Below are 144,179 nucleotides of genomic sequence, written 5' to 3'. Positions count from 1 at the left end.
TTATGCGAGGTACCTAAAGTAGTTGAATCCATAGAGACAGAAAGTAGGGTTGAGGTTACCAGGGGCTAGGGGAGGGGAGGAATGGGGAGGTAGTGTTTAATAGTTTTAATGGGTACAGAGTTTCAATTTAGGATGATGAAAAAGTTCTGGAGATAGATGGTGGAGATGGTTGCTCCATAGTGTAAACATACTTAGTGCCACTGAACTGTCTACTTAAAAATGATAAAAATGTTAAGTTTTATATTACGTATGTTTTACATAGTAAAAAACAGTTGGCATTGAAAAAAATTTTAAAATAGGTAGTTCTGGGGGCGCCTGGGTAGCTCAGTCGGTTAAGCGTCTGCCTTTGGCTCAGGTCATGATCTCAGGGTCATGGGATCAAGCCCTGTTTTGGGCTCCCTGCTCATTGGAGAGCCTGCTTCTCCCTCTCCCTCTGCTGCTCCTCTCTCTCTCTCTCTGTCAAATTGTTCCTGAGACACCCCAGAATTGTCTCACTCAGAAGCAAAGTGGGTCTCATTCATCATTTTGGTTTTCTTATATAAGTCCTCTGCTTGGATGTTTTTGAGGAAGGGATCACTTATTCACTTCCACTGCTACCAGTGTCTCCTGAAAAGGAAAAAAAATATTTGCATATGCATCAGATGAAACCCTTCTTGCTACTTCCCTTCTTGCTAAATTGCCTCCACTACCCATCCTCTCACACCCTGCGTGGCACAGGTTTCCCTTTCAGTCCTCCCTGTTTCACAGATGAGCTGTGTTCCACAGAGAAATGGAGAAAGCACCCCTCTCCCTGGGGCTCTGAGCCACACCCTGGGCCCCAAGGCAAAATGTATGTGCCTTGAGGCTCCCCAATTCATTCTAGAACAGCTTCAGTCTCTAACCCATTTAACCACAGGGGCTCAAAACTGTCCCAGGAACTGGGAAAAGAACCATACCAGGCCGGCCCTTGGATCATCCTAACTTGTTCCCCTGGCTTCTGCACAAAAACACTGCCTAACTACTTACTTTAGCTAAAACTGAGAAGCAAACATGGCCACTTACTAGAATAGTAACCCCAAGTGAGGAAGGAGATGGCTAGGTCCTCACCCAAATCCTGCTTAGACTCAGAATGATCTGGTCACAATTCTAAAACCTGGTGTTCTTGTAGGGGGCTGTGGCTCTCACTAAGCATTCATAGTATTTTTTTTCTATCTGTTATACAAAGAACTGGTTGATCCAGTTACTGTTATTGATTAATACTCCTCTAAGTAGTCCAGAACAATTCATCAGAATGTGACAGACATCCCAGCAGTCAGGGAGTCAGCATGGGCTGGTGGGTTGGAGAGGAGTGGGACAGGGAGGGACTGGGTACTCATAGCAGAGCAGCTGCAGGAGGTACAAATGCTTCCTCTCCATCCCTCAGGGTTTTATAGATATAGATATAGATATCTCTCTATATATATATAGAGAGAGAGACAGACAGACAGAGAGACAGTGTGAGAGACCTATACTGAGTTGAATTGTGTCCTCCAAAAGGATATGCACAAGATCTAACCCCTGATACATATGAACATGATCTTATTTGAAAATAGGATCTTTGCAGACGGAATCAAGTTAAGATGAGGTCATACTCGATCAGGGTGGGCCCTCAATCCAATAACTGGTATCTTTATAAAAGAAAAAAGAAGGAAATTTGGGTATAGAGACACAGACACACAGAGTAGGCCATGTGATGACAGGCAGAGAATTCTGAGTGATACAGCTACAAGGCAAGGATTGAGAGCAGCCACCAGAAGCTGGGAGAGAGGCATGCAGCTGATTCTCCTCAGAGTCCCCACAACGAACCATCTCTGCCAAGACCTTGATTTCATACTTCCATCCTCTTGAATTGTGGAAGAACACATTTTTATTGTTCTAAGTCCCCCAGTTTGTAGTAATCTTGTTACGGAAGCCCTAGGAAACTAATATAAGACCCATGGGAGAAGGTTTTCTTGGAGCAAGTTGTAGAGAAGGCTTTACTTTAGTTTGTCATTGTCTTACAAACAATGTGAGTTTACTAACTATTGAAGTTTTCCTTTCTGCTTGGGCTACCAGAAAGTTCTGCATAGACTTCATGACCCAACTATAGGATGTTATGGAATAAATTCGTGTGTGTTCATCTGTTTTCTCTTCCTCTGATTCTGAAATCTCAATGTATTTCTCTGTGTTATGTTATTGATTTATTTGGTACAAACTCTTTTTTTATTTTTTGGACTAAAAGTAGTAACTGGATAAACCTGTCTTTCTCCTCCTTCCCCAGGGAAAAGAGCTATTATTAGCCCAGATTATTATCTCCCAAAGAAGCTAGATTACTTTTGAACTGAAATGACCTCATTTTAGAGTTCAGAGTTCAACCTTCTCATTTCAGACCTGAGAAAATGGAAGCCTAAGGTTATATGAGTACATACTAGAATATGTTACCATCTGTGTCTTTGATTATTCAAAACACTTTACCAGTTGGGTATCAGGTGTCTGATAGGGAGACAGCAGTAACTGGACTTGCATACAGCGTTACAAACTAACGATGCCAACTGAAATTATTTATGTTGTTGAATATTAATAGTAAGCATTTTATCCTTTAGTAATATCAAGTGGCTACTCACCTACATTTTTACTGTTAGATTCTCAAAGCAAAAAAAAAAAAAAAGGGATCTCTGAGTTATTCAACTTTTTGTTAATTACAAAATTAAAAACTTCTAGCAGAAGACATGTTTCTAGAAATGGAGGGCCGGATTATTTGGATCACCTTAAAACAATTGGGAAGTCGAAAAGCATTGACAAGTGGTGACTGGCTAGTTTTTTAAAAGGCTGTTTTCAGAATAATATATAAAATGGGGGAGGGGGATGGGAAAGGAGGGGCCATCAAAGCTGCATATGCCCTGAGGGTACTGAAGGCAACAACACCCAGTCGGCTAAATTGGTTTGCCCTGCGGGGTAAGGGGGACAGAAGTCCAAATTCAACATAGTTCTAGAAGATTGTCGCTATAGCACTTAATTACAAAATGCAATACCCTCAGTGTAAGAGTTAAACAGAATTAGGGGCACCTGGCCGGCTCAATTAGAAGAGCATGAGACTCTTGATGTTGGGATTGTGAGTTCGAGCCCCACATTGGATGTAGAGATTACTTTTCAAAAATCTTTTTTTTAAAAAAAGAGTTAAACAGAATTAAACATTGCTCTTCTGCCTCACAACCACAAGAGACTAAAAAATGTTATCTTGGAGCTGAGCAGAACAGGAGAAAACAAAGAAAAGAAAAAATAGATCCCATGGAAAATTGGCCACAGATCAGTCCTCACATGCATTTTCATTCTGGGTACATATAGTCTGAGGGAGCCGCACATCTTAAATGCGATTTGAGGTTGTTCCCAAGTAGTAGTTGGTGAAGAGAACAAAGGCAAAAGAAATGTAGATAAAATTAAATTTCCTTACAACTTGCAGCCCAATGGCAAGTACTCGAAACAGGCACAATGACCTTCCTCAAGGAACTTGACTGCCTTAATGTTAATGCTTTGCTAGAGGCAAAAAGCAACCTTAGCTTAACATTAGCCTGACAACCAGGATCTGTAAATCTTTAACATATGAAAAATCCCTTTGGAAACTTCCTTTATCTCAACCCCCCTCCCCAAGATGTATGTTAGCGATCATCCTTCAAACATATGGCCCACTTATACACATCCAAAGGGTCTCATGACTAAGGTTTTACTAGACAGTAGTAAATAACCTTATCTTAACAGCAGCCAGCCCCTCAAGGTTCTGGAAGGCTTACTTCCGAATTCCTTAGAGATTTATGCTATCCCTAACCCCCACTAGCTAAAAAGTATATAATCAGCCACTCCTCACAATCCTAGTGCATCTCTTTGTGCCCAGGAGTCCTGCCCTGTGCTTTAATAAAACCACCCTTTTAGCACCAAAGACATCTCTCTCAAGAATTCTTTCTTGCTGTTTGCATCCGGACCTCACGTCACCCCAACATCACATCAGTAGTCTTTCTGTGACTCTGATGGCAGCAAATGCAAAGCCTCGCAGGAGGAGACATCCTCACCCTAGGTGTGAGGAGAACCTCACAAGCAGTTGTCAGGGGCAATGGCAAACACGCAGTTACAGGTAACCAGGTGCCCAAGAGAGCAAGACTACGTGAGGGAGAAGCAGCAGAAAAAGCAGCAGCAGAAAAGGGCTGCACAGACTTCAGCCATCAGAATTCTCAGACTCATTATAAAACTACTTCGCTTACGCAGTTTAAATAAATAAATGACAAAATTGAAAATATTTGCAAGAGACCAATAACATGGATTGGTTAAGGAAACAAACAATATACATATTATAAAATCTCTATGTATTATAAATCATATACGTAAATGTCTAGCTGAGCATCTTTGACAGTAGGTTGGATACAAGAGATTAGTGAACTGAAAGTAGCTCAGGATATATATCAAGAATTTAGAACAGAAAGTCAAAAATATGAACAACACAAAGCAGAGGAAAGAGACCTGGAAAAGACACAGAGAAGATCTAACACACATTTGAAAATTGCATGTCTTGGGGCGCCTGGGTGGCTCAATCGATTAAGACTCTGGCTCTTGATCTCAGCTCAGGTCTTGATCTCAGGGTCGTGAGTTCAAGACCCCTCCCCCCGCCCCCCATTGAACTCCATGCTAGGTGTGGAGACCACTTAGACCAAAAAAAAAGTGTAAAAAAAAAAATTGTATGTCTTCCCTTTCCTGAAGATGGCGCCGAAAGCAAAGAAAGCCCAGACCTTCCCAAAGCCTAAGCAAAAGCAAAAGCCTTGAAGACAAGAAAGTGATGCTGAATGGTGTCCACAGTCACAAAAATTAAAAAAAAGAAAAAGATCAGCACATCACCTCCCTTCCAAGAGCCCAAGATACTGTGTCTCCAAAGGCAGCCCAAATATCCTTGAAAAAGCGCCCCCAGGAGAAACAAGCTTGACCTCTATGCCATCACCAAGTTCCCCCGCCTACTGAGTCAGCCATGAAGAAAAAAGAAGACAACACACTTGTGTTCGTTGTCGACCTCAAGGCTAACAAGCACCAGATCAAACAGGCTGTGAAGAAGCTCAGTGACGTTGACGTAGCCAAGGTCAACACCTTGATCAGGCCCCATGGAGTGAAGTCATATGTTGGACTAGCTCCTGACTACGATGCTTTGGATGTTGCCAACAAAATTGGGCATCTAAACTGAGTTCAGCTGGCTATATCTAAGTATACATTTTTTCACCAAAAAAATAATTGTATGTCTTTTAACCGTAAGGACTCTGAAAACAAAATAGCCACATCATTATTACACATAAAAACGTATAATAATTCCTTAATATTATCAAACATCTAGTGACCATACATTCGATCAAAATCCTAGGAAAGGAAAGAGAGAATAGGGAAGATGCCAATATTTAAAGAAACAGTGATTTAGACTTTTCCAGAGCTAATGAAAGACACTGTTTCCAGACTCACTAGTCCTGTTAATACCTAGAAGGATAATTTAAAAATCCCTAACTAGGGGCGCCTGAGTGGCTCGGCCGTTAAGCGTCAGCCTTCGGCTCAGGTCATGATCCCAGAGCCCTGGGATAGAGCCCCATGTCGGGCTCCCTGCTCGGTGGGAATCCTGCTTCTCCCTCTCATACTCCCCTTGCTTGTATTCCCTCTCTCGCTGTCTCTCTCTGTCAAATAAATAAATAAAATCGTTAAAAAATAAAATAAATGGGTATATATTAAAAAATAAAAATAAAATAAAAATCCCTACCTAAATATAGCAGAGCAAAATTGAAGAAAACTGAAGACAAAGTGGTGATTGGAGGAGAGGAGAATGGCCAGAGGAAATGTCAGATTACCTTTGTAGAAGTGCAGCTGGACTTTGAGTTGCTTTCTGAGCAGCCACAGTGGTAGCCAGAAACCAGTGATTTATTTTCAACACGCGAACAGAAAACGGCTGCCAACTGACGATCTTCCATCCATGACCTCCGAGATGCAGTCTGCCCATGCATTTTGTAATTCTGAAGTTTTATATTTTATAAAATCACCCACAAAATTATGCACAGATGCATGTAACTTGAATTGGTTTGATTTATATTAGGATCAACAGGACTAAGAATCAGGTTAAAAGAACCATTTGGCTAAAATGGTCCCATTTATACTTTCCCATCTATGTGCTTTGAAAAACAAAAAATGGTTAAATCTGTGTTTGCAAGTGTGTTGTGAAGGTATGATCTGAAAATTATTCATTGCTAGAGCCTTTTGGGAAAGCAATTTGGCAGCACGTATTGAGAACCTCAAGGTGCTCATTTCCTCTGGTCTGGTGATTCCACTTCCAGGGCATGTATCTGAGAGAGGATAGAATGCACGGTATACATACAGTGCACAGCAGCACCCTACGAAAGTATGCAAAAGATATGCATCAGAATATGTTTATAATAGTGAAAAGTTGGAAGTAATTTACAAGTCCAACCGTTTAGGGGACAGTTTAGGAGACAATTTCAAAGTTATGATTCAGGGGTGTCTGGGTGGCTCAGTCAGTTAAGCGTCTGCCTTCAGCTCAGATCATGATCCCAGAGACCTGGGATCGAGCCCCATGTTGGGCTCCCTCTTCAGTGGGGAGCCTACTTCTCCCTCTCCCTCTGTCCCCCTGCCCCATCCTGCTTCTACTTCTGCTCTCCTCTCTCTCTCAAATAAATAAATAAAATCTTTTTTAAAAAAAGCTAGAAAATTCATCAAAAAATAAAAGTAAGGGTTATGATTCATACAATGGAATAGTTTGCAGCTGTTAAAATAGATGTCTACAATAGTAGTAATAGAAAATACCTGTGATCCAATATTAAGAAGAAAAAGCAAGAAACAAAGTTGTTTCTATAATATGATTTTCTGCATAAAAATATTTGATGGAAGCACATAAAAATGCTATATTGGTTGCCCTTGGATAATATCATAGATGGGGGCGCCTGGGTGGCTCAGTCATTAAGCGTCTGCCTTTGGCTCAGGGCGTGATCCCAGGGTCCTGGGATCTAGCCCCGCATCGGGCTCCCTGCTCAACGGGAAGCCTGCTTCTCCCTCTCCCACTCCCCCTGCTTGTGTTCCCTCTCTCGCTGACTCTTCCTCTCTCTGTCAAATAAATAAACAAAATCTTTAAAAAAAGTAAAAATTAAAAAAATAATATCATAGATGATTTTTCTTCCTCTTCCTCATTCTTTCCTATACTTTCTGCAATATCTGCAACAAATATGTATTATTTTATATTCGGAAAATTAACTTTTGAATCTAATTGGCATTTCCTAAGTAAGATGAGGAGACTCCGATGTTCATTTTATCATTTATTTTTGTTCCTACATTTGTCTATTATATTGATGTGATGTAACAATGAACAAAAATATAAACAGATGACTAGTAAAGTTTTAACCATATATAATGTTACTTAGAAGTCAAGAATCAGGGGCGCCTGGGTGGCTCAGTCGTTAAGCATCTGCCTTCGGTTCAGGGCGTGATCCCGGTGTTCTGGGATCGAGCCCTATGTCAGGCTCCTTCGCTGGAAGCCTGCTTCTTCCTCTCCCACTCCCCCTGCTTGTGTTCCCTCTCTCACTGGCTGTCTCTATCTCTGTCAAATAAGTAAATAAATAAATCTTTAAAAAAAAAACCACTTTCATAGATTATAATTTCAATATTATTGCAATGATACACACACACAAACACACATATATACATGCATATACTTATCAAGAATTTCAGGGAGCCAAAAATATGAAAAATATAAAGCAGAGAGAACAGACCTGGAAGATACAGTGAGAAGATCTATATACATTTTTAAATAACATATATTATTTAAAATATATACATATGTATATACATATGTATTCTAACTTAGAATTTCATAAATTATATAATTTCAAAATTTTGCAAACGCGGCTTGAATGAATATGACAGTATGGATGTGACTTGAACGTTACCTGTCTAGGTGGTCCCAAAGAGGGTCAGGGGTGATTAATGAGATGGCTGTGGGAGAAAGATTTTATTAAAAGCCAATTCCTAGCCATGCGGGTGTCTTCTGTTTTATCCTCTCCACCCCACCTGCTTCTGCTCTGTGTTCTTTATCACTAAGAGCAACTCTAGTCTCTCTTTCATCTCCTCCTCCAATTACCACGTTCTGCTGATTTTACCTTATAAACATTTCTCCAAAATGTCCCCTCTGCCTTATCCTGCTCTCATTTGCCATTTTGAGGTCTCATACCCCACCTGGAATATTGCATGAGCCTCATGACTGGTTTCCCTCCCAGCTTCCACACCGCTGCCAAAAGTGATTTATATGACATACATATCTGATGGCATTATTGCCAAGCATTCATTCTGTTCCACAAATATTTATTTAGCGCTGCTTAGATACCAGGCACTATATTAGGTACTGAAGATATATCAGTGAACAAGACAGATGAGGTTCCTATGCTCAAGGAACTTATATCCTAATAGTAATAAATAATTCAAAGACATGCTTGGATGCCCCTTCTAGGTCCTGATTGCCTATACCTTTCACTATCCTACCTGTATGTAGTTGACCCTTAAACACCACAGGTTTGAACTGTGGGTCTGCTTACATAGAGATTTTTTTCAATAAATACAGTATAGACTGTAAATGTATTTTCCCTTTCTTGTGATTTTCTTAATAACATTTCCTTTTCTGTAGCTCACTTTTTTTTCTGTAGCTTACTTTAAGAACACAGTATATCATACATCACACACTCCTAGTCCCTGTGAAAATTGTGGGAACAGGGAATGTGGATACTTTGATCTGATCATAGAGAAATTTAAGCCCTATGCAAGCAAGGATGAGGTGCTCCTGTCCAAATTTACATTTTTGTCTTACCTTGTGCTAATCTTTAAACTATCTGGCTGCTAGGTTCTTTAGTAAGTAATTAGGAAGCATTAAGTAATTAACCAGGAGCAGCAGAGTAACCAGTGGTAATTATCCCCAATCCTTAAATGGAGAGAAAATTGCAGTAAAAAAAAATAAAAAGACTTATTTTAGTCACAAATGAATGAAGAAAATAGGCAGAGCACCTAACCATAATTGCTAGTTAGCTATTAGCCAAACAAGATCCACTCTCCTTAGGCTGGGTAACATTGAATTCCAGAAATAAACTGAATCAAATAAGCCACAACAGCACAACCAAAAAGCCACAGTGCCATCATACAATGGGGTGCAAGGTAGGATCTGTATCAGCTACCATGTTCTAAGCAGTCATAGAAAAACCCAACCTAAACATGTTTAATCAACAAAAAGGATTCATGGGATAATAAAACAGAAGATGTAGAGGTAAGGAAGTGAACCAATCAGGGAAGGTCTGCACTGTCTTTGATAACTTCAAAATTCTGGTGACTTAACTCAGTATAAATTTGTTTCTCCATGCAAGTGTTCAGTGTTCCTCAGCAAGCAATCATCGTGGGAAGCTATCTTCCAAGGGCTTACTCAGCCTCCTTCCATTGTTGTTCTCCATTCAGTGAGAACGTTGGAAAAGAACATGGAAGATCACTCATGAGGAGTCAGGCTTGAAAGGTGAGATGTCAATCTGGCCACATTCCATTTGCTAGAACTCAGTCATATGGCCACACATGACCGCAAGGGAGCCGGGGAAATGTCACTGAGCTGTATGTCCAGCAAAATGGTAAATGTTTAACTAGTTTTTGCCTGCTGCAGTGGGAGTAAATGTTCTCTAGCGGTATCCAATGAGAAACAGAGCACCTCAGCCCCTGCCTTACAAGCAAGAGACTGAGATTCACCTTGATCAGATTGCTGAGTCACAGGCACATCCCTGGACAGATGAACTGACCAAAGGATTGCCATGGACCGGTGGTTTTCAGCCCATCTGTTGAGCTGTGGGTGGGGTCCGCTTTCCTGGAATGTTAAGACTTCACAGGAAAGAGGAAATATCAGGCAATGTAAGTACTCTTAGAAAAAGAGAATAAGTTGGTGGTTCTACCAATGTCCACCAAGGGTCATCTTTCCAGAAAAACTGGGAATATCAAAAGGAGATGTCCAGATAGCTCAAGGATCTAGAGAAAGCTATGGGAGAGATGTGTGGTTATGAAATCTGTGCTTGACAGCCATGTGAGCACCGTAATTGAAGGAAGAGCCTTCTCCCGACAAAGCTGTGTAAAGCCGAGAAAGTAGAAAGGAGCAATAGGAACTGTCCTTTATGCTGAGTATATGTCCGTGGGTCCCTTAGATTCTCCTGAGCCTGGGGAAATGACTGAATCCATAGAAAAGAGTGATCCCAGTTTATATTAGAAGACCACATGGTGAAGCGCCTGGGTGGCTCAGTCGGTTAAGCGTCTGCCTTCAGCTCAGGTCATGATCCTGGGGTCCTGGGATGAGCCCTGAAGCGGACTCCCTGCTCAGTGGAGTGCCCCCCCCCCCCCGGCTTGTGCTCTTTCTCTTGCACTCTCTTTCTGTCTGAAATAAATAGATAAATAAAAATCTTTAAAAAAAGAAGAAGAAGAAGACCACACGGCTGAAAGTAAGAGAAATTGATGGTGGAATGTATTCCACTCTCTTTCGTGAATCATGTAGGGACTTACGGAAATGGGCATACAAATTTCTTGCATTAAAAACACGAAAACTTTATGCATTATTTGGGGATGATAGATCTTAAACCTACTGTTTCTTCTGCTGATACCTTCAGTCTGCTTATTATTTCTAGAGAATGTCTCTAAAAACAAATGGACTGATTATGCCTTTTGACCCAGCTAAAGGCAACCTATTCATTATCCATTCTGTCACATAAAAATAGAAACCGAACCTTATTTTTAGAGCCCCATGCTCCTCAATCTTGTGAGATTTTTATTCACTTTTAATATTCTTTGTTTTTCAAATTCACCACAGCTTAATGTACTCAAGACCCTCAGATTGCCACTGTCTTTCAAGTTTTCGGTTTGGGACTTTGTTGTCCTTGTTTCAGAGAATGAATGTCCAGGAAACTTCCCCCTATAGAGTTAAAAGTGCTTGGAAACCTAGAGCATACTCCTGAAAAGACCAACAACTTGCGTTCTGGCCAAACCTGTTCAGTGAGGTTTGCCATCCTTCACTAAGAGCTAGGCTGGGTGTTGACAGCCAGGGGAAGTGGGAGGGAGGAAGGCTATACAGAAGAAGGACAGGGGAGGAACCGAAGAATGGGGCTTTGTTTTCTCTGTCACAACTCCAGCCAGGGTCAGCTTCAAAGTAGACATCACCATCTTTAACTCTGTCAAACCCGGAGACAACACAACTCAGAACAATGCACCATTTGACAAACATTTCTTTAGGGCTTATCATACTCTAGGCTCTGCTATATAAATCATCCCCCAGTGAGAGGAGCAAAGTGTGGAAATAATTTAAATATCATTCAGTAAGAATATAATGAAATATTGAGACAACCACAAAATTACTTTACAAGATGAACTAGAATCATATGTATTGACAGGGAAGGGTACCCAAGTTACATAGTTGAGTGGTGACAAGTTTACAGAAGAGTATGTATATTACGGTCCTTGTTTTTATTGTTTTTAAAAATATAAATAACGACCAGAGTTGGATTTACAGTGAAGCTAACAAAGTTTATGGCTCAGGAGCTCTTGCTTACATGAATCTCTTTCCAGACCCTGAAATTAATTTTGTATTTTTTGTAAAGAGGTTCTCCAAAACAGTGTAAGTGTGAGGTACAAAACCTGAATCATTCCTGATATTTATATATGACAAACATTATGGCCAACCATGGTTATTTTGGACTGTTGGGAGCGTGGAGACTTTATATTTTTCTATTATCCAAAAGACCCTACTAGTCCCTTGTAGCCATCCTTTCCCTCATCCATAACCAGGGCAACCCTCCCTGTGTATCTACACTTATTTTCTGACTGAGATCATTCATGGGCTTTGTAAACAGAAATCCACTATTCAAGTAGTAGATTTTATGCCAGCCAGCCAATAGGGCACTATCATTATCTTCCTCCAAGTTCTACTTTTTTTCCCCCACTTGTCCTACTGACTGGTGTCATGATCTTCCACTTCTTTCCTTTTAGGTTGTATTCCCTTAGTCTCCATGCTCTGTTTCTTGCCTACTCTGCTCATTTTTCAACAACAAGCAAAGACAAGAAATGTGTGTTTCTAGGATGAGACTTTATTTCTTAGTAGTGATGAAAATTGTCTAGCACAATAAATGTGTCTAAAATCTGTTTAAAACTTAAATAAAAATAGCTCATAAAATCTGCAAAAGCAACAGTGATGCTTTCATCTTAAATAAATTCTGGTGCTTTTTTGCATATCTTTTCTTTAAAGAGTAATCTTTGGTGCCCAGAGAAGCTTAGGGCTATCAACTGCTATCTAAAATTGACTTTGGGTCAGCTACTCTTTCTTAAGCATCTTAACCTTTCTTAAATTTTTCTCTAGAAATCAAAATACAACATTCAGTCAGCAGTTCTGTACAATTAGTAGACAATAAATTATTTGATCATTACAGAATCAGGGCATTAATTACCTGTGATTAAATCTCATGTATATGAATTGAATATGAAAGAAGCGTAATCTGGGGTGCCTGGGTGGCGCAGCCTGTTAAGCATCCAACTCTTGGGTTTCAGTGTCCTGAGATCGAGCCTGCGTCAGGCTCCGTGCTCAGCGCAGAGTCTGCTTGAGATTCTCTCTCCTTCTCCCTCTGCCCCTCCCCCTCATGCTCTCTTTCTCTCTTTAAAATAAATAAATCTTTAAAAAAAGAGAGAAGCATAATTTAACTATATCTTGTATCAGTTCAAATTAGGTTCAGCTAGGGGCGCCTGGGTGGCATAGTTGGTTAAGTGTCTGACTCTTGATTTCAGCTCAGGTCATGATCTCAGGTTTGTGAGATCAAGCCCCATATCGGGCTCCATGCTGCCCCTCTCTCTCTCCCACCCCCTAAAAATGTTTTAAAAAATTAGGTTCAGCTAATATAACAGTTTATATTTAGCATATAACAGTTGGCCACTTTCTCTTGCAAAGGGATTTTACAGGTAGGCAGTTTGGGGTTGGTGAGATGAAGTACTCCAAATTCATGAAGGACTCAGTTTCCTTCTGGTTGTCAGGTCTACTATCTTTAAGGTGTGGCCCTGTACTAATGGTCTAAGAAAGTAACTGCTGCTCCAGCCATCTCATCCACATTCTAGGCTGGCAACAGATGAAGACAAATAAACACATAACATTTATTTATAAGGAGACTCTTACTTGCATCTCTACGGCAACCACCTAGTCATCTGACCCAGTCAACTGCAAATGAGACTAGAAAATATCATTTTTTAACTGGAACTCAACGCACCAACCTAAAACTTGGGATCTCTTACTGAAGGAAAAGGGGAGATTCAACGGGGGTAGGGAGAAGGAATTGATATTCTCTGCCATTTGTTAATATAAATAACATCATGATGATGTAAAGATGCTCTATCTCTTTTCATAATACTTTGACTTCTATTAAAAGTTAGAGCACATAAAAATGAAACAAAGAGTAAAACCGTTTCAATCCATATAGTATACATAAGAGCTTAAATGGATTCAGTGTCAGCAGTGCACAGATGGGCTGTATTTGTGGAGAGGTTGCTTGGAAGGATGCAGAATCTTCAAGGGGCAACCACTGCTCCCTGTCTGAACCATTTTGTTTCCTGAGATCTGAAAAGTACATATCAGCTCTGTGTGTCTGACTGCAGAATTCGATGCCGGAGGACAGAAAGAACAGAAGGTTCTTGTCCCAAAAGTCATTTCCATTTGGCCTTAGAAATAAGTTAAACAGATCCTTCAACTTTTCATGTATTCACTATACAAAACTCTCTGTATAATGCTAGAAGACAATCCACAAGTCAGTGGGTGATTTTTTCCACAACCACTGGCATAGAATAGAAGAGCTGTAAGTGATTGCCTGTGGTTCTAATTATAGGCAGCAAGAGCGCAACTAAAGGAAGAAAGGGTTTAAAAAAGAATAGGTGAGGAAATCCAGGTTGCAGATTGGGGAGTTAACATTTATCGAGTGCTGCTATGTGTCGGGTGCTTTACCGAGTGCTTCACATAAGCTATAGGATAGATACTGCTATCCCATTTTCCGATGAGGAAGGTGGAGTTCAGATAAGTAATTTTCCATGGTTGAACAGGCAGCCATGGGAGGGAGCAGAAATTTGAATGCAGGTCTGTTCCAAAACCTATGTTCATTTCAGTACAGAATTCTCCAGGAAGGGTGGCATCAATGCGTTGTAATCCAAGCCTCGCCAGCTGGGAGGTTCTGGGTGAGGTCACATTGCTACATTCAGATCTCACTAGCTCTAAGTCCCTACTACTCATCTAAGAATTCTACCCAGTGAATCCGTCTGCACTGCTATCTTCGCTGGCCTCTTCCACCTGGGAAAACTCACCACCACTGACCTTGACAGCTCTCTGCAGACCCCCCTTCCCCCCACCACCATGATTCTCTCGATCCTCTTTCACTGTCCAAAGACTGCTCCCCTCTTTCTATATCATGCTCCGTTGGTCTGGGGCCACACATTTGGGAAGTGATTTGCTGGCGTCTCAGGATTGATTGGTATATGTGTTTCGTTAGCTCTAGTATCAATCGAGGGCCTCTGGAGAGGGAGAGGTGAGCACGAGCTATGAACCTGGCTCTTACAGAGACGGAGCTGTTGCTTTAGTGAGAGGAGGCAGACAATAAGCTTGATCATTGCTAATTGTGGCAAATGCTATTAAGAAAATAAACAGAGCACCGTGGTAGGAAATAATGACAAGTAATGGGAGAGGAGGTGGCAGGGATTTTTGCATCTGAAGTGTTAGAGCTTCTAATAAAGTAGATATTTCTTTCCACAAACACAGCTTTTTTTTTCTTTTCTTTTCTTTTCTTTTCTTTCCTTTTCTCTTCTATTGTTTTCTTTCTTTTTTTTAAGCTCCCCAGAGCAATCCCTCATATCAGGGTAGCTGGGCAGATATAAAATGGAGGAGCAGTCATGATGCCTTCCCTGACACCATTAGTCCCCTCTAATGGCCACACACTGCTGTGGAGTCCACTTTATCCTATTCACCTCTTTCATCCCTCCAGATCCGTGGCTCTGAAACCTACGTTATCAGAATCACTGGGAGATTTTAAGAATACTGATGCCTGGTCCCTGCCTCTAAGGACTAGTGTGCGTTGACTTGGGATGGGTCTCAGTCATGGTTTTTAAGGTTCTCAGATGATTCTAGTATGGGGGCAGGGGTGCATATCACTGCTCTCAAGCAGTGGTTCTCAAACTTGAGCACGCACCAGAATCATCTAGAGGAATTTGTCATCTCTCTGCTGGCTGCTTCCCATTGCCTCACCCAAGTACGGGCATGGTTTGCTTCAGTCAACTCACTGTGGCTCCTGATTTTATTACCTGTGGTTCTCAAATGTAGGGCCATGCTGCTCGGACTTTCATGGGCATATGAATCACCTGGGGATCCTGTGAAAATGCAGATTCTGGTGGTTGCCAGAGGGAAATACGGAGATGTTGTTTTAATAGGTGTAGAGTTTTAGTTTTGCAAGAGGAAAAGAGGTCTGGAGATGGGTTGCATAACAATCTGAAGGCACTTAACACTACTGAAAGCCACAACTTAAAAATAGTGAAGGTGGTAAAAAAAAAAATATATATATATATAGTTAAGATGGTAAATTTTGTGCTTTGGGATTCAGTAGGTCTGGGGCAGGGCCTGAAGTTCTGCATTTCTTATAAGCTCCCGAGTAATGCTGATACTGTGGCCCAGGGACTGCACTGGAAGAAGCAAGGATTCAAGGTGCATCGGGATTACCTGGATGGATTCTTCATGCCCATTTCAGAGATGGTGATTCAACATGTCTGAGATGAGGCTCAGGGGTAGCTGCTCAGAATTCCCCACTTGAAGCAATAATTTGAGAGATAACCCTCCATGGGCTTCCCTTCTAAAAGGGAGAAGATTATTTACAGGTACAAAACTAATTCTGGTATTTTATTTCATATCCGAAATAAAAGTTTCTGTGTGTTTTACAGCTCTATAAAATGCAGCGGCCTTCCCTAGTTCAGAGAACTAGGCATGGAAAAGATTTTCCTCTTCAACTGGAAGAGGGAGTAGACCCCCCTAATCTAATCAGCCAGCACCCCTTTTGGCAGACTGGGTTGTCCTGGAGCTCTTGGAAAATGGCAGCCCTAGCAGATTACATGTCAGGATTCCATGTTGTGCCATACCTGACCGAGTAACCGCCCCTCCCCCCACCGGCCTCCTGTCCCATGCCCAAAACCACGCCCTAGCCTGCACCATCTCCAGCTCAGAGCCAGACCCAATAACCCACCAATCCACACCCACTCCCGGGAACTATAAGGAGCTCTGGGAGCAGGCACACATATAATCGTTACTACTTCTATGCACCTGCTATATGACAACCTTCACCCCATCCTTTCATTTAATCCTCTTACCAATTTAGGAGGATTCTACTGCTGTTATCACCATTTTATGGGTGAGAAAATAGAAGCTCTAGAGTTAAACAACTTACCCAAAATCATAGAGCCAGTATGTGACAGAGCCAGGATTTAAACCGAGCTTTGTCTGGCAAGGACACCCAGGCTCTTTACTCTGTGGAGACCGGCTTTGCCTGGGCCAGGAATTTGGGCCAAGAGTGGTTTGCAGCTCAGGAGCACTAATTAGCATTGGAGCTGTGACTCGGATGCCAGGAAAAGAGCCTTCGCATTCAAAGTATGCTTCTCCGCTGTTCACCCTCCCCAGCACAGAGCTCTCTGCAGGAGGATTTTTATTTAGAGTAAATTGCACTTAGCCTTCTTAGCAAGTAATAAAGATTTTAAAGAGTCACTTGTTAACCTAATGGATCCATGGTTGATAGAAAGTACAAGAGAAATTCATGGATGGGGTGTTGGGTGGGTGTTGAGGGACTTTCCTCTTAAATAAGGTTTTTGAAACTGAAAGGGATTCTGGGTCATCTGGTCCCATTTTACAAATATGGTTTAATATAAATTCCCCCCTGTCAGTTTGCAACATTTGGGGGGGGGAGTCATTTAAACTCCTCCCCCCCACCTTGTTCTAAACAGGAATTGAAGATGAGGTTATTGAAACACAGCATTTATTGAGCACCCCTTTACCTGATTCGGTGCTCAAAATATAAAAACCAAAATAAAATGCATGACCCCAAGAATCTCACAGTGCCCTGTGTGTATATTATTTTCTTGGGTTGCTGAGGCAGCTCTGAGGAGGAAGCAGTCCAATGCCTGAAGAGACGTTTTAGCTGCATCTTGAAGGATGGCAGGTGTACGCATTTATATGCCAACAAACAAGGCGAGAACCTTCTAGGCAGAGAGAGCCAGGGAAGGTCAACTGGCAGCCCATGGCAAATCATCTTCCAGGGGCTAAGGGCTGTGGGGAGAAACGGCAGGATATACACCGAGAGCAGCAGGCAGGGTCAGAGAGGTTTTAGGGATGGAGGGGCTTTAGCAGAGGTGTGCAGACCAGTCTATAGGGCCAGACACGGCCCAGGGCTGGCATGCAGCGGGGGGCGGGCTGCTGCAGAGGAACAGGGGCTGGAAGGGAAGGCCTGCTCAGGAGGCCTGGCGCTTGCTTTCACTGGGCTCTCACAACAGCACTTTGTAGGAGATGACCCACCAGCCTGGGTCTCAGGTTCAGGCGCAACTCCGCAACTCAGGAGAAATGGGAGGGAAGACCTAAATAAACAACCACCAGAATTTGAATCTGAAAGGAATCTTAATGCCTTAACAACACATTGAAGTTTTGCACTTAATTTTTTTTAAGTTTTAATGAACCTGAAGCGAAGCTCGCATAAGTTAAAGGGATTTTTCCCCTCTCTTGGCAATGCTACTGGCTCATGAAGGGATCTCTGAAAGTGCTCATAACGACAATAAGGCAGGTGTTAATTGGGCGCTTAGTCCGCGGGCCACACCCTCGCCCCTGCATAGCATCACCTCTCTGCCCCACTCCTTCCAGCTTCCTCTTGGCTCTGCCAAACCTGCTGTCTCAGCAGCACTGGGCAGACTTTGCAGGCTTCCTGGCAGTCTCTGTGGGACCACGAGGTCAGGGTGGGCTGATTCCTGTTTGTCCAAACACAGAAGAGCGTAGTGTTTTTTTCAATCCGTTTTTCAACTGCTGATACGTAGAGAAGTGGGAAATCTCTTCTCACCCACCCCTCCACCCACATCTACACCTGCACAAATGCAATGCACTAGCAGTAACACGACGTTTAGAAGACTTTTCTTAGTTATTTGGCCCCCAAAAGATTGTGTCAGGGGAAAGCCCTTTGCTCCATAGGGAACCACGGAATGTTTGTTAGATTCAACTTTGCAGGTGAAGAAACTAAAGCTCAAACAGGTTAAGTTAACTTAGATCTGGTCATACAGCTAGTTAGTGGCAACGCTGAAACCATAAATCAATTCCAACTCTTAGCCAGTACTTATCTACTATACCGCTTCTTAACTACCTCTCAAGTCATTTAAAAAAAGAAGTATCCGGAGAAACAAAATGAGCCCCGGAGAGCTAATCATTTAATGATCAATCACATTGGCCCCTTAATTAACGATATAAGTATTCCCCTGCAACATCTCAGAGGGAAAGTTTTTACTGAACCATATTAGTTTCTCAGATATTTCTTCTTTGACTCTTGCAGCCATCCCTAAAGAAATGGCCCAGAGGAAAGCAGAATTTCAGTTCAAAAAAGAATCTTGTAGTCAGAGAGAACTCTTGCCAATCTGAGAATTTCAGCTTCCAAAAATGGTATTAGATAATAGAGAGTAAAAGCATTTATATTCAGGAGCCTAGAAATCTGCATATACTTTATAAATATTAAGATAATATTTCCAGAAAATTGGAAGAGAACATGAAGAATGGATTTTCGTATTTTATATATGTGCAACACAGAATTCATCTCCCCAACTTTAACCTAAAATCTGTGTAGCAAATCATCCTTTACCAAAATTACTTTGCTCTGAATCTAAATCAACTGAAAAAAAAAAAAAGGTGCCTGAAGCCTTGATGGGAAGAAATTTATCCTCTAAAAACGAGGTCTCTTGTAAACAGAGGCTGCTAAAACTGGACAAGAAGGTTACCAGGTCACGGTCTTGGCATTTTATGCTCTATCCTGCCACATTCCAAAAAGGATTTTTAGCCATTGAAAGAGTTGTTCCAGGATTGAAGGAAATTTAATTATTTGAAAATTATGCTGATGTGGTTTTATATGTGCTGAGTTGGTATCATCGCCAGGATTAGATTTCGTTTTATAATTCATCTGAATCGCGGTGCATCATCAACTTGTTTTTGGGTTTTGAAGTGTTGTTGTTTTTTTTCTGGACTAAGAAGACATACATCATTTAAAGAAGAATGTTCCAACTACTTGGACCCAGTGATTCCACTTCCAGGAATTCATCCTAAGGAAATATTTCAGAAGGGAAAAATGCTAATCATGCAGAGATGTTTATAATCAGCTTTATTTATGATGGCCAAGAAGCAAGAATGAGTAACAACTGGACAACGGTTAAATAAACTATGACAGTAATTCAGTTAGAATAATATGTGACCATTAAAACTAATATATAGAAAAGCGTATAAGAAGCAGTCACATGTGAGTATTATACCTTGTAATTGTATATTCAGAGTTTACAAATTGTGTTAATGTTACATTACCTCATTTATTCTTCACAATAACCTTGCGAAACAGAAGCACTTCTCTCCATTTGCTGATAAGAAAACAGATGAGTGAAACTGAAGTGGTTTGTCTGAGGTCACTTATGAAATATTCAACGCACTGACCACAAAGGTTTAAAAACTATATGTACATAGATCAAGATTGGAAAGACCATAACAAGTTGCAAATAGTTGCTCTCTTCAAAGTGTTTTTCTTCGTGGATATGCGTGTGTGTGTGTGTGTGTGTGTGTGTGTGTGTGTGTGTGTGTAAAACTTCTTTAAACACTGAATACTTCTAGGATTATTTATCCTAATCATTGAAGCTATGATCTTCAGCTTCCTTATTAAATATCATAATCTTGAGATTACCTATGACATAGGGTCTCTTTACTTTTTGCAGATATACGCAAACCATATTAATGTCCCACATTCTCATACAGATAGGAAGATTATCTGGGGTGGCCAAACAAGTGGCTTTCACATCTACTTGCCTACTATTCTTCCTATTTCTTTCTTTTTAAGTAGGCTCCAGCATGGAGCCCCACACAGGGCTCGAACTCATAACCCCGATGTCAAGACCTGAGCTGAGATCAAGAGTCGGGCACTTAACCAACAGAGCCACGCAGGCACCTCATATTCCCCCTCTTTCAACACTGCTGTGGCCACATGGGAGCCTATCCCAACTCAGTCTAGCTTGAAGCATTACTTATATACCCTCTCTGCAAACTAAGGCCACAAGTTCTTCATGTCGGGAAGTTTTCAGAGCTGCTTTGAAGACAGGTGTCTTCTAGCGGCCGGAGCGATTTGATAGATATATGTGCTAAGCTTTCAGTTTGTGCTGCTTCTTCAATAGGACAAATATCTCATCCCCAATATTTTGTTCCCTCTGTTTCTCTTTGTTCTCTTTGAGTCTCAGTGTCTTTTCTAGAACGTTCATTCCGATTCGAATATCTCCAAAGCTGGAACAAACAGCATAAGACAGGATCCTGATCCTCCTTGTCAACGCAGAAATGGATGTGTGCTCTAATGGACATCAACCCTTCTCTCATCCGGCACGAACCATTTCTGTTCAAAATGTATCTTTAAAGGGTTCCTGCCTGGCTGCAATTTGATTGTAAACACAAATATCACCAGAAGAACTGAAATCTGAAACGGTTTTCATTTGTAAGTGGGCATCCAGCAGATACAGTGTGCATGTGTTAATACTTGTGGGTCTTATGCACCAAGAATACTTTCAGCGATCTCAGTTTGAAAAGCATTGCTCTAACCCCATAACCGTTCAGCTACAGCCCTCATTTTCTCCTCCTCTTCGGAATCAAGCTTTTTGAAAGAATTGTCCACACATATTATCTCCCCTTCTTTCTCTGAAGCATTCTGGCTTCGACCCCTGCCACTCCACTGAGACCGACTGTCCTTCCAGCAACTTCTCTGGAGAAATCAGCGGGCAGGGTTCAGTACCTACAGCCACACTGTGCAGCTTTTTGACTCTTTTGACCTTTCCTTGCTCTTCTCTGGTCTGGATGACCCAATAGATAGTGCTCCTCCTAAAACCCCACAGACCTTGCATCGTCACTTACACTATGCCTGGACCAGTCTTCTGTCAATGATAGATGGGAACTGGTGATAAAGACTTTAACTCCCCACCCCTCAAGTGGGACAGCTCTCAGTTGCATATGCTTCTTCACTGTTGCTAAGATTTCTCCCAACAGATTAAACCTCATTTGTCTGTAAGGGTGACTTCTTTTTTTTTTTAAAGATTTTATTTATTTATTTGACAGAGAGAGAGACAGGCAGTGAGAGAGGGACACAAGCAGGGGGGATGGGAGAGGAAGAAGCAGGCTTCCAGCAGAGGAGCCTGATGTGGGGCTGGATCCCAGAACGCTGGGATCACGCCCTGAGCTGAAGGCAGACGCTTAAGGACTGCGCCACCCAGGCGCCCTCTGTAAGGGTGACTTCTTGATGATACACCCTTTGGTTTGTTTTCTGCTCTTCCAAGTTTCTCCCTCTCCCTTCCATGCCCCTGTTTCTTGGGATCACCTCCCAGATAAACTACTTGCATTCAAGTCCTTGTTTCAAGATTTGCTTTTGGAAGAACCCCCAAAAAGACACCATATTTCTTCTGGGAAGTAGTTATTTCTTTAGGACTCTGGAGATGTGGGGCTGCTAGTCCTTGCATTGGCTGAACACACCCGGTAGGCAGAAAATCTAGATGACACAGTACAAGGGGGCCTCTAAGAGATTAGAGAAGCACAAAGAAGGTTGGGGGATGCATCTGTCAGAAATGGGGTGTAGCAAATGGAACAGAATCAGCACAGCGCTGTCAGAGGTGACATGCTAGTCGGCCATGCTTCTTTGATAGAATCCCATGTAGCCATTGGACTATATGGGGGCCTAGGGGCCCCCATATTATTAGGCCTACATGTATTTCCTGATTTTCTATAATAGATATGCTTTGCTTTTGCAACAAGGAAAAATTAAGAACATGTATAGCAAAAAATAAAATTATGCTTTTAAATGAAATAAGTCTTCTTTATAAAAAATACTCATTGTAAGTTTGTGACTCAGAAGAGCCTAAAAGTCTAATTTGGTCTTTATTTGGGGTCAATCATGATTAACCCATGACACTATAATTAAAATAGCAGTATCTCTATATAACAGTGACCGCTGGTCTCAGTTTAGGGCACAGATGAGAAAACAAGCAAAATCTAGTATTAGACTTACACTGCTGAACAGGGTTACTTATAAAAGCTATTTGTATGGTTTACAAAAGTTATGCTTAGGGGAAGGCATAATGAAATGTAATTTCAAGTCTTGCTGGCTTTTGAATGTATTTTATTTAGTTCTTCAGGATAGACAAATTTAAGAAAGGTCTGGCCATAGAAGGAAAAAGGCCAACAAGAAACAACACAATGGATCTTTGTTAAGATATATATTGCCAGCCCCTTCCTCCCTCAGAACAGTCATTCGTTCACTTAAAAAAAAAAAAAAAGAATTTGGTTCAACTGCTGTTAGAATTTCTAGCAAGAATCAGGGCAGGATTTTGCTCTTTTGATAACATGGTTAATTCTTCTGTGGGTAGACGCACATTACATAGTACCCAGAGCCGATTTTTCTCCCCTATCATTATGTCCCATTAGGACACTGGTGCACAAGGAAAAATCAGAGCAGTGTTAATATTTGGCCTGAATGTATTTGATTTTTTTTATCCTGGTAAAATATACATAACTGAAATGGACTCTTTAAAAGCTCTACAGTTGGGGCGCCTGGGTGGTGCAGTCGTTAAGCGTCTGCCTTCGGCTCAGGGCGTGATCCCTGCGTTCTGGGATCGAGCCCTGCATCAGGCTCCTCCGCTGGGAGCCTGCTTCTTCCTCTCCCACTCCCCCTGCCTGTGTTCCCTCTCTCACTGGCTGTCTCTCTCTCTCTGTCAAATAAATAAATAAAATCTTTAAAAAAAAGTAAAAGCTTTACAGTTGATCAGCATTAACTACATTTACAGTGATGTGCGACCATCACCACAACCCATCTCCAGAAATTTTTCGTCTTCCAAAACCGAAACTGTGTACCCATTGAATAATAATTACTCATTCCCCACTCCCCTGGCCCCTGAAAACCTCCATTCTACTTTCTGTTTCTACAGATTTGACTACACTAGGTATTTCATATAAATGAAATCATACAATATCTGTCCTTTTGTGTTTGTGGCTTATTTCACTTAGTATAATGTCTTCAAGGTTTATCCATGTTGGAGTATGCATCAGAATTTCATTCCTTCTTAAGGCTGGGTACTATTCTATTTTTTATATATGCCACATTTGTTTACCCATCATCTGTTAATGGGTACCTGGGTTGTTCCACCTCTTGGTTATCGTGAATAATGCTACTATGAACATTGGTATACAAATATCTATTTGAGTCCCTGTGAATGATTTATTTTTTTAAAAATATTTAATTAATCTATTTATTTGAGAGAGAGAGAGAGGAAGGGAGAGAGTACATGTGAGCAGGGGGAGGAGAAGAGGGAGAGGGAGAGGAAAGAATCTTAAACAGATTTCCATGCTGAGCATGGAGCCCTGTGTGGGGCTTGATCCCATGACCACCTAAGTACCCCAAATTTTATTTTTAATAGAAATTTCATTTCCAGCCCATATAGCAGGTGTGATATGTATTTAAACCCTATTGAGAGGCTTTCCTTTTGAGAAGTTAGAGCCCCAAAGACTTCACAAAGTAATCATACAGGTGAAACATTTTTACAATTTTAAAATATAGATAGAAAATAAGTATAAACAAGGAGAGAGGCTTAACACAAAGGAAATAAAGGTGCAGCTTAATGATAGAACATAAATATCAAACATCACAACCCCTATAATACACCCTGCGTTTCTCTTTTTATAGGTATTTGTCTTAGTTTCCTGGAACTGAACATAAACAGATGAAAACCTGCGAAGCTAGATTAGAGTGTTCTTAGAATGATACTTAACAAAATTTTTTCATTTAATACTGATTTCAACTCTTCAGCCTTATTCTGTGAGTTTAAGGAAACTTAATTTTCTTACTTAAATGTGGACTTTTTTTTTAAAGATTTTATTTATTTATTTATTCGACAGAGATAGAGACAGCCAGCGAGAGAGGGAACACAAGCAGGGGGAGTGGGAGAGGAAGAAGCAGGCTCATAGCGGAGGAGCCTGATGTGGGGCTCGATCCCATAACGCCGGGATCACGCCCTGAGCCGAAGGCAGACGCTAAACCGCTGTGCCACCCAGGCGCCCCAAATGTGGACTTTTTTTTTAGTTAAATCTGTGTCTTCACAGAGCTGCCATCCTTGGCATCTAGGAATTTTAAAAGAGATTTTGTTATGGCTTCAAATGCTGTCAGATGTTATTCATACTATTCATATACCATGAGTAGTTTTCTATAAGCACAGCGAGCACATTCACCTGTCCTGTCAGAAGGTGAGACAGGACAAATGAAACAGATGGTCAGTTGTGCATCAGCCCACATAACCCCAGAAGCTGAATCTTATTTTGAAAACCACGCAGACACGATGTTCAGTGGGGCAAGTTTGTAGCGGGTAAGCTTTTCCACTCGACACCACTGGCACTACCCTTGTAGCTATTGGCTCCAGCTGTTGCTAGGTAACCATTTTGAAATGGACACCTAGGGACTCTTCACTGCCATCTTCCTTTTCTGCTCCATCCTTCTTTGAACAGACTTATAATTCCCAAATCTGGTGGAACGTCAAAGTCCAGGAGGGAGGGGAGAGAGCGATCTTAGACTTTTACTACCTAACCTTTATATTTTTAAAGGTTACACTTCTTGGCATTTCTCCCCAAATTCAGTAGTATGTACTTTTGATATAAACGAAACAAAAGCTAAATGTATACTGTGTGGCCATTTAAATAACTCTTTTGTGAGGATGATGAGTTCATACAAATTATGCTCCTGACAACCATTATTATTCACAGTCTTTTTGTGAGCAAAAGTCACTGTATGCATCCCTTTCGTTGGCTGGAGTAGGTGCTCAAGGATACTGCAGAACGACTTACGAGGGAGTTATATCATGAAAAGTTATGCACCCTCAGTTTTTTTGAGGGATCCAGGAATTGAAGAGTTAAAAGGCAGGGAGGAAAAGGTACAAGTAAAATCTATATTCGTTGGGGTCAGATTCATCTGTGATGGGAAATTCAAATTAAGAGTGAATTAAACAAGGCGGAAGTTTCTTTTTCATTCTATGTAAATTCAGTTGGCTTCATGGCTCCATAATCATGAAAAAAGATAGGCTTCTTCTATCTTCTTGTCCCCATCCTCCTCAACCCTTGTCTTCCACCTCATGTCCAAGACGGGTGTTCCACCTGGGCAAGGAGGAAAGAAAAAAAGTGAGGAGAAAGGCACCCCTCCCTCATTTTTAGGATGCTTACGGGAAGTTTCACATTCCCCTTCCAACTAGAGCACAGTGGGAATGTACGCTTCCTTTTGCCTGCGGTCTGACACACTCCACACATTTCCAAAGTGACTGAGGTTGACACTTTTCCCCCTCACCTCCCACCCCAGGTGCGAGGTTGTTTCATACAAGTGTGAGACAGACAGTTTTGTCACATTCTGCATTCCGTCCTGGGATCCCTCGAGTTCCTGAAGGATTTGTAGATTTGCATGCATTAAGGTTCTCTCTTTGTGCTATAAAATTTCACAGGTTTCGTCACGTTTCTTTTTAACTATTAATCAAATATACCATTTTGATATTATTTTAAGGAATTATATTTAATATTTTATTATCAATTTAATATAAATGGCAGCAAATGATTTACCTAGGGTTGCACAGCTATTCAGTGGCAGAGCTAGGATTCAAACCCAGATGAGTGAATCTCCAAAGCCCCTTTCCTACCGTGCCATTTTCTTTTTTCAAGAATCTTAGTCTCTGAATCTTCTCATGTGGTAGGGAAAACTTTAGATTTCCCTGTGTAGAGTTGCTTGTTCTTTCCCATATATTGGCATAACAGTCCCTAGATATCAAGTCAGGTTTGGAGAATGGATATGGGAGGGTTTGCTTTTAGAATTGTTGACTGCCACTGGATGAAAATAGCACGTTGACTAGATGTGATATGATAATAGATCAACAAAGGGTCATGGATTAGTCGAAGTTGTGGATGGGGCCTCACTGATGGTCATTTGGAAAAGCCATCCCATCATCTATGTTTCTTTCTCCCAGTCATATTAGTATCTTGGGTCAGTCTGCACCCATTTGCAATCTCTGCTACCTTGGCCACCGAACAGCCAGTGGATACTTCCATTTTTCCGTCCCTCACCACTTCATTGCCCTGCTGTGCCCTCTCAGGTCTCAGTTTATAATGTGCTTAATAGGGTTGCTCCCCTTACTGCTGTTAGTGATGGCTGAGGGCTGTGGAAGCTGAAAGAAGATGGACCTGGTGCTGTGGTCAAGGAAGGAAATGAGCATTGTGTCAAAAGTTTGCAGTCTGAGAAAGAAAACAACTGACTTCCTCATAGAAACTCAGCTAAAATTCAAAATAAGGCCACTGGATTTTTCTCTTTTGTGACCTGTCACTTCAGTGCCTTCTGTGGTGGAGACCATTAATTGTGTTCCCTTATTGACTCTCCCCTTCTTCCTTAGTAACAGAATTGTTGTATGATACCAGGCCCATGGCCATCCAGAAAAATGTCTTCCAGACTCTCTGGAAAACCAGTTGATAAAGTTGCCTCCCACAGGGGTAACAACAATTTGGGTACTGCTATATATGAATACTGAAATTGAACAATTAAATACATGGATGATGGGTGGTAGGAGCCCCGTATCTCACTGTTGGAGCAAAGGGAGGAGATTAGAATGATCCCTGTGGTAATGGGTTGAAGTTGGAGACATCTGTATGCACTCATGTTTGGCTTACTATGGATACAAATAGTTACATGTAGAAATGTTCATGCATATGTGCAAATATCTGGTTTAGTATATGCACATACAGTCCCTTTCCCTTTCAGCTGAGAAGCAAAGACAGTGGAGCAACAATAATCATATCTACCATCCAGATCTTGAGTTCTAATACCATTCTCCAATAAAAGGAACCAGCGTTCCTTAAAGAAATAGCTGGTTCTAGGACTGGGATATAAAATATATAAGATGAACCTGGATCATCTTGTAGACTCAGAAATTAAGGGAGTGCTTCAAAAGACACATACACACTACACCACACACACACACATTGAAGGAGCATGTTAAACGGGCAAGAAGCCAAATAAAAGAGCTCCCCATGGCCAAAGCTGAAAAAATTTGAGCAAGAAAATAAACAAGGATTTGGGGGATTATAACTCAAAGTATTATTTTAAAAATCCTTGAATCCATACTGATATAAATAAATGACTGAATTAATAGGAAGTTTAAACAATTTATGCAGATACTCTGCCCTCAAAGAGGTGAACTATTACTTTCTATTCTTCAAGTATAAGTTGTTTATAGTGACTTCTTTCAGAAGAATACAGAATGAAAAGGGCGAAAAAGAGGACAAATTTACTCTAAAGGCATGGTAGAGAAATCTGACAAATACTACCTCAGCCAGGTGATCAAAGTTAGCATCAACAGGGGTGCCTGGGTAGCTCAGTCGGTTAAGTGTCAGTCTTCAGCTCAGGTCACGATCCCAGGGTCCCAGGATCGAGCGCCATGTCTGGCTCCCTGCTCAGGAGGGAGCCTGCTTCTCCCTCTCCCCCCATTTCTCTCTCTCTCTTTCTCTCTCAAATACATAAATAATCTTAAAAAACAAAACCTTAAAAAACAAAAACAAAGTTAGCATCAACAATGGTAAGTCATGTTGATAGTTTACACCCTTGACATTATGTGTTGAAAATGGCATTCTACCTCTGTGGTCTTCCTCCTGAAAACATTTAACCCTGGTCTGATGAGAAAAAGATTAGACAAATCACAATTAAGGGATATTCTGCAAAATACCTGACCAGTAATCCTCAAAACTGTTAAGTTCAATTAAAAAAAAAAAAAAGAATCTGCCACAGTCAAGAAGAGCCTGAGAAGATGTAATAATTAAATATAATGTTGAATTTGGGATGGGACTTGGAACAGAAAAGGGGCATTGGTAAAAACTAAGGAAATATGAATAAAGCATAAATATTAGTTAATAATAATGTATCAGTTGATGAATCATTGATACATTATTATATTGTAACAAATATACTTACGTAAGATGCTAATAATAGGGAAGACTAGGTATGGGACATATGGAAATTCTACTTTTTGTAATTTTTCTGTAAACTGCAATTTTTCTAGAACTTCTCTAAAATAAACCTTATTTTAAAACGATATGTGAAAAGGGCTTTGCACATGGTAAATATTCATTAATGTGTGCCTTGACCTGAACTAGTTGTATTATCAGTACAATTTACCAAAATGAGGGAACAAATGGCTTCCCTCCCCTGGAAATTCTGTGTGGTGAGCTAGCGCTCTGGGAATTTCTCCAAATTCCTGTGGAGTTAGTTCCACTCCCAAGAGAGAGTATAGAACATGTTTTAAGAATGAAAACAAATAAGGTGTGTGTGTGTGTGTGTGTGTGTGTGTGTGTGTGTGTGTGTGTGTGTTTATAAACATCTTGAGTCTGGAACAAATATAGACTTGAACATTAGAGAGTAAGGGGTGACATAGGAGCGCAAAGCTGATGTTGAAACTGACTCACTTCACAGAAGATAGAGATGCAGTGAACTGACTCATTAGTCACACCATCCTGCTCTAATTGTGATTACAAAAGCCAAGCTTTTTATGGGCAACACCCAGTGAGCCAGACTAAACAGGAGGAATTAAGAGAGTGTTTAAATAGGAGTGCTGAATGATAACACCAGCCACATTGCTTCAGAGAACCTTCACCAAATGCAAGCCCAACAGCCTGGAGCAAAGTAGGGAAAAACAACTCTTTCAAAGAGCTTCAGTAACGATAGAAAACCAAGCCCCACAGCCTGTGAAGGGAGGGAGGGACTCAAGGGAACAGGGTTCTAGGAGCACCCAACAAGATGCCAACCATGAGCCACTGATCAAGGCAGGGTTTCTAGTTCTTGTTCTTACATAGCTGAGTTCATGAGCCTTTTCCTGCTGATGTTTTGCCTTTATTTTTTTTTTAAGTAGGCTCCACACCCAGCATGGAGCCCAGCGTGGGGCTTGAACTCACGACCCTAAGATCAAGACCTGAGCCGGGACCAAAGTCGGATGCTTAATCCACTGACCTGCCCAGGCACCCCTCTTGCTAATTTTTAAAAAAGCATTTCTTTTTCAGTAATTCTTTCCTCATTTGTTGCTATTTTTCTATGTTGCCTTTGTTACCATTCACAATTAAGCAAGCAAACCAAAGAAGTTCAAGTGTGAGAACTTGATAGAAAACAAATGAAAACCATGTATGGGTCTGACTCTTCCTAATGGTTTTGTTGTGGAGGCATCTGAATTGGTTACTGTAAACTAGTGGGTTACAGTAGAGTTCTATTTTCCTTTAAGCCATAGGTAGTAGAATTGGTAGAACTTTCAGGCGGGCATGAAAAACTAAATTCACTGTCTTGCAAGTGAGAGTAACTGATGATGAATGTACAAAGTCTCTCAAATAAATGTGGACATATTTTGAGTGAATTTTATTTATTACTGAGAAGTATTTTGAAGGCACTTTATAAAATACACATTTATAATATACAAATGGCCTTTGGTTCCGTAAGGCTCATGCAGTGTGTCAACATTTGGAAGAACATTAATTGTATCTCACATTTGTATAGCTTGCTACATTTTAAGGAGTGTTTTTGATACACTTTATCCCAGTTGTTGTCATCTTGACGTCCTTCTCATCTTAGCCCAAGTTGACTTAAATCCTAGTTGGGGTGCCAGGGTGGTGCAGTCAGTTAAGTGAGCGACTCTTGATCATGACCAGCTCAGGTCACGATCTCAGGGTTGTGTGACTGAGGCCCACGTGGGGCTCCATGCTCAGTGTGGAGTTTGCTTGAAATTCTCTCTCCCTCTCCCCCAGCCCCTCCCACTCATTTGCTCTCTCATGCGCACTCTCTCTCTCTAAAATACATAAATCTTTTTAAAAAAATCTTAGATAGTAAAACCAGATCCTTCCAAGAAATAACCCCAAAGTGAAGAATGCAATAAGATACTGAAGATACTGAAACAGTTTAAAAGATCTGGAATTACATCGGGCGCCTGGGTGGCTCAGAGGGTTGGGCATCTGCCTTGGGCTTGGGTCCTCGTGATCTCCAGGTCTTCAAATCAAGTCCCGTCTGGGGCTCCCAGCTCAGCAGGGAGTCTGCTTCTCCCTCTCCCTTTGCCTGCCTCTCCCCTTGCTTGTGTGCTCTCTGACTCTCTCTCTCTCACTAATGAATAAGTAAAGTCTTAAAAAAATATATCTGGAATTACAGAGAAATCTAGAAACCATTATATCCACCGTCCTCTAATTTTGCTTCTTTCCTGGATTTCATTCTTGGGTCATGTCAGGAAATCCACAAAAAGTCTCCATCTTGGCTACACTTCAGAAGCTTTTAAGAATCATAATGCCCAGACCACACTCCAGATTGAACAAATCAGTATCTCGGGGGGGGGGGGGAATCCAGGTATCAGTATTTATTAATTTTTCAGCTGATTTCAAAATGCAATCAAATTTGGGAACCACTTTCCCTATTTAAAAAGGGACTTCTCAATAAAAAATAAAGTCGTGTGACCCTTCTGGCATATTGAATTTGGGGTCAAATCATCTATATTAATGTTTGAAGAGTCAAAAGTAAAATCAGACTTGAGAGAATCTTTTACAGATACCACAAAAAGGATTTCCCTCATGTTTGCAAGAGATTGGGGTGGTAGAATTCATTTAAAATTAAATGGGAGATAAGCATAATGAAACTAATTGGTAAATTACTTACAAACTACATATTTCTGTTAAGACAGCAACTTATTTTGTGAATTACTGGATATGGATTAAAGAACAAGTTCTTGAAAGAACATTTACAGTAACTGAGTCACCTGCTGTCAAAACAAATCAGCTTCTTACCTGAGAGACTTTCAAATTCAGGAATAGTAAATGCTTTTAAATGAATCATAACAAGCACAAGCTATAGTTAAATGACGTTGGGAGTCAGTTGTTCAAGACTAAATATCTAAAATTCTCTAAATCTAGCTCTAAGATTGACTTATGCATTGATCTTTAGGGATTTAGGTTTTCTGTGCTTTAGTCTTCCCATCTGTAAAATGGAGTATTCACATCTATTTCATGGAGGAATTAAAAGAATTAACTCTTTATAATCCATGTGGAAGATGAAAGATATGTGTGATTAAATTCCATGAGAGTTCCTATGGAGGTTGCTGAAGATATGACTGAAGTTCATTGTTCTAGCTAGAAGTTAGTTTCCTTAACCATATGTTCATTTCCAACTCTTTGTCCATTCATTTATTGAACAAAGAGTCAATTGTGACCTACTATGTGTCACTGCCTAGGTGGTAAAAAAATTCCCTGTCCTCATGAAATTATAGTCTTTTATGGGAAAGAGGCAACAAACACACAAACACACAAACATATACCAGGTAGTTATAAGTGCTTAGGGAATGGAGGAGGAGATAGGTAGAGGGATAGAGAGAGAAGCAGAGTGGTAGTGGGGATCCAATATAATGGGGGTGATTATACAGGGTCTCTAGGAAATATTACAAGGAAAAGGGGAGAAGTTGTTCATGCAAACATCTTAGGAGATTTCTTTTTCTTTTTTTTCCTTCCTTCCTTCCTTCCTTCCTTCCTTCCTTCCTTCCTTCCTTCCTTCCTTCCCTTCCCTTCCCTTCCTTTCCTTTCCCTTCCCTTCCTCCCTACCTCTCTCCTTTCCTCCCTCCTTCCCTCCTTCCCTCCTTCCTTTCCTTCTTTTTAGGAGAGAGATTTCTAAACAGAGGGAACTGTAAGTGGAATGTGCTCAGGATCTTCAAAAATAATACAAAGGCTATTGTATCTAGGTCAGAATGAGTGAGGAGGGTATTTTAAATTAATATATTAATATTAACCCATGCATCATAAAACCAAAGTACCTAGATAAGATCAAAGTACCTACTGTTCCAAGTAGATGGTGATGGTTTATAGGTCAGCACAGGAATTCCAAAAAGGGTGCCTTGGGCATTCTTAGTCAAATATTTATTAGTACCCATTATAATCTAGATTTTAAAAACCTGTGAATGTTGTTCTCTGGAAGTACATATTTTTGAGAATATATACATAAGTTCACCCTCAGTTTCGATGAGCAAACTCAACTACATTAATATTAAGTTCGTGTTAGGGTTTAGGCAGATTCTATGGTGATGCTACACCATTTATTTTTAACCTAGCAAAGTTGCAAAGAAAAAAATGACTCCTAAAAAGTAATAACACTGGAATGAGACTCCAAATGAATAATCTGTATTTTCTCTGTTCTCTCAAACACGTCACTAGATTTATTGATTAAGCTGAAAGATCATTCAAAGTAACACAGTGAATTCTTTCTAGAAGCTTATTTCTTACAGACTCTAGTACTGAAAAAGGAAAACATATTAAGATATTTACAATCAAAATAGGAAGGAAAGTTTTAAAAAATATTAAATGGAAGGCAAACCAAAAAGTACAGAAAATAATATAGTGGATAATGCGTTTTGCTAAAAAATAGAAGCTATATTTTTATTTCATTCAGCAGGTTAACAGCAATACCTGCTTAGAGCTTTGCTCTTTTCTCTCTCTTTAAATTTAATCAATGCATGGCCAAAATTGTTTCTTCTATGCCCAAATGATGTCATACTATTTTATCTGTAAATATTTTATTATGTATCTTTAAAAGGTGTCTTAAAAAAATACTTCCTTTATGCAGTCAAGGTTTAAATATATAAAACATAAAATTTGCCATATTAATTGTTTTCAAGTGGACAGCTCAGTGGCACATTCACATTGTAGTGCAACCATCTCCAGAACTTTCTCATCTTCCCAAACGGAAATTTCATACTTATTAAACAAAACCCCCAATTCCCGCTGCTGTTCTTCCCCAGGAGTATGACAACCCCCATTCTACTTCTGCCTCTGTGAATGTGACTACTCTAGACACCTCCTAGAAGTAGGATCGTGCAATAGCTGTCTTTCGTGACTGCTTTGTTTCACTTAGATGTCTTCCAGGTTCATCCATATTGTCGCATGTGTCAGAATTTCTTGCCTTTTGAAGGCTGAACAATATTTCATCATACGTATATACCATATTCTGTGTATTCAGTTGTCTCATATTTCGGTCTCTATTTGGAATTTCACTGAATTCTTTAGGGACAGAGCTGCACATAAAACATGTGGTAGTGGTATTTTTCAAAACCCAAAGAGACAAGGAATCTAAGAATCAAATGACAGAATTTAAACCTTTATAAGACCTTCATAAGTGGGGCGCCTGGGTGGCTCAGTCGGTTGGGCGATCTGCCTTTGGCTCAGGTCATGGTCCCAGAGTCCTGGGATTGAGCCCCGCAGCATTGGGCTCTCTGCTTGGTGTGGTGCCTGTTTTCTCCCTCTCTTTCTCCCTGCTGCCCCCCCTGCTGTGCTCTCTCTTTCTCTCTCTGTCAAATAAATAAATAAAATCTTAAAAAAAAAAGCTTCATAGGAGTTCTGAAAATCCAAAGGTAACTACTTTCAAAATAAAAACAAACTGCTTTCCACAGTTTGTGCAGCCAGGCTGTTCTTTGTTTAGTGGCTATGGTTTCTGTCACATGATGAGAGCAGAGAGTCCACAACCAGCAAGGCTGGCTCTGTCTGCCCAGTTTGGCTGGTCGGGAAAGAGAACTGTGCTCTGGCATGTTGATTCAGCACCCCTGGCAAAGACAGAGCCTGTGTTCAATCCCAGACAGCATTTCCCAATACAGCTGCAAGGCAGCTTGCAGAGCAACAAGAGGCCATGCACCTGCATCATCCTCAAGCCGCAAAGAATAGGGAAGATCACGTAGACTGATGGGAATAGATATTTTGCATTATTGATGTCAAGCAGGAAATGAAAATCTAAAGATCTGAATTCATTAAAGTTAACTATATATTGATGGGCTTAGGGTCTTAGAAATACAGTTCTATGACTTCTCCCAACTTTTTTCCCAACCTATCCTTTAAAACTATTACATGAAGGTTAACATCAGGATTATATAGAGATAATACAGTGTAAAATTGCTCTTAATATATATTAATTTTAAAATATTTTAATTAAACTAAATTAGCAAATTGTGTCCAATTTCACATAATTGCAAAGTTTCCATCATTGATGTGAAATAGAATGGTTAACTGTTTTAATAAGATTTTAGCATTTTGTAGCTCTGTGTACATAAACCTCTCCTATAGCAAACCTCCATGTAAACAAGAGAGGAGATAATAGTATTTACTTCACATTTCAATATTATTGTTGGAAGACAGAATAATATTCACCAACTTGAAGTGCGAGTAAACTGAACATAGTGTAAAATAGAGCTCTCTAATCACTAGTTAGTTCTCTAATACCACTAAGTAAAAGTGCTATCCAAAATATGCGTAAATGGAGAATCATAGAATATTAATGTTGAATGGAATTTAAAGATTTTATAACTCAGGGGGCCATAATCTCTTTGGATTCATGAATTGAGAATCTGAAAAAATTCTGTATCTTCTCTCTCAAAAAAAATGCAGATAACTTTGCTTATAATTTCATATGTTCCTAGACCATCTGATGCCCTAATTAAGCCTCTGAGTAACTCAACTCCTTCTTTTTATGGTTAATGGAATTGAGAGTAATTGTGGCTATGTGGCCCACCCACAGCTACAGAGTGAGGTAAGGTACAGTTCACTCTAGTTACAAAGTGATTTTTGCTGTCACTTGGTTTTGAAATGTCTAAGCAAGAGTTCATCTAAATTTAAGCGATTGATAGGAGAGGCCCCATTGGCCTAAATGCCCTGACCTAGCCTCTGACAGTGCCTCAAATTCTCACACGTGGGGTCTTCAGGTAGCATATTTGCATTACCGTGGACAAGACATTAAGCACTGTCCTCTGTTCAAATGCTGGCTGAAGGCAAATCTGATATGAGTCACTAGCCCAGACTCTCTTCCTCTCAGGCTGAATTCATGCTTTGAGACTCCTGGCTTCCTTACCTGCTGTTGACCTTGCGTCTTTACACATTTGTCTACTTCTCTGCAGAACAAGGAGGAGGGGCTAGAGAATGTGGTGTCAGAAAAGGGGGTAGGACAGAAAACTTTCTTTACCAGGATTAAAGCAAAGGCAGCATTTTCAGAGCTTCACGTGCTTCAAATATTTTTTTGTAGCTGGAAGTGAGAGTTCTGGACGTGTTTTGTTTTATACTACTAGGCAACCATAGTCCCGATATTGTTGAAAGGCATTTAAAAAGGCCCAGTTTTAAGAGTCGCATGCAATCAACTTGGAGAAACTGCACATGTTGGGTAACGGTTGTGTTAAGGCCAAGAAGGAAGCTTGGGTTGATAATTTCAGGTCAGAGAAGGATTTCCTTGTGCACATACCTGCTCTCAAACAAATCATAAATCAAGAGATGGAAATATAATATAAACCCACAAGTGCTTTTTCTGATTGCTTGAACAAAATATATGTACTTTTTTTTGCGTGACTTTCTTTTCTTTTTCTTTTTTTTTAACGATTTTATTTATTTATATGAGAGAGAGAGAGAGAGAGAGAGAGAGAGAGCGCCCAGGGTAGGGGGTGGGGAGGAGCAGCGGTAGAGGGACAACCAGACTCCCTACTGAATGGAGAGTCTGCCAGGTTGACTCCAGGACCCCTGAGATTGTGACCTGAGCCAAAGTCAGATGCCTAATGGACTGGGCCACCCAGGTGCCCCTGCTTGACTTTCTTTTAAAGTATAACTTGATCTAATGCTACAGATAATAAATATAATAGAAAATTTGGAAAACAGAAAGAGGAAGAAAATAAAATTGTTTTGATTCCAGCAGGCAGAGATAACAGCTACTGACAATTTGAGGCGTTTATTTTCAGGCCTGTATCTGTTAATGTATATTTACACACACATGTGCATGTACATACAGGTATGTACATATCTGTTTACATCAAAGTCAGGTCATGCTTTATATGAAGAGCTGTATCTTGATATTTTCTTTTTTTTTTTTTTAAGGTTTTATTTATTTGAGAGAGTGTGTGTGTGTGCTCAAGAGAGGGAAAGCATGAGCAGGGGGAGGGACAGAGGAGAGAGGGAGCAGGCTCCCCGTTGAGCAGGCAGCCAGATTTGATTGATTTGATTGGGGACTCAATCCCAGGATCCTGGGATCATGACCTGAGCCGAAGGCAGACGCTTAACCCACTGAGTCACCCCAGCGCCCTGTATCTTGATATTTTCAACAAATGTAACAAAGTAGGTAATTTTTTTTTTAGATTTTATTTATTTATTTGACAGAGAGAGACAGTGAGAGAGGGAACACAAGCAAGGGGAGTGGGAGAGGGAGAAGCAGGCTTCCCAAAGAGCAGGGAGCCCGATGTGGGGCTCGATCCCAGGACCCTGGGATCATGACCTGAGCCGAAGGCAGACGCTTAACGGCTGAGCCACCCAGGCGCCCCGAAAGTAGGTAATTTTTGAAGTTGTTACCTTTTCTTGGAAAACAATTTATTTCTTATTTATTTATTTAGAGAGTGCTGGAGGGAGGGGAAGAGGCAGAGAGCTAGGGAGAGAGAGAATCTTAAGCAGGCTCCATGCGCAGGGCAGAGCCCCACAGGAGGCTTGATCTCAAGACCCTGAGATCATGACCTGAGCCAAAACCAAGAGTTAGCTGCTAAACCAACTGAGCCACCCAGGTGCCCCTTGGAAAACAATTTCTTTCTTTCTTTTTTTTTTTTTAAGATTTTTTAAATTTATTTATTCGACAGAGACAGCCAGCGAGAGAGGGAACACAAGCAGGGGGAGTGGGAGAGGAAGAAGCAGGCTCATAGCGGAGGAGCCTGATGTGGGGCTCGATCCCATACGCCGGAATCACGCCCTGAGCCGAAGGCAGACGCTTAACCGCTGTGCCACCCAGGCACCCCTGGAAAACAATTTCTAATGGCTACATAGATTCTATCATATAGATGTGCCAACATTTACTTAATCACTTACTCTATTAAGGGAAATCCAGGCTGTTTTCAATTTTCCTCACTGAATATTGTTATATGTGGGTCTTTGGAGGCATCTCCATTTCTTTAGAACAAGTCCTGGGAGTAGAATATTCTTTAGGATTTTGCCGCATACTATTAAACACCCTACACAAAGTTGTACCAATACACTCTGAGCTGTAATTCAACCCAAGGATGCTCTTTTTCCTTATTCTTCTATTTACATTGTTAAATATTTTTTCTTTTTTTTGCTTTTTCTTTTTATTGTATTTGTATGAGATGATGGATATTAACTAAACTTACAGTGGCAATCATTTTATAATTTATGTAAATCAAACCATTATGCTGTATACTTTAAGCTTATACAGTGATGTCTATAAATTATATCTCTAAAATATTGGGGAAAAAATAAAGTTCAGTATATACATAAAAAATCTATGGCAATTTGATAGGCTAAATATGATCTATTTTAATTTTCATTACTTTGATTACAAGAGAAATTAAACCATTTTCCATATATTTGTTATCTATTTGTATTTCTTCTAATATAAGCTGTTTTCTTTGCACGTTTTATTACGATAGTCATCATTTGCAAACTGATTTGTAGATTTATAGGAATTCCCGATATATCTTGAATATAAACCTTATGTTATATGTATTGAAAATATTTCCCGTTTCTCATTTTCTTTAGCTTATGATGGCACTTCCTTCCTCTAATGTATCATGAAATGGCACCCGTATCTCTAGATTTATTTGAGCTGAACTACTTTACAGTGGGGATAAATACAGTGTATTTATCTGAGAGGATGAATGGAGGGGACACACGGAGGGTTTGGGGAGTTAAAGCTGAAGTTTTGGAAGTCTTCAGCACCTCTGGTTTCTCATGGATGTTTCCATTCTAATTGCTGAGAAGATATATTTTCTTGATAAACCCACCAATTTTAATTTCAAAAGCAGTCATAACACAGAATCTGGTTGTATTGATCCATACGTTGTCTTCGTAAATGCTGTTCAGGCTGACTTTGAGCGGTCTGAGATGGCTGGCTAGTCAGAAGGCCTTTGGGTTCAGAATTGTATTCTTACTCTGCTTTCCTCCGGGCAGCCCTGGCCCAGAGCCTATCTCCTTCTTGCTCTCATTGCACTTCCTTGAAAGGCTGCAAGAACCGAACACACTTTAGCATATTTTCCTTTGTTTCCAGGACTATTCACTTCTCCCCGCTTCTGCTTTGACATGACGATTTTCTTCAATGGTCCAGATACGAATGTCTAGGCTTAGATTCTGCTGGTTTCAAAGAGAAACCAATTCAAGTTGCTCTAGCGAAAGCAGGGGATTTAGTGTAAGTCTTAAGGGCAGGGAATGTAGCTAAGACTCACGAATACCAGGGACGAAACCAAAATGTTGTTGGAAATTCAAGAAATTATGTTCTCGCTTTTATCTGCTATGATTTCATGTCTGCCTTTTTCTTTCTTGGTGGACTGGCTTTTTTCTCCTTCCAATTCCTTCCGATAGTCTAGGGATAGCTGCTCATGGTTTCCAGTTTAACATCTGGGCCCATAAAAAGACTGGCTTTCTTACTCTCAGTCCTGAAGGGTAGCAGAATATACTGCCCCAGAATATGCCACTTGAGCACAAGGATTATTTTGAGTTGAAGGCAACTGAGAAACAGACACAAGAAAAGCTTGTGTCTTCCCCCATTTGCCTAAAAAGCAGGACATACATTTACAAAGGTATCCCTCTCTACCAGGCCAGATAAAGGTGAATCCCTGGGGACAACTTTAGACTCTCAACAATAGAGAAGGTGCTGATTTAAACGTGCGTATCAATCCCGCTGCCCCTCGCTGGCCTGCCCCCACATCTTTCTTTGTCTTCAGCTGAAGATGTTGAATAAGCCATAGTTCTAAGCCACCCCTTTGCACGACTCATTTTCCGCTTGGGTATCTCCCATTTATACAGGAGGTATAGATTTTATTGACCTTCTGTTAGTTTTTCTCTTGTCAATCTATCTTTTTTTACAGAGACCTCAGCCAAGAACTCAGAAGGTTACAGGGAAAATTATTTTTCCTTCCTTACAAACTTAAACTCCTAGAATAAAGCTCCTATAATTTTTCCAGTTAATCTTGAGGCATATTTTTATTTGATTTGTACATCATGTTAAACTTGTTCTTAAAAGGCTTATTTTAGAAAGCTAATGTAAAAAAGAAAAAAGAAAGAAAAAAGAATAATCCATTTAACATTCTGTGCTAGAACAAAAGCCAAACTCCTAATACATAAACTTCATACTCTTAGTTTTGAAAATGTAAATTAAATGTCAATATAATTGTAGTGAAGAATCACAAAGACCATGGAACAGTATTATCTTACAGAGGAAGGGAAAAGCTTCCTCAAATTGTTCTTTAACATCTGAAGAGTGACTGCAGTTTGGGAACAAAGGAACAAAACTTAACAGTCCCCTAGACTTCCCTCAAATCTGCTCTGAGTTTTGAAAAGGACACTAGCTTGTTAACTTATCAGAGGACTATACTTTGGAAGACTGTCTTGATCAACAGTAGACAATATTTTTCCACCTTGATGAAGACAAGAGGGACAGAAGCTTTCTTAAGTTATCTTGTATTCAGACACCTTGTAGAGAGCCTCATGGAAATATTTGTTGGATGAATAATGAAGCCACGACCAACTGCTTATATTTCGACACACCAAGGTTCCTTATATTTACATGGCATTATTCCAAGACATTTCACCATTTCATAGGATGAGGTAGGGCTGGTAGGGAATCAGGTTTTATTGTTCTGTTTTTTCGGAAGAGGAAACAGAAACTCCTTTTTGCTGCAGGAGTAATAAAATTTCAGGAAGAGCATAAATGGTAAATTTGGCTTCCCTGTTTTTTTAATAAATACATGGTTTTATTATAATAATAATAATGGTCAAAACTGTAGTTCTTTGGGAAGACTTCCCCTTTTTGATGGTATGCTGTCTTTATGATATGCCTTCTACTGAGCCATTGTAGATGTCACCGTAGACCGTATTTATTTTAGAAATAGAATGTTTCACAAGGAGGATGCAATATTCCCATGTCATTTATTGAAAAGCTAGCAGTTCAGTAAATTTGCTTTTAAAAAATGAAAAATATTTTTCAAAACAATGCAGACAGAGGCAAAGTCTCAAACCATTTGTCTCACGGTCGCCAAATCCCATGAAGAAACTTCCTGCATTTCAGACTAGTAACTGAAACTCCACTGCCAAGGCTGTGCGCACCACCCTTGGAGGGAGGGCCAGAAGCTGAAACCATCTGTCACTCACCATGCCAGGGAGCTGCTAGGTCTGCTGGAGCGGTGCCTTGTTCTACCATTCACAAAGGCACACTTAGGCACCTTTCACAAAGCTGCACCGTGTAGTGGCTCCCTGTTCATGGCTTAACCTTCAGCACTAGGCACAAAAGGGGTGGGGGACATCCTTTCTTCTCCACATGCTCCCTATTCCCTCCTCCTGGACATGCTTCGTCTCCAAGTGCCAAGTGTGCTATAGTTAGTGCCATTTGTCAGGACTATTTCACAGATGTTTTTCATTTATCTTTTTCTGGAATGATTTTCCTTCTTTTTGTCTGAACGAGGATGTTTGCAACAGGATTGGGATTGAGAATGATGGGGGGGTGGGGTGAGGGGTTCAGGGGCACTGCTACCTATAGACCCCCCAGGGCAAGTTCTAGAATTGCAGGTGACATTGTGGCCAATCCTTTGGCCTTCAGTGAAATAGTCTGGATCCTGCAGAATATCTTCAGCTGAAAGTTCTTCCAACGGTTGCTAAAAATACATTGCAGTTTATTTTCCTCGGTAGGGAGCGTATGTGTTCCCGCTTGACCTGGAAACACAAGAGAGAGCCAATGCTAAATTGAATGCTGCCCATTCCAAGATAAATTTGTTTTCTGTAGTGCAGGGGAAAGAAAAAACAACAGACATATTGGTACAATTTTGCCTTTGCTCTCTGGGGGAGTCAGGGTCTTGAACACATTTTTTATGCTCTGTTAGTAGTTAAGTGACCACTCAGCCTTCTTAGCCAATGCTGATATAAACTGGCTTGCATTCAAATCAGATGGTGAGTCCAAAGATGGATAAGGAAAACTTCAGTTTTTTGGTTGGTTGATTGGCTGGTTTTTTTACCTGAACAAAAGACGAAAGATGTCAGATTCTTTGTACCTAATCTTAGGTTGATAATTTAGTTTTTTACCATTTTCTTTTTTTTTTTTTTTATGCTTAATGCTCTTCCCAAAAGACAGACTCTGAAATGCCGTCTATTTGAAGTGTAGGTTCTGTGGACGCTTATATTAAATCTTTTCTCTCCAAATAGACAGACAAATCAATAACAACTTATCTATAAACGGCAGAGAAATTCTGTTTCCTGCTGTAACATTTAACAACAGATGTTAAACCCATTTCTTGTAGTTTGGAGATACCGTTTGTTTCAAGTGTTCAGTTGTCCAATATGACATTCTTCAATATATTTTTTTAAGATTTTATTTATTTATTTGACAGAGAGAGAGAGACAGCCAGCGAGAGAGGGAACACAAGCAGGGGGAGTGGGAGAGGAAGAAGCAGGCTCCCAGCGTAGGAGCCTAACGTGGGGCTCGATCCCAGAATGCCGGGATCATGCCCTGAGCCAAAGGCAGACGCTTAACGACTGAGCCACCCAGGCGCCCCGACATTCTTCAATATTTTAAGAGCAAAGTTCAATTTCTCCAGCTGGTACCACTTCTCTATAGCTTAAAATACACAGTCTGCTGACAGTGAACAAGACCCATTCCCCTCCCCAAGAAATAGCACAGTGATTAAAACATGAGCTTTGGAGTCTGGATTGCACCACTCAATAGTTCTGTCTTCATTTTTCTCCATCTGTAAAATGAGGAGAAAAATGGAACCCGCTGTTCAAGGCTATTGTGAAGATCAAATGAAAGCCTGCATGAAAAGCCGACAGCACAGTGCCCGAGCACACAGACAACCTTTAATACACATTAGCTCCTGATACGGGTGATTATTCTTCGATAGCTTGGTTCGTCATGCCCGGTAGCAAAGAGATGACATGACTTCCAAGATCCTCTGTGGCTAAACTGTTCTATGTCAATTCTCAAGGCTTTATTTCTAATCTTCTTCTTCAGGACCAGCCTAAAACCTTCTTTGCTTCTTTCTGGTTTTCCCTTGATTTCCTCCACTTCTATCTCCAACAAAACCAAGTGAAGAGGAATATGGCGTGATTAAAATCATGGAGGTGAGATTTTTTCTTACATACGTTTATCCAGGCACAAAGGTGCATTTTTGTTGTTATTGGTTTTTTTTTTTTAAGATTTTATTTATTTATTCGACAGAGAGAGAGAGACAGCCAGAGAGAGAGAGGGAACACAAGCAGGGGGAGTGGGAGAGGAAGAAGCAGGCTCCCAGCGGAGGAGCCTGATGTGGGGCTCGATCCCATAACGCCGGGATCACGCCCTGAGCCGAAGGCAGATGCTTAACCGCTGTGCCACCCAGGCGCCCCTGTTATTGGTTTTTTAAAGCAAAACATTAGCTGGATCTAAAATTATAAGAAGGGGGAATGTGGGAAGCCCTTCCCTCTTTTCAGGATAAAGGCAGTGTATACCGGCCTGTCCAGACTTCAAGGAGAGAATGAAGTAAACGCTGTAACCTACTTTTCTAGGTCTCATTTGTGCGGAAGCTTAAGGGAGCGCCAAATTTCAAGACTAGACAGGTAGCTTCCCGACTCCAAAGTTAGTTAGAACCTCAAGCTCATGACCATCTTCTCCGATAAGTTAGTAAGCATTTATTTACTAAGTAAATCAGAACTGTTTTGAAAGCTAAAGCCTCTGAAGCAAGTAAAATTCTGCATTTCTGGAAAGCTGTCATTTTTAAACTCCTGAAAGTTAAAGAGAAAGCAAGAAGGACTCTTTTGAAAGACCAAATAGTTAACTAATTGTGCCAGTTTCCTAGGATTGTCCTGGATTTAGGTGCAGAATGTCTCCTACCCTTGGAAACCCCTCAGTCTTGGACACACTGGGACATCTGTTTCCCCTTAAGACTTGATTAAGCTGTAGTCGATAAAACTAAAATTCAGTGGAAAAGAGTACTTACATGTTTTTCCAAATTAAGCATTTTTATTATAATCATATAAATACAAACAGGAAGAACATCATGACTAAATGTTTTCATAAGAAGCTGTCCATGTCTCAGCAAGTCCTAACAGGTTTGTCCACGGAGTTGTCGCAGTGGTTCATTTCATAGCATTTATTCTAATTGCAAACTTGATTCCTACTAGGAAATAATTAGCCTTTATAAGGCTCTTTTTGAAAACCCCAAACTTAAGGTGACACCAAATATCCTATGGGCCAAGAAGGGAGAAAGTTTCCAAAGGGAGGTGCTCACCATTTTTCACAAGGTCAAGAAAGGAGAAACGGTGAATTCGCCTTTAGGGGGCAATGCTGCTGGTGCCCTAGGGATGGAAGCCAGATTATGGGGCCCAAGGAGGGAACCAGTGGAGAGGAGCCTGACCACTGGCTCCAGACCACTTATGTAAGATATTTGACAGGGCAAAGAAGTAAAGCAATGAGACAATAGCTAGGGGGTTAGCAAGGGCAAGAGAAAAATCCATCAAGATGGAGGTAAGTTGAGTATGTTGAAGACAGAATGAAAGAAACCAGGATTTACTTGGAGCTTGTTGCTAGGCTTAGCAGGGGGGAAGAGCGGGGTATCACTGCCCCCAGGGCCATTTAGACCATTATTGATAGATATTTAAGTAGAAGACTCTTGCTTGAGTGCTCAGGATCCTCTCCTCTAGCCAGCCACCTCTTTAAGGCCTCACATAAGACCCAGACTCCTCAAGTGTGCTCGCCTGTTCCCCGAAATGACTGAAATGACTGGCGCCCAAGCAGAGTCTACACTCTGGGAGGAAGCCCATCTGCATGGAATGTTATTACAATCACAGCAGCAGATCTCAGAGTAAGAAAAATGGGTCAATGAAAAGATTTGCAAAGTTTATAGACTAGGTCCATGACATTAAACATCGAAAGCAAGAAAATTTTGAATAATCAGAATCCCTCTTCTCCAAACTGAGATGATTGCCTTTTGCTTTTAGGAAAACCCTAAGGTGCAGGGCCATCCCTAACTTTTGCAGGGCCTGGGGCAAGCGGTCCATATAACATATGCCGAAATATCTAAATATGCTACATTAGGCTCACAAGTATGGCACACCCACGCCCCCTCTCATCCTAACCTGGGCCCCATCCAGCACAGGGAGGAAACTGTGGCATGCAGGGATGGCCATCCACACTCCAGAGGTTAGGGACATACAGGTCAGCAACTCCTGAATGACTGTGAAAGACAGCCCCCGCCTTCCCCAGCAGGCTTGAGGCTGTTTGCACCAGGAATTTAGGGTCCTTCGTAACAAGTATTCTAGAAGGTTGAGGGGGCATGTCCATCATTCTCCTTGACCCATAAGGAACTTGTCCACAAGGGGTGGGGTGTGGCAAGAGGAGGACCAGATGTAACAAGGTGGGATGCCCAGAGCAGGAGTTTTCTTGCCTGGATTTAAGAACCATACTGGACACAATTTATTTTCCTGGAGTTTTATTTTATCATTGCATTCTCCTGACTTGACTTTCTAGATTTTAGCATACTGACTTTCAAAGAACTCTTGGACCAGACTTTTTACAAGGCTTCCTACATTACTGACTGCAACAACACATAGCAGGCAGAGGGGCTCAGAAAGAAGTGTTCCTGTTCATACCAGGCTCTAGTGTTCCAGTGAGGGCTGAGAGGTCCTGAATGGGGCACTCTCTAGTTCTATCCAGCTCTTGTGTTTTGTTTTTGTTTGTTTGTTTGTTTGTTTTTAAAGATTTTATTATTTGACAGAGAGAGCACAAGCAGGGGTAGCAGCAGGTAGAGGGAGAAGCAGACTCCCTGCTGAGCAAGGAGCCTGACATGGGGCTTGATCCCAGGACTCTGGGATTATGACCTGAGTCAAAGGCAGATATTTAACCAACTGAGCCACTCAGTCACCACCCCCCATCCAGCTCTTGTTATCAGATAAAGAAAATCACAGATTATCTCCTGACAAAGGAAGAGCACAATTTTCAAAGACATTTAAAATGGAAGTATAATTTTCTTTCTCTCTTTCTCTCTTTCTTTCTTTTTCTTTTTCTCTTTCTTTCTTTCTCTTTCTCTTCCGTCCTTTTTTAAGAGAGAGAGCACGTGCTTGCCAGCTGGTGGGAAGGGTGGAGGAGGGCCAGAGGTCAAGGGAGAGAGAGAATCTCAAGCAGACCCCCTGCTGAGTGCAGAGCCCCATGTAGGGCTCTATCTGAGGATCCTGAGATCATAACCTGAGCTGAAATCAAGAATCAGTTGTCAGATGCTCAACTGACTGAGCCACCAAGGCGCCCCTGGAAGTATAATTTTCTGATAGCTTCTAAAGGGGACCAGTTCAGCATAGGCCATTTAGATCTAATCCAAACCACTTTAGGACTTCAGTTTAGCCACTGAAAGTGGGGGAGGGAGCTGACACCTTCTCCAGTCTCTTTCCTCAGGCTGAGGTTCACATTTGGGTTGGAAGGAGCTAAAGGTGGAAAATTTAGGGTCTGACTTGAGAACACCATGAAGGTGATGCACTCAGAGGAATAACCCACATGGGGAGTTAGCACACCTGGGTCTGCCCTTCACCTGGCTGGCTGGCTGAAAAGTTACTTATTTGGGGCCTGTTTACTCTGTGAAAACAAAGTCAGCATCAGTAATCTAGAACTTTTCTTGGGGTGGAAGGCTGGGGGAATCCTTGAGCAATTTGATCTCCCAAGAAGTTCCTTCAGGACACAGCTCAGCTCTCCCTGTTAACTACCCACATTTCACCTGTGGTGTGAGAGCTTCTGGGACCAGCCTGGCCCTGGGAGCATCCTCCAGTTACAAGGTGTAGGACCAAGGCTTGATAACCATCCCTGGAGCAGATTTCCAGACCGAGATGTACAGTAGCTCTCTTTGAAGAGACAAACTATTACTACTGAAACAAGTGCACCAAATATGGGTCCCTGAATGACAACAACCTCACCTGAAGGGAGAGCAGTAGTGTGCCCCGTGGTGCATGTAACCAATCACATTTAGTCTTGTGTCTCTGAAAACTATTTGCTTCATTATTAACCAATTTAGAAGCAGTGATGGAGGTGACATCCAGGCACCTAATAGGTTTCCAGGTTCTGGTAAATTCTGAAGAAATTATTTAGTATAGATGTGATCTCAAGGAAACATCCTCACAGAGGAAAAAGAAACCTTAAAATTGAGCACTGGACTGTGAATTTTGCCTGAAACAACTACCAGTTTCTTCAACTAAGAGTAAAAGAACTGTACAATGGGGATATGGGATTTGTTTCACGGGGTTATTGTGAGGATAAATGGGATACCCCACATCAAAAGCCCTTGCAGTGCGTGACCCCACTCCCAACCCCCACAGTGAAGGCTCCAAGAAGCCAGCTCAAGGAGCTGAGAACGCCTGTCTTGGCGTTGCCAGTTGGTCTGGCACAAAATAGGGCCTCAATAAATATTTACCGAATGAATGAATGGTTGCCTGCTTTAGTTCCTCTTTTGTTGAGTCACACTCTCCTCCTAAGCTCCTGCAATGAAAGTTAGGCCCCCGAAATTCTGCCCGTTCCATTACGGTGTGGATGTAGGGTCCGTGGAACCAGAAGGGCCCTAAAGAAGGAGCAGGGGAAGCCCGCGGATCCGACCCAGGAGGGAAGAAAAAGAAATCCTTAGAGGCGGAGGACCAACAAAGAGCCAGATGCAGGCGAACGCCAACGGGAGCACGCCAGAGCTCCGCTCAGCAGCCGCCACCGGCTGCCCGCGCGCGTCCCGCCAAGCGCAGTCCGCGCTCCGGGCCCGCACCCGCCGGCGGCGCCCTCAGCCCCGCAGCCGGAGCTCGCCGGCGGCTCCCGCCCCCGGGGCGGTGCCGGGAACACGCGGCGCCTCCGCAGGTCACGTGGGGGCCGCTCCGCCGGGCGGCGCTGCCGCTTCCCGATCGCGCCCTCCCAGTGCCGGGGACGCGGAGCTCGCGCTCCCGCCGGAGCCCGGGGAAGCGGAGACAAGGAGGCGCCGCCGCCCCCTCCTCCCGGCTGCGCCCCGGCCCTACGCCCGCAACATGCCGGCAGCCGAGCCGAGCGCCGCCCCTCTCCGGGGGCTCACGGAGGCGACGACGCTGCCGGCCGCCGGGCCGCGACTGCGAGGGTAGCGGGGCCGGAGTCGGCAGCGAGGCGCCGCCGCGAGGCGGGCAGAGCGGGAGGAGGAGCAGCAGGCATCCTCCGCGGCGCGGCGGGCGGCGGCCCTGCTGCCCCGGCGCGCCCATGGCCCGGGAGCGAGGAGAATGCGAGCTGCCCTGCCCGCCGGCCGCCGCCGCCTCCCCCCGCGCCGCGCGCTCGGCGCCCCCCGGAGCTGCTCGCGTCGCCGCCGCCGCCCCCCAGCTGCGGGCGCCCGGCCGCTGGCTGCGCTAGGACTCTCAGCCGCCGGTCGCCGCGGGCTGGTGGGAAGGGAGGAGCGAGAGGGCCCGGGAGCCTGGCGCCCGCCCGGGCGCAGCGCGGCATGTAGCTGCGGGCGCCCGCGTGAGGGTGTCGGCCCGGGGCCCCGCCATGGCTGGGAAGGACAGTGGGAACCTGAAGACGGTGAGGCTGTGGCGGGACGCCGCCCTGCGCGCCAGGAAGCTGCGGAGCAACCTGCGCCAGCTCACGCTCAGCGCGGCCGGGGGCTGCCCGGGGGCCGGCGCTGAGCAGCTGGACTCCCCTGACGCCCCCCAGCTCGTGCTGCCAGCCAACATCGGGGACATTGAGGTGCTGAACCTGGGCAACAACGGCCTGGAGGAGGTGCCTGACGGGCTGGGCTCGGCGCTGGACAGCCTGCGCGTCCTGGTCCTGCGCAGGAACCGCTTCGCCCGGCTGCCCCTGGCCGTGGCCGAGTTGGGCCACCACCTCACCGAGCTGGACGTGAGCCACAACCGGCTGACCGCCCTGGGCGCCGAGGTGGTGAGTGCCCTTCGGGAGCTTCGCAAGCTCAACCTCAGCCACAACCAGCTGCCCGCCCTGCCCGCCCAGCTGGGTGCGCTGGCCCACCTGGAGGAGCTGGACGTCAGCTTTAACCGGCTGGCACACCTGCCGGACTCCCTCTCCTGCCTCTTCCGCCTGCGCACCCTCGACGTGGACCACAACCAGCTCACTGCTTTCCCCCGGCAGCTGCTGCAGCTGGCGGCCCTGGAGGAGCTGGACGTGTCCAGCAACCGGCTGCGGGGCCTACCTGAGGATATCAGTAACCTGCGCGCCCTCAAGATCCTCTGGCTGAGCGGGGCCGAGCTTGGCACCCTGCCCAGCGGCTTCTGCGAGCTGGCCAGCCTCGAGAGCCTCATGCTAGACAACAACGGGCTGCAGGCTCTGCCCGCCCAGTTCAGCGGCTTGCAGCGACTCAAAATGCTCAACCTCTCCTCCAACCTATTTGAGGAGTTCCCTGCCGCGCTGCTGCCCCTGGCTGGTCTGGAGGAGCTCTACCTTAGTCGCAACCAGCTCACCTCCGTGCCATCCCTGATCTCGGGCCTGGGCCGGCTGCTCACCCTCTGGCTGGATAATAATCGCATCCGTTACCTGCCTGACTCCATTGTGGAGCTGACAGGCCTGGAGGAGCTGGTGCTGCAAGGGAACCAGATCGCCGTGCTGCCGGACAACTTCGGCCAACTCTCCAGGGTGGGCCTGTGGAAGATCAAGGACAACCCGCTGATCCAGCCCCCCTACGAAGTCTGCATGAAGGGGATCCCTTACATTGCTGCCTACCAGAAGGAGCTGGCTCATTCACAGCCAGCGGTGCAGCCCCGCCTCAAGCTGCTCCTGATGGGCCACAAGGCTGCAGGGAAGACCTTGCTCCGTCACTGCCTCACTGAGGGGAGAGTGGAGGGAAACCAAGGAGGAGGGGACAAGGAAAAGAGCTACTCCCCTGCCGCTCCTTCTGGGAGCAAAGGCATCGAGGTGACCAGCTGGACAGCTGATGCTTCCCGGGGACTGCGGTTCATTGTGTATGATTTAGCTGGTGATGAAAGTTATGAGGTGATCCAGCCCTTCTTCCTTTCCCCAGGAGCTCTTTACGTGCTGGTGGTGAACCTGGCCACCTACGAGCCCCACCGCTTTCCCACCGCCGTGGGCTCCTTCTTGCATCGGGTGGGGGCCCGGGTGCCCCATGCCGTGGTGTGCATCGTGGGCACGCATGCAGACTTGTGCGGGGAGCGGGAGCTGGAGGAGAAGTGCCTGGACATTCACCGCCAGATCGCCGTGCAGGAGAAGCATGATGCAGAGGGGCTCAGCCGGTTGGCCCAGGTGGTGGACGAGGCCCTGGCCCGGGACTTTGAGCTGCGCTCCGCCAGCCCCCATGCAGCCTATTATGGGGTTTCAGACAAGAACCTTCGGCGGCGCAAGGCCCATTTTCAGTACTTGCTCAACCACCGGCTGCAGATCCTCTCCCCGGTGTTGCCTGTTAGCTGTAGGGACCCTCGCCAGTTACAGCGCCTTCGGGACAAACTGCTCTCGGTAGCTGAGCACAGGGAGATCTTCCCCAATTTACACCGAGTACTGCCTCGATCGTGGCAGGTGCTGGAGGAACTGCATTTCCAGCCACCTCAGGCACAGCGACTGTGGCTCAGCTGGTGGGACTCGGCGCGCCTGGGCCTGCAGGCTGGTCTGACCGAGGACCGGCTGCAGAGTGCCCTTTCTTACCTGCACGAGAGCGGCAAGCTGCTCTACTTTGAGGACAGCCCAGCCCTCAAGGAGCACGTCTTCCACAACCTCACCCGCCTCATCGACATCCTCAATGTCTTTTTCCAGAGGGATCCTTCCTTGCTGCTGCACAAGCTGCTCCTAGGGACCAGCGGTGAGGGTGAGGGCGAGGACGAAAGCTCCCCACTGATGGCGATGCCCACCCCGGGCCAGGAACTGCTCCGGGCCACCCAGCTCCATCATTATGTGGAGGGCTTTCTGCTTCACGGGCTCTTGCCAGCGCATGTCATTCGGCTGCTGCTGAAGCCTCACGTCCAGGCCCAGCAGGACTTGCAGCTGCTGCTGGAGCTGCTGGAGAAGATGGGACTCTGTTACTGCCTCAATAAACCCAAGGGCAAGCCTTTGAATGGGTCCACGGCTTGGTACAAGTTCCCATGCTATGTGCAGAACGAGGTGCCCCATGCAGAGGCCTGGATTAATGGGACCAACCTGGCCGGGCAGTCTTTTGTGGCTGAGCAGTTGCAGATTGAATACAGTTTTCCCTTTACCTTTCCACCTGGCTTGTTTGCACGCTACAGCGTCCAGATCAACAGCCACGTGGTGCACAGATCGGATGGGAAACTTCAGATCTTTGCATATCGAGGGAAGGTTCCCGTGGTGGTCAGTTACAGACCTGCCAAGGGGGTCCTGCAGCCAGACACTCTGTCCATTGCCAGCCATGCATCATTACCAAATATATGGACGGCATGGCAAGCCATAACCCCCTTGGTGGAGGAACTGAATGTCCTACTTCAGGAATGGCCTGGACTGCACTACACCGTGCACATTCTCTGTTCTAAGTGCCTTAAGAGAGGGTCGCCCAATCCACACGCTTTCCCGGGTAAGTGGAGAGAGGGTCGGGGCTCTTCCGTGGCAATGGTTTAAGATGCATTTTTTGAAGATACTTGTTTTTCATTTATTTGATTATTTTCTTAACGTCACAGGTTCCCCAGGAAAAATTTTCAGGGTAAATACAAGGCAGGTGAGGGGATAAGCAAAAGACAGTAAATACCTGAGTGAAATGCAATAATCCCCAGTATCATCCTCTCCTAATAGAAAGACCCAGACTTCAAAAGTGGTTTCCAGTCCCACTTTTGGATTTTGGATCTCCTTTTCCCTTTTCCCAGTTGAGCCTGCCTTTCATGGAAGGAATTTCATCTGGTTGAACAGAAGATGGGTCGTGTCTGACATTAGCCTCGTGTTGAGCACTGGGTTATTGGCGTATCTTAGACACATCTCCAAGGGGTGCTCTCAGCTTAAGATGTCATTGTCACCATCTTTTGTTTGAATTCAGTGTAGTCATACATAAAAATTATTGCTCATTTTTCTTAGGAAATTCTAGAGAAGAATGTTTTGTAATCAGGGTGAATGATGGATTAGTAAAGACAAAAATTTCAGTCTGAAATGCATGACTAAGTGCTGGGATCTCTGTTACCCAGCACACTGGAAGGCAGGGAGGATGCATTACTGAAATCTCTGAGGGGAGTTTCCTGGGTATTTCCTGCCAATTTCGTGCTTTCTAGAGGTATAAAGATTCGCTTTTTGCTAAGTGTTAAGAGAGTGGAGCTTTTTGGTAATACTTTGTAAGAAATGGAAAGAACAAAAAGCTGACAAGAGTTTTGTGTATGTGTGTGTGTTTGTGTGTGTGTGTGTTTTCCTTTTTCTCTTTTGGGGAATGTTTTGCAACAGGCTTTTTTTCTGTTTTACTTTTTTAAACCGTTATAGGTGAGTGGGAGAATTCCAGGGCTCGTGGTCTGGGATTTTCTCAGCGTGGTTAATTGATATTGTGAGTCTTTAGTTGGGCATGTGTCCATTTTTCACACTGGAGCATTCTTCAAAACAACACTGATTTTGGGGGTGCAGGCATGGTTGACAACATTCCAATTGACCTAAGGACAAGCCCCCATGACAGCATCATGGCCCATTTCTCCCCTCCGTCCCCACCCCTGGGGCTCATTGAGCAGTGCTGAAATGAAAGTCTGCCAGCCACGCTGATCTTTGTCCTAGTCTGAATGCAACTCGTAATGGTATCAGGAAGCAACTGGACACCAGTATTTCCAGGGGTAACATCTTCCTGTTGCCCTAGATCTAGACTGAGTTTAATTCTCCGGCTTGAAAAAAGCCTCCATATTCAGTTACCAGGCAATTGAGCTGTCCATTGTGAATGATTATCTGGTGTCTTGTCATTGTCCGTGACTTGGTAGACCCTTTAGTTTGTTTTATATTTGCCTTTGTACCTCAGTCACAAAAGCAAATACTTCTTTATTGTGTTACTAGATTGAATAAAGTGGTTGAGAGTTACATAGTCACGGAGTCGCTTAGTGAAGGAGCTGCCTCCCGCTGATTCATCCTCTAAAGATGGAGCATTAATGTATCTGTTATTATCAACAAAGGGAAGGACCCAGATTATTGGACAAGTGAAGATCTGTGGGGGGGAATTCCAAGAACTTGGAGGAGTAAACCATGAGGCTGGAATTTTTTTTTTTTCCTAACCTCAGCTCTTTATTTTTTATTTTCAATAGTCGTGAATTCCACCAACAAGCATGTGCCACACTATAGACACCAAGAGCCCATTCTCTTGCTATTGTTTTGCCTGTTTGTCTTTCAAAGGAGGGACACCTGGTTTGCAATCTTGGCTGTAAGGAGAAGATGATTTGCTTACTGTAAAAAAACAAATAAGTGGTTGAAAATTATCGAATTATCTATCGAGTAGGCATAAGTCGCTAGTTGTTTTTGTAATAGAGATGGTGTGTTTCTGTCTTATTTATGGTCAGAGAACTAAGTTATCTTTTTTGGTTCGTTTAGGAGTATATTTCTTTGAAAAGTAGCAAAGGGCACAGAGTAGCGGAAAACCATGGTTATGGTACATTCATGACATTAAGAGGACAGGGATATAACTGTATGGTGACAGATGTGAACTAGACAGCGTCGAAATCATTTTGCAATGTACACAGATACTGAATCCTTATGTTATTTATCTGAAACTAATATGTTAAATACACCTCAATAAAACAAATAGGTAAAAGAAGATAGGAAAAAACACATTTTTCTCTTCCAGATTTTTCTGTAACAGCCATCATTTGATAGTATTTATCCCAATTCTGAAAGATGTGGGAAGAGCTAAAATGATAAACAACTAGAAGGCAACGTAGGAACAGAGTTATAATGTTGGGTGTTCAGTTAGTTAGGGCATATGTTTAAAAATATGTTTGAGTCCCTAGGTTATTAAAATATATTTTCAGTCAGCAGAAAGCTTGGAATCTATTGGTAGCCTTTCTGTCTTTTTAAAAAATCATTTTGTATTTTAGAGACATTGAAAGAATTTGTTATGTGGTTTTACATTCAATTAACTTGTCAAGTTCCCTTGAAAACTATAGATTGTATTTATTTATTTGAGAGAGAGAGAGCATGAGTGAGGTGGATGGGCGGAGGGAGAGGGAGAAGCAGACACCCCGCCAAGTGGGGAGCCCAATGCGGGACTCGATCCTAGGACCCTGAGGTCACAACCTGAGATGAAGTCAGATGCTTAACTGACTGAGCCACCCAGGTGCCCGTCCCCTGTAAACTCTTAACAATTTTAGATAGGATGGCGTGAAATTGAGGGAGAATGTTTTGTGGACCATTTGCTTTGTGTGTGTGTGTGTGTGTGTGTGTGTGTGTGTGGCAATTTTAAGTTATTAGTTTTTAAAATCGGTGCTTTTTCATAGAAATGAGCAGAAAACTGGCAGAGAAATTTGAGACCCATTAAAATAAAGTTTAATGGGGAAAAATTCATTTATTTTTTTCAGTGGTGACAAGGTAGATTTTTAATTTTTTCAACTTCAGGACATTAAAATAAGAATAAATAGCAAATTACTGTCTCCCTTAATTTTATACAGAAGAAATGTAAAGTTGCATTACTATCTTTTAAAGTTTATTGGGGGGTTGGGTATGAGGAGCCTGATTGGTCCTGTTCAATGTCAAAAGGACCCTGCATTTTCTGGCCTGAGCTGCACTCATGCAGTTGGCCTAGAGAGAGAGAATGCTGGATTTCTCTTTTCTGATTCTGGTTTGCAAAAGAAATGTGATGTTTTGGAAACTCCTCAGCCAACGACCACTTGGTTTTAAAAGTTCTAGTGAGGGGTGGTGGGGTGGCTCTGTCGGGGAAGCGTCTGCCTTCGACTCAGGTCCTGATCCCAGGATCCTGGGATCGAGCCCCGAGTAGGGCTCCCTGCTCAGCGGGAAGTCCGCTTCTCCCTCTCTCTCTGCCCCTTCCCCCTGCTCCTGCGCTCTCTCGCTCAAAGAAAGAAAGAAAGAAAGAAAAATCTTAAAAAAAAAAAAGTTCTAGTGAAAAAAGATCTCCTCATGTTGTTAGAGAGATTACCTATTTATCTTATTTAAGCTGAAGGGTTGTGTGACAAAGAGATGCTTTTGGAAACTCAAAGGAGGTTAGACAGAGCCTGAGCGCCAGCTGTGTGTTTGCCTGCTTTCTCCAGGTACTGACCTCCTGGCAGCTTTTGCCAGCCAGGCGTCCTCCTTGTTTCTTGGTGGGATGTTCTTGTCCTAGGGGAAGTTTCTTCCGGTGGACTATTTATTTATGCTTTTGTTGTTTTCTACCAACAGAGCATCTAAACCAGAAGAGCTGAATACTCTGGAGGTTGGATGATGTGTGGCGTATTGAGTCAGGTGCGGAAGCTAGGATACAGGTCCAACTGAGACGCCAGTCCTCCGATATTCCATTCAAGGGGGTGGAATGAAGGACACGTGTTTTTAAATTGGAAGAGTGGGTCTTAGGGAGTCGAACTTGGCTTGCACGTGATTTTTCACTAAATATCCTACTCTCCAAATCACTAAAGGTCATTTTTAGAAATAATTAGGAAGCAACCCAAAGCAGTAGACAGAGAATTAGCATAGGGTCACCATTACATTTGGTCTCTTTCATTCACTCAGTGACTCGATGCCTTTCTCCGTCTCCTGAGTGCCTTTTGCCCTTGTTCCATTTCTCGTACCCTGTGTACGTCTGGGGCATTCAGCATATTCAGCCTCGCTCTGTTGGTGTTTCTGGATGTCATACTATCGCTTTGATTCGGTTCGCTCGCTTCCTCTGAGCAGGAGACCTGCCTGAGGCTTTGTGGCTTTTGTAAGAGCTCAGATGTTTGCCGAATGATTGTTTGGTCTTTTGTGAGAAATACCTTTTTATTTTTCTTGTTATTCACATGCTCTGTCAAATACCCAGGTGGCCCAGTAGTGATCATCTTGTTTTGCCCTGTGTCCCAACTTCCCTCTTCCACCCGGCAAGTGTCCCTCTGGTGTTTCCATTGTGTTTGTATTACTGGGCTTTCCCCTGAATGGGCCCTTCATTTTGACCACTGAAGCAAAGGAGGATTCTTGCCTTATTATAGCTCAGTTTTAGAGTTACTGGAATTTGAGCCTGACCTAGTTGTTTGGATTGAATTAGTCATTGTTTTTAATTTCACAAAGGTTATTAAATATCTTTTTTAGTTTAGCTTTATTAACATTGATGCCTCTTGGTTTTTATTTTGTGAGCAGTCCTCTTTGAACTCTCGTGGGCTTTGTTTCATATAAAAATCAAAACCTTAATCATGCAGGGAGAGAAAGAAATACCATGCATGACAGAAATCAAAGACTTGGGGGCGCCTGGGTGGCTCAGTCATTAAGCGTCTGCCTTCGGCTCAGGGCATGATCCCGGCGTTCCGGGATCGAGCCCCACATCAGACTTCTCCACTAGGAGCCTGCTTCTTCCTCTCCCACTCCCCCTGCTTGTGTTCCCTCTCTCGCTGGCTGTCTCTCTCTGTCTAATAAATAAATAAATAAATAAATAAATAAATAAATCTTTAAAAAAAAAAGAAATCAAAGACTTGAAAGGCCTTGGGAATATTTAAATTATTTTAAGTATTAGGTGCCTCTTCTTTAAACTCTAGAATAGAATCTCAAGCCCATCTCTGCACAAGTAGTTTAGAATTGCCTTCGAGAAAGTATTTCTTATTCGTTAGCAGATGTTTTATGTCATGCTCTGCTGCGTGCTTATCTTACTCCCCTGTAAACCTCCCTTGTTCTTTTTCTTAATCATTTACTTCATTTTACCACCTCAAATATTGTTTGGGGGATTAGGTAAGAAAATGTGTTGAGGACAAGTTGTTTTCTGTGTCTCTGAAGAAGTGAGGGGGTGTGGGGCTTCTGCTCTATAATACAGGAGAGGGGTGCAGGCTGGTGTTGGGGTGAACATTTCTGGTTGCTTTCTCCATTCACCCATTAACTTGCTTCTCTCCTTGGGAGCCTGTTTTGATTAAGGACCTGGTCATTCATCTATTAGGGTGCTTTAAAAAAAAAAAAAATGCCAGGGCAGGTGCTGACCTCCTGTCTTACCCTCACTTGGCTCCTGCCGCTTTGCACTCCTGTGCCTGGGGGTGGAGAGGAGAGTTGCTTTGTGTTTCCAGGCTCTGTGGAAAGGACATCGGGTAGGGTCCGCTCGGGGCAGGCCCAGCCAGGTTTCTGCTCTCCCTGGTTCAGCCGCTCTGATTGCAAAACCAGTGGCTGCGTGGCTGTCGGGCTTACACTCTTCTGGGGGTTGGCTACCTTTGCTTTAGTGGGTTGGAGGGACGAGGCCCCATTTTGGCCTGCATTCCCCAGTTCTGCTCTTGAATTAAAGAAGCTGCTCTCTGATCCCCGATGGGCTTCTCATGTCTGCACAGCGTGTAGAACCCAGAATGATCTGTGGGCATGTCAGACAGCCCCAGCACACGTACGAGCTCATTTTCCACAAAGACTGTCTCCCGTGGAAGGTATGGCGGTATGACTCTGTGGTTACATCCCTTCCTCCGAGGTCTGATGTTCCCTGTGAGGGCCCAGCATTCCTGGACAGTGCCTGGCACAGGGCCGAGAAGGTTGAAGGTGGGCGGTGTGGGGTGGGGGGGGGTGGGGGGGGGTGGGGAGTGGGAGTGTTTCAGTAGAGATCGGTTATTTTTAAAGAACTCAAGAAATTCTAGTGTTTCGTGATCTATTCCTTGGCAAGGTGCTTTTTTGGGTTGTTTACGATGTTCTTTACCTCCAAGTGTGATTTTTAAGGTAAACGTATATAATTTGCCCATGCGATTTTTCTGGTACCTCTGTTCCTGCCTCTTATATATGTCCCCTAGCTCAGACAGAAATGGCAGAGGGGTGGCCAAAGGAGCAGCTCCCTGGGAAGTCAAGATGAATGAAGTGCAGAAGCTGGGTTCAGAAAGCCCTCTTCTCCCTGATCTCACATTTGCTCTCCTCCTCCAGTCAGTGAGCCCTGCCACCGCCCCCCACCCCCCTACCGTTCCATAGCTTGCTCCTTCTAACTCATCCCCGACCCTGCCTTGACCTTGTCCTCTAGACATGCGGAGTGTAGGTGAGGAGAGTGAATGTGTGTGTGGGGGGGGTGGTCCAGGGAAGAGGTTTTCCATGGTTTGTACCAGCTATTTGCCTCCTTCCCCATGCTGCTGCTTTCCAGAAGCTCTGCAAGGAGGTCGGGTTGCGGGTTGGAGTTCACAGAAGCCTGGAAGAGTTGCGGGCTGTCCTGAATGCAGACGTGTTTCTGTGTGTGCTCTGTGCTACGGGTAACAACTCCCAGACACCGCGGCCAGCAGGCCTGACTTATTTGTGGAGAGGGAGGAGGAACATTTTTTTAGTTATTTTTATTTTTGGCACTGGAAGCCTGAAAACATTTTCTCATTTTTCCTTTCTCATGATAATCTCTTAGCTGACAATTCTGGTGCTTGGTTTCTTAAGGAGTTAAGTTAGTGAAAAACCACCAACAAACTTTTTTTCCCCTTTAGCTTTATAATTTACAGAAGGCAAAGAACACAAAAGGAGAAAGAAAGTGGGAGTGGGACAGAATGAGCAGGAGGGAGGTCGTGGGGCACTGCTGGGCACTGGCCGAGGCTTCCAGAGGGCCTTGTGAGCCTGGAGGCTGTTTCACTCCCTTTAGGGAGGAACTTCTTGCTCTGGACAGGCAGCCCCGGGCACCCAGGCTGTTCCAGCTGTTTCCGTTGCTTTGCAGCTCTGCGCACAAGGGCACTTGGGAGAAGCGCAAGGAGGAGAAGAAAGCTGGGCTTGTGTCAGACGGCTCTTTGGAGGTTCCTGTTTCATGTGGGTCTTTCTGCGTTTTGAGTGGCGTGGCTTACTGCTCCTTCTTTCTCCTCTACTTCTTCCTCCTTTTTTTTTTTAAATCAAAATCCATATAACATGAAATTAAGTCTTTTTAAGTAAACGGTTCCTTTTTTTTTTCTTCAAGATTTTTATTTATTTGACAGAGAGTGGGACAGAGAGCGAGAGAAAGCAGCAGAGGAGAGGGAGAGGCAGACTCCCCGCTGAGCAGAGAGCCTGATGCTGATGCGGGGCTCCATCCCAGGACCCCGGGATCATGACCTGAGCTGAAGGCAGATGCCAAACTGACTGAGCTACCCAGGCGTCCTCAAGTAAACAATTCCACGGCATTTAATGCGTTCACATTGTCGTGGCCCTCACACCTTAAGTCAAGTGCTTCTTGAAGCAAGGAGCAGGGGACGCTGATGGCTTCCTTTCTGGGCCAGATAGACTAGAAAATTCTCTCACCGGGCTCTTTGTGGCAACTTTCCTTCTGAGGCATGTCTTGAGAAGAGTAGGGCTTTTTACGCTGTGCCTTGGGATGCCATGTTGATGAACATCTTTTCATACGGCCTCAGTGAGAATCCTCTTACTCGGTGTTGATGAGAGGATAGAAAGTAGCTCGTGGGCCTTCCAGTCTGTTCTGTGGCATTTGTGATTTAATGGGGGGCTGACAGTAAAGAACACATAGAGGAGAAGCATATATAAGTACTGTGTAATCAGTTGTCTTCTGTGCAGTGCTGGGTTTTTGGTTTTGTTTTTTAGCATTGTATTTATTTGAGAGAGAGAGCAGAGAGAGCATGGGGGTGGGGTGGGCAGAGGGAGAGAGAGAAGCAGGCTCCCCGCTGAGCAGGGAGCCTGATGCAGGGCTCAATCCCAGGACCCTGGGATCATGACCTGAGAGGAAGGCAGACACTTCACTGACTGAGCCACCCAGGCGCTCCACAAATTTTCTATAAAAATTTTGAGTAGAGCTCTGGAATGATTGGCAAGACCATAGGCAGTAGAGTTAAGGGGAGGGACTTGCACTGAAATGAAATTAGGTTATTACCAGATTAGACAGACATGTACCGTAAGTTTATTAGCCAGATTCCGTCATTAATCACTCGAAATGCCTGCTGTATACAGAAGTCTGCACTGAACTAGGAGTTGGAGGAGAATAAAATAAAATAAATATATGGCCTAGGGAGCTGAATTGGGATTTTGGTTGATTTCATTTTTGATTCTTGTATATATGGAGTCTGACAACATATGGAGAAATTCATTTGCAAGTTTGAATAATTACTGAAAAAGAAAACCTGGCTTTTGATTTTTCCTGAAAAAAATGAGATTGTACTGAGAAAAGTCGGCTACCACTTTGAATTTGCTTGACACAGAGGAGTAGGTGGGAAGTGATGCCCAAGCCATTCTCTTCCGTTGATTTTCAGTTTGGATCATTTGTTTGCAAGAAATCTCAGGCAGATCTTGGAGAGCGCTCATGAAGCCCACGCACTGTAGGTGAGGCTTTCTAAAAACTTTGAAAACACATCCGCTTTTCTGAGGGGGAAGAGGCCTTCTGTTCAGGAGCCTTCACATTGCTCAGAACCACTTATGGATTTGCTTCTTTTTGAGAGGGATTGAAGCGATCAGTCATTTCTGACACCCAAGATTATGAACACCGCCTCCAAAGACGGTACAAATTAAATTGGATACTGTTGTAATAAAAATATATGGTTGCTGCTTACAGGTTTCTTTGTTGAAGGAAGCTTTGTGGAGGTGGCTTTCTGTTCTTAGCATGTTAAATGGTGAGAGAATTAAAGAGTTAATTTTCTTAGATCCTCCCCACCCTGAAAATGAAGTGTTTCTATTAGTGCTGTATTACAATGGTCGTGAATTTGGGTGTAGCAAAACAAGCCTCTTTCTGTACTTTCTTTCTTTTTTTTTTGGAAAAGAGAGTTTAAAAAAAAAGTAGTGGAGAGAGAATATAATAAAATCAGAAAAAATGATATTTTCCCAGGGACTGTTGTTTGACTTAGCAACTTTTTTGTTGTTTCAGTCAGATTTTTATTTTTCATGCCATAAAGGTTATTATTGTATTAATCATCACACCAGGCTTTCCAAGGGTGTAGTCTTGGGAAGACTGTGGGAGTCAGGGGCACTGTCGAGTTCCCAGCATGGTGGAGAGACAGTGCTAAGTGCCTCTTATTGGATGATCTCATTTAATCCTCCCAGCAATGCTGGAGGCTAGGCATGATCACTGTCCTCACGTGCAGGTGCAGAAATCGAGGTTTAGAAAGTGAAGGGACTGCCCCAGAATGCGAGCGCTCCGGGATTTCAGCCCTGCCCCTCTGCTCCTACCCATTGCCCTGCTCTGCCCCTCAGGGTTAGGCTGCCCACTGCTTCTTCCTACATGCACCAGCTCCCCTCTCCGCTTCCCCTTTTCCCTCCATGTCCGTTCTGTAGCCCTGAGCACTGGGCCTATGGGGTCTGCTAATGCATAGGATCTGCCCATGTGAAGATCAGGGGGGTCACAGTCAGGTGCTGGGGAGAAATAGGGTCTCAGAGAGGTTCCTGGAGGACCACAGTGCAGCTGAGTATTAAAGGGTGATTTCCAGTTAACTACATGAAGGAGGTGGGGAGGGTATTTCAAATTAGAGTGGGATTTAAAAAGTCAGGGGTTGGAGAGTGAGACAGATGGGTCAGTGTGCCATGCCTGGGGGTGGGCGTGTGCATGAAAGCATTTAGCTATCGTATTAAGGAAGAGGTTTCTTCATTTAAGTTACCCTTATGAACTGATAAAAGTTTGCCAGAGACCATTGTCGGTCCACACCCTAGAGTTGGAATCATCGTCCTAGCCCATTCCTATTCCATCAGACAGCGCCATGTTGAGACCATGGAAGAGATTTATGGCTGGGAGAATGGAAGGGCAGTTTCCAGTGATTTGCTCAGACTTATAATCAAGTTGTTCCTGGGCTGACAGAACACCTGTCCCATAGATCCATGTCTGAGCCCGCCACTGGCCACTTTCTCCACATCTGAGAACGGGGTGAAAAGGAGAGTTGGTTATTCTAACAGCCAGATGGCCACATGCCTCCATAATCCCTGGGAATGTATCCGAGAACATCGATTTTCCTCCCTCTAAATCTTACCATAACAGATCTTGCAGTAGAGGCGAATTTGGCCATAACACAATTAGCATGTGATTGTGGACTAAATTTCAGCGTCTTCTCTTTGTGCTTTTTGTGACATCACTGACTGAAAATACTGTTTTCTTTTTAATTAATTTTGCAGTAATGGAATACCATATTTTGTGCATATCATTTGTTTGGACACCGCTTCCCACACCCTGACAGCGTTTGCTCACGTTGTTAGTTGCAGTGTGCTACTTTGTCCTTCCTTGACTCGTAATTGATCAAAATATACTCAATTACATTTTAATTGAAATCCTAGGAAGTGGAAGATATTTTAAATGTTTATTTTATTTTATTATTTTATTTTTTTTAAAGATTTTATTTATTAATTTGACAGAGAGAGACAGCCAGAGAGAGAGGGAACACAAGCAGGGGGAGTGGGAGAGGAAGAAGCAGGCTCCCAGTGGAGGAGCCTGATGCGGGGCTCGATCCCATAACGCCGGGATCACGCCCTGAGCCGAAAGCAGACGCTTAATGACTGAGCCACCCAGGCGCCCCTAAATGTTTATTTTATATTTTGTTCATCTTTACTTTATATTTTGAGTTGAAACACTTGGAATTTTGTGTGGCATTTTAAAATGGAAGCATTATAATATGGTGGTTACATGCAGGGGCTCTTGAGTGGAGGGCTGGGTTGGATTCCCTGTTAGTGGTGTGACTTGGGGGATCATAATAGTTTCTGTGTCATAGGGTGGTCCTGAGGCCCGGGTTCATGCATATAAAATGCTTAGTACAGGGGCGCCTGGGTAGCGCAGTCGTTAAAGCGTCTGCCTTCGGCTCAGGGCGTGATCCTGGCGATCCGGGATCGAGCCCCACATCAGGCTCCTCTGCTGTGAGCCTGCTTCTTCCTCTCCCACTCCCCCTGCTGTGTTCCCTCTCTCGCTGGCTGTCTCTCTGTCATATAAATAAATAAAATCTTTAAAAATAAATAAATAAATAAATAAAATGCTTAGTACAATGCTTGACATACTGCAGGAGCTCAATAGATGTTAGGTGCTGCTGCTCTTACTACGGTTATTCTGAAAGCGCAAGTCTAAACATATATTTGGAAATCTGATAAGCTTATGGATAAAACTCCCCCTTTTTTGTGGAAGGAGTGTGATCTCTCCTCATGAACACCTTAGGCTCTTTTGAAAATGGTTTTTTTCCCCTTTATTATAACATACATAAATTTGAAGGGCAACGGGAAAAAAATTACTCATGACTGATATCTAATGTCGTTAATTAACACAAGTTACTCAATTTTTTAAGTTTTTTCCCCCTTAATCTTAAATTTATTAAAACAGGTAGCTGTAATCCCATTGTATAAATAATTTAAATAGGTTTTTTTTTTAACCTAAGTGAATGACCATGAATATGGTTTCACGTTATCGGTATTTACACAATAATTATAAATGCTTGCATAACAAGGGGATTTTTACCTTTATATAACCACTGGACTCTTAAGCTGTTTCAAGTTTTTGTTGTTATGCGTAATTCTCTGATGGCTTTATTTCTTTATAAAAGCTCTTTCTTATTTGGGCAATAATTCCAAAGTGGAATCATTGAGTGAAAGGCAAGGATGTCTAAGGCCCAACACATGCCTCCACTGCTCTCCATGATGGGTCACAATTCATAGTCACACCTGCTGAGGACACGAGATTGATTTCATTGTACTTCCTCAGTATTGGGTATCATCTCAAAAATGCACTAACATTTGATGGAAAACAATACCTCACTGATGGTTAAAACTTTTAATTAATGAAACTGAGTGTTTTCCTCTATGAATGTTGCCTAATTTTGTTGCTTCTTTTGTGAATTGCTTAATAATATCTTTCAGCATCATCTTCCTGGTACTTTTCTTTTCTGTTTTTAATCACAGTGATTTCGTATTTCTTACAACCACAGACTTCAATTTATATTAACTCTTTGCTAGTATTCAAGATAATGACCTTTTGTCTCTTGCACATAAGGTATTTATTTTCTAGTGTACTTCCCTTCCAAGGTTAAAAAACATTTGATGTCTTGATGTTTTAAATTTTATCCAATACAATCTATTGATCATTTCCTCATGATCCAATGAAATACATTATTCTTTTTCTAAATACAGAGAGGTAACAGAAGGACTCATAGCGAACCATAATCTCTCCACCCATACAACCTCCACCGATAACAAAAAACTAATATCTGTATGTGGATGGTATGTTCGAAAGCAAAATCCCATCTCTCATAACCCTTACCCTGAGTTTTCTTTCTCCTCTGTGAAATGTTTCTTGTGATTTCTTCCCAGGAAAAGAAAGCATATATTTGCATATATTTTAAACTGAAAGAGATAATGTTACACTCGTTTTGCACCTTGCAGTGGGTGACTTAAAACTGTATTTTGGAGATGCTCTCATATGAGTAGTTACAGATGTATTGTATGTCTGTATATCAATTATATTCTACCAGTGGTTGTCCTGTTTGGTTGGTTGTATACTGAAAAACCTTTGATTCTCTCAAGGTTGTTTTATAAATTTTATACTAAGTAAATTCTCTGGTTTCCAGAATTTTGAGAAATACTCAAAAAATTTTTTTAAAAGATTTTATTTATTTATTTGACAGAGACAGCCAGCGAGAGAGGGAACACAAGCAGGGGGAGTGGGAGAGGAAGAAGCAGGCTTCCAGCGGAGGAGCCTGATGTGGGGTTCAATCCCATAACACCGGGATCACGCCCTGAGCCGAAGGCAGACGCTTAACGACTGCGCTACCCAGGCGCCCCGAGAAATACTCAAATTTTAAAAAAAAGATTTATTTATTTATATGAGAGAGAGAGAGCTGGGGGAGGGGCAGAGGGAGAGGGCGAGAGAGAATCCTCAAGCTGACTCCCCACTGAGTGCAGAGCCCAATGAGGGGCTCTATCCCAGGACCTTGAGATCATGACCAGAGCTGAAACTGTGAGTCCAACACAACTAACCAAGCCACCCAGGTGTCCCAAGAAATACTCAGTTTTATTTCCTTCAGGGTTAGTAATCCAGGTTAGTGCTCAGAACAGTGTTGAGATGGCAGTTAGAAAAAGACAAATAATCTGAGTCAAAATGGTGGGACTTAAAAAGGGGCCTGGGAGTTATAAAAGTTTACCTTTGTCACTTAAAATAAGGATAGTCTTTTAAATTGGCTTTTGTGATGCCTACTGGAATACCATTGTTTTCAGCATGATTATGCCTTTCACAGCCTAATTCATTCATTTTGTTATTTTTTTTTAAGATTTTATTTTTTAAGCAATCTCTCCACGTAGCATGGGGCTCAAACTTACAACCACAAGATCAAGAGTCACGTGCTCTACCAACTGGGCCAGCCAGGTGCCCCTAATTCATCCATTTTCATGTGATGTCATGTTTAGACATAGCAATACTGACAAAAATACTGACATATATAAATATATGTGTATATATTGGCTGCACGTTGGCCTGGCATTGCCGTAGTGTTTTTCATTAGGGGGGCTTGTTGCATAGGGGAGAACTGAAAAGAGAGATACGAATTTTCCAGAAGAACACTGTAATGCTCAAACAGCTCACTGGTCTGCTGAGAGCTGGGCTATTTTGTGCCCAGGGCACAGTAACAAAAAATGGGATGCAGAGCCCCTGTGGGATGCATCTGTCCCTGTCGCTGATATTGCTCACCCCCAGCTGGCTGGTGAGTGGCCCAACCCTCTCCAGATGAAGGCAGGTGTTCTTTTGAGTTTCTTTCTTTTATCAAGCCTCTGCTACTATGTATGCCTTTTCCCTTCCTCAAGAAAAACATACGCATGCCCTCTGGTTACCACGTACTGTGCATTCTCCCTGATTACTACCTTGTTTCCCTCTCTTTTTCCTTGGCATAGAGAAAAGGAAAATTCACTTGTTTTCTGCTTGGTCATTTCAGGAATTTGCCTTGGAGGCTGTGGGGCCAGGCTTTGCTGCAGGCAGACAGAGCTTATCAGATCTGTTAGCCTCTCTGCTACTTCTGGAAAACTGTTCATGCCTCTGAGGCTGGTCTGGGTGACTTAGTGCAGACTTAAAAGCTTACCCGAAGAGCAGGGATGATTGCAGCGTGTTGATGACCAAAGCTATTAAAATTCTCTCCCTGAGTCAAATAAATGAACAACAAACAAAACAACAACCGGGTGACTGTTGCCTGTGCAGATAAATTGCTGGATACCGGCCCCAGGTAGCCCACGTGCAGATTGGAATACTCAGGCCATCCCTATTCACGGTCCATGAATCTTCTGATTTATCGTGCCCTTTGTGATTCGAGACACGTTTATTCATGGGGGGATTTCCATTGAATCAGAGCCCACTGTAAACTAGGAGCAAGAATCAGGAATCAGAATGGCTCACATTGTTCTTTGTTAGAAAAGAATCCTGGTCCTTCAGTTGTAGACAAATATTTGCTTTTGAAGAATCCAGTGGTGTGTCGGTGGCTTTGTTCACATCCAGGCATAAACACACGCTCTCTCGCCTTCCAAGGAGGCCGCCTTCCAAGGAGGCCGGCGCGCTCGTCGCACAGATAATATTATAATGCTCGGAATCTCGGGGCCTGCTACTTCGAGTGTGACTAGCTTCTCACTTCTTTCACCTCCCTCTCCTCCTCCAACGTAGCATGTTTCCATAATGGGACAGGTCTTCACCCCAGGGAGTCTCTCTAGTGTCTTGTGGAGGGTGACATAGGACACGCGTCCCATTAACTCTAGCGATGAACACTGCCACGCAGCTTCCTAGCATTATGCTAAGGCAGCATCAGAGAGAGAGGCCTGACATCTTTTATCTTTCAAAGCCAGCGGATTAAGGAGTAAAGAAGCCTGCACCTCTGGGGAGCTGCCCTGAGCCTCAGTTTCCTCCTGGCTACATGAGGAGAAATCACTCTAACCTTTCCTTTGCGCTTGTTCGTGCTCTCACAGCCTCCTTAGATGTTGTGAGGATGAAATGAATAATGGATGCCAAGTATCCAGAGAAGTTTTGAACCATACAGTAAGTGCTTAATACATGTTGGCTCCTGATCCCGCTTTCTGGGCAAGGAACACCGAGGTGTAGGTTGGCTGAGTCACTTAGCCAGGTGCACACAGTAGGTGCCAGGGCCCAGACTCCCCTTCTGCAGAGTATATGCCCTCTGTCACCACCGTGTACTGTCTTTCAGGAAAATGCTAGCTTTCCACCTGTCCAACATGGGCGGTTGGTTGAAGGAAACATGGAATAACGTGTGGGAAAAGCATGAGCACCCGAGTCTGTAGTGCTGGCCCAGAAACAGTAGCTGGCCATCTGCAATGTGGGGGCATCGGGCAGGTGATGGGGAGTCAGAGGCGAAGAAGACCCCGGTCCCAGGAAGCTGCGGTCTCTGCAGGCAAAGCAGGCAGTGAACGTAAATGGCGGTGCTGTGTAGTGAGGGCCGAGATGAACGCATCTCCTGGGGCCAGGAGGCCGGCTGAGGACCGGACCTGTCTGGAGCCGGTGGGTGGGGTTGGATGCCGGAGGACAGGTCTCCTGCTGAGCAGAGGTGGTGCTAGGGGACTTTCTGCCAACCACCAGGGCCACTGAAGTGTCATAGAGTCGGGGTGAGGGGAAGAAGGTGGGACAGATGCTCGGGCGTCAGCTCTCTTACTGCATAGTGGACATGCCGCGTACGTATTCTGTAGCCTGTCTACCTGATTAGCTGAGATGCGTGGCAGAGTTCTTGGCAGCTCAAGATAAAGCTAAAGTATTTTGATTTAATTTGATTATTCCCTCCCCCTCCCCCCCAGGGTGAGAGGGCAGTGTTGAAGGGCCAAACAGGGAAGTGTCACGTTCACCTTTTGTAAGACTGGTCAGGGCAGCGTGGAAGATGGGCTTGCATGGAGTTAGTGAGGAGTCAGGGCGGCGGGTGGGGGGGGGGTGCTCTGAGGTAAATCCCGCAGTAAGTGATACAGGTGTTGGGGAGCTACGGGAACTGTCCAGGATGTTAAGGAGGTGCTGTCCTAGGCCTCTCTGCCGGGCCCTGAGGGCTCAGGTATGTCAAGTGACCTTTCCTGTCTGTGAGGTGTACAGCATCTCTCTTTGATTTGGGTGAATGGGGTGGGCTGAATTGGAACCACACTGGGTGTGTGTGTGTAAAACAGAGAGCAGAAGTGATTGGAGAAGATGAATTTCAACAGGACTGATACATGTTGCTTGCTGACTTAATTGGTTTATTAGGGTTGTTTCCCCCCCCTTCCGTGGTGGATACCAAGTGAATCCTCGAAGATTTATAGTCTTCAGTTCATAAGTAATGACATTTGCAGAAAAAGAAAGTTCCGCATTTGTTCATGAATTTCGAAGGGTCTTGCAGAAGTCAGAGACTTTATAAATATCTGGTAACCTCTCACCACTGTAAAATATCGAAAGGATCAGTGATGCTGATGGCAGCTTGCTCTGTGTCATGAATTATGTATGCCGCGTGCCCTGGAGTTCTTCATGGCCTCGCATAACGAGTCCTCTTTTGTTCTAGCTTATTTTCAGCGCGGTGCTTTTGCAAAAGAAGAGGTCAAAGCAAATGCATTACGGAGATCTGTTTGGTGCAGGATGATCGCCTTTTGCCATCCTCTTCTGTTCGTTGCTTTTGTTTGTGCTTTGTTTATTCTTTCGAGAATGGGTGTGCAGTGGGGTGGGATTTGGGGAGAGTGGGAGGACAAGCCCCCCGTGTTGACAGCTGTAGGTCTGGCTAATGGCAGAGCACAGCTCGGGCACACCTCTTCTTGTCTCCCTGCGCTTCTAAAGCGGTTCTCTTCTTGCCCCCTTCTTCCTCCACGCTGTGCCCCCTTTAACTTTGTCAGAGCAGTGAGTCCCACCAAGATCTTTATGCTCTGTCTAAGAGCAGATTGGGCCTTAACTACTTCTGAGCCTAATAATTAATAAAATAAAATGGAATAAATTATTAAGAACATGCCTGTGATCTGTCCTCCCACTAATTTTCTCCAGACTCTTGGAATTAGAGAGGATTAAAAACCATGAAACCCAGCACATAATTGGATTGTGCTTTTTCTCCCCTTCCACCCCTCCTCCAGCAAAGATTTCTTTGGGATCTGAGAAAGATATCAAAGGTGCTGTTTAAATTTCATGCGTGAAGTCATGATGACTAAACACAGAAGCCAGTTGTAACATTGCTTCTTTTAGTCATTCATCACTTCTTTCTGTAGTGAAAGCGGCTCCCGACTTTATGAGGGTGGAGCCTCTCAGACACAGGTGTCACACCTGGCTCACCTGGAATTCATTAGAAAGGCCCACCCTTGTATTTCGTTGTGGGTTGGTGAGCTGTCTCCTCTTCCCTAAGATGATCACTCATGGGGATGATACAAGGCAAACGTCTGAATGGTTGGGAGTGGCTCCACATCGAGGCCTGTGGCCACCCCTTGAAGTTCACGTCTACTGAGGGCTGGTACCGATGTATTAGTCACTTCTAATTTACTGTCAGTTGAAAAAGGTTGGGACTGGTCATCTCCATGGTTAATTATGGTTTTAGCTCATACTAAATTAAAAAAAATCTTTCCAAGAGATATCATTTTTTTAAAAGATTTTATCTATTTATATGACAGAGAGAGAGAGAGCACAAGCAGGGGGAGCAGGAGGCAGAGGGAGAGAGGGAGAAGCAGGCTCCCCACTGAGCAGAGAGCCCAATGTGGGGCTCGATCCCAGGACCCCCCTGGGATCATGACCCAGCTGAAGACAGATGCTTAACTGACTGAGCCACCCAGGTGCCCCTCCAAGAAAAATCATGGAACTGTTCATCTATATTATTAACCAAAAGCTACAACGCCATGCTTATGCAATAGAGAGAGATGAGATAACATCTAGAGTTAACATGTAGGTAGACATTTGTCAGGATATTTGTTCGCTTAACCCCGTATTCACTCAGCAGAAATTCACTGTGGCCTTCCAGCAATGTGGGGGCACGGGGAAGATCTAGCAGGAATCGCACTAAGAGACGTCCTTCGGGACCTTGATCTGGAAAGGGGGATGAGGCTCGTGTACAACTTAGTGGTGAGAAAGGTGTGTTGTGAATGAAGAAGTTAACACATGGTCTTTTTTCTTCTACAGAGATCATCAGATCCCTGGGCTTTAATTCGTAATTTTTGAATGACTATTAGCTCATTCTCACATAATCATAGTTTGCATTGCTTTTAAAATCCTGGGGTTAAATTAATAATAAAAGAGGAGAAACATGGGTTATTTAAACATTTTTTTCTATGTGATACATGTAAGGTACATGTGTACCTCCTTTTCTTTTTATGTCATTTTAGGAAACTCTGATTTTTTTTTTTTTTTTTTTTTTGCTATCTTGGGAACAGCTAAAGGCATACCTTCAGTAGTGTGAGATTGATTTTTAATTTGTGCCGTAAAAATGTAACAAAGTTTATATGGTGAAGAATTTAGTGGGTCTACCTACACTATTAACCGTTGTGATTTTTAATAAAACCATAGCCTTTAACGATAGCCTTTGTTTAATAAAACCATAGCCTTTGTTTTTCTCTGCTAGTACAGATTTGAAGAGCTCAAACCATCTGCTTTATTATCTTGTTTCCTTCAATCTGAAGTCCTGTTTGTCCCCCCTTCTCTATTATAGTAATGCATCTTAGCAATATAGAACGTTGTGTGACTATATTACGTGTAGCTGAACTGTATGCGTCCTCTCTGTCTTTTTCCGTGCCACCTTCTAAATTTTTAGTTATTTGCAAGGGATGGGATTATACTTTTAAACTTGTCTGGTGTCAGATAAATACCTCCTCATTCTCTACAGAAGGCTAATTATGCAAGTAAACTCTTATCGAATTTCATATCATGTTTTCAGTTTAGGACTCCTCAAGGTAATTGCTTAGTAGGATAGACCAGAGACATCCCAGTAGTAACATGAACATTTTCTATCACATTCAGGCAGTTCTGTCTTCTGCAGAAAACAAATGAAGCAGTTACGGTGTGTGAGACCGTGCAGGACATTGGAGAAGGAGAAGAGAATCAGTGGCCCTTTGTATCACCGATCCTTCTTACCAGCTCTGATTGTGGTCTTTACTAGGTAACCATACATAGACTCCTCTTCTAAGTCCCCATTTAAACGTCGGCGTTTTATCTTCTGCAAGAACAGTCGTCAGTTTGGGAGAGCGCTTGGGGCAGGTCAAGTGGCTAGGTAGGGGCAGGTAAGTGCAGGTAAAGAGGCTGGTACTCAGTGGGTAAGCTTTCCCAGAATTGCCCAGCCAAATCCTGAGAGACCCGGCCTTGGAGCCCCGTTGTCATCACCTCCTTTTGAGATTGGTTTGGTGCTTTTGTGTGCCTGCATTATCAGGAGAGCGGCCGAGCAAAGAGCTAGGAGCAGTGTAGCTGGAGGACCTCTGTTCTGCAGCAGGAAGAATTCCTGTGCTCGTTCTGTCTTCCCAAGTGAAATAATAGGACAGCCAACTGTTTTATACAAACCAGGCTTCTGACCTTTTTGGACTCTGAGAATTAAATGCTTCTGAGATACCGAATGTCCAATTTGGGACCGAAAAGTAGCGGGGATAAGGGGCTGTATGGTTTAATATCGGCAAGTCGATTTTTATAATAATCACTAGCAATTCCAGAGAAGTTGTAGGCCGCTCACCCTGAGTAGCCTAAGATTTGACAGTTGAATGATACAAAATTGTACTCCTCAGCCACATTCTGAAATGGAGAGAAGTGATCCAGAGAGAAATGAATGTCATGTGTCATGTGCTGTTTTTCAGCATGACCCCCCCTCCCCTGCCCCCCCCCCCTTTACAGGGCTTTTCTGGGCTGGGTTTGGGGAGTTAGTATGCCACCTGAGTTTGGATAACTCAGAATCTCCCTCTCTGTCTTCCTACCTGTTTTTACCCATTGTACCCAGGAGCCTTCCAGCTTTGCCTTCGGAGTTCTGTTTCTTAAACAAACGGGGCTAGGTTTTTATGAGGAAACAGTCTCTAATCTTCTCATTTTGAGCGTGAAACTTTTTTTTTAACCTTAGGTGGACCCCTCATGGATTAGTGTGGAAACTAGGTATCCTTTTGTAGTAGCAAATCTGTGATTTATATACAAGCCAAAAGAAATCTCAGGTAATCTTTAGGATGAGAAAACTTCAGTGCTATGTTATATAACTTTCTATCTCACTTTCCACTTTTCTCTTTCTTTTCCTTCTTTCCTTCATTCTGTCTGTCTATCTGCCTGTCTCTGTTTTTTTAAGCAGTACCTAGAGCGTATAGGTGAATTTAAAGGTAAAATGACTGCCAAGTGACTCCACATTCTATGGTTTTTATTCTGGGATGCAGCTGGGAAAATTCATCTTACATGATAAAGAAAATAAATTTCAAAACCATCTGATAGAGAGCTGGTGTAAATCACAGGAAGGGAATAGCTAATTTCATGCTTATTGTGGTTCTTATGAGATAATGTAAATATATATTTGAGTATTTCAGGAAAAAGAGATTTGAAAGTGATTTACCAAACCAGTTATTTGAACGGTTCTGCATGTTGACCTGCCCGAAACACATCAAAGTTAACATGAGAGTATTTAGGATATGAATTTGGCCCAAGGAACATTAAATCTATTTTTACTTGGCAGTTTTTAATATGAAGACATTATATCTACTAATATGTGAGTGGGGGTGGGGAGCAGAGGTGGCAGAGGGGGGTCAGGGCCATTTTGTTGCACAATTCCATTGCCTCAGTGGAAACCGTGCACCTGGAGTTGAGCAGTGAACAGCCTTCAGGGCCATTAGCAGCAGGCCTGTTGGGAATGCAAGTGGAAGGACTTTGTTCATTGATTTATTCATCTGTAGTTACGGTTGGTTAGGGGTAAAGTCCAAATTCAGAGTGAACCAGGTCACAGTCTAGATTTAGGACAGCCCCCAGGGAAATGAGTCTCTGAGATAGGCCAAAGGTGTAGGAAACAGATGATCAAGATGGAGGCTAGGAATGTAGTAATGTGGTCTGGAAAAATCTAAGGAGTAGAAACCTAGAGTCCAGGAGGTCATAGTCAGTGGAACAAGGAAAGAGCTTTAGCAGTAACGTATAGGTGAGAGCCCATTCTTGGTAAGGTCAACTGGGTGGGAATTTTTTATGCCCCGTCTAAGTAGGAAGTAGATGAAGGGCTTTGAAGCCCCACTGATGTGAATGGAAGGAGCCGCTGTTAATTTAAAAAAAATGAGGGTGTTGGTGGTGATGGGAAGACCAATAGCATCAGTTAGAGGTCTTAGGATATGTCCATTGGGAGCGAACTATTGTAGGGGGAATTAGTCACAAGTTATTAAAGTCTTTAAAAATAGGTATTCTAAGATGAAGGATTTACACTACCTGATTTCAAGACTTCCTTTGAAGCTAGTAATCAAGACAGTGTGGTATTAGTGTAAGGGTAGACAAATTTATGGAACACAGTAGACCTATGTATATGGTTAATTGATTTTTGATTGACAAAAGTACAAAGGGGGGGAAGGATAATATTTTCAACAAATGGCGCTGAAACAGTTAGACATCTATATTCATAAAAATAAACCTTGACCCATGCCTCACACCATGCACACAAATTAACTTGAAATAAATCATAGATGTAAATGTAAGGGCTAAAACGATAAAATCTTACAAGGAAAACAGGAGAAATTCTATGTAACCTTTGGGTAGGCTAAGATTTTTTTTTTTTAGCACAAAAACTATGTAAGAAAAATTTTGATGTATCAGACTTAAAATGAAAAACTTTTGGTCTTCAGAAGAACTGTTAAGAAAATGAAGAGGCAATCCATACTTCGGGAGCAAATATTTGCAAAACGTGTCTGATTCAAAACAAAACTCTTACAACTCAGTAATAGTAATAAAATCCAATTGAAAACGGAGGAAAAGATTTGAATATACACTCTCCAAAATAGGATATATGAATGACAAATAAGCAGATTAAAAGATAACAATAGTATTAGTCACTAGGGAAATACAAATTAAAACCACTAGGAGATACCACTAAATACCCCCTAGGATGACTAAGATTAAAAAGATGAACTATACCAAGTGTTGGTGAGAATGTGTAACAGCGCAGGGTCTCCTGTGTTGCTGTTGGGAAGGCAAAATGGTATAATCACTTTGTGAAAGTGTGGTTGTTTCTTAAAAAGCTAAATGTCCATTTACCCATACAACACAGCAATTTCATACCTGTGTATTCGCTCTAAGGGAACTGGAAACAACTCGTTTGGTGAGTGAATAAACAAATTGTGGGGTATTACTTAGCAATAAAAAGAAATGAACTAGGAAAACCATGTAGGTGAATCTCAAAAGCTTTGTGCTCAGGGAAGGGAGCCAAACACAGAAGATCACATACTGGGGCACGTGGGTGGTTCAGTCGGTTAAGCATCTGACTCTTGGTTTCGGCTGGGGTCATGATCTTGGGGTCATGATCTCAGGGTCATGGGGTAGGGCTCCATGCTCAGCAGGGAGACAGTCTGCCACCCCCCCCCCCCGTCATGTGTATACTCTCTCTCAAATAAATAAAATGTTAAAAAAAAAAAGCACATACTGTATGAGTCCATTTATAGGAAATCGTAGAAAAGGCAGAATGCTACAGTGACAGAAAGCTAGTGGTGTGGGGAGGGATGTGCTACAAGGGAACCTTTGTCGGGTGATAGAGGTATTCCACACCATGATTGTGGTGAAGATCACAAGAGTGGATTTGTCAAAACACATAAAATTCTACACTTAAAATCAACAAATTTTATTATATGGAAATTAGAGCTCATTAAAGCTACTTAAAAAAATAAGTTCTGATTAAAATAATTTCTTTGGATCTCCAGAAACATGCCCTTTTTTTCACATGAATGCAGATATATGCCTTGTGATTATATCCTTTATATATGAATATTCGGTAAGTGAAACATGTTACTGAAGATATATCCAGATTTTCTACCTTAGCTTGTGTGGTTAATACTTTATTAGGTTGAACCACAGGAAATCGTTGATATCTGTAATTTTTGACCTACAAAAAAGCAGCGGTTTCCTATGTTTCAACTAAGAGAAGACATTTTGTTTGCTTTCCGATTCATTGGAAAGACTTTTCACAATGGTTATGGTTCACGACTATGTGCGTGATTAAATTCCAAGGGTTTTGTAAGACAAGAAGCCTCAATTTTTCGTTCTGAGTTATGCATTTTATTTTACCTCATTGTGTTTTAATTCAGTTCAGTAGATACTTTCTGTATCTCTGCCACTTTCAGGGCCTTTTGCTTGGAATTACAGTGGATGGATATACAGATGAATTTGTTGCTCCTGGCCAGAGGAATTTGGGTGATGAGATTAAAAGTCAGGTGTAGACTTTGTCATAGTGACAGACAAGAGACTGAAATACAGCTCTTAGTTGTCATTGTCTCCATTGTAGCAATTCTAAGAAGGTATTTGGGTTTTCTTACTGAAGAAATAAGGGGTTGTGGGCTTGTATACATAAACATATATACATATGAGCCTGAAGAAAAAATGGAAACAAGACCAACAATTCAGTTTGCTTGAAAACTAGAGCACTCTGCGAAGAGCAAGCCTCTCTTAACCGTTTTCAAGGGGAGTCAGTATAGTTTGCCCTTATTTAGTGGATGACCTCTACTGACTCATTAGTTACTGGTTGAATGTATTGAGCCATTGTCCTAAGTGAGATGATGAGTGCTTAAGGAGACTTGCTTCTGGGTGTCTTCGTGGTCTTTCATTTGCAGTGCAGAAGATGTGGACAAGTGGCTGTCACTTCATTCCCTGACTAACTTCATTGTTTGCTAAGATGGTGACAGGGACCACACTCAGCATCCATGAAGAACCCTGGGAAACTCCTAAAGACATATTCTAGAGAACTCAATACAGCAGTGACCAGTGTCTGGTCAGCTCGATGCCCTTTTTCTTAGGTTTCTAAGTGGAGACCCATTCAAGCAAAATGGAAAAGAAGAGCAGAATGTGTGCTTTACATTTATTTCCTAACTATGGTATATTTTCTCCTCTTTCTAATAATTGGGTGCAGAGGACAGGGAGGGCAGGTGGTTCTTCGTTTTATGTGGAATGGAGTTGTCCTTGCAATTAGAGATGAGATTGTTGACACATAGCACATAGGCTGTTGTTTTTGGACATCTGCCACAGAAGAGAGTGTACCCAAGAAACGATGTTATGGAAGTGGGATGGGTTTCCATGTTTTGTTCTGTGCTCTCTTTATGGAATCTCAGGTCCCTGTGTGTGAGTGTTCCCTCCTACAATAGCCTTTTGATCAAGGATTCGCAGCTACGAGAAGGGGCAGGCATATCCAAGTGAAGTACTTCAGTAGTTTTTTTGGTGGTATTGGGGAACAGTAGAAGAGAGTACAGGCTTCGGAGCCAGCCAGATATGGTTTCAAATCCTATATCCTCCATGTAAAGTGTTTTAATTCCGAGCAAGTTATTTAATTTCAAGCTGCCATTTTTCTTATCTGAAAACTGGGATTACTATCAGATGTCACTTAAAATTGTTGAAAAATAGGCACCAAGTGCTAATATTCTCTTTTAAATATTCTTTTTCTTGGGGCGCCTGGGTGGCACAGCGGTTAAGTGCCTGCCTTCGGCTCAGGGCGTGATCCCGGCGTTGTGGGATCCAGCTGCACATCAGGCTCTTTCGCTATGAGCCTGCTTCTTCCCCCCTGCTTGTGTTCCCTCTCTCGCAGGCTGTCTCTATCTCTGTCAAATAAATAAATAAAATCTTTTAAAAAAAATATTCTTTTTCTTTTTATAAAAGAGAGAAAGAGGGAGAGAGAGCGCTTGAGTACGGGGAGGGGCAGAGGGAGAGAGAGAATCTCAAGCAGACTCTATGCTGAGTGCAGAGCTGGACATTGGGTTTGATCTCTTAACCCTGAGGTCATGACCTGAGCTGAAACGAAGAGTTGGACACTCAACCAACTGCACCCCATTAAATATTCTTTTTAAAATTATTATACAGTACAATTAACTCTTCTGGGTATACAGTTGTGTGAATTATAACTCATGTATAGATTCATATAATCACCACCACCATCAAGATACAGAAACATTCCATCACTCCCCAGAAAACGTCTCCTGCTGCCCCTTTGTAATCATGCCCTCCCTCTGTCACAAAGCCTTCTTGAAAAGGGTCTTGGGGTACAAATTATGCTTAATTTATGTTTTATATCACCCCAAATTTAGGAAAATCTTCAGCTTATAGTAAAAAAATACATCAGTATATTAGGAATTACCTTTCTGGGTGGTGGCAGGAGTGTGGGTGGGCAATATGGAATTTTTTCTTTCCTATTTCTTCTCTCTTTCCTCCTTTCTCGGGATGTACCTACATATTCCTGCGCATTGGAGATGCTAAACTGCAGAAAGTCTAGTTCCAAAACTACTTCCCTTTGCTTTGATTCTTTCTAACGTAATCATACATTGACATGAAATTTAACAAAACTGTGTTTTATACCACATTTAATATAACCAAATTTGTAAATATGTACTTTGCGTATAAAATCCCTCCATCTTTGGAGGCAATCAGAGTTCTTTGAAAACGGATATCTGCCCTTAGGTTACACTTGCATTCTCATTTAAGAGACCAAACTAAGACAAGCTTTGCTGTCTGTTCTGGCTTAAATTGTGCCCCCTCCCCCCACGATATGTTGGCATTAACCCCCAGTACCTCAGAATGTGACCTTATTTGGAGATAGGGTCATTACAGAGGGAAATAAGTCAAAATGAGAACATTAAGGTCGGTCCTAATCCAATGTGACGCATGTGCCTATAAAAAGGGGCCATGTAGAGTCAGACATGCGCACAGGGAGGACGCTGTGTGGATGGAAAGGCAGGTATCAGTCTGACAGGTGCAGCAGAAACCAGGGCATACCCAGGATTGCAGCAACCCCCAGAAGCTTGGGGGGGCCTGGGTCAGCCCTCAGAGCTGGGACCGCCCTGCCAGCACCTGGGTCTCAGCCTTCCAGTCCCCAGAAAGAAGACAATACATTTGTGTTGTGTAAGCTGCCCAGTTTATGGTATTTTGTAGGGCCGCCTTAGGAAACTAACACACTGTCCTCAATAAAAATGATTTCTTAAGATGACAGTTAGTGTATTGGAAGAAGGGGCAGCTGGTGTTTGATGAATTTGGAGCCCCGGTGCTGATGACTTCTCCGTGTATGACCTGTGGCTGTTTTCCGCTTGCTGATACCACTGTGGGTAGAACTCATTGCTTTTATTCCTTTTTTTTTTTTTTTTTAAGGCGTTTTAATCATTACTGTCCCCATCTCCTTCTTCCTTCTTTCTCACCTCAGCTCCCTCCCTTTCTCCTCCAGATTCTTCTCTCTCTCCCATGTGAGCCGCATCTGCTTCCTCCCCAGAGCCTGCTCCCTTCCTCCCACTTCACCTCGCTCACATGTCTCGTCACTCGTGGCTTCACAGAGAAGATGTGAAGTGAATGATATTGTACCTTCATAGAGTCCTCTCTCCTGACAGGAGAAAATGATTGATTGGTAGGTGCTTAGGGGTGACCGCTTCTCAAGACATTATATTTTTGTTCGAGAAAACTCCCACCAGATCCCAGCTTGAATTCTGGACAAGACTCGGGTTTTAAAACAAATGTAATATTTGAAGACCTACATTTGTAGGGCATATCTGGTTAGTTAGTTACATAATCTACTTAAAAATTCTTTGATTCCCCCTGGACTTGCAGAGTGTGTGGACCTTAGCGCCTTGACACTGTCTTCCACTTCCTCACCCCACCTGTTCAGCTCCGTTCCCTCAGGCTTCCTTCCTTGTCACACAATCATTTTGGTGTTCAGTATTTGAACGTAGCTGAAGGCAAACAACCACGCTGCACGGTTTCCCCTTAAATGTACGACGTCATCTCTCTCAAGTGTCCCCTGAGAACGTGAGATGGCCCTGCTACCCCACCCTCGTCGGTTTACCTTCTCCTTCTCTGGGGTGACAGTTTCTTGTTTCTCCTCTCCAGGAGTGTCCAGCAACCTTTGTCCCCCTGCCTGCTGATGTCTTTGTTTCTTACTTTATTGGGAAAAACGGAGTAGGACGAGAACGTCTTCATCTTCCTGACACTGTATCTGTCAGTGTATTCATCCCCATAGCCTGTCCTCGCCTTGCCTGTCCCATAGACAAGCCAGCCCTGTCCTACCCACTTACTCAGGGCCACCTACGCTTGTCTCTTCTGAAGCGTTCAGTTCTTACAGTGTGTGCTCCCTGCTCACTTTCCCCCCTACCTGATCATTCCTGGCCGCCCGTAATCCTCCTTTCTTGAACACCAAAGCATGTTTTTTACCTGCTGGTCCTCTCTTGCTGTCTCCACCCTGTTTATAGTGAAGTTCCTTAGAAACATTGTTCATCCTCCACATTTACTTCCTTGCTTCCCATTTTTTTCTCTGAAGCCCCCCCTTTTTTTGAAGGATTGTATTTATTTATTTGAGAGAGAGAGAGCGCACACGCAAGCAACAGAGCACAAGCAAGGGGAGCAGCAGAGGCAGAGGGAGAAGCAGGTTCCCCGTTGAGCAGGACCCCCAATGTGGGCCTTGATCCCAGGACCCTGGGTTCATGACCTGAGCCAAAGGCAGACGCTTCACTGACGGAGCCACCCAGGTGTCCCTCTCTGAAGCTCTTTCAGTCCGACTTTGTCCCCACCATTTCTCCAGAGCTGCTCTTGTCTTGGTCTGCAGGGATGCCCATGTGGTCAGTGGCCTCGTCCTCTTCCCACTGGACCCCTCTTTTAGTTCCCTCCATCCTTCTGGAGACTCTGCCTTGCCCTGGCTTCCAGTTTCTTTGCTGCTTCCGGAACATCCAAGGCACAGGGTGGTTTTGCCTCACTGCCTGCTTTGCCCAGTCGCCTTTGCTTCCTCATTCCAGCGTCCTTGTGTTGCAGGCCACCAGTGATATGTCTCCGCTTAGGCTTCTCCTCTCTCTCTGGGAAATCAAACTTCCCTGTGAAGGGCCACATAATAAATCTTTTGTGCTTTGCAGACCATCCCGTCTGGTTGCAGCTACTCAACTCAGATGCCATAGCACAAAAGCAGCCGTCGGTGGTCCATAACTTTGAGTGAGTGTCGCTGTGTTCCAGGGAAACTGTTATGGACTCTCCTATTTTAATTGCAGATAGTTTTGACGTGTTGAAATATTTTTAAATTTTTGAACCATTTCAAAAATGTCCAAACCACTCTCAGCTCACAGATCATACAGAAGAAGAGGTAGCCTGTTTGGCCGTAGTTTGCGGACAAGTGCCCTGTCTCATGAAGTGATGTCATCCACTCCTTGGTCTTCATACACCATACATATTCAGATGAACGAGAAGCTTGGATCTCCAGCTCCAACTACTCCTTGAATTTCAGGCTACCATATTTAGCTTTCTGTTTTGTTCCTCTACTAATAGGCATCTAATAGGCATCTCGTGTCTAAAATAGAGCTCTTGATTCCCCCCCGCCCAAGACTCCTTCTTTCCCTGCTGAGTGAATTAAACTTCGGTACAAGTGTGGGGATGATGCAGCCATCCCAGATTTAGAACTGGAGTGTGGTGGAGAGGAAGGGTGGGGACTCTGGAGCCACACTTGGATTCACGTCCCAACATTGGGCTGCTTGCTAGCTGTGTGACCTTGGGAAAGTTACCTGACCCACCCCCCTCTCTTTAAATATGAAAAATACTGACTTTAATGGGATGTGAGGAGGATGAATAATGTGCCCGACGCAGGGTGGGCCCAGTAGGTCATTAACAGAAACCGTAGTAAAAGCTACCCTTTCGTTGATATCAGATGAGGGAAATATTTTTTATAGTCTATTTCTGTAACAGAATAAAGGTAGCTTACGGAACCGGAGTATCAGTGAGAGCATCGGAGAATACAGAAGGATGTTCAATCTGGCAGGTTACAACTTCCATAGGTAGGGTGTATCTATAAACTGGAAGTCTCACGAATCTCTTGCCACTCGAGCACTATATTGAAGGGTGTTATGGGTTGCATTGTGTCCCCTCAGATTCCTATGTCGAAGTCCTAAGTCCTGGAACCTCAGAATATGACCTTATTTGGAGACCATCTTGAAAGAGGTAATCAAGTTCAAATGAATTCATTGGAGGGGTCAATCCACCATGGCTGGGGTCCTCATAAAAAGTGGGAACTTGGAGACAGACAAGCACACAGGGAGAACACAGCCATCTACAAGCCAAGGAGAGAGAGAGGCTTGGGACAGGTTTGCCCTAACAGCCCCCAGAGGGAACCAGCCTTGCACACACTTGGATTTGGGCTTCTGGCTTCCAGAATCGTGAGACGGTACATTCCCGTTGAAATGCGTGCTCCTTTGTTACAGCAGCCCTAGTGCACTAATTTAGAAGGGATCAGCAGGACTTCTGCACAGGACGTGACTTAGGGATCTCTGCTCACACCCTCCTTGTTCTCTGTGGCCTCCGAGTTGTGCTCACTGTCCTCTGTGGCTGTGGAGGAAGAGGGGATTCGTGAGCGGGCCAGAGCTTCAGTTACGCTTGGGGCTGAGATCCGAGAAGCCCAGCCTCACTGCTGTCTAAACTCTCAGCCAGTCCAGACCCTATGAGCCTGTGAATTAGAGCAGCGTTTCCCAAAGTGCATTGTGTGGATTAGCAATCCCAGCAGATCCTCTGAAAAAAAGGTTTTGGGTCAGATTAGTTTCAGAAAACCTATGTTTTTACAGAACTGTTTTTGAAAAGCACCAAGTATCTCAGCATACGAGAAAGGCTCCGAGAAGTTCCACAGTTAAGCATGGTAAGCCTTGTTTAGCCAAGCATTTCTCAAACGTAGGTGACCCCAGAACCTGTGTGTGTGTGTGTGTGTGTGTGTGTGTGTGTGTGTGTAACACTTGTTAACGTCCCTTAGAGCTGGTGTTATATAGGATATACTTTGAGAAATACTTTGCTTGTATTCATTGTATAGCTTTTTTGACTCAGAATACCTTATCAGATATAGATATTTTCACTTTCCTTATATCTGTTTAGCTCTGATCCGTGGCATAAACTTTCTTTTTACAGTTTTATTGCAGTGCAGTTGACCTACAATAAACTGCACATATTTCAAGTGTGCAATTTGATAAGTTCTTTTTTTTTTTTTTAAGTAATTTCTATACTCAGCGTGGGGCTCGAACTTAACAACACCAAGATCAGGAAGACTCTCATACTCTACCAACTGAGCCAGCCAGGTGCCCCAGTATGATATGTTTTGATGTATGTGCATACCCATGAAACCATCACCGCAGTCAAGATAACGAACATATTTATCACCCCAAAAGGCATAATCATTTTATTATTTTATTTTTATTTTTTTAAAAAGATTTTGTTTATTTGAGAGAGAGAGAGAGCACAAAAGCAAGGAGGGGGCAGAGGGAGAGGGAGAAGCAGGCTCCCCACTGAGCAGAGAGCCCAATATGGGGCTTGATCCCTGGACCCTGGGATCATAACCTGAGCTGAAGGCAGACGCTTAACCGACTGAGCCACCCAGGTGCCCCAGGCATGATCATTTTAATATGGTAATTGTGGTATCACATAATCATTTTAAGTAGCATAGACCTAATCTATAGCTCTAGGTCCCAGTAAGCAGTTCAGTATTGAATCCTTAGTCTCCAAAACTAGGGGGTCATTTAGAATTTTCTTATATATCAAAGGGTAAAAAAAAGAGGGGTGAAGAAAAGCACTTTGATTTAGTTATGTTTAAATGACATGGGGACATCTGAGCCTGTTTCCTTCAGTATACACAAGCTAAATCTATTTCATAGAGCTGTTGTAAAGAGTAAATAAGAGAATGTGTGCAAAAGTGCATGACAATGCCTGGCACCTTGTAGGCACTTACTAAACCATTTCCTTCTTTTCCTTCCTGGTTCCTTAGTCACCCGCTGACCCCCTTCCAGTTTGTGTCCAGGTATTAGACAGATGGCTATTGCTCTGGGCCGGGTCAAAGGTTGTCGGGCTTGGAGGGAGGGAATTGACCCAGAGTAGTGTACCTTGGTCATGGTGTCAGAGCATTTTGCTTGGTGCAGCTCAGGTATTTGAATCATCTTGGTCTTTCTCAATCTGTTTAAAAATGTCTTACCAAAAGTTGGTGTTGATAGATTATTGGTAACACTGTGTACATATCAATAAGTGGGGCAGATGACTGGATGGTACTGGCTAATGAGAGACGAAAACTTGCCTTAGGTTTTAGGCAGCTTTTAAAATTAGTTTGTAAATGTCACCTTTTGTTAGGTTAACAGAAAGTTAAAAGTCATATATATTTATCGAGTTCATGAAACAGAAGACAGATTAATTTTGAACTCATTTTTTAAAAAGATTTTATTTTTAAATAATCTCTACCCCCAGTGTGGGACTCGAACTCACAACCGTGAGAGCCAGAGTCACATGCTTCACCAACTGAGCCAGCCGGGTGCCCCTGACCTCATTTTTAATTAAAATTATTCTTAGAATTAATTTCATTATTTTAATTAATTTCACTTGACAGTTATTTGTACTCACTTTTGTTTTTAATATATGCATATTACATATAGGTTATATATACACTACTTATGTTATATATTATATACAAACATGTATGTTTTTATTTGTACATTACGTATTGAATGTGATTGAGATGACTAGATTATTTGTAGCTAAATAAGAGGAAGAAGAAAATGCCTAGGCCCAGAAAGTTCAAATGTTTATTCCAAGTCAGAAAAAGTTAGCATATTTTGGCTCGCAAGAATCTCATTATGAAGTCAGAGATCCGAAAGGGATATTAAATTAGAAGTAAACCTATCCTAACCAATGAAAGTTAGGTTGACTGTTTAATTGTTAACTAGCGGGGCCACATCTGGAATTAAATCTTTCACAAGCTTTCTGTTTAAGTCTTTATTGCCTTGAATTGATGCAGCTTTCCCCTCCCACTTTGTTTAATGGCCTGAATTTGTTTTTGGCTTTTTACTTTTTTTTTTTTTAGAATTTGGCAGTACCTTCCAAAATGTTTCCTTTTGCACTGCCTCCAAAACAAAATTATAAACAGGTTGACTTTTTTTTTTTTTGGATGCATTATGAAATCATGTTTTTACTTTTCTGACTTGTAAAAGTGTCTGGTTTTGAGTAAGTTCTGAAGTCGGGCCTTGAAAGATGAGAACTTGAATATCCTTATTTCTCTTCTTCACCTAGAGAATGGTGTTGGCTGTTAGGAAAGTGTATCAGCAGCACTGTGGAGCTGCAGAGTCCCCTGTGTGCGATACCCAGTGAGTGCCCATGATAGGGACCCTGGCTGCTAGGATTGAAACCTCACGGGCACCATCCATGAACTCGTCAGTTTATCAGACATCACGGCATATGTGCCGTGCGCCGTGATATGCCAAGTGCTGGCGATACACAGATGAATGGGCTGGGAATAAAAGGTTAATTTTATTTTTTGACGTGTTGGTATTTTTAATACCGAGATATGAGACCTTGTGAGCAAACTAATATTAAGCTATAATTACCCAATTTTAAGTCTTTGAACTATTGTCTTTGATATGAGATATGTTCTGGGCTTTCCACCAGTAGACCCCAAAGCCTTACCTGATGCACCTGGCAGTCATCATGTCCTCTTTTCCATAGTCTAAGGCAATTCCTGCTGGAACTAGGTACATAACACCTATTTCTTAGCTTTTTTGGCTTCTTTTTCTTTTTACCTTCCTTTTGCTTTTTCTCTTGTGATCTGGTTATCAAGGGGAAATGAAGAAGCCCTTCATAAGAAGGTTCAGGTGACTTGTAGGCTGGAGGCATGTCTGTGCCAGGCTGTGCAGATGACACCTGCCAGACCACCATCAAGAGAGAATCACGTGGGACTGGGGCAGGTCACTCTAGCACTGTCCTTGCTTGACCCCATCTGACCTGTCCACTCTGTGCCTTGCCCAACTCCCTTGGCTGCTGGCACACACACACACACACACACACACACACACACACACACACACATACACACATACACACAAAAGACCTCAAGATACAAAAGGGAGAATTAGTTTTCCAAATATGGGCCCAAATCTTACTTTCAGAGCTGTGTACATGAGTAGTATGTGGGCCATCCCTCATTTCAACAGAAATGGTGAAGACCATCCTCTAAATTGTGTCTGAAACAGGCAAACTCTCAAACCGTGCTAACTCTCAAAGCATACGAGTCATGAAGATTATTTGGCATTGTGAACAGCTCAGTTTATTTTCTCATCTGTCTTTTCAAATCTGTTTTATGGCCAGTATTCTCGAACTCCTTTTAGATTACCTCGACACTACCTGCTTCAGATGCAAGGAATGGCAGAAAGCATAATGAATGTTCTTCACAATTGTTGAGGTTTTTGGTTTACACATGAAGATGGTGCGGCATTGGTAGAGTTCAGTTTCCTTATCCAGATGGCCCTTACTGAGCACCTGCTGTATGCAAGCCATTGCTCTGTGCTTTCATGTGGGTTCCTTTGGAGTTATCGACACAGCTCTCAGAGTTAAGCAACCCCTGGAAGTTTCTGAAACTTCAGCCAGTTTGGGATTACTTCTTAACTTTGGAGATAATACTCCTGAAGGAAGAATAGTGGGTGATGTCTCACTGGTGGGGAAGAACACTTGGAACACGTGGCAAGTGTATGAAGCAGGATTATAGAATCTGTAGAATATAGAGAATTCTAGAATAAAAAATTCCATAATAGTTCTTTTTATTATGAAGGGTAGAGAATTTATTGATGTGCTAAATTAGGATTTAGTAGCTCCTTTGCCTGGGTTTTTCAGAGTACCTGGTAAGGGCCTGTAATCCTGCATTGTTGCCTGTTTTGTTCTTGTTAAGGTCTGGTTCTCAGCAGACAGTGAGCTCCTGGGGGTCGGATACCGTATCTTACTCATCTTTGTTCTCCAGGGTCTAGTGCAATGTTAGGGCTGCCAGACAGGGTACAGGATGCTGAGTTCAATTTGAATTTCAGATAAACAGCAACTAGTTTTATTTTAAGTATGTCCCAGATATACATATATTGATAAACTTGAGTTTTATATAAACAACAAATAATTTTTTAAGATAAATATGTCCCATGCCATATTCAGATTTAATTGGTAATCCTGTATTTTTATCTCCTACATCTGGCAACCCTCTATAATGTCCATTACTTAGGAACTGTTTAAAAAATATATATTTTTTAAATTTATTTGAGACACACAGAGAGAGAGAGTGAGCACAAGCAGGGAGAGAGGCAGAGGGAGATGGAGAAGCAGACTCTCTGCTGAGCAGGGAGCCTGACGTGGGACTCGATCCCAGGACCCTGAGATCATGACCTGAGCCGAAGATAGACGCTTAACCGACTGAGCCACCCAGGTGCCCCAGAAACTATTTTTTGGAACCGAAACGGTATAATTCTACCATAGCCACAACTAAGGCAAATCAAGGGGTTCGGGGGGCTTAGTCTTGTCCATGAAATGTAGGATGGAAATTGCAAATAGGAGTAATTATCCTCCTTCACAAGTAGTGTTAGTGAAGATGGACCATTTCACCTGCAACAACTAGATGGCCTTTATTATAGAAATATATAGCGAGGACCTGAATTAATGGGTTTGCTAGTGTTTCTTGTTTTCTGTGAGCCAGGCACTCCTAATCCAAGTTTTTTAATGTCCCTAAGCTGCCATCTTGGGAGATCGTGCATATTGCCAAATGAAATAGTTGTCTGGGATTATGAAACTGTGATCGAGTCAGGTACTGTCCCCCTTCTCCCTTTCTGCTTTTCTGTTCCTCTCATTGCAGCTCTCCAGCACTCTGCTTCCTTCCTGAGAGGTGAGCAGGGACAAGCAGGAACGGAGATTGTCATCTGTTGAGCTAGTGGCAATCAGAGCAGGGTATGACAATGCTGGGTATTTTAAACGTCCAGATTTTTGCAGGCTGTGTATGTACACGTGGATCAGTGTATAGGCAGAGTATAATAACTACATAAGCATGAGTGAATGGTAATCTACCCGTTTTCCTGGTAGGAGAAATGAAATCAGGGGCTTCAGAGCAGAGACACAGGCTGGTTCAGGCAGGGGTCGCTGCTGAGAATAGAATCAGGAGCTCCTGCCTCCTTTGGGTAATATTGGTTTTTTAGGCCATCTTCCCATCCACAAAGTAAAACTCTGAAATAGGTCTGGGTATAAATGTTTTTGTGGAAACGTAAACAGTCCTGACCTTAAGTATTTGGAAGTGAGGACTCATGCCCTTCTCCCAGAATATAAATTTGACTCAGTAGGGCTAAAAACAATTACAGCCTAATATAAGAAACTGTTTAACAGACTTTGTTCAGATGTCAGCCAAATTAGAGCTTTGCGTGGTGGGGTGTGTTCTGTTGGCTGTACTCTATTAGGGAAAGCAAAAATAGAAAGCTTTTTCTCTAGACTTGAGAACCAAATCAATGTATGGTCATTAAGAGCATCAGTGGCAAATGGCCACGGAAGTTGGAATCTGAGCCTTAATGAGGGTGTGCTGATGTCCTGAGAACACAGAATTCTCAAAGAAGCGAAATGCTCCCATTCGTTCTGAAGCCACCGAAGCAGCAGACGCTAGATATAAAACCTCGTGTAGTATGTTTTAGGGGGGTGGCTTGCATGGTGCTGGAGCTGCCACCCTGGGGAGGAAGCTGGCACCCCACCCCCACTTTCTGCACCCCTAAACCTGGGCTCCGCAGGAGGGTTTCTGAGGAGCATTCAGCCCTTTGTAGGGATGCACTTGGTGACCAGGAATTTATATTCCAGTTTCAACTGTGCCCAGAGAAAATATTTATTCTCTGTCTCCAAGGCCTTACTGAGAATGGAGGACACGGTGATTGTTCTTGAAGTCGCCAATGCCAGAAAACCTTGTTCGCGGGAGGCATCGAAACTTCCTATTTTCCATGTACCTTAGTTTAACATTATTGCTAGTGTTTTGCCCCGATGAACTTCCCGTGTTTGTTTGTATTTTAAGTCCATTCTTTAGTTAAAGTGTTACTTAGTGAATGGAAGGAGAAAAATAAAGCAAGGGGAGGGGGTATAATATGGAAGAAAAGAGTTTTGTTTCTAGTCCCATTTTGCAGCAGTAGATAAGTTCTTTCAGCCTGTTGTTCCCTGGCGGTTGAATGACACCCAAACTCCACGTTAGCATACTGCGTGGTGTATTGAATTTGGTTAAACGGCCAGGCAAATCCGTCATCTTGTCTAGACTGCAACTCCACGTGCAGAGTTTGAGAGGCTGTTTCATGGCCTCCAGACCTCACTTCTACGAGCCGTCTGCACTGATCTGTGAATTCACGGAGCAGGAGTTTTGCTGACTGTCCATCGTGGGTCTGTCTGAGGCCCAGCATCCTCCTCACCTGCCAGTGTACTTCTCATTTAAATGACAGAGATTTTGCAAATATTAAGGACCAGAAATGTTAAGGGCACAAAGCATCAGTATTTGGGAGCAGACAATAAATCTAGTTCCTATGAATCAGACACCCAAATCTAAATCATAGCGCGGGTGCAAAGGGCAGCTTCTTCCTGAGAGAGTTGGAAATCCTGAAAACAAGCAAAGCTTAACAAAAAAGGAAAACGAACTTTGTACTGGTAATTTTTGTAATTCACCTGGCTTTGGAATTTTTCTCCTAAGCCGTTGAGGCAAATTTCTGTTCATAGCCCTAGGTAAGATTCTGGATTATGAAGCAGAGGAAGTTTACTCACTGATGGGCTGTAGGTGATAAGTTCCCAGAGCAGTAAGACCGTCCACGGAGCCTGTTGGAGTGGATCTGGGACTTGCTAGAAGAGGGAGTGGCAAGGGGGGAGATGGGGCAAAGAAAAGTTCTGCTGGGGGGCGCCTGGGTGGTGCAGTGGGTTAATCACCTGACTCTTGATTTCGGCTCAGGTCATGATCTCAGGGCCATGAGATCGAGCCCCGTGCTGTGTCGGGCTCCGCGCTCAGTGGAGAGTCTGCTTGAGATTCTGTCTCCCTCTGCCCCTCCCACTCATGCGTGCTCGCTCTCCCTCTCAAATGAATAAATAAATCTTTAAAAAAATAATAATAAAAAAAGAAAAGTTCTGTTGAGATGACACTAGTGGTGAAGGGTTAGGTGGGTTGATGGATAGTGTGGTAGCTGGGGAATTCACGGTCTTCAGATATTATTTCTACACATAAACTCTGTGACTTTGGACATTACAGCTCTCTGGTCCTGCCAGCTAATCTTTAAAACGAGATGCTGGATTAAGTGACTTCTAAAGTCTCTTCCAGTTTAAAATTCTGCTCTCATTTGGAAATACGCTGTCAGGAAAATATCAGTGCCAAAGTCTCTAATATGGGAGGTATTTTCAGGTTCGGTCTCAGTGAGAGTTACTTTTGCTATTAACATTTTATAAAAGTTACTGTTGCTATTAACATTTTATAAAAAGTGGGAAATTATTAGTGTGTGTTGTTAAAGTTGTTTGCGTTTCAGTTAATGAAAGAGAACTTTAAGTGACTATTAATATTTACCAAGGGGCGTGGCTGAGAGTTGAAAGTTTATAAGGGCACACTAGTTTAATAATGAGTAATTGCCACTGGATTGAGACGTTTACAATTTGATTTTTCATGTTTGTAGCCTCAAACCTGGTCAAAAATGGATGATTCATATAAAATTATCTTCATTAGAACAGGCATAGTATTAGCCTTCAGTGTGGCTCAGGGTAAAGATTTCAAAGTGTTAGGTTTACGTATTTTAATTTCCTTTGATTTTCTAAAAGTTTCTACCTAATCCTGAGAAAGTCTAGTGGCTTTGTTGGAGACCTGACTGCTTTCTGTCTCAGAGTATTTAAGGAAAGTACATTTTCTCAAAAATGGAATTTTCCCTGGGTCATACCAGGCAACTAGGGCTTGGAGCCATAAATTATCTCCCAGGGTTTGGTTCCATTTGAGAGAAAGGGAAAGGAGATGACTTGTGCTCTTGCTAGAAAGTAAAGCTTATCTACCCCTACCTATTTGCAATTTAAAGAAAGAACTAGTGTATTTATACAAAAGCGTAGGTCCCTTGACCACAGTAAAGCAGCTACTTAGGCTGCCCATTTTGTGTACAGGAGACAGAATGTATTTTCAGGCCACAGGAGGCTCTTTTGGGGCCAGACTCAGGCTGAGTTCTGAGGGAAGGTACAAATGCACAACTGAGTAAATACCTTATAATAACCCCATGTTCCTCTCACTGACACAGTATGTATGTGTATATGTGTATATATATGTATGTATATATCACATATACATATATATGTATACATAATATACATATTAACAAACATATATACACAGTATGTATATTGCTAATATATAATAATACACAATATATATTATGTTACTATGTAGTTATGTATGTTACTATGTATTATATTGCTATTTAGTAACATATCTTACTATTTTTGTATTGCTTTATCTTTTTTTTTTTTTAAGATTTTTTATTTATTCATTTGAGAGAGAGAGACAGAGCACAAGCAGGGGGAGAGGCAGAGGGAGAGGGAGAAGCAGACTCCCTGCTGAGCTGGGAGCCTGACATGGGGCTCAGTCCCAGGACCCTGAGATCATGACCTGAGCCGAAGGCAGATGCTTAACCATCTGAGCCACCCAGGCGCCCGCATATTACTTTGCCATTATAGTAATGTATATTACCAACATAGACTATATCTCCACATCGGTGTGTATAGATACTTACCTCCACACATACACACGTGGCTGGGTAGGTGAAGGTATGAAAGTTAGTGACCTGTTCACTTTCAGAATTGCTTCAGAATGATCTACTTTACTATGTACTTTTACCCATGATATGTGGGGTGAAATGGTAAGTGTAATAAGCAATTTAAGTGGAAAATAGGTTTAATGGATGTTTGGAATCAGAGGTAAACCTCCTTCCCACCTTCAAGGAAAAAAAAGAAGTTGTTTGATTTCACCACTTTTTTCCAAACCAGTCTTGTGTGTGGAAGCCCACATCACACCACGTTTGATAAAAGGAGCTGTGTGGACATTTAATTCTTTGTGTTAAGTAGCCTGTGGGCTAGTGGCTTGCTATAGTAGTGATGAGGTGGTGGGATATCGGTGAGGTTCAGTGGGGTGGAGTCCGGAGCCGACGACCAAGAAAGAATTATTGAGACATCTCTGGTGCAAAATGGTGGTTTATTAAAGCACCGGGACAGGACCTGTGGGCAGAAAGAGCTGCACCGAGGTCATGAGGAATGGCCCATTTTATACCCTCAAGTTGGGAAGGGGTTAGAGATAGCCTAAGTCTCTAAGCAATTTTGGAAGCAAGGTTTCCAGGACCTTGAGGGGGCTAGCTGTTGTTGGGAAAAGGTCATTTATTACCGTCTAATAAAACCTGAGTCATGACACCCTTCAGATGTTTATCGGTGGGCCACATGCTTAGGGGATGATTGCCAACACGTATCTTGGGGGAGATTTAGAGAGAAAGGAAGTTTCCAAAGGAATTTTTATATGTTAAAGTAGACTTACAGGATCTTGCGGGGGTGGGGGGGGGAGCTCAGGCTAGGACTGCCTTTTGTCCTTAGCAAAGTATTAACATCGAGGCAGTTGAGTCCCTAGAGGAATGTCACTCTGCCTGTTTCCAGGGCTTGAAAATGGGCTGTAGGTGGTAAGGAAATTTCATAATTTTTCTTCTGCCTTTGTTTCCCACGTCAGTAGTCTGTGTTTTTCAATTGTTTGGGGTTTTGTTGTTATTGTTGTTTACCTAAAAAAAGTCTTAATGTAAGGGCAGAAAGCCTTTTCAGTTTTCTCCTGAGTGTTTTACTTATTGCTTAAAAATGGTTATCCAGCTGCCCTGCTAGTCAGACAGCTGGCCTTGATCTCATGAAGTATTTTAATATTTCAGTTTCAAGTTTAATGATGAGGGGATTTTGAGTTCCCCATGAGTTCTGTTTGCTGATATATTTGTGTCTCTTTGTAGTAACAGTGTTCCCTTTTATCCTTTGCTTGAGATAGAGAAGGAAACGAAATTGAATGACTCTTATTTTTAAGCCTGACTGGCTCTTTAGAAAATGAGAGGCGAGTCACTCCCTCGAAATGGCTAACATATTCAGCTGTGTGTAAATTGGGGTCATAATCCTTTCTTTGAAGAATAGGAGGAATGCTGTTATGATAAGTGTGCTGGAAATCATTAAAGATGAGAGTACAGTGGGACACAAGTGGCCATCCCAACCCATTTGCTGTCGGGTGGGACACCCTCCGCGTCCCATGGAAAGACAGAAGCAAAGGGATTAGCCATGGCCACGCTGGGCACCTGAGCGTGAAACAGCAGACCTGGGTGAGTTTCCAAGCGCTGCAGTTACATTGGTATCTAGCTGGTGCTTTGTCTTTTCTTGTCTCTTATCACAGGTAGGAGGAAGACGGGCCAAAATCAGAGGGGATATTTGTGTACCTCTTTGTGCCTACTTATGCCATAACCAAATATACTCCCCCTCACAACGTCTGCAGATTTTTTTCTTAAGCATGAATGTGGTGGGAAATTGAGGGTTATTCAGCCATATGGGCTGTACCAAGTGTCGGTTATGCTAAGCCGAATAATTTGACTTTAGATGACTGCTATTAGAAGTGGTTGAGAACGGAAATATTCCTTTCACCATTTATGATAAGGCAGAATGTTGGTCAATTCATGTTTTCTGAAGGTCTGGAATGTGCAGGGAATTTACTGCAAAATTGTCTTACACACATGCAATGAGATGTCTTCATTCGGGTAGTTAATACATGACAATTTTAAATGTGGGTTGTTTTTATTTCTTAGTATATAACCACTTGCTTTCTTATCAATGAGAAATTTATATTTTATTTCATATGTCTACATTTTAAGTAAATCCTTTCTACTTCTAAGAATCTTCATCTCTCAAGACTTTTCTAACCAGTTTATTGGAAACAGAAACTAAAAATCCTGTGGCTGTCCCTTCTAGGGACAATAAAATATGTTTATTTTCCATGCATTAAAGTAGGAAGGAGAAAATAAAAGACACTTACAATAATCTCACCAACTCCATGAGAGTTGAAAGGCCAATGGCAGGTTTTGAGGTAAGAAAAATGTTAAATTAAATATTTTTAGAAGACCCCAGAAATTGTAAGGAGACAGGCAAGGGTAAATGCAAGGAGATGAGGTAGGACCTTGACAGTAGTCCAGGCAAGAAATGGTGGTACCTTGGTCTATACTAGCTGAGGCGCTGGTAAGATGTGGTCATATTCTAGCTCTATTTGGAAGATAGAGCGAAAGGGTTTGTTGATGGTTTGGCTTTGGGTTATGAGAGAAAGCAGTAAAGAGAGACAGGTTTTTGGCCTGAGCAACTAGAATGACGGAGATAAATGGAGTTGCCCTTTATCAAGGTGGGAGAGACAGGGAGAAGAGGAAATTCTGAGGGGAAACAATAAGAAGTTGGGTGGAGAGCTTGTTTAGTTTTTTTATTATGATTGCTCTTAAGAGCTATTGTTGGCTCATTTAATCTTCCCAATGCTTTTCCATAGGCATAAGTGTGCTTTTAATAATAAATCTCAGGGCGACACTAAGCTTAGGCTTTGTTAAACACTGAATCAAGGAAAGAAACATGTAGGATAAAGATCAGAGAAGACCAGTTAGGAGAAAGCACCCCCAGGAGCCTGATATGAGCCCCAGCAAGAGAGTCTTATAACAACACTGTAGGCTTCTAATTGAGAAGGAAAAGGAAAGGTTTTACCTCTGGCTCTAACTGGGTGTGCACCACGTTGGACTTTGCTACCCGATGTGCTGTGTGATGGGGCTAATACTACTAAAAGGAATATGGATCAAATGCAGTCTTGCGGTGTTGGTTTTCACTGTGAAAATAGCTCTGTTCTTTTCTTTCTTTCTTCCTTTCTTCCTCTCTCTCTTCCTCCCTCTCTCCCTTCCTTCCTTCTCTCCTTCCTTCCGGAACTGTTTCTGACTTTTATGCAAACTAACCTAGAAAACTCCAGTATTTGTTTAGCTGATTGTACCTGACAAAGAATCACAATATTGAAGTAGAGTGTAAAAAAAAAAAATCCACTTTATTGTCTTTGCACATGGATGAAAGCAGGCCAGTTGAAGTCTCTGTCCCTAGCTTTAAGGGAAAAAGAACATATCTGCATTTAAAATACCGAAGGAGGTTATAGCTTAGTCCATTTTGAATGTCCTTGTATTCCTCCTCTTATGGCAACTGAAATGAGTTCTCACATTCTTCCTTTTTCATCTTTTGTCGTTGTTCATGACTTCATCCAAGAGTTGCTTTGTGATGCTGACAATATTTGGGCCTTCTTTAAAAAAGAAAGGAACAGCCGAAGTGACCAGTCTTAGAACTTAAATTTGCTGATTTAGCAGTGTTACGGAGCACCCTTATGTGCTAGGCACTGTTTGATGGCTGGGGCAGACTGGGGAAATCTAGTTGGGGATGGGGGAGCAGTAGTCCAGTATGCAAATACGTGACTTTGTTCGGAGAGCCAGGGCACAGAGAGTGGCGGCAGTGCATGGGATGATCTGGGAAGGGAGCATCTGAAACCAAGATCTGACCTTGCCTAGCCTCCTTGCTTATGGCTGGCGGGTAGATGGAAGCCAGCCCTGCCTCTGCAAAACTCAAGCATCTTAATTGTGTAGTTTGAGATCTTTTCAGATAAGAAACTAGTACAAGAGTCATGCTAATTTTAAACAATGACAGGAGTGATGTATGTGCCCATGCATTTTTTATTTGTTTTTTTTGTAAAGAAACCTGCTTCAGTGTGAATAGAGTTGCATTTTGAAGAAGGCTTTACTGTTTTCCAAAGTGAACAAATAACACATTTGAAGCCTGCATCTGGTGAGAACATCTGTGGGTTGTTTTTACCATTTTTACGAGACATAGTAATGTCGGGACCATGATTATATGACTTAGAATCTTACTGGTTTTAGGGCTGAAATGGAGGAACTTTTGGGGACTGTCTAGTGTGATTTCTTCCATTTCTTGGAATGTCTAAACTGATGGCAGACCGACCCTCTGCCCGAGGCTCTCCCCCTCATGAGTGGAAGGGCTGAGACTGCAGGGAAGGCTCTCCTCCTCTCCATCTATCATGCTCTTTAAGTGATTAGAATTTGTGTCTCCATGTCTTTCAGTGTTGACACCCATACAGACAGAGTCCCAGAGAAGAGCAGATTTTTACTTCTATTAAATTGATCCTACAATCATTCATAAAATAGGTTTCTGCTATTTATAGTTTGTCCTTTTAGGCAGGTAATTCTGCCCCTGATAGTGATAAAAAGAGAGAGGATTCTTCAGTTTCTGTCTTTCCATTTTTGGTTCGTTATCACTGACATTAGGGTAAAAGCTAAATCTAAGATTAATACCAGTCTTTTGTTTCTAGCCTGTAAGATGTGGCTGAATTTCCTGGTGTTTGTGGGGAGGGGGCACACGGTGAAGTGCAGGGCAGAAATAATCACACTTGTGCCCTCCCTTCTCTCCTCTTCCTCTTCCTGGCCTTGGGCATCCACCCTGAACCTATCTGCCTTTTGCTCTCTTTCTTTCTCTCTCTCACATTGATCCCTCTCTTCCTCTCTCATTTTCTTGCATGCAAACCAGATGCCTCCTTTCTTGTTTGCTATTGGCTAACAGCAGACCAGTTTACAAATCAAAATTGCCAGAACATAAGAGAGGAAACGAAGAGATAATATGGAATGTCATGAGAATCCTTATGTCTTAACGTGCCCTTGGGAAGAAATTCAAGGTAGCCTCCTGGGACTTCTTTGGGGCAGTGCAGATGGTTACCAGGATTAAGGCAGTGCTTCTCAAACTTGAACGTGCACACAAGTCACCTGGGCACCTCATTCAAATGGATGATGGTGATCCAGGAGGTCTGGGGCAAGGCTGGAGGTTCCGCATTCCTAACCAGCCCCCAGGTGCTGCAGGTGCTGCTGGGCCAGACCACACTTGTCAGCATGCTGTCGGGGATGGACTTCTTAGCCGTGTTTATACGTTCCTTGCAAATCCTTTAAAATTTGAGTGATATACTGTGTACTGAGGTAGCGTTATGTCTAAATTAGTTCTCTGAAGTTACAGTCTCTCAAAAACGTGTGGAGGAGTGGACGTGCTTCTTCCTGGGGTTCCTTTAAAATCTACATCAGGAAGTTGATGACTTCGATCAGGTTATTACAAAGGAAAAGCCTGTTGACACTCCACCTCTCACATGGCTTGCTTTCATGGTGGAGTCAGGCCCTGATTATTTTTAACTGCATGCCTTGCTGAAACTGAGGAGGCATTTTTATTTCTAGTACCAAGACGGAACACATACCCCTCTTTCTTTAAATTCAGAAACTCTTACATAAAGTTGCCAAAGTAGGACGGCGTATTTCCCCAAATTATGCAGCAACATAAGGGGTGACATATTCTGGGGTTGGAGTAGTAAGCTCAAGGCTTTTGTGTGATCAGCACATAACAAATACAGAGCGGTGTAGTGTCATTGGGGTCGGGGAGACTTTGTAGAGCAGTGAAGAGCAGGGACTGGCGGGCTTCTTCTTCCTGTTCCATCTCTATAACCTAGAGTGAGCTCCTGAAGACCCTACGGGCCTTCATGTTGCCGTCTCTAAAATAAGGATCCTCTACTTGACTACTGACAAGGTCTTGGCGAGCTCATACTGCCTCTTGCATTAAATGTGCTTGCTTACAGGGAGCTGGTGTTTTGTGTGTGTTGGTTTCATTCCCATAAGACAACAAAAAAGTATCTTTGTATAGTCTGCCATCGGTATTTTTAGCAAGTATCCTTTTTTTTTTTTTAAAAGATTTCATTTCTTGAGAGAGAGTGAGTGTGTGTGTGTGCGTGCATGCGTGTGCACAAGTGGGGGTAGGGACAGAGGCAGAGGGAGAGAGAATCTCAAGCCGACTTTGTTCTGAGCATGAAGACCGATATGGGATTTGATCCCAGGACCCTGAGATCATGACCTGAGCCAAAATCAAGAGTTAGACACTTAACCCACTGAGCCACCAGGTGCCCCTTTGCAAGTATCCTTAAGGAGATGTTGCATATGTAGCTTGATGATTTTTACTAGAGAGCTTTGCTTTGTAATTGCCCTTCATTTTATTATTTTCTTTAGTTATTTAGAGTTAAATGAATATTTTAAAAATATTACATACAAGTAAGCTTTTAATGCCTAGGTTTACACACAATGTTACTTTGCTTAAAACCAACCCAATGGGAGAATATACTTTTGTATAAGAAGTGGATTAGTTTACAAAAGGATTTATAATAGATATGATATGTATTATTGGTAAGTTCCTTTAAGAATTTTTTAAGTGTTTCCTTTCATACCATCATTTTTGGAGCACACTTATAACGCAAAGCAAAGCATATCACTAAGTTAGACTTCCAGGCAGATAGGATTACAGTAGACGCACAGTGATATGGGATTTGGGGAGCAGGGATTCTCAGTATCAGTAGCATCCAACTAATGGAATAGTCCCTACAGGAAAGTTTAGGAAATGATCATCCATTCAAAAAGACTGTGCCTTAAAACGAGTGGAGGACACTTTGCTCACATATGTGGTATGGCTCGCATATGTGGTATGGTATGTTCAGTGGTGGTCTTGTGACCAGTGATTTTGTGGCTTCCCATCCCTTGAGATTTGGACAGGGCAGTGCAGATGGTAATGAGCCATCTTGTTACATCCTTGGAGCCTTCCTGATAACAAGGGAATTGGGACAGTTGGGGCTTAGATATATGTTTTGATGAGTAACATTCCTTTAAAAATGTTCAATTACAATGCACAAATATGTAAGTTCTTTTTTCCATATACTAGAACTATCATATACTAGAAGGCATCCAGGCACTCATTTTGAGTTGATATCAAAACTCTGGAAATACTCATCTGGAACAGATCAGGTCCAGACATTGAAGGTACTGGATCTTCTACCATCATTTTAAATGAATTTAGATGATTTTTGTTTCTTAGAAACAGTTGGATTCAACCAGGTGATTGTTACTCCTTGGGCTTATGTTCTAAGTGTATCATGAGACTATTCCATTGGTATGTGTAATCAATAATATGTTAAATTGGGCCACCTGGGTGGCTCAGTCAGTTAAGTGGCTGCCTTTGGCTCAGGTCATGATCCCAGGGTGCTGGGATCGAGCCCCGCATCAGGCTTCTTGCTCAATAGGGAGCCTGCTTCTCCCTCTGCCTACCACTACCCCTACTTGTACTCTCTCTCTCTGACAAGTAAATAAATAAAATCTTTAAAAAAAATGTGTTAAATTTGTCTGAACTAAACTGATAAGAATAAATAATATTGCCTTTGATTGAGAGTCTTGATGGTCTTAAGAGTTTGTTCATATGCAGTCATCAGATTTGCAGAGCAATCTTGTTATGTGAGGAGGGTATAGATTGGGTCAGCATAAGAAAATTGAGGCTAAAGGCAAGTAGTTATTTGCCCCAGGTCACTGTAGCTCATAATCAGTAGAGTTGGGACCAGAACTAGGATACCTAATTTTTAGTTCGGTGTTCTCTCTGATACCACATGTGATGGTTAATTTTATGTGTCAATTTGACCACGCCAGGGGACACCCAGATTACCAGATTCAACATAACTTCTGGGTGTATTCCTGAGGGTGTTTCTCAAAGAGATTAGCATTTGAATTGGTGAACCAAGTAAAGCAAATGGCCCTCCCTAATGTGGATGGGTATAATCCCTTCCATTGACATTGCAAATAGAACAAAGAGGTGGGGGAAGGGGCAGTTTGTTCTCTGTTTGATTGCTGAGCTGGGCCATCAGTCTCCTTCTGCTGTGGGTACTCCTCATTCTCAGGCCTTCAGACGTGGACTAGAATCTACACCATTGTCGGCTCTCAGGCCTTTGAACTGCATCACTGGCTTTCCTGGGTCCCCATCTTGCAGACAGCGTGGGAATTCTCAGCCTCCATAATTTAAATCCCATTTATACATACACACACACACACACAATTTTTTATTTTATTTTTTTTATATATATAATGTTCCTCCCCTCCCGTTATTGGTCCTGTTTCTCTGGAGAACCTGACTACCACACCATACTAAAGAGGACATTCTGGCTCATTTATGATGGTAGCTTTCAAATGCGTAGCACTTCACAGTTTGACAAGGCTTTTTCTTTTCTTCACAAGTTGAATGATAATGTTATCTTTAAATTACTTAATGTCCCTTGAGGCTTGAGAAGAAACCGTTTTATTTCGTTTTCTCTTTCTCAGTTAATTTTTGCATAAAATCTTCCAAACTTAAAATCCTTCTTTCTTTTTATTCTCTCTTTCCCCAGACGTGATTTTCTTGAAAAGGGAAGTTGTAGCAGTAATTAGTATCCAGAACAAATAGTTCCTGTAGGAAATATGCTTATTGATCTCAGAAAATTTAGTGCTCTAGTTTGTCAATATTATTCTCATTTCTTAATAGCATTTATCTTTTAAAGTAGCAACTTGTGACTGAAGTTAAAGTCTCTCTTTAACATCCATAGAGTTAAGCATCAAACAAGTCCTGGGTGTACCATCATGCATTCCTTTGCTTAATTTTCATTGTGTTAGACCAAAGAAAGAGAAAGTCGTCTAAAATAATGACATGATGGGTACTCAGGAGGAGGGAAAGAGAAAGTTGAGGATATTATGTGGATTTTGTGTGTGAGACTTACTAAAAAGACTAGTGTATGGAGGGAAGAAGGACAGGCTTTTTGCTTTGCTTTTTAAAATTTTTTGATTTGAAAGTCCTACAGGATATCTTTAAAAAAAAAAAACTATTGATGTGTAATTTACATAAAATAAAATGCACCATTTTAAATTTACGATTCCGTGAGTTGTGGCAAACTTATACACGCGTATCATCACCGCTACACTCAAGATTACAATAACTCCTAAACATTCCCTTCTGTCCCTTTCCAGTCAATTCTTTCTTGTTCCAGTCTCACCGACCACCAGTGTGCTTTTTGTTACCATAAATTAGGTTTGCATTTTCTAGAGTCTCATATAAATGGAATCATAAAGGATTATCTTTCGTCTGGCTTTTTACTTAGTGTAATGTTTCTGAGATTCACCCATGTTGTTGCGTATATCAGTAGTTGGTCCTTTTTATTGCTGTGTGCATTCCATTTAGGACTATTCTACAGTGTGTTTATTCATTCATCTGCTGATAGACGTTTAGGTTGTTCTCAGGTTTGCATTATTATAGATAAAGTTGTTATGAGCAGTCATGTGCAAGTCTGTGTGTGTCAGACATATGTTTTCACTTCTCTTGGGTAAACATCTAGGAGTGGACTCGCTAGGCCACATAGTAAGTATATATTTAACTTATTATGAAACTGTCAAACTTTTTTCCAAGGGGGTTGCACAATTTTATTTTCCCACTAGTACTATGTGAGTGTGCTAGGTACAGTGGGGTATTATCTTTATTTTAAGCCATTCTCGTGATCTGTGATTTTAATTTGCATTTTCTTGACTGACGATGTTGAGAATCTTTTCATGTGTATTGGCTGTTCACATGTCTTGTTCTGTGAAGTGTCCATTAAAACCTTATGCATCTTCCTATTGGGTAGTTTGTGTTCTTATTGAGTTCTAAGGGTTCTTTATATATTATGGATGCAAGTCCTTGCATTACTTTTTCCCCCTTTTTTTATTGTGGTTAAATACACATATTTATAAACTTAGCCATTTTTTAAAAAGATTTTATTTATTTATTTATTTATCAGAGAGAGAGAGCGCTCACACACAAGCAGGGGGAGCGGCAGGTAGGGGAAGAAGCAGGCTCCCTGCTGAGCAGGGAGCCCAACACGGGACTGGATTCCCAGGACCCTGGGATCATGCCCTGAGCCACCCAGGTGCCCCAAATTTAGCCATCTTTAAGTTTACAGTTCAGTGGTAGTAAGTACATTCGTATTATTGTGCAAACATCACCACCATCTGTCTCCAGAACTTCATCTCGCAAAACTGAAACCCTGTACCCATTAAATAACAACTCCCCATTCTTCCTTCTCCCCAGGCCCTGGCAACCACCATTCTACTTTCTGTCTCGATGTATTTAACTTCTCAAGGTCCCTCATATAAAGGGAATCATACAGTATTTACCTGATTTATTTCACTTAGTATAAGGTCCTCAAGGTTCATGCACGAGGTAGCATGTGTCAGATTTTCCTTTCTTTCTAAGGCTGAATACTATTCCATTGTGTGTGTATGCCACATTTTATTAATTATTCAGTTAGTGGACACTTGGGTTGCTTCCATGTTTTAGCCGATGTAATACTACTATGAATGTGGGTATAGAAATATCATTTTGAGACCCTGCTTTCAATTCTTTTGGGCATTTTGGGTATATTGCTGAATCATATAGTAGTAATTCTATCTTTAATTTTTTAAGGAACAGTGTACTATTTTTTACAGCAGCTGCACTATTGTGCATTCCCACCAACAGTGCACAAGGCTTCCGATCTCTCTACATCCTCCTTAATACTTATTGTTTTCTAGGTTTGGTTGGTTTGGTTTGGTTGATAGTAGCCATCCCAGTGGGTATGAAGTGGTATCTCATGGAGGTTTTGATTTGCATACCTCTAATGATTACTGATGTTGAACATCTTTTCATGTGCTTATTGGCTATTTATATATCTTCTTTGGAGAAAATCAAGCATTGCCTCATTGCTTTTAAAAAAATCTTTTGTTCTAAAAGCCTAGCAAGATACCTTATTCAGCCATCTGTTTTAAGAAGAACTTGTCCACCTTAGTAGAACATTTGTATCATCATTTAAAAACTACAGTGATATCAACATTTAGTTGCTGATTACATATGATAATAGTTCATGTTTCAAATGCTAAATGAATATTTTTAGACATGGAACATAGTTATGTTTTGTCAAAGTCACAGGGTCACTATTCCCCCATTGCTTTCCCTAACACACTTCAACTTTTATAAAAATACCTCAAGTTTTTTTTGTTTGTTGTTTTGGTTTGGTTTGGTTTTTTTTTTACCTAAGATGTTTTTACATGGAACTATGTTTTAGTCCCTACATTAAGAGATAAAATGAGATTCAGACACATGTAAAGAGTCCATTTAAATGAACAACAAGATAACTACTAGTGTGGATAGAAAAGAGGAAAGAAGAAAAGTTGGTTCACTTACAGAAAAATGATGAAATTCGAAGAGGAAAAAAAGAATCAGATTTTTCAGACCCATGTATGTTGAAGGGGGACAAAAGAAAGCCATCTCCACTTCATTGTTCTCTCCTGAAATAATACTGCGCGTAAGACCTTGAGTTCATGGACATATGGATCCATCACCCAGGAAGTGTTTAAAATGGAAAGCCGGGTGCTTTTTCTAAAAAGTTTAGAGCCTGAAATTTGCATTTGAAATAACAAACTTCTCTCCTCAATGACAACCTCCGTGTCATCTTTCATTTCTGTGTTGGCTTTTCTCCTGTCTTGCATATAATGTTTTAAGTTAGGTACATCCCAGATGAGGGCTCAGCAAACTTTTTATGTAAAGGGTAGATAGAATATCTTTAACTTTGTAGGCCATAGGGTCTCTGGCAACTACCCAATTCTGCTGTTGTAGCAGACTTGAAGAGCAGAGTTTTACCATCTTGGAAAGAAGCCCTGGATATTATGTAAAGGACTGGCAATAAAACTTTATTTATAAGAGCAGGCAGCAGGCCTTCCTTTGCCAATACCTGTTCTCTCAGGGGGCCATGCAAAGTTTAATCTCAACACGTGGTTAATGAGAGCTGTCTGTTAATATTGAGCTTCTACCTGATATTATTGGGGTCCCAGAAGTTCTCAGAGTGTTAAATGAATTTTTAAAATTTTAATTTGAAGCTTTATTCAGAGACTCGAATCCAGAGGGAGTAAGAGAGAAAAGCTTTATAAATATTTATAAATGCTAAAAATTAAATTGCTGAAATAAAAATTGGTTCTCATAAAAAGATAATTATATAGCAAGTTTGGAATTCAGCGGTTTCATTTCCTTGTGGAAACATCTTCATTGTGTGGAAAATTAGGAAATTAATGAACAAATGTTTTCCCAAGTGAAGAGTGATGCTTGACCGGGCTCTGAGGATGGCTACCAGGGTGCCTGTCGCACAGGTCCTGCTCTGGAGACACTTACCAGCTTGGAAAGATAATCAAGGCCCATGAGAGAGAATATTTTTGTAAATGTGTGTGTTTTAACTTTTGGAGGGCATTTTCCTTGAAAATGAACATTTCGAGGTGTACTTTGCATGGAGTACAAAGTAGCTTTTTTAAGCGTATGACAAGTTCCATGAGTTTTGACATGCCACCACCATCTCCATCACGATAGGGAAGATTCCCATCTACTTAAAGGTGTGTCAGCCTTCTCCCTCAGCAAACCCCAGACCACCATTGATCTGCCTTCCCTCACCATAGATTAGGGTTTCCTGTTTTAGAGTTCGTATAGTATATACTCTCTTGTACCTGGCTCAGGGATTACTAAACTTTCTTGGTTCATAATACCCTTTCTTGGTTCACAGTCAGTAATTTTTTTCATGGTAAACCAAAAGCAGTACCTAACAGTTCCAGTAGGTCCGGAGAACTCAGTTGAAGTACTTTGCATGGTACTCAGTCGTTGCTATGTTTCCCTCATAAATTTGGAATAGCCTGTAGTCACCTGTGAGTCCTCTTTGGTGCCCTGGGTTGACTTCAGTGCACAGTTTGGCAACCACAGATCTAGCTTCTTTTACTCAGCATCATGTTTCTGGGATTCACTCATGTTGTTAGATATGTTAGTAGTTCATTCCTTTTTTTTTTTTTTTTTTCTTTCCCTCTGAGTACTATTCCATTTCTGGAAATATCACAGTATATCCATTCACTTGATGAGGGGCATTTGGGTTGTTTTCATTTTTTGGCTCTCATGAAAAGGCCATATAAGCATTCATGTGTAAGTCATTGCGTAGGCCATATATTCTCATTTCTCTAAGATTAGAATTATTAGCTCATATCATAACCCATGACTGAGTTCATAAGAAACTGCCAGACTTTTCTGAAGTGATCATACCATTATACTTCTACCAACAGTGTATGAAAATTCTAGTTGCTTCAATTCTCGCCAATACTTGGCATTGTCAGCTTTTAAAATTTTAGCCGCTCTACGACTGGGTATTTTGTATATCTTAGTATGGTTTCAGTTTGCGATTCCCTGATGAATAATGTTGAGCATCTTCGCGTATGCTTATTATGCCTCTGTGTGTGTGTGTGTGTGTGTGTGTGTGTGTGTGTGTGTCTGTCAAGTGTCTGCTCAAATCTTTTGCCCATTTTTTAATTGGGTTGCTTATCTTCTTATTGAGTTATAAGAGTTTTTATATACTTTGGATGCAAGCCTTTTGCCAGATGTAAATGTAAAAGGTTGGCGACTTGCTTTTTCATTTCCTTAACCTCTTTGAAGAACAATAGTTGAAAATTTCACCTTACCAGATTTTTTTTTCTGTTTAATACTTTGTTTTGTTTTTGCTCTCTCAAGGTTAAGAAAATCTTCCCCTAGATTTTCCTCTAGAAAGAAATATCATGTTTTAATGTTATAATGTTGACTTTAACATTTGGGTACAGGTTCCATTTCAAGCTATTTTTGTGTATACCGTGAGATCAGGGTTGAGATTTTTTTTCCCATCCAGATATCCAGTTTGTTTTGGTACCATTTGCTGAAAAACCTGTGCTTTCCCTTCTGAATTAACTAGACCCTTTGTCAATAATTGATTGACCATGGATGTGTTTGTCTATTTCTGATCTCTGTTCTGTCCCGTTGGTCTGTCCGTCTGTTCACATTACCTTGACCATTGTAGCTTTATGATCAATTTTGAAGTCAGGCAGTATGATGGAGAAGGGTATATTTTTACCTTTGATTTCTTTTATACGACTATTTTTTCAAATCTATTATTCAGTAACTTTACCTCTGAAAACTGAAATAAGCATATTTCTTTTCAGACTTGGATATTAAACTGCCTTTAGGGGCGCCTGGGTGGCTCAGTCGTTAAGCGTCTGCCTTTGGCTCAGGGCGTGATCCTGGCATTCTGGGATCGAGCCCCACATCAGGCTCCTCTGCTGGGAGGAGCTTCTTCCTCTCCCACTCCCCTGCTTGTGTTCCCTTTCTCGCTGGCTGTCTCTCTGTCGAATAAATAAATAAAATCTTTTAAAAAATAAATAAATAAACTGCCTTTAAAGGCAGAGAAAGTATACTGAGCATAAAGGACAATGGTATTGCTTCAGTGTCAGCTTCAATGACCTTGGACCTCAGTTTCCTTGCCCGTGAAATGAGTCTAGAGGACTCTAGAATAGTGCTCACTGAGGTGCCATTTGAGTCTAACTAACTTGTAATTTTATATGGATCAGAAACAATTTTCTCTTCAATTTGTACACTATGCTATGATTCGAGTTTTAAAATAGCCAAGCAAAAACAATACTGAAAACCAAAGAGTTTAATGAAAACAGTGGCTGACAGTTAATAATAACTTTGTATCCTTTTAGTGGAAATGCTTCAGGAAATCTTGATGCACAACTGGACTCTTTCTTTTAGGAGCTTTTATAGTTTTTCCTTCCTTTGGCCTAAATTTTAGCTTGGTGTTTCTAACACCTAACTCTTAAGTTAACTTAGTTAATGGCTCCACAGACCAGAGGCTGTGGGGCCGGCTACCTCTCATATCAGGGTCTGTGAATAAACCTCAGGATTGGAGAAAAGCAGAGGTCATCTAGCCCCCTGTTCTTCAAGGTGTTCCTTGGACCAGCAGCTTTGGCATCACCTGGGAACTCGTTAGAAATGCAGAATCTCAGGCCACACCCCAAACCTACTGGGTCAGGTGTTCACAGGTGTGTATTAAAGGTTGAGAAGCACTGTTCAAGTTGGACAGTAAGAATCTTCTCCTTGGCCTTCCCACCAGACCATCTGGCCCCCAGACATCTCTGAGGGTAACCCCATAGAGATAGTCTCTTCCATTTGTGAATAGTTCTATCCATGTTCCTTTTTTTAAAGATTTTATTTATTTATTTTCGACAGAGATAGAGACAGCCAGCGAGAGGGAACACATGCAGGGGGAGTGGGAGAGGAAGAAGCAGGCTCATAGCGGAGGAGCCTGATGTGGGGCTCGATCCCATAACGCCGGGATCACGCCCTGAGCCGAAGGCAGACGCTTAACCGCTGTGCCACCCAGGTGCCCCCATGTTCCTTTTTTTTAATTGATTGAATTAATTGAAATCTACGTTCCTGTGCCTTGTACTCGCAGGCATCCTTCAGTGCTGCCAATGTGCCAGGCACTGAGAACACAGAGATAAATAAGACACAGTCTCATTTTTCAAAGACTCCATCTAGTATAGAAGCAGGAATGTCCATGAATGGCCTGTAGTGCCGTGTAATACCCTCCGTGAAGCTCATGGATGGGGTGCTGAGGTAGCACGAAGGAGGGGGTGGTTGATTCTGTCAGAATCAGGGTGTTGGGCAAGGCCTCCAGGTGCAGGGTTGAGTTAGAGTGTGCTGGCCACAGGGAAAGGGTTCCGGAGGGAGTCAAAGGTGGGATATTTCGGACAGAGAAGGGAGTTTTGCAGAGGCCATGGAGAGATGTCAGGTGCCGGGGGGACACAGAGAAGTTTGATATTGCTTACGTCAGGGGACTAGAGACGTGGACAGTGGCACGTTATGACGGACAGGCCCATCCATGCAGTGCCCTAGGCGTTAACTTCAATCTAGGATGTTGGGGAAAATAGATTTGTATTTTAGGAAGGTAAGTACCTGAGGGCGGTGAGATGGAGGTAGGGAGCACCTCAACCTGTCATTGACAGTCCAAAGGAAAGACAATGATGGACAGATCTGGGGGTGACAGCTAGGGCCATGATGGATCGGTCTCAGAAAACCAAAGAACAAATCCTTGCCCCTACATTCTTCACTTTTGCTCAGTAGCTAGTTACTACAGGCCAGTTATTTCCAGAGACTTTGCTCGGGTTGGGAGATACATAAATAAAGAAGGCATGGGCCTTGTCCTCCACCCCAGAGTTTCACTGTCGAGTGAGGCACGGGGCATCTCAAGTTGTTCCTTCTTCATGTGATATTGTTTTAAATGCCTTTCCTTATTGTTTACTTTCTTCCTCATGGAAATGATCTAATCAATATTCTCCTTAAAGGGTGGTGTCCAGAACAGAATTAAGTGCTTCAGGGAGTGTAGAGTACCTGGGCAGTGTATTACCTCCTTTCTATTAAAATAGCCTAAGATAACGGACCTGCTTCTTTTAAGGTCATGTATCATCACTTTAACTTTTTAACAACCATACATCAAAGCTACTCACAAAATTCCGAAGAACACTTGGCATGTCTTTGCTTCCATGTTACTTCCCATTCTGTATTGGATTCTTTTCATTGCACTGCATCTAACTGTAGGCTCTAACTATATTCCTATTAGACATTATCTTGTTATACGTTTCCTGTTGCTCCAGGCTTTTGTTGTTGTTGTTGTTGTTGTTGTTTTAAATCTCTGGTTTTATCCTGTTAATTCATTCTCTTGGTTCTAAGCTAACTGAATGATTTATGAGCTGCCTTGTGTATTTTCACCAGCATCTTTGAGATGCCCGTGAGGTTAGGACCTGAATCTGAGTCGTGCCAGATGTAGCCTTCTTTGCACTCTGCGCTTAGGTGTGAACAACGTGGCATTTCTAATCAGTGGGGGAAGCAAACTCATCACTGCATGGTGTTTAGGACAGCTGGATACCTGTTGGAAAAAGAGAAAGCTGGAGCCCGTACTCATTCTTTAGATAAGTATATAAAAATAAATTATAGATGGCTCTAAAATTTAAACTTTAATAACAAAGTCCCAAAGACTATTAGAAGAAACATGAGTAAATTTTAAATATATCTTGAAGTAGAGAGAGAAGGCTTCTTTTCCCCCTAAACATGTCCTAGAACATGGAAGCTATAAAGGAAAAGACGAACTTTCCAAAAAAGGAACATTTCTTATGAAAATTAAAAGGTTCTGTTCGGCAAAAATTCCATATATGAAGTCAAATGACAAAGAATGTACTTGGAAAAATGATTGTGGCATGTATGTCAGAGGGCCAATTCTTTTCATATAGAAAGAATTCTTAAAAATAAGTAAGAACAAAGATGGACAATGAAGAGGTTGAACTGATATTGACAGAAATAAGCATATTAAAACACCCTAATCTTTACTTTGTTTAGAAGTTCAATTTAAAACGAGATCTCACTTCTCTACCTATGCAGTGACCATGATGAAGTTTGGTAATACCCATTATTATTGATCATACAAAGAAACAGGAGACATATATGGTTGAGGAATGTTTTTGAAGGTCACTTGTACAGTATCTGTCAGAATTTAAAAGGTCATTATCCTCAGACTCAGGAGTTCTACTGACCCTGTAAATATTTTCCAGCAAGTATGCAAAAATAGCTACATAGATATTTGTTCTAACAGTGTTTGTAATAGGAAAAAAATGAAAGCAAATCATGTCAGTAGGCACATAGTGGAATGCTGTGTGATGATTAATAATGTTGCAATTCTCTGGGGCGCCTGGCTGACTCAGTAGGTGGAGCGTGCAACTCTTGATCTCAGGGTTGTAGGTTCGAGCCCCGTGTTGGGTGTAGAGATTACTCAAAAATATAAAAAAATGTTTTTTAAATTAAAAAAGTTGCAATTCTTAATGTCCTGATTATGAATCAAGATATTAAATGAAAAAGCACATTGGTGTGTATAGTCTGATATCATAAGTGTTTTATAAAAAAGATTTGTATAGGTCAAGAAGGTATTAGCTATAGATAATAAAAAGCCCCAGTGGGTGTATTTATCTTATGCAACAAGAAATCTGCATGTGTTGGCAGTGCAGGGTTGGTACAGGAACCCAAGTATGCCATCTGTGCCTCAGGCATGCTCTGTCTTTGATATCTACGTTCCTAATTGTGTGGGCCTCTATCCTTACATTTTTTTCCCTTCGTCACAGCAAGATGGCTGTGCTCTACCAAGCCTCATATCTGGGTTTCCAGGTGGGAAAAACATATAAGGAGAAAAGTAGGAGGAAGGAAAGCCATCTGTATCACAAAAGCCGGAATGTTTCCAGAAATCCTCAGCAGACTTCTGCTTACATTTTGTTGGTTAGAACTGTCCCATGGCTCTCTAGATCTTTCAGGGAATCTGTGAAGGTAAGAATTTTAATTAGGCACATGTTTTTTCCTCACATGTAATCCAGAGTTCTGTGATTATGGGAAAAGAAAAGGAATATTAGGCAAGCAGCTAGAAGTGTTGCACTCTCTCTGTCTCTCTCTCTCTCACACACACACACACACACACAATCTGTTTGCATACAGTATTTCTGGAAGGCACTTGAGAAATGAATAACAGTACGATCTTCCTCGACTTACAATGGGGTTATGTCCTGATAAATCCATCATAGGTCCTGATAAACCATATCATACATTGAAAATGCATTCAATACACCTGACCTCCCAACATCATAGCTTTGCCTTAGCTGACCTGAAACTCGCTCAGACGTCTTCCATTAGCCTGCAGTTGGGCGGAATCTCACACAATGCCTATTTTACAAGAAAGTGTTAGATACCTCGTGTAATTGATTGACAACTGAAAGTGGAAAGCAGAGTGCAGGTGTGGGTGCTGAATGGTTGTTCGGGTGTACCGGTTGTTCACCTCGTGGTCACGGGCTGACTGGGAGCCACGGCACACTACCACTGCTTAGCTTCACGCAAGAGGATCGCAGCGCACGTCACCAGCCTGTGGAAAGATCCAAATTCAAAATTCAAAGTATGGTTTCCACCAGATGCATATTGCTTTCGCACCATTGTAAGCCCTGGGTCATCTGTAGTTACCTCCATGGAATCAGCAAAACCGGCAGTCGGGAGAAAGAGGGACATTTATTTTTCACTTTATATTGTTAATTCCCACTGAGATTTTTTTTGGGGGGGGGAGGTTTCCTTGCGTTCTTTCTTGACATTAGTATGAAATGGTTCCCATGAAGAAGGGACATAAGCCCTTCCTCATGAGCATGGTCCGATGGGGGGTGGGCAGGGCAGAGGGGGCCTGGGTGGGCGCCCTTTTGAGGGACAGGCAGGGGACTTAGATGTGCAAGCAGCAGAGGGTGGGCAGGAGGCTGCCTGGGCTGGCGGCTGACAGTGCCGGGCCAGGCAGGCTGGGGAGGGGTCGGGAGCTGCCCCGAATCCTCTCCATGTAGCTGTGCAGCTCCCCAGGGTCCTTCAGTCCTGTGCCTCCTCGCCTGCCACCAGGATGCACTGCATGGCTGGGGCCCCACGGGCTCCTCGGACAGCTGGGCTGGGGGGCGGCTGGCATCAACATCACAAACCCTGCGCACTTCCGCTGCCTCCGGCTTCCTTCCGGGCCAGGGTGCTCGAGCTGCTGGGGTGCCCCCAGCAGGTGCCCCCAGGGTCAAGGCCTGGGATTTTTTTTTTTTTTTTTTAACACAATGAGTATGTGTTAAATGTAAAGGAAGGAAGTTGATAGGAAGTTGACATCAGTGCATTATCAGAACCCCTTGGGTACAGCTGTCCAGCCAGTTGATATCTTGGACTCCTTCTAGGTCTGAGCCTCATGTTATTCAAGTTATAATTTATACATTCTCCAGGAACCGATGAAGAGGATTAAGAGTCAGCCTCTTTGGTCACAAAAGAAACTTAGCATTTTCAAGACACTCTTATTTAGTTTTTGTTATGGGCTGAATGTGACCCCCCCCCAAAAAAATTCATATGTTGAAGTCATAGCCTCCAGCACCCTAGAATGTGACTCTATGTGGAGATAGGGTCTTTTTTTAAAAAGATTTATTTATTTATTTATTTGTTTATTTAGACTGAATGTGGAGCTCAGTGCGGGTCTCGATCTTACCACATTGAGATCACGACCTGAGCAGAAATCAAAGAGTTGGTCACTTAACTGACTAAGCCATCCAGGCATCCCGGAGATAGGGTCTTTAAAAAGGAGATTAAAATTGAATGAGGTCATGAGGGAGGGCCCTAACCCAATATGACTGGTGTCCTTATAAGAAGATGAGATTAGGGGCGCCTGGGTGGCTGTCAGTTAAGCATCTTCCTTCTGTTCAGGTCATGATCCTGGGGTCCTGGGATCAAGCCCCCTACCGGGCTCCCCACTCAGCAGGGTGCTTCTCTCTACCCCGCCCCCCGCCCCTGCACGCTCTCCCTCTTGCTCTCTCTGTCTCTCAAATAAATAAATAAAGTCTTAAAAAAAAAGAGATTAGGACCCAGACACAGACAGAGGGAAGAACACATGAGGGCACAGGGAGAGCAGGGAAAGGACAAGATGGCCGTCTGTGAGCCCAGGAGAGAAGCTTCAGAAGAAACCAACCCTGTTGATACTTCTGACTCAGACTTCTAGCCCCCAGCACTGTGAGAAAACCACTTTCTGTTCCTTAAGCTGCCTGGGCTATGATGCTTTGGTATGGCAGCCCTAGCAAACGAATACATTCTTCTATGCTTTTAAACTTTGGTGCGGATAGTTCGGTGTTTTAGAGAATCTCAGGATAGTTGAGATTACCCTAGGCTTGGCTACTCCCTGTCTTCTTTTCCACGGTGAAAGCTGGCCCCCAGAGAGTCTAGCCTGGGAACCTAGAAATACTGAATGTGCGCTGGGACAGATCTCTGACAGGCCTTTCTAAAGGGCCTCCTTGCTGCGCGCGCCTCATTCCCGGCTTCCTTGGAGCCCTGCCTCCAGCTTGCTTGCCTGGTCTCGGATCCGTTTCCTTTCCTTGACTTCAGGACCGATGGATGCTCTCCCTCACTCTGGTCTCTGGTGGCTAACTCCATCTCGATCACAGATAATTTTGCCTCTTACAGATGATCTGCATCCCTGTGGTTGGTGAGATCTGGGAGTGGGATCCTGTGTTATATGAGTTGCTTTATAATACATACTGGCAAGAATTATATTCTGCTTCTGGTGGAGCAGGAATGGGTGTGTTTGTGCATGCGTGCGTGCATGCGTGTGTGAAAGATAGAGAAAGAGAACCTTTGTCCTTGAAAGGTCAGCTTTTGGGGTCTACACACCTCCAGCTTAGCGCTCTGCCTGGGCCAGGGCCTTAGCCTCCACCAGGGCTAGAGGACTCTGAAATGGCCTGCAGTGGTCCAATTTAAGGGAGATTTGAACTTCTGGGGGGCTAAACGGGGAGCCCATTTTCCCTGTCCCAGTAGACAATGACTGCAGGGACACCCATGCTCCGGGTTAGGAGGGAGCCAAGCCTACATTTCCAGCAGTTGTCAGTTGACTGAAGGTGAGCACATCAGCAGACCACTCTGGTCTCTGCTGAGCCCCCAGAGAGGGAGGCCTCATCTGTGAGGTTTGTCCCTCTGCTTACCAGTCTTGTTTCTCAGGAAGTGTGTAGCATGGGTGGGATGGGGCCGCCTTGTCGGTCAGCAGGTTTGCCTTGTGGACAGGCCAGTGTCAGAGCACAGAGCTGCGCAGATAGAAATATTTAGGTCTGGCTAAATGTGCGTAACTGTGAGCTCCTGGAAGCTACTGGTTTTTACTAAGTGGTGAATGAAAAGCACTTTTATTTATATAGAAAATTAAATCTTGCTCTTTTTGTACAGTTTAGCATTGTTTTTTTCACTCCAGGGAAATTTACCGTGATAGAGAGAGTAACAGATCTTTTATGTGAGCATTCAAACTCCTTATATATACACAGCGTGGCTGAGTTCTTTGAAGCCTAGGGAGACAGACGAATCTCTGAGAAGAGGGCTTTACTGGCTGTATTGTTTCTTTTCTCGGGGCCCTGACTGTTCTCTGTGCTGTGAGACTGAGCTGCAGATAACATCCTTCTGGGTACCAGTGGGATGCGGTCCCTTGTATCGAAGCATGAGGGGGGTAAAGTAGGGAAGCAATGAGAGGGTGGCTGGGGAGAGCCCAGGCCCTGTTTGTTTGGCCTATTTAAGAGATTGTTCTACTTCATGCTAAATTTGCGAGGAGTCTAACTTGAGAAACCTAGAAAATTCAGTAGAAAATACATTTTCGCAGTATTTCAAGCTGGAACAGATTATTTTAAGCTGAACAGACCCTGAAGATAAACCAGTTCAGCTTCTTCCTTTTGAAGCTGAAGGACTGGGGCCCAGAAGAGTCAGGGGTTGTCCGGAACTTGCGGGAGTCCGTGCAGCCCGGGGAGTAGAACCCAGGTCTCTATGGCATCCTTGCTCTCTCCTTTCCGGCAGCGGTGCTCACTGGGCTTGCGCAAAGCATCTTCCTGGATACAGAGAAATACCTTGTTGCTCATACAGCCAAAGACTCAAAAGTTGTTTTTATAATAACTTATGAGAGCTTTGTAATTAGTTGCAAATAATACCTTGTAGCTAATGAAAAAAAGGTAATTCTCAATAAAAGCCGTTTATTAATTATGATGTTCTAGTCAGTGCTTGCGAGTTAATTTAAGGGAAGAAAAGCAGGATATTATGTCAAGAGTAGAGCGATCCTCAGAATCCAAGGAAAGGAAACAAGTCCAAGCTTTCCTTAGTGTGATTTAGAACTTGGGACTGGTTTCTGTCCCTCTGTCCCTCTGCCCCAGTCTCTGAGTCCCCCATCCCACATCCCCTGTCTGATGGGCCCTCATGTCCTGTCATTCAATTTGTCAGTCAGCCGACTCCCATCTCGAGCCCCCTGACTTGATCCCCTATCCCCACCTGGGTCCCCTGTCTCCCAGCTTGGTTTCCCTCTCACACTCTGGCCCTCTGTCTCTCCCCAAGGACTTGCCCCCATTTTTTCCTCCCCTCAGACCAGCTGGCATGTGATGCAGATGACTGCCCCAGCCTCTCTCTGCTTCACGCACTAATTCTGGCTCTCACCCCAATTTCCAGTTCCCCACGGAGCCATCTGACCCGCCTGTTTCACCTTTTCTCCCCAGACTGCAAGTTGCTGCCGCACTTCAGAATGGGCTGCCTATGGCAAGGTGGCCAGCCCTGGGCGGAGGCCAGGGACCCCGGGAGTGTCAGGAGCCCTGGGAAAGGCAGCCGGCCTCCAGCTAGGCATCTGTGTGTATGAGCTCATTCAGTCCTCACGACAGGCCTACGTGGCTTGCAGTGTCGTCTCTCGGTGGGGGCGGGGGGGCGTGGACACCTGAGCTTAGTGCCCTTAAAGCCATTTGCTCAGGGACCCACTGCCGGGAGGTGGTGCAGCCGGGAGCCAGCCCCTGAGGTCAGCGCTGCACCTTCCCCCTCCTCATGCTGGGTTCTTCTGAAGCGAACCCCTGCATTCCCGAGAAGCCCCAGTGCTCTGATGCTCTTAGACCCAGCCGTCTTCTGCACATGTTTAGAAGTTACTGTTAAGGCCCCGGGCTGTCAATAGACTTGAGATCAGTAGGATTTTATGAAAACCTTGCTTTAGACCCTGCCTGCTATCTACTAACATCTTCACACACTGGGGATCCGAGGAGGATTTCTCTGATCTAGGTCAAGTCCTTGTAGGAATGCCGTAGTGAGATTTCAACATCACGAGCTGGTTGTCAGGATTTGAAAAGCCACCCGCCCCATCTCTTTTAAAGAAAATGCGAAGCTCTGGCATAAATCAAATTTTGCTTAATCAGTGGAGATTGATGTGTATTTTTGTAGTCCCTGGACGTACATGGACAGAAGACCTGTAAGCATATTCGGGAGGGAGGTGCTGATTTGCCCGCCATCCTCCCTGCTGAACAAAGATTGTCAAGTACTTCCTTGCATTCTGTGAAATTTGCTTCGATGAAATCTAAGAACCGAGAAGTGGGGGGTGGAAATGGGCTTAGTAGTAAGTGACCGTCCCTTTCCACTCCCTCCCCCTCCTTCTTCGACCTCCTGCCCAAGGGGCCTCGGAGGCACTGCGAACTGGGCACAGAAGCCGCTAAAGCCACTAATCCCCAGCCTTTCCTTCTAGCTCCAACAGCTCTGTCCGGCAGCTGCTCCCTCCCACCCCACGGCCAGGCAGGGAGCCACTCAGACCCAGAAACCTTCCTCTTCCAACTCCCCAGGCAGGGAGCCACTCAGACCCAGATACCTTCCTCTTCCAACTCCCGTGCTCTCTCACCTCTGTTGGCTTGTAAAGGAAGAGGTGTAAGGCCGGGTGCGGAAACTAGAAGCCTCTGCTTGCTGGAGGAGCTTTTTTCGTCACTTGTGCTATTTTTTTTCTTAAATGTGTGATCTGGGTTTGTGAAAAGCTTCCAGTGGCTTCTCCTTTTAGAAAGTTTAATTCCATGATGCAAATGGCATCTCCGCTGAGTCTGGACTCACACTCCGTCCGAACTTGGCCAGAGCCCCTGCTTTACTGCCTGGCCAACTGGCTGCAGTTTGCCCCAGGGTACCCCTGACTCTAAGATGCCCCCGGAGCAGGAGCTGGGAGGGCTCCCTGGGGAGGCCCGCAGGGTGGGGATGTGGGTGTGCAAATTCACTCTCCAAGGGCACAGGAGACTGTTCAGGAAATGGGTGGGGGGTGGTGGTGGCAAAAGGGCCCCATTAAAAAATGATTGTGTGACATGAGTCTGTGTAAAATTGTGTGAGCTTGGGCTGGGGAGGGAAGAAAAAGACATTCCATGAAGGAAGAAGTGGCAAACAAATACAGTTGTCACTCTGACAACACTGTCGGGTAGTACACAGTCAGAAGAAAGAAAAGAATGTTGCACTAATGCTTATGGTATGCTTCTGCCTGAAAGAAAAGAAATCAACCCAAAACTCCCTGGTGTGTAGGTGAGCATTCAGTATGTCTGAGCTGAGCAAGGAGAGAGGCAAGGAAGGGGAACTGGATACTTGGGAAGGGGGAAAGAGAGGAAAGTGATTCTCACCTTTCCTTTACACATTTTATGTTAATTGTTAAAAGCAGCACGTGTTAACTTTTTTATAATTAAAATAATAAATATAGGGCGCCTGGGTGGCTCAGTTGGTTAAGCCTCTGCCTTTGGCTCCGTCCTGATCCCAAGGTCCTGGGATCCAGGCCCACGTAGGGCTCCTGCTCAGTGGGGAGGCTGCTTCTCCCTCTCCCTCCACTCCCCCGCACTTGTGCTCTGGCTGTCTCTCATGCTCTGTCTCTCAAAAAAGAAAGAAAGAAATATAAAGAAATCTTTAAAAAACAAAGCTATTCTAAAGAGAAAAAAGGAAAAAATTAAACTAGGGTAGATTATTTGAAGTTTTATCTTTATTTTTTTATTTTAAATATTCTATTTTTTTAAGTCATCTCTGTGCCTGACATGGGGCCCAAACTCACAACCCCAAGATCAAGAGTCGCACGCTCCACTGACTGAGCCAGCCAGGCTCGACTGAAGTTTCATGTTTAATAGGTAGTCTGTGTAAGTGGTGTGTACCTTTCAAAAGGCACAAAGGGCTCTATGGGGAAAAGTCTTCTCTCTTGTCCATGGCCATCCATTTCCCCCACTGGAGACAGCCAGGATTCCTGGGTATCCTTGCAGAGATGCTCTGTGTTTTTACAAATATATATCTGTATGTATAAATAGGGGAAGAGGGAGGTCCCCCCCCCCACCCCCCAAAATTGTAGCAAAATAGAAACACTGCTTTGAGCCTTTTTTTTTTTTTTAAATTAAAAATACACTCTGGATGTACTGATACATATAGAGCTATCTGGTTCTTTCTCTTTCCTTCTTTCTTTCTTTCTTTCTTTCTTTCTTTCTTTCTTTCTTTCTTTCTTTCTTTCTTCTTTTGTTGTTGTTGTATGATATTCCATTATCTAAGCTGTTTTTATTTAACCAGGCTTCTATCAATGAGCATTTGAGTTGTTTTCAGTCTTTTACTTTAGAAACCATACTGAAGACATACTTGGGACTATGTCCTTTGACATTTGTGGGTATATCTGTAGAATAAATACCTCGAAATGGAATGCCAAATTTCTCTCCAAAGAAGAGGTACACATTGACTCTTCCTCCAGAAATGCACAAAAGTGCTAGATGTTCTTTAGAGGACATGTGCTGCCTTGGAGGTGGGATATACTATAATGGTAGCAACAGGGATTTGGGGGAAGGCGATAGGAGAGTCAGGCCTTTTGAGTTGCTCCTCTGATAGGCCCATCTCTTTCCAGAAGTTACTTTTGCATAAACCTTGGTTTCAGAGGACAAGGATATGAGGACGAAATGAATATTTAGTGAGCCTCTACTCTGTGCCAGGCAGAGGGTTAGGTCGGTTTCATTCTTGTAGCACTCCTCTGAGGTGTATGTTTGGCATTTCTCATCCACACTTCACCGATGAGAACAGTGAGGCTCAGAGAGGCTAGATAACTTCCCCAAGGTCACACAGTGGGTAAGTGGCAAAGCCACTGTTCAGACTTTGTCAGTGCACTCACGCTCATGTTGGTCCTTCTCCCCCGTCTCTTGGAAAATTAGAAATCTCTGTAGCTCTTGTGTTGCAGAAAATCTGGGGATGCACTGGAGCGAGGAGCTACTTCTAGAAGACTGATGTCACCTATGGTTGACCTATGGATGTGTGATACCACTCGTGCCTCAGAAATCCCTTTTCAGAGGTCTGTGGGGTGGAAGGACAGTTTGTTGTTGGATTGTGTGGATTGTCCTTAACCTACAAAGGGCTGTGTTCCAAAAATTCTTTTTTGTCCTACCAACTCTAAAGGGGAAGACACAGCCCCGAAGCAGCAATGCTCTAAATGCTGGTTTGGCTTCCAGGCTGAACCGCGAAGCCCGTATAACCTACAGAGTTGTGAAAGAGTACTTGTGGCCATATGTCTTGGCACTGTCAGTCCATAGCGGAATGTGTGGGTGCGGACGTACGGAAAGATAAGGGCTGGGGCCCACAGTGAGGACGAAGATGCGAAAGGCCAGAGCTCCCACATCTGAGGGCGGGGCTGGGCTTCAGGGGCACGGCCGGGCTGCAGCGAGGCTGGGGCTGTGACCAAGGATACAGGGTGATAGAAGGCTTGCTTTTTGCAATTGTGAAAAGCATCACTGTGATGAGGAACGGGGCCACTTATTATTTCCCAAAGTCAAACGTTTATAGGTTGGCGATTGCCCATACTTTTTTGTTTCAAATGGCTTTATTAGACTAGTAACCTCTGATGCAAATTTGGCTTCAGTTAGAGAGGTTGGTTGTAATTTGGCATACTTTCTCAGCTCAAGAAATAAAGGAGATTTTCCCTCCCTTAAAAAGCACAGCAAATGTTCTCATAGATGATAGAGATTATTATGGTCGCTTTTTCTGGTGTAATTTCCAGCCTAAGTGGAGAGACAGCAGTGCTCTTTTGAGCTGCTTTTATGAGTCAGCCACTGTGCTTCAACACTGAAAGGAGCTACGTCTTTACCCTTAGCCTTGTCTTCTAGAAGTTTGGTGGAATAGCGTTGGTTGGACCGAAGCATATGTCTCTCTTCTGTGTGATAATACCCTTAACCTTGTAATAGGCAGAGAGTAATTTCCTGACGTGGAAGAGGAAGAGGAGGAGAAAGAAGCCAAGCTTCCTCCACGTCTCTAGGGGATTAGAGATGCACGGGCATCTGACCCCCCGACTGACCTCGTATGTCCGCTCTTGCATGTTTGTCCTGTAGAAGCCGTCTTTGGTTGTTCCGTATTACTGCTCCTTCTCAGACGTTTACAACCATCAATTATCTTTAACTACTTTGACCTACTAATTTAATAACCACTGGTAGGTAGCATCACCTACCAATTATTATTAGATATTAGATAGTATGCTGTATTTTTTAAAGAAGACTTTGAGAGCGAGAGAGCGAGAGCACACAAGCAGGGGGCAGGGGAGAGGCAGAGGGAGAAGTAGGCTCCCCGCTGAGCAGGGAGCCCAGTGTTGGGGACCCTGGGATCATGACCTGAGCTGATGTAGTATTTTTAATATTTGAACTTTGTACAGAATTGAGTAGAGCTTCAGCTTGAATTCATCTGACAGAACGTACTTGTTTCTTTTTACAAATATCACAGTGAGGCACAAATGAAATAATCGTAAACACAAGCTGAAAAAAGAATCTCGCCCAGAAGATACAGGCATATATGGCCCTTCTGTCTTCTGTGCTTTTGGTCTGTGAGGTCTTTGATTCTTTAGCGGGGAGCTCGTGGGATATGGTAAAGGAAATTTGTCCTGCCTGGAATCTGTCAAGCATTTCATTTCCTTGAGAAGGGCGATCGTGCCCTCACACCAATTGGTGTTTCTTAGTGATGGTTCAGGTTTTTGGTTAGTTATAAGGTGTGCTTTATTTTTGTTTGTTTTTAATTGAGTTGTAGTTGGGATATAATTGGCATAGAGTAAAATGTACAGTTTGCAAGTGTACCATTTGGTTAAGTTTTGCCATGTATTATATACCTATAAAATCATCCCCACAAATAAGATACAAACACATCTATTTCCCTCAGACGTCTCCTCTTTCCTCTTGCTTCCCCCCTGTCTCTCTGTTCCCCACCTCACCCCAGACAACCACTGATCTGCTTTCTGTCTCTCTAGATCAGCTTGCATTTTCTAGAGTTTTGTTTCATGGAGTCATAAAATATGTGCTCCTGTTTGGTCTGGCTTCATGGACTCCACAGTTCTCTTCGGATCATCTGTGTTGTATGTATGTATCCATGGGGTCGTTACTTTTTATTGCTGACTAGTATTCCATTGTATGGATGTACCACAATTTCTTATCTGCTCACCTCGCCACGGACGTTCATGTCGCTTCTAGCTTATGGCTACTTCAGATGAAGCTGCTCTGAACATTGATGGACAAGCCTTTGTATGGATTTGTGCTTTTTTTAATCTCGGGCAAATATCTAGGAGTGAATAGCTGGATTACGTGGTAGGTGAGTGTTTTGACTTTTCCAGAAATGCTACCAGCTGTGGATGAGAGTACCAGTCCCTCCACACCCTCACCAACACTTGGTGTGGTCAGCCTTTGTCGACATCCTAACAGGTGTTCAGTGGTCTCTCCTTGGGGTTTGCATTTCCCTAATGACTAATGACTTTGAGCATCTTTTCATACCCTTATTTTCCCTTGTTATACCTTCTTTGGTGAAATGTGTGTTCAAACTTTTGCCCATTCTTTATTTAATTTATTTTTCTTTTTTAAAGATTTTGTTTAGATTTTTTTTAGCAGTGAAGGAGAGATCATGAGCAGGCGGGAGGGGGAGGAGCAGACTCCCCGCTGAGCAGGGAGCCTGACCTGAGCTAAAGGCAGAGGCTTAACTGACTGAGCCACCCAGGCACCCCTATCTGGTTTAATTTATTTATTTATTGCCCATTTTTAAAATTGGGTTATTTTCTTACTGAGTTTTGAAAGTTCTTTATATATTCTAGATACGAGTCCTTTATCAGATAGATCCTTTGCAAATACTTTCTCCCCATCTGTGACTTGTCTTTTGAGTCAGTGTCTTTAGAAGCATTGACGTTTTTAACTGTCTTGACAGGCTAACCATTTGGAAAGAAACGATTTCATTCAGAACATAGAAAGTACTTCAAGTCCAGTAGCCACACTTCCACTTTCAGCTAGGATAGAGTAACAGAGACTGTATTTACCCTCGTACCTGAAAAAAGCAAGACAAACCAGCAACATATATAAAATGATGATTTTCAAGACCCTGAGCATCAGGCAACAAAGGACAATGACCCTGAGAGATGGGGAACAAATGAAGTGAGCCCCGTAACTGCCCCAGCTTAACACCCTGGGCTGCGGGACGGGGAGGGCACGGAGGCATCCTGGCAGGCTGCCTGAGGGAAGGAGCCCAAGGGAACTAGAGCTTTAGAGTTAGCAGGACCGAGGACTGGGGAAGAGAGGGAAGATCTGCTGACCAGCCCCTGGAGAACCCAGCAGGGGGCTGCTCAGAGCCTGTGTGAGAGGAAACGTTGTGACTGGGAAAAGAAGGGGGGGCTAAGAACTTATTTCAGCTGCAGTCTCCTCTCCCTCACATCCAGAGCACTAACTAATTTGTGGTACCTCTGCTCCCCCTGCCCCCCGCCGTCTCCCCCGCTCACCCCTACTACTCTCAAAATAACCCATTTGCAGCTACAGTTGAGAAGAGGGCATTTTTAGCTACACTTACAGGTTTCCCTAAAGAGACTCTGAACTATGTCATCCTTAACATTTAGAAAATATTTTAAGATATTGGCATTAGAATCTCCCCAAGTGGATTTTGACTTTGTCATGGCTTTCTTTTCAGTTTGAAAAGATGGCAGAATCAAGTAAGACAGAAAAGCAGGGTGAGTTCCCGGAGCCCTTCTGGTTGTCGCCCCTGTCTGTGGTGCGTGGAGGAGGCAGTGTGTGCGGGGATGTTTGGAAACTGGCCCTGGCTGGGCATCTGTCTACCCTTTGGAAGAAAAGGCTGTAGACTTTGGCCCTAAGGGCTTGACTGTGCACTGACCGATGTCAGATCTGGAACCACAGACCCGAGGGAACTTGAGAGGCTGCTTTGTATGTGCCCTAAATCTGTGGATTCAGCCACTGATTGATTCAGGTTTTCCCCATGTCCTGAGGGCCTACTATGTGCCAGGCACTGTTCTGGATGCTTGGGATCCAACAGTGAGCAAGGGAGATCTCCACGCTTGCGGGGCTTACATTCTATAACAAGAGACACACCATCAACCCATCTATGTCAGGTGGACAGAAGTACTGTGAAGAAAAATAAATCAGAAAATGGAATGTGGAGGGACCGGGAGGTGAGGATGCCATTTTATGCAAGGTGGTTAGGAGAGATTTGTTTTCTTTCTAGGTGGTGATAGTTGAGCAGAGACCTGAATGAAGTGTGTGGGGGGGACAAGGGGAGGGTGGGGAGCAAAGTGATCAGGACAGGGAGCACGATGAAGAAGGCTCAAGGGCAGGAAGTAGACAGGAGCAGATCACATGGGACCTCGTAGACCTTTGTGAGGACTTGGGCTTTGTTCCCAGTGACACAGGAGGTTTTGGAGGCTTCTAAGCTGAGTGACATGACCTGATGTACATTCTAAGAGAACCCATCTGGCTTCAGCAGGGAAATGGACCGTGGAGGCCAGAGGTGGGCTGGAAGAGCACCACAGTAGTCCGGGTTGATGGTGGTGTGGGCAAGGGAGCTGATGAAGTGGTCAGATAGCTTGGGTGGGCTTGAAGTGAAACAGCGGGATGTGCTGATGCTGTGGGATGTGGGGTGGGCTGTGAGGGAGAAGGAGGGTCAGGGGTGGCTCTACATTTTTTTGTCCAAAGTAGCTAGAGGAACGGAGTGGACATTTACGGACATGGGGAAGCTTTGAAAAGGAGTAACTTACAAGAGTTGGATTTTGGACATGTCAGTAGCCCAGTGACCATGTTTAATAGGTAGTCAGATCTTGGTCCGATCTTGGTCTTCAGTGAAGAGCTCAAGACCAGGTAAATGGAGGCCCAGACAAGGCAAAGAGCCTAGTTGAGTGGTGGGCTCTACACAGACCGAACTGCTTCGAGAACTGGCTCCTCCTCGGCACGACCCTTTCCCCAGGCGAAGCTAAGCCCATTTGGGCGGTCCCATACTTTCTAATTGGCTTTGATGCTTTCATGATTATGTTTTCTTTGTCTGTATTTAGCCTTCAGTCTGGAAGCCAGCTGTATCTGCTTCAAGATGAGGTGCCATTGAAATATAAAGAATTCTTTCTTGTTGGTAATTGCAACTTGTGAGAGGTTAGAGAGGCCAAGGAGTTCGGGGTTTCCACTGTTAGTGCAATTTAATACTTTCAGATCATCATGGATGCTTGTTGTTTGTTTATAATGGCCCCAAGTCTAGTCTGGATCATCTGGGAATGAAACTTGGGTGGGGGGGTAGGTAAAGGAAAGCTCATGTTGCGGGAGGACCCCCCCCCCCCCGCCCCCGCTGTAGGTTTTCCTGTCGTGTTTGTTTATGTGTGCGGGAGATATCAGCCATGTGCAAAATAAGCAAGCTGGACCATCTCAGGGCTCCTTCCAGCCTTAGGTTTGTGGGTTTCTCTGGTCTCCCAGGCGCCTACAGGGGCTCCTTGGCTTCCCCCCACCCAGCCTGACGTTCACTCCTTTTCCCTCCAAGAAAAAATGAGTTCGTAGAAATCTTGTCATCTTCCCTGTTAGGAGACAAGCAAATCTATGGCTTCGGATCGTCCTAGCTCTTCCAAATCAGGTCAATTTTGATAAGGCTGTTGGGCCAGTGTTTCAGATTTCCGTTCAAGTCCTACAAGTTCCTCCCATTTTCAGCTGAAAGGAAAGCTATGGTTGGAGAGAGACAGTTTTAGTCGGAATGCTTTCGTGCTGTCTGCGTTCCCTTCTCTGAGTCTGGAAGCGTTTCCAGTAAGAAGTAGGTGACAGGCTATCCAAATAAAGAGTAACCACTGGGAAGCACTTCAGTCCAGCAGTGTGGGCTTTTTATAATCCTCACTTGCCTTTTGAGAGAGGGAAGGCCGAGTTGGGTTTGGGCTCTGCTTCCCCCCGCCACCTTCCCCCATACACACTTTGATCTGTGAAGCATGTCTAATCCTTAGCCAAGTCTGTTGGAACTTTATCCAGAGCAGGAAAAAAGGGAAATATTTTTCCTTTCTTGGGTGGATTTGTATTTATATAAACCCTTAGCAGTGAAAATGGAGCCAAGCGGCAGGCACATGTGTGTGAGGAAAGGCAAGTTGAGTCGGTGATGGAGGAGGCAGGGGCAGTCTGTCCTTCGGCCCCGGGCCAGCTCTGATTTGGGTCAGACCCTGGCAGACCTTCCCAGGGTCAGTGAGGACACGGTGGTGCAAGTCCTCGTGGGCAGTTTCTGAGGGATGTGTGTCTACGGCCATTTCCGAACAGCGTGGCTGAGCCAGCAGCTGACTGGTTAACTTCAGATCACAGCTCTGGTGGGATATGTGTGTGTATGGAACGGATTCATTCACGTCGTGTTTGTTGTTGCTGCTAAGACAGGAGTGTTGTAGGGGGCCCTCGTCGTCCTCTGTACCTTCAGCTCTGGAAGCTTTACCTTCTCACGGTGTGTCCGTTATCGATTTACTTGCGTGAATTTGTCAACACTTTCTAGACAAGCACTTGGCACTTCCTGTGGGTAGTGAGTTTTTAAAATGTGCTTGCCATGGTACGAATGTTTTCCTGTCAGAAAACCACCTCCTCTAAGCTTCAAGCGGTGCCTCATGGTTCTGCCTTTCTAGGATGCATGGTGCTTTATTTTTAGACATTCTAGAGAAATCTTGTATATAATCTAAAGATAGGATATCTTGTTTTCGTGTTATTGCAATTTGTATATTATCTGGGCTTATCTGGGACTGTGAAAGGCTCTGAGACCAGAAAGTGTAAAGAATTTTGATATAATCTTTTATTTTGCTCGTGTTCACTCTTGTAGATCCGAAGGCAAAGCCCTTCCTAGTAGGCTCCTGAACTTCCCGCAACTTCCCTGGAGTCATTTCTCCTCCATGTAATAAATGCCACCACAGCCAGGTTCACGGGCTGTCCTGGGTGTTTATTCTGGTCCCCGGGAATATTTATCTTGTGTCTGCTGAAACCTCACACTTAAAAGTGGAAGCTCACGAAGTTTCTCCCTGGTGTCTCGTCCCAGTGCTGCGTGGAGCACTTGGGGAAGGAGACAGTGGATGGAGAGAGCCTGAGGCTCTTCAGCAGCTGGGGGGTGTGGGCAGAACAGCAGCCTGGAGCGGGCCGGGAGGCCATGGAAATAGGGGGCTGTAGGAAAGGCGATTTCAGCGAGCTGAGCATGAGGAAGTGGTAGGAAAGAACGGTACAGAGGGTTGGATGTGTGTGAATAAAACAACAAAAAAGGAAAACAGACTTGAGGGCAAGGAAGCATAAGCTTGTAATGTGAAGGAAGTGACAAAACTCAGCAGAGATTTGAAAAGAATCGGTGTTAGCAGTTTTTTCCCCCCCTTTTCGAACTCCGGTCAAATGCTTTGGAAGGCGTGCTGTGATCTCAGATCACCACTCTTTTGATCCAGAAGAGACGGAATACTTCTCCATGAGGGAGGGGCTGAATGCAGCTGTTCTTGGTGTAGCCGGCTAGTTACCTCCTTCTGCCCCTCAAACAAACAAACAAGCAAACAAACAAACAAACCAAACGAAGCGTCATGTCCTTAGTAAACAGACATTACTATCGGGGCACTCATCTCTTAGGCTAAAGAAGGAAAAGCTGAGCTGTTCACTCCAGACAGACCACCTTCCATAAAAGGGAAAGCGAAAGGTCTCAGTCATCTGTGCCCAGGATGGGGCTCCTGCTTGGCTTGGCTGCTGTTACTCATTGTGAGAGTCTGAGGACTTTGCAGGTTAGAATCATTGTGTGAGTCCTAGAAGTTATCAAGAGTCTGATCTCTGTTTCTCCTTCTGCCAGTAACTGTCACCACTGCCGCCATCTTGGAGGATGTTGGGGCAAAGTTGAAGCAAAGTGTTGAAATTTAGTTTGTTAGTGCAGTCGACGAGCAGGCCCAGAAAACTCGCTGAACGTAAGGATCGAGTTGCACTTTAGTTCAAGGGCATGTCCAAGAACCCCAGTGCACCTGCTTCGGCTTGGCTTGGAGAGTGTACTCTTACTGGTGAGACTTCAGAAATTGTCCCCAAAGCATCAAGGCGTAGGAGGGCATTTGAATTTTTTTTTTTTTTTTTTTTTTTTTTTAAGAAATCCCAGCTTTCGGAATCAAAACTGGTCTTGAGAATTCCAACAAGTGGCTGGAGGCAGAAATGTCTTCACATTGTTAAATTGCCCAGAACTCGGTAGATTCCTACATTTTGAAGAATCGCAGGGCTACATGGTGAAAGTGAACACACAATTTTATGAGAAGTTCATAATTTCTGATGGTGTGAGTTTTTGCAGCTGCCTTTGGAATTCATCCCTTAGGATGTATCCAGTTATTAAGTGGTCCTATCATTGACTCATTTCTAAGAGGAACTAATTGAGCCAAAAGCCAACTCTGCTCATAGGAAGAATGCGGCATCCCTGCAGCTTTGGGGACCCTTCTCAGAGTCCCAGAACTCTCTAAAAGTACATGTAGCCAAGTGCAGGAAGATTCCCGCTGAATCTCTGGCTACCCCAGCCGGTTTCCTGGCAAGCTCAATGGGTAGCTTCCGGGGAATTTTGAGGGTGTCCCAGCTGGCTTTCCCATGAATTCAGCGATAGCCATGGAGGTAGCTTTCCAAGGACTCCATCCGGTGCCCCCCAGCTTCCGAGTGAGCTTGACAGCATGCTCCCCCCCCCCCCCCCCGCCCCGCACACAGCTTCCCAGGGAATTTTGTCAGCACCCAGAGGACAGGTGCCTGCCTGTTGGCTTTGGCCAGCTGACTGGGGACTCGTCGGGTCTGGCGCATCCCAGCAGGCTTCTCCACGACCAGGGGGCCACCCCATACCCTGTCCTCAAAAAGATGACTATGAGAAAGATGACTGCCAGAGATGGGCACAGTTCTGGGCTCCAAAACAGAAGACCCGGATCTGTTTCTGCTTTTGCAAAGACTCGCTACACTCCTTCCTGCACATCACTTTCTCTTCCCCCCAAAAAGTTAGAATTCATCATCAGAGGGCTGAGACCAAAGCTGCTTAACAAAATGGAATTTCTTTTGAAGACTACCAAAACACACCACCTGGTCTATTTATTTTATCTCTTCTGAGCAGCGGCCAGTCAGGAGCCGCCCAGCTCTGGTCCTGAGGGAGGCGCCGTGGTGGGAGGGGGTGCGGGCATGAGGGGGGCCTCCTCTGAAATGGCAGCCACGTCTACAAATGGTTGGTTATGCTGGAACCAGCAGGCACTGGGAGATCTCTTCTGCCTTTTCTCACACTCTGAAGTGTGCATGATGGCATGTTTTTAAATTGAACGTTTTCATGTTGAATGTTTACTTCTCCTGTGTCTATACTCTTCGGGCTTGATTTAGTCTGAAGACAAGGTGTCCTGTTACCTCTCTCTGGCTCTCGTCTTCCATATAAAGTGACCGTGGAGTTCTCCGGTCTTTGCTGTCTCTGATAACGGGGTGCACTTGCCGAGTGGGAACACCAGCTCACCGGTTTCAGACGATGCTGCCTTTGCTCTGAGGAGACGTGGGAAACGTGCATTCACGTATCTGACGGCAGCTACTGGAGAGCCACACTTAATTTAAATGCAGCCATAGACTTGGAGGGGCGAGGGGTAGAACTTTTAGAACAGTAGAGCTGAAGACCCCCCTAGGACATCCAGATAATTCCTTACTTAATACTATCATTGTTTTAATCTCTAAGACCACTTTGGCTGTTTTGAGGGATGTTCATAACTTAGATTTTTATCCCGGATCAGGAAGTGGGTTTCATTTGCACTGAGAAGAAATGTTTGGGGCATTTAATATTGTGATTTGAGTCATTAGTATGATCAGTTTGTAGTCTTTTGACTCATGTGCCCAACATTTGAGCATTCTGATGCTTAGAAAAAGTTCCACTTATCTTCTGGTGATTTTTTTTTTTTTTAAATCATAGTAAAACTTAGTGTTCCGTTCCTCCACAGGGGGGGAAACAGTTGATGTGGTAGCTTTTTGATGCCAGAAATCTTGAGCCGGAGTAATTGAGAACGGTTTTTCATAACTTCGTGGCCTAAGACAGCGTCCGTGAATGCAGTGTTCTGTGCATCCGGCCAAATCCCTGCTCCTTCAGGAAGACTGATGGCCTTGTGTCCTTACTTCACAGGAACAGACAATCTCCGACACAAGAGGAAGCATTAGCATTTCAAGCTGGCCTTTTCCTTCGGTTGGGAAACATGCTTTCGTCTTGTTTTACTATTGACTCAAACATAAAAATAAATAACCTCAGGACCATTTCATCTTGAATGACCCAGTTCACTCCAGACTCATTTGTGCTCTTTGTCAGTTGATGTTTCCCATTTAGAATGTACTTTTGACACTGCCACCCAGAAACGTCAGTCTCATAATTTTTAATGACTGCAGAGAGTCCCGTCTTATTAGTACGTCATAGTTTTTCATCATGTCCCTGTCGTCCGACACTTGAGAGGGTTACCAAGTTTTCAGTGTGTTATAAATACTGTGGCTATAAGCCATCATTGTATAATTTTTGTTAGAGAGAAAGGCCTTGAAGCAAGTTTCTGAAAATGGAAATATACCAGGTCACATGTATATCTGTCCTCACTTTACTGCTAACATATTTTCTGTAAATGTACCTTTTTTTTTTTTTTTACAACTCCCACCAACTTTGGAATTTATTTCTTATTTGCTTTTGCTAGTGATGACAGATGTGTAATAAATCTAATTTTTTTTTCATTTGAAGTTTTCAAATCTCTGGTGACATGGTGTTTTGCAGGCAGATAATTTATGGTCTAATCCTTGCGTATTGCTTTACTATAGAGAATCTGGTTACTGATCATATATTTCCAAATGAATTCTTTATATAGTTGGAAAAGTAAGCTTTTCAAAAAAAAGATGACATCACTATAGTAATAGTGTCAGGAACTTACTGGATGCCAGACATAACATTTAGTACTTCTTAGTTATCTAATTTAATCACCACGATCTCCCTACCCCGACAGTAGGGTGTGGCCGTTAAGAGTTGAGTCAGATAGTCCTGGGTCCAAATTTTGGCCCTGCTACCGCTTCCTTGTGAATGTTGGTGGTACTTAACCCCTCTGAGCCTCACTCTCCTGATGATAAAAATTGTACCTCTTTCATAGGGTTGTCATGAGAACTAAGTGACATAACACATTTACAGCATAAGCACATAATAAATGCTCGATAAATGTTAGCTGCTACTTTGATTATCGTCTTTTCTTCTGGGGTAAATGTGTGTCCTTCACCTTGACATATATAACAGCATGATGATAAGGTAGATTGCATGGTAATGAATGTTACTGGGTCTTCTGATATCATACCCTCCACTCTTTGAGGTCTTTTCCTGTCCTGCAAATCAACATTAGTCTGTTCTTCTCATTGCTCCTCTAACATTTTATAACTTTCCTTGGGGGCCCCTATCACACGGGACTGTAGTTCTTTTTATGCACGTTTGACTTTCTCGGATGCTGGGACCCTCCGTATCAGAGGCCTTGCCTTAGACTCCTCATCCCCTGCACCTCCTCATACACACAGTAAGATCTCCCTATTTAGATACTCAGTGAATTTTAGTTCGGTAGTTTCAGTATTTTAGTTTAGGTTGTTTTTTTTTTTTTTTAAAGATTTTATTTATTCATTTGAGACAGAGACAGAGCATGAGCAGGGGGGGACAGGCAAAGGGAGAGGGAGAAGCAGGCTCCCCGCTGAGCCAGGCACCCGATGGCGGGTGGGGGGAGTGGGGGGCTGGGGCGGGGTGTTGATCCCGGGGTCCCGAGATCACAACCTGCGCCAAAGGTGTGGCGCCCCTTTGGTTTGAAAATCAAGTTTGTGTTAAAGAAGTTTGAGACAATGAGTTTCTCTTTTAGTAGACAACACTAGTTATGAGCCACTTTTCGTATTTGTGGTACATTTTTTGCAAAGAAAAAGCTACTTTTCTTGTTTCCTCAGTCCAGCAACAGAAATCTTAGCCAAATCTTCTATCCTAGGAATACCGGCAGCACGCGGTAGCCCGTGGGAGCGCATGGCCGTGCTGGAGATTGTGAACCTTGCAGCCCACTGCTCCGGTTTCTGGAGCATCGAGTGAAGTTTTCACATGCGGGAGACCTCTGGGTGTTGCCAGCTTTCATGCCGCTGCTGTGGCTGGCAGCGCTGCTGGGTGTAGGACCTGAACAAAACCGGTTCCCTGGTTCTGTATGATACTAGGAATCTGGGGTGGAGGGCACTCAAGCTGTCGGTTTAATAAAAACTGATAATGGATGCTTAGTAGTCTACTACAGATCGTTTCAGCTCTGGCAAACTGGTCCGCTCACAGAAATCTGCAGCGGGGCCAGCACGGGAGCCGGCTGGGCCGGGGTGGGTGCCCGAGCGGAGGGCTTGCCACGTGCAGCCAGATCCTGGGCACTCAGGCAGCTGAGAGGGGCCTGTGTGAACTTCCAACCAGGAGAACGTTCTCAGGGGAAACCAGAGAAGCCGAGTCTGTGTTCAGGCCTTGGGGGGGATCTTGGGACAGGAAGTACACACTGAAAATACCCTGTGAGGAGCCAGGGAGAATGGTCCAGGGCCAGGGTGTTAACAGGCCTGGGGTGTTCAGAGCACTGTCTTGCAGTCCTAGTCACGTGGTGGCTGGGTTGGTTCAAAGATGCTCAGCTCTTGGTGGGACTTGGAGCAAATCCGTTAAACTCAGAGAGTTTCTGACTTAGAACATGGTGTCTGGGCCAGATGACTTCCAGCTTTGCATCCAGCTCCAACGTGCTGTTATTTTGGTTTGTTTTATTGCTTTGATAGCATTTAGTGTTTACAGTTTTAACTTGCATTTTTATAGTTTGGAATCTTTTCCTAGCTGGTGTCAGGGTATAGCTCTGATACCCACGTATCCGTGATATAAGCTAATCGCGCTAAATTAACTTTTGCAGTAATTGGGTGTTGACAGTAGTTTGGTTAAGGAACTTCAGATAATATTCAGTTCATATCGTCCAAAGCCATATAAAAATACTCAAAGCGGGAAACAAAGGTCTTATCATAAAAGTACAAATATGTCAATGCTTAGTTCATGATTTAAAAATAGTGTTTTAAAATTGCTCCTCTAGGAGACGTGTTCTGGCATCAAGATGCAGTTCCCACTCTGGGAGGTCTCAGAGGGTGGCGGCAAAGAGTAAGCTTCCCAGAGACTTCCCAAGGTCACATCCCGAGTCTGCCACTTGCTAGCGCTTGACTCAGGGTACGCCACATAACGTCCCTGACCGTCAGCCTCCACATTGGTAAAATGAGGGCAGCCCTTACAGAGACGTCACACAGATGAAATGAGATGTACGTTTCAAGCTCTCAGTTCAAGGGCGGGCACGTGGCCATGCTTTATCACTGTGAGTTCGGCTGAAGGTAGGGCATTTAGAAATAGGGTATTTTAAGGCAAAGGATTTTTTTTATTATCCTTTGTTGGCTTAACTTCAGGGTCGCTAGAATTGCAGATCCGTCATACAAGTGATGGCCGCCAAAGAGTCGATGTTTTATTTTTAGTAGTGTCTTTCTCTAGTTGGCATACGTTTAGTGTCCTTGGTTTGGTTTATTTAACTTCTAGGTTTAAGTAGGGGGATTTAGGCAGTAATAAGTTGCATCCTCAGCTAGAAGCTAGTTACTGCATTTTCTCTGAGCGAGAGCACCATGCTGGCCATGAGAAGAGAGAGAGGGCAGGGTGCTGACCGTAAGTAGACAAGGTGGAGGGGAAACTAAGGAATGGAACCCACCACTGCTCTTAGGGACTTAATGATCTAGTTGGAGAGAGATTATATCTGGGGCATGCAGAGCGCACAGATTTCCTTTGGGTATTGTGGTAATCCATTAAGTTAATTGTCTGTTTTTACTAGACCCCATTACTCATAAAACAGTATTATGCTGGCACTTTCAAATCCCCACGCATACCTACCTAGGAAATCCTCTTGCCAGGGTGAAGTTGGGCTGTTTACCTTGATGACACCTTTAGTCGGCTGCATTTCCAGATCATTTCTGCAGGGCTTTTTTGAAAGACTGCTGTGGTCTGCCCAAATCCCATCTGCCCCGAATGCTAATTACAGATACCTCCTTGGCAGCCCTTGCTTCTCTGGGCTCTAGGGATCCTGGCTCAATTCGCCACGACATCTAGATAAAGATCTCCCGAGTCAGTCTGTGGAAAGGAAGGTGAGGAAAATGCTGGCGGAGGCTGTCTTTGTCTGGAACGATGGCCTTTACACCATAGCCACAAGAATGTTCTCCGTGGTGACACAGATGAGAATTTAGGCAGTGGAGTGGGAGCAGGGCCAGTCTTGTGATTCTGAGTGTGTATTTGTTCTCGTCCATCATCTAGAGACCCTTTGCTTCCTCACGACCTGCCGTCCTCCCTGCTGCTCCCCCATCCCCGTCCCTAAGCGTTGTATTACTCCGTGAAACGGTCCCATTTGTAAGGTGCATATCATGAATGCATTTTCTCTCTCTTCCTGCAGGGGAGTTGCTGAGTCAGCCCAGACCAGAAGGAGTGGCAGAGATCATTTGCCCTAAGAACGGCAGCGAACGAGTGAATGTTGCCTTGGTTTACCCACCTACACCGACTGTGATCAGCCCCTGTTCTAAGTGAGTTCCAGACGTGGTACCCCTGTCCCTCACTCCCCATTGTGCCTCAGTAGTTGTGACAGCAAGAAGCCAAGTTAAAGTACCTTTCAGCAGACCTTGAAGACTCTCCCAGGGCAGACCCGGATACCTAGGTGACGTAGACACCATGGCTTATGTAGCAAAGTAGGAATTTTCTTTTGTTCCTTGTGATTTTTTTTTTTTTTTTGCTTTGCTGATAAAAGAGGATTTAACAGCTTTATTGACATAGAATACAGTTCACTCATTTAAAGTATGTAATTAATTGACTTTTAGTGTATTTGCAGGTATATGCCTCCAAAAAGAGCATTTTTTAATGGATAGTGAGAACAGTGAGGGCCCATTAAATAAGAAAAGCCTACAGAGAATCTATAATACCTTATTTTTCTCTGTAGATGTCTGATTCTCAGTCCTTCATAATCAGCGGCTGTGCAGAAGGAAGCTCCCACCTTCCCCAGACAGACTTACACACACAGAGTGTATGTGAGCTGACTTGCACACAGTGTCAGCTTAGTATTTATTATACATCACACTCCTCCTGGGTTGGGCGTTTGTAGTATTAGGAACCAAACAGGCCATTCCTAAACAGAGATGAAATACCTGTTCTCAATACTCTTGAGAAGTGGCGGCCATGGTCTTGGAGCAGATCTCGTTATCTGGGGGATGGCGGCGACGTGACTTGTACAGAAAAGTATTCTGGCAGCAGACTTTCATTTTTCTCTCTAGTTGACCACATAGAATTTTTTCCCCATATATATAAGCTTTTTATAGAGTGCTTCTGAAATTTGGCTTTGAAAATGATGACCTGTCCTCCCCATCTTGAGCAACTTGCCATGCGGCTGCGTTCCAGAGAGCCCTGTGCGGAATGGGGCTCATGCCTCTGCCCCAAAGTGTCCCTTTTCCTGACTTTGGTGTGTTGTCTGCAGCGCAAGGGGTTCAGTGGGCCCTCATTCCTTCGCAGTTGTGGAAGAGGGCCGCCCCTGTCTCCAAACCGGGTGACTCATTAGGACATCCTTAATTCATCTTTGCTGGCAAAGATCCCTGAATGCCCAAGGGGAACGCTGATCTCAGGCTGGATATGCAGAATGCTGTTTTAGCAAACCTGCTGCACACAGTCTAATTCATCATTCATGTGACCCTAAGACATCGTGACATCGCGAAGCTCTTCTTAGGATTACGTAGTACACTTCATATTAACCAGAGCATCCCGTCCCGAACATATCAAACGACAGAAATGTTACCGTTCTTTGGTATACATGGGTCCCTTTCTTTCAGACACACGTAGGGAAAGGCTAAGGGGATTCACAGAAGTCGCAGCTGTGACATGGAGGGAAACGGTTTGCAATACGCTTTGCACTGGCGTAGATTTTCCTGAGCCGGCAACAGTCGTTAACCTCTTGTTTTGCTACAGCCACGTGGCATTTAAGAAGCGAGATAGAGGTAGAAGTTAACATATCCATTTGCACGAGAAACCACAGTGGCCCCGAGCCAGCTGTATCGGTGTTTTCCCAGGGGCTTCTCACTGTACTGCCACAGAAAGCCATTTATACCAGCCTGCAGAAAACTCTCTCAGCCCCTCCTTCTCTCACACTTTATTATAACTAAATGCATAAGCAGCTCTAAGCTCTTGGGTAATCAGAGCCACGTAGCCTCCAATGTCTAGATGCTGGAGAGAATACCTTTAGGGATTGAACTACTTTTGACCTAGCTATGTGAGTAGTTTTATTTCAAAATGGATTTTTTTTTTTTTTTAAAGTCTCATACGATGGACAGAAAACAAACCCACGTGCAGGCCTGGCCGTGCCCAGCAGAGGTCTGATTTACACGCCGAGGACAGCGTATTGAAAGCAGGAGTTTTGGGGGACTGAGGAGGGACGCTGTCACAGGAGGGGTTATCCTATGGTCACACAGTTAGACGTGGGGCTGCCAGCAGGCAGGAGAAGTTGGGAGTCTGGGGTATTACTGCACTGGCTTTGCAACCCCCGCCAAGTTAACTTCAGCAAGTCATGGTGGGCGGATCTTTTACTTCTCCATCATCCCATAAAATGCAGGTAGATAGGTGGAGATCTGTCTTTCTGAATCAGGCAGATACATCAGAATTTCCAGGACGAAGGGCCAGGCACTGGTCTGAAAAACTAGTCCCTCTGCTGATTCTAAAGTGTGTATGCTGGGACTTCCTGATTGCCAGGGTCCCTCCCTGAGTCTAAGGATGGGCTCCCTTGCCAGTGCACTTTATCTTTGGCTACAGAGCCTCTGTGTGGTCAATAACCAGTCGTCAGCACCAAGGCAACGCTGATCCATGCTACATGGATCGGTATTTTATTGCTCAAATCAGGAAAGGGTTGAGGGTGACAGGAGCGCTCTTTATAATTATGCCAGGACAACAGGCCTCAGCCAGAAAACTCTTCCAGGCCTACCAGAATCATCACCCTCTACTCCTACGTCAATGATCTAGATCTCATGGTGGTTTTTGAAAAGACAATCCAAGCTCTTTAACCAGCTTACTCCTCTCCTTTACAGGTCAAATCAGAGACTTGTCATTTAACTTGAAGCCTGCCTCTGACCATGTATAAAATAATGGTGCTGCCATGCGCTTTAGAAAGAAAAACCATCGGAACTATTACTTGATTGGATCTTCCTTATAAATTCCAAGCTTTTCTGTTTCTCATTTTAAAATCTGTCTGTGTTTTATTTCCCTGTGGGGAGAGACAGAGAATAAAGAGCAGGTAGTGATTTTTTTTTCCCATCATCTGTTTTGGTGATTGGCAGTTAGGGTCGCCCCCAGCTTTCCATTGGGAAGAGGTCACACGAATGAGATACCTCTCCTCTGCCTCACCCTCCAGGGGGGACACTGAGGAGCTGAGTGGCTTCTTGTCCTCCGTGCTGATTACCAGGTAGAAATGGGAGTCACCTTCATACTTTGACTCTCCGGGGCTGATTTTCAAGGGTATTTGCTTTTGAGATGGGGTGAAAGTTCACCTCGCAGCACATTTGCTAGGTTGCTCTGAAAAATTCTGACCTCCTTAAGGATATGTGGATTCTGTCTGGTTCATGTTTTAAAGGATGCGGGGATTACTGCCATATTATCATGTGGTACACAGCCGTCACCACGGTCTAATTGTAGGACGTTCTCGTCACTCCCAAAGGAAACGTGTGCCCGTTTGCAGCCACTTCTGTGTAACGCAACACCAGGTTCTGTGCAGTCAAGACATTGGCTCGTGTCACTTTCAGGAATGGTTTTGCCGCCTCGTGTGTTGGTATTAAGCAGATTTATGAGTTTCAAAGAAATTCTTATAAAGTGTTCTTCTTGGCCTAATTCAGTCTAAAGGAGTGACTTGCTTGCCCTCCCCCCGCTGCTCGCCCACCGTTTTTTGGACAGTAGAGGTGAAGCTGCTTGCAGGGACATCAGCCTTCTTCAGACCTTCCTTTCTTTTTCCTTTTGTCGTATCGGTGGCATTTTTTCAAACCATAAACTTTATTTTGTAGAGCAGTTTTAGGTGCCCAACAAAATTAAGCAGAAGGTACAGAGAGATCCCCTGTCCCCCCCCCCCCCACGCACGGCGGCTTACCCCACATCGACGTCCCCCAGCAGAGTGGCACATTTGTAACAGATGAGCCCACACTGACACGCCGTCGTCACCCAAAGCCCACACTTTACTTCAGGGGCCACACTTGGTGCTGTCCGTTCCACGGGTTTGTGTATCCACCATGATTGTATCAAAACCACTATGTCCATTGCCCAGAAAGTCATCCACACTCCATCTATCATGCCTCCCTTCCTCTTCCCTTCCTCAACCCATGGCATGCACTGATCTTTTTTTTTTTTTTTTTTTAGCTTTAGTAAAAGTGTAATTGCCAAATAAAATTGTAAGATATTTAAAACTTTCATCCTGGTGACTTGATCCATGGTACACTGTGAAAGGGTTCTCGCCATTTAATCCCCCCACCCAACATCTCGCATACTCATCCTTCAGAAATTCTGAATGGTCAGCCTGACTCCTAGACATGGAAAGGGTACTGAGTCTTGGACATGATAAGTCATAAGAGGCGAAAATATCCTTTCAGGGAAGTAAGGAGAAACTAGATTCATTTTTTTCAAGTTTATTTTTAAAAATTTTGGTTGTGAATTCCTGCCTTCATCCTGCCTGCCCTGTGTGTTGAGACACTTAAAATTCCAGTCAGTGCAGAAGTAAACGTGAACTTCTTTAGGCAAATGGCAGGTCACTGTTTGCTTTTTATTTTTAGATACCCTGTAGAATGTTCCTCTCTCTCATTTCCAGAGAGGTTTAGACCAACCCCAAGTAAATATACCAAGTAAAATATAGACTCCGATAAACTGCCCGATGACCCAGGTTATCTCCTGATTTTCATCTAAGAGACAGAATCCAATAGGTTAGCATATAAAAATGTTTTTACCTTAAGGCATACTGAAATGCAATCCACATTCTTCCGTGTGGTTTCTTAATGGACTGACCCTTAAACATACAGGAAATGAGACTATATCATTTTTATCTCCTGCCAGCTGCCATTTCCCCGGTGGTGGTCCCACGTCTGTGTGCACTCCACCTGGAGTGGTGGACGCGACCGTGGAACTTCATCCAGATCGGGGCAGTTCATGTGTTACTGAATTGGAAAACACGGGCTGGTTGGAACATTTTTGAGCTAATAAGCTTTCTCCTTTTCCAGAAAGTACGACTAAGGATGAAGGGCAGGGCCAAGACATTGCCTTTCAGAACTACCTTTTAAACTTGGGTCATTGCGTACATACTGTAGTGTTCCCATTCAAGCAAGACCCCGGTAAATTCTAGCTTCTTACTGTTTATAAGTCGTCCCAAAGATATAGTGATGACTTCGCAAAGGAATTTTGGCAGTTCCATTGTTATGACATAGGGATATTTAAGACCAATGGAAATAGCCCTTTTATAAAAAGTAGGATGAAGGCTCTGTGGCCTTTATCTCATCAGATAAACAGGCAAAGTATGTTCGACTGCACTCAGATTAGTTAGTATGGACTTGGTCCTTCTCTTTCTTTCTTTCTTTTTTTCTTTCTTTCCTTCCTTCCTTCCTTCCTTCCTTCCTTCCTTCCTTCCTTCCTTCCCTCTTTCTTTTTTTATGAAAGCAATGGAGCAACACGAATTTGGCTTTATAATGATGGAGAATCTTTCAGTGACCTCAGAGTTGTAAACCACGACTGGGTGGGGATGGTATTTCAGAAGAAAGGGAGCTAAATGTGGAGGTGGCCTATGGAGTGTATCACATGGCTTTGCTGTGTTTTTTGTAAGCAGTGAGACAGCGCATTGCCTCACTGCGTTCACAGGCCAGGAGAAATAGTGTCTCTTGGATTATGTAGTGCCCCGTCAGCCACACTGATACTAGAATTTGTTCCCTCTCTGCTTAGGTCTCTCCATACTTTCTTGGAAAATTAAATGGAAAAGATAGTGCTTCTTTCCCCTATGTCATCATTCTTACTGTACCCAATCTGTGACTTTAGGAGCGCCAATTTTTAAGGGTAAGTCTCTGGGAAGCAGAGAGGGTTTCTTAAATCGATAAGGGCTTCCTAAGGACTCGAGAGTTTAGGGGGGAAAACAGGGGTGGGGTGGGGTTTGGGATGAAGAGAGCCTATACAGCAGTGCATCTCAAGATTATAATTCCTTTGCTTCTCCAGAATCCAGAAGCCTTTGGGGATTAAGAATAAGGAAACTGCTTGATTCTTTTGCCTAAACTTACTATGATATTGCATGCCTTCGTCATCTTAGTTCCTTGCTGGAAAAAAGAAGTCATTTAAAAAAATTTATTATGCACGGATGTCACATCAGGAAAACCTCGAGTGGACCAACACAGCAAATAACTTTTTAAAAGTAGTGTTCGCATTTATTTTCTCAAGACAGTTCGGGCCCTGGAGTTACGCCGCCTGAGTTTGAATCTGCGATTTGTTGGTGCTGTGACTATAGGCCTCTGTCAGCTGCGGTTCCAGAAGTGGTTGTCTGGTGGGGTTGTTGTGAGCATTTAGGGAGAGACCACTGCGAGGGAAGCGGTGGGCACGATGCCTTCCAGAGTGCACAGCACTCCGTAAACTCGGTCGCTGTTTTTTCTACCAGGACTGTTAGTGGTGTGTGCTGTGGGTGGCATATCAAGGTAATCCTAAAAAACAGAATTTCAGAAATGCAAATCTAGATCCTGAATGAAATGTGCTCGCTGACTTGCCTAGCCACGTTTAGTTTATTCGCTGAGGTGCCAGCCCACAGAAGGTAAACGTGTGTGCTGGATGGGTAGGGAAGAAGTGGGCTTCCCTTCCCCTTCACCCCGCCAGGATCTGTATATAAGGCCCCCTGAAGTGTCCTAACCCCATCTTCCTGGGAGAAAAAGGAGACGAGTGGTATCGTTTCTTTCATATCATGATCACAAATGCCTGAGGTGCCTGATGAACCCCTCAGAGCAAAGCCCTCTAACTCATTGGCTTCTAACAACCCCGTAGGCCACACAGGGCCGGGAGCTCTGGGCTCCAGACCGAGCCGCGTTCTGACAATCGCAGTTACTGAGCGGCGCGGCTGGGCCTAAAACTCACATCGTGGCTCCCAGGTTTGGCGCTGTCTTCACACCAAGTTCTTACTTACACGTTTGTTTTAAAATGTAGTGTCATAACGGAACATTGAGGGTATCGTAAGGCCAAGAGATCAGGAATTGAGTGCCATTGAAAGGGTAGCTTATGGGGGACAGTGCCCAGGAGGAGGGCGCGTGCCAGGCCCCGGGGACTCCCAGGGGAAGTGCCAGGGTCGGGCATGAGCCTGTATCGTGTTTTCCCTGGGAAGGTGCTGGCTGGGCATGGCCAGTCTGAGTAGTTTCAGTGGGCTGTGGGGCGCAGGGGCAGTCGCTGGGTGTCTGATCCGTGGCCCCGGAGTGAGGAGGGCAGATAGTGGCCTGCGCGGTCGGAGCCTGATAAAGGAGGTGGTCGCAGGGTGTGGGCTCTGCAGAGTCGGTGTGCACTGAGAGGCACACTCACACTGCAGTTGTTTGCTATCTCTGGGAACTGCCTATCGCTGGCAGGGCAGTCCCTCCAGGGGCAGCCAGGGCCCAGACGAAAACAGCATCAGAAAACAGGAAATGAAAGACCTGGTTCGTGCAACATGGGATAGCTTCAGTTTCAGCCTATCTTCTCACTACCTTGAAGAATTGTGCTGTGCTCCAGGAAGAGTAGGTTCAGTACCCCGAGAGAGTGCTGGGTCTGAGCCTCCACGCTGACCGGTCTTGCCGGCAGCCTGCTGCAAGTCCCCGGATGGCCCGTGGCTTTTGTAGGTGTGAATTACAGCCTTCCCTCTCCGTGTTCTCCGTCAGTGGAGTGGTATTGCTTTGCACCCCTCTGCCAACCTAGAAGCCTGCCGGCTGCAGTGGTTCCCTCTCCCACTCCCCCGCCCCATGCAGCCTTCTGCAGACGCCTGTTCTCCCATCTTTTCAGTGTGCCTTAACATGAGTACGTTGGGCCAGACCGCTTTCTCTTTGGACCTGTGCTTTCCTCTGGATGCACCTGTCCCTACCGAGATACCTGTATTTGAGTCTCAGCTGGCCTCCATCTCTCTAATCTTTTTGTCCTTCAAACCAATATTATCTTTCAACGTGGGACCCTGCCACTTCTCTATTTAAACGCCTGAAATGGCTTCCTGGTGATTATAGACTCGAGTTTAAACCCCTGGGCATGACTCACAGTCCCCAGCCCCCCTGCTGACACATGCGACACTCCCTTACTGTGGGAGGGGTCCATCATACCGCGCGGCTGACTGGCTCTCAGCCCCTGGCTAGCTGCCACCCCTCCTCTCTGACCTGGGGAAGGCCCACTGTCCCTAAGGCCAAGGCCCATGTCCCTCAGCTTCTCTGAGATGCCGTCTTCAACCCTTCTACCTGTAATCAGTCACTCTTTGCCTCACTTCTCACACACTGCCATGACAGTAATGGTCTCGTAGTATCTTGGCTGTTTTTCACCTGTGACTTTCTCATCACATCTTATTCATTATTCATTCAGGGCTTTGTTGAGGATTTACCCTCTAGGCATCGTGCCAGGTGCTAAGGCTGCAGAAATGGCCAGACAGACCCTGCCCTCACGAATCTGATAGTCTCTTTGGGGAGAATAGGAATCAGAGACATAACCGAACAAACATGTGAGTGTCTAATTACAATTACAATGTGATCCCTGCCGCAGTGGGTGTATCGACAAAGTCCCGTGGGCACCGAGAGGAGGGAACTCTACCAGGAAGGATGGAGAAGAGTTCCAGGAAGTAGCATTTGAGGTGGATCTTTGAGGATGGAGAAGCAGTGTGAGGTGGGGAAGGTTGGTGATTTGATGGCTCTTTCCTTCCCTTAAGAGCCTAAACATGAAAAGCAGTATCAGTGTGGAAATATACTCAAACTGGTTTCCTTTTTTTCTCTCTTGAACAGTGGACTATTCCCTCTTGGTGCCCTTGCTTAGAAATTCTTGTGTTTCTGTCCTACGTGTGGCTCAGGGGAACAGCCAGCCAGACACAACCGTCTGCATATCCAAAGGCTCGTTAGAGTCAGTGAGAACGACATTGGCACAGCACACCCCCCTCGCAAAGCCAGAGCTCACACCGCCAAAGGTAACCGCTGGTGGAGACGTGAGTTTTCACACTGCCATCCTCTTTACAGTTAGATTTATCATATTATCACTTGAATTTGAGGCAGTTTTCACAACTTTCTCTACTGGGAAGTTTACTATAATAACCGGCCTTCAAAAAGTCCTCAGGCCCGAGTGCCAGAGAAACATGAAACTATCCCTAGGGCTCCGAACGTCCCAACCTTGCTTTTTTCCGTGCAGCGTGCTTGGGAGTCAAATAACCCTTCTTGAAGGCTGGCCCTGCCGCACACTGGTGTGTCCCCGCAGGTGCGTTCTTTACCCTCTTGGAACCTTCTTTTCCTTCTTGGTGGTTGCAGAGTAGGGTGGGCTCACCTCATGGGCGCGTTACGAATTGAGGACTAATCGAATAATGCACTGCGACTAGTGGTGCAATTGCTGGCGTGTAGGAAGTAGCTGGTAAGTGGGAGGTGCGCAGTTTTGGTGACGTTGCTAATATTACACTCAGTCTCCATGCAGTCAAGCAGCACTGCGAGAGATGGAGGGTGGAGGCTCGGGGTGTCGTTATAGGAAAGCCATTTAAGGGATGGGGACCTTTGACATTTTTCCCTCTAACCGTTTTGTCAGAATTGAATGCCCCTCTGTTTAATTAGGTGGTGATGCAGGAATTGCTTCATTTTCTATTCATATGACTCCAGCTTTTAGTTTGGTAGCCTTGCCTCTAACATTTTAAGGGAAATCATGCTGTTTAGGCCAGGTACACATCCTAAACTAGAAATTCTCACTTTTCAGTATAGATTCCTACTCCTAGAGGGTTATTTAGCTTGTATGTGCATGTGTGTGCGTGTGTGCGTGCGTGTGTGTGTGTGGGTGCGTGCTCGCGTGTCCATGGATGTTTCTTGAAAGGACCCAGGGCTGTGGTTAGAGTTTGGGGTTCTTGATTAGAAATGTAGTTCAGCTGTGAAATTACAGTGGCTTAGGTGGTGATTCCCAAGTATAGATCCTCTTTATGTCTGGACTTCATGTCATGAACAGAAGCGTTTGCCCAGCTTTCTAGTGAGAAGATGCTTTCCTTTGAAGGATCATGAGTTGCCTGATGTTTACATTTTTATAAGGAATTCCAGAAGTAGAAATTAGAATCCGCAAAAAACCGATCCCTCTTACTGCTTCCGGTTCTTATCCTTGAGAATTTCATCCCCTTTCCCCTTTTGTCATTGCTCTGCTTTCTTCTCGTCTACCCATATAGGAAGAACGTTGGTGAAAAGCACAGAAACCAATGACTTCTATGGCTCTGGAATTTCCGTGGAGAAGAGAGCATCCGAACTCACCTGGACCATCTTTCATACCTGGCAGACCCTCCACACTCCCACACGTGTTCCGTGCACTTGAGCGAATAGACGTTCAGGGTCCTTGCTGCGGAGGGCGAGCACCTGGCCTCCTGCAGAAGTGGGGAGGGGGGGCGGGGGGAGGCTGGGGGAGAACATGGAGCAAATGTTTTACAACCTGAACCTCAGAACTGTGATCCTCCGAGGAGAGCGCTACTTGAAGAAAAGGAAAAAAAAAAAAAAGTCAAATGGCTTCTCAGGGATTTTGTTTTCTGTGCACATAAAAGCCATAGTTCCAGTACAGGTGGCCGTGTTTTGAGCACTCAGATTTCAGTTCTGTTAAATGTGAAAGAGGGATCGACTGACCGTTCATTGCTGTTCCGTAACTAGTGTAAAATATGTATATGTTTATCTTTATTTTTATAATATGCAAATACATTTAAATTTATACAGTTTGATGCTTCTAGCGTTAGTTCACACTGGGTGCAATATTCTGCATGAGAACTGTGCCAAGATGGGGCTGATTTCTTATTTTAGCTTAAGACCATTTTGTTCATTCTTTATTCTTTAATCCTTCTGAGATTAAAAAAAAATCTCTCTGCCCACGGATTAAGTGTTGGGGTCATAGAGGTTGCCGATAATCAGCAAGGACCTTAAAGGCGTATGTCAGGCAGTGTCTCCTCCCCGTCTTTGAAATAAAGGTCCCTGCCTGTCAGCCTGTTTGTCGGGCAGGCTGGTAGGATTCCTGTTTCACTCTGCCCACCCATCCACAAGCGCCGGGCCAAGTGGTCCTTGCCCCGGGAGGGGTTTCATTTTGACAGTGCGTGGTCACTGTGTGATGTTCCGAGGGAGGCCTGGTGCTGGGATTCTTCAGGGGAGGGGGACAGAGGGGTCAACGCGTCCATGGAGAACCTGAGTCTTTCACTAGCTAAAGATAATCAGGAGTCAGTTGTGAATGGTGCAGAGCTCACGAGCTTTCTCTCTCTCTCTCTCTCTGCAGCAGAGTCTGTGAAATTTAGCAGAGCACTCTGACAGCTTCCCGCATCGGGCTGTCAGACCTTACGATAGGGAGTTGCCTCGCTGGAGGGCATGATCCCACGTTGGTTATTTAGAAATACAGAGCCCCCGATTGGATGGTCACCTGCCAAGAACTAGCAAAACCATTGTCGTTCAGGGTCCACAAAGTAAACCGTGAAAAGCAAAGCAAATTGCTCTCTTATCCACTCCGAATCGAGGCCAAACGTATCTGCTGAGTAGTAACACATTCTCTGAAGAATGTAAAGGACTCTGTTTACAGCTGCCTCCTCTGTGTGTTGATGGAAAAATGTGCAAAACAGTTTCTCACCAGCGTAAGGCATGAAAAGTGAGTCAGCTGGTATTATTCTTTTCCTTCTTTTATCCAGTATTGACTCTTGCAATGCCAGTGTACAAGGTCTCGACGTATTTTTAAAAGGAATAACAAACTAGCAAGCGGCTGCATTGTGAAAAATCCCAAGGTGATTTTTGTAGATTTTGTGCCCCAGGCGTTGACTTCACTAACTCCAGACCCTCAGTTAAATGAGTATGATTTCTCACGGCCATAAAATCAAATGGGATCAGACTCTCTGCATTTTTGGATACTTGAATGTAACACCTCAATTTTGAGATTTCATTTCTCTTTAGAACAGTCACAAGATCACCTGCTTAATCCTTTTGTCACAGTTCTTGTGTGAGCGTGCGCGTGCATGCGTGTGTGCGTGTGTGTGCGTGTGAGCCTAATGGTAACATTTAATTTCTTTATGGACCATCGAATTGTTGGGCATAGGAGTTTTGTAGTTGGCATGAGACGGTTCCTAAACTGTCCCGTTTCCCAACGTGGACCAGTCTTCCGCAAAGACTTTTCAGGATGTGACTTCAGGCTATCTCCCCAGGGGACCATATTAAATGAAAAAAAAAAAATGCTCCTTTGGGTGACATACCCTGCAAAATGTTTGTTATTCTTATGAACATAAATGCCCACATTCTTAATATCTGCTATTTTTTGACAAGTGACTTTTTGTGCTGTCATCTGAACCCTAGAGAAGCGGTATAAGAAGAAATGTTGGTGTCACGTGTGTTTTAGCAAAAAGGTCTTCGTGCCTGAGGGTCACATGACCAGAAGAAGCTCCAGGAAAGCTCGAGACCTTGCTTCAGGGTGGGGGGAGGGTTGGAGATACAGAAAACACTCTGCTCTACAGGAATGTCCCGTGTCTATGCAGGCAGTTGCGCACCTGGGAAGGCACAGCCGGCCGAGGCTGACAGGCAGTTCACTAAAGCACAAGGGGGGGTCTCTCGAGACCCAGTTGTCCCTTTGCCTTGCAAACAAGCGCCCTTCAAGTTTGTTATGGTTTCTATTCCTGCAACTTGTGGTATCAAAACCACTTCCTGGAATTGTACGAGTGCTGCCAGAATTAATGTTTTTTCCCCCTTCCAAGAAAAAAAATGACAGTGCTCATATGTGACATTTGCGCATTGGACTCTTTTGAATGAATAAAAAGGAAAGGGTTTGGTACAATTCCTGGTGGGGTGTGTGTGTGTTCTTTTTCATGCCACAGTTTGTAAATTGTAATTGTGGTTTCCCCTTGAATTGTCTTGACTGGGCAGAAATTAAAAAAAAAAATTCAAAAAAGTTCAATAAAAATACGAAGAAATGGTTAAGCAATTATATTTGCAGAGTTTAGTTGTTTTTGTTTCTCGGTTTCTTTCGTTTCAGTTCTAGGAATAACTTTTATATTTTTAAGTTGCTTTTGAGCTAATGGGAGATGGATGTGGCAGCCCTCTTGGAGGGGTGGAGTCCCCACAAGGAAAACTGAAGGGTCCCTGTTTACAGCGCTGCCTCTGGGGCGCCTGGGTGGCCCAGCTGTTAAGCGTCTGCCTTCGGCTCAGGTCATGATCCCAGGGTCCTGGGATGGAGCCCCACATCAGGCTCCCTGCTCAGCGGGAAGCCTGCTTCTCCCTCTCCCCCTGCTTGTGTTCCCTCTCTTGATGTCTCTCTCTGTGTCAAATAAGTAAAATCTCAGTAAATGCACACATAAAACGCTGCCTCTTTTCTCTTCAAACTTAGAA

General features: G+C 43.6%; 1 protein-coding gene across 4 annotated transcripts; it reads left to right on the top strand.

The window, feature by feature from the left end:
- Positions 1 to 47,765: 47,765 nt before the first annotated feature.
- MFHAS1 (multifunctional ROCO family signaling regulator 1) lies at positions 47,766 to 143,780 on the top strand. Of its 4 annotated transcripts, XR_006782054.2 has the most exons (5): positions 47,766 to 50,901; positions 131,048 to 131,174; positions 136,588 to 136,698; positions 139,617 to 139,795; positions 141,017 to 143,780. XR_006782054.2 is itself a non-coding variant. In XM_045810865.2 (3 exons), the coding sequence occupies exons 1-3, from the start codon at positions 47,904 to 47,906 to the stop codon at positions 141,048 to 141,050; spliced, it is 3,159 nt and encodes a 1,052-aa protein (XP_045666821.1). In that variant the 5' UTR covers positions 47,766 to 47,903; the 3' UTR covers positions 141,051 to 143,780. The 4 variants fall into 4 exon arrangements, 2 of the variants coding, with proteins under 2 accessions (XP_045666821.1, XP_045666823.1); XR_006782053.2 differs by lacking the exon at positions 139,617 to 139,795; XM_045810865.2 differs by lacking the exons at positions 136,588 to 136,698; positions 139,617 to 139,795.
- The last annotated feature ends 399 nt before the right edge of the window (positions 143,781 to 144,179 follow it).

Source organism: Ursus americanus, chromosome 27 (assembly GCF_024610735.1).
Source record: "Ursus americanus isolate L20-20 chromosome 27, mUrsAme1.1.p, whole genome shotgun sequence".
Taxonomy (NCBI): domain Eukaryota; kingdom Metazoa; phylum Chordata; class Mammalia; order Carnivora; family Ursidae; genus Ursus; species Ursus americanus.
This window is presented reverse-complemented; position numbering and strand designations above follow the sequence as displayed.

Excerpts from the sequence above, each read along its gene's own strand:
- MFHAS1 (XM_045810865.2), top strand. The coding sequence starts at position 47,904 with ATGGCTGGGAAGGACAGTGGGAACCTGAAGACGGTGAGGCTGTGGCGG. Across the intron at positions 50,902-131,047 it reads CAATCCACACGCTTTCCCGG|GGGAGTTGCTGAGTCAGCCC; the intron begins GTAAGTGGAGAG and ends CTCTTCCTGCAG. Across the intron at positions 131,175-141,016 it reads GTGATCAGCCCCTGTTCTAA|GAAGAACGTTGGTGAAAAGC; the intron begins GTGAGTTCCAGA and ends CTACCCATATAG.